Source organism: Abrus precatorius, unplaced genomic scaffold (assembly GCF_003935025.1).
Source record: "Abrus precatorius isolate BTA unplaced genomic scaffold, Abrus_2018 Scaffold6, whole genome shotgun sequence".
NCBI lineage: Eukaryota > Viridiplantae > Streptophyta > Magnoliopsida > Fabales > Fabaceae > Abrus > Abrus precatorius.
This window is the reverse complement of record NW_020874406.1, coordinates 18,807,827-18,952,005: the sequence shown is the minus strand read 5'-3', so window position 1 is coordinate 18,952,005 and position 144,179 is coordinate 18,807,827. Positions and strand designations below refer to the sequence as shown.

At 29.9% G+C, this 144,179-nt stretch overlaps 13 protein-coding genes across 22 annotated transcripts; 8 read left to right on the top strand and 5 right to left on the bottom strand.

The window, feature by feature from the left end:
* Positions 1 to 14,484: 14,484 nt before the first annotated feature.
* Positions 14,485 to 19,778, top strand: LOC113869560 (CST complex subunit STN1). Of its 2 annotated transcripts, none has more exons than XM_027505943.1 (6): positions 14,485 to 15,498; positions 17,728 to 17,886; positions 18,009 to 18,071; positions 18,356 to 18,463; positions 18,584 to 18,723; positions 19,198 to 19,778. In XM_027505943.1, the coding sequence occupies exon 1, from the start codon at positions 14,487 to 14,489 to the stop codon at positions 14,973 to 14,975; it is 489 nt and encodes a 162-aa protein (XP_027361744.1). In that variant the 5' UTR covers positions 14,485 to 14,486; the 3' UTR covers positions 14,976 to 15,498; positions 17,728 to 17,886; positions 18,009 to 18,071; positions 18,356 to 18,463; positions 18,584 to 18,723; positions 19,198 to 19,778. The 2 variants fall into 2 exon arrangements, with proteins under 2 accessions (XP_027361744.1, XP_027361743.1); XM_027505942.1 differs by having other exon boundaries at positions 14,485 to 15,583; positions 18,009 to 18,075; positions 19,198 to 19,738.
* On the top strand, positions 16,313 to 19,346 carry LOC113870326 (GTP-binding protein ERG-like). The gene is given in 8 exon segments (XM_027506921.1): positions 16,313 to 16,348; positions 16,695 to 16,785; positions 16,788 to 16,839; positions 17,728 to 17,886; positions 18,009 to 18,075; positions 18,356 to 18,463; positions 18,584 to 18,723; positions 19,198 to 19,346. Coding segments are annotated over 8 exon segments (741 nt in total). The 3' UTR covers positions 19,286 to 19,346.
* Positions 19,779 to 23,413: 3,635 nt separating the features above from the next.
* LOC113869679 (abrin-a-like) lies at positions 23,414 to 25,072 on the top strand. The gene has a single exon (XM_027506127.1). It carries the CDS (start codon positions 23,414 to 23,416, stop codon positions 25,070 to 25,072), a length of 1,659 nt encoding a protein of 552 aa, XP_027361928.1.
* A 17,376-nt stretch (positions 25,073 to 42,448) lies between these two features.
* On the bottom strand, positions 42,449 to 45,335 carry LOC113869756 (pentatricopeptide repeat-containing protein At1g31430). Its single transcript, XM_027506219.1, has one exon. The coding sequence runs from the start codon at positions 45,327 to 45,329 to the stop codon at positions 43,563 to 43,565; it is 1,767 nt and encodes a 588-aa protein (XP_027362020.1). The 5' UTR covers positions 45,330 to 45,335; the 3' UTR covers positions 42,449 to 43,562.
* A 15,809-nt stretch (positions 45,336 to 61,144) lies between these two features.
* Positions 61,145 to 65,254, bottom strand: LOC113869682 (abrin-a-like). Its single transcript, XM_027506131.1, has 2 exons — positions 65,208 to 65,254; positions 61,145 to 63,010 (listed from the first exon to the last, which is right to left on the bottom strand). Exon 2 carries the CDS (start codon positions 63,002 to 63,004, stop codon positions 61,346 to 61,348), a length of 1,659 nt encoding a protein of 552 aa, XP_027361932.1. The 5' UTR covers positions 63,005 to 63,010; positions 65,208 to 65,254; the 3' UTR covers positions 61,145 to 61,345.
* Positions 65,255 to 66,719: 1,465 nt separating this feature from the next.
* Positions 66,720 to 72,075, bottom strand: LOC113869476 (GTP-binding protein ERG). The gene is made up of 8 exons (XM_027505801.1): positions 71,515 to 72,075; positions 71,152 to 71,241; positions 69,635 to 69,780; positions 68,612 to 68,770; positions 68,423 to 68,489; positions 68,034 to 68,141; positions 67,774 to 67,913; positions 66,720 to 67,299 (listed from the first exon to the last, which is right to left on the bottom strand). Exons 1-8 carry the CDS (start codon positions 71,956 to 71,958, stop codon positions 67,212 to 67,214), a joined length of 1,242 nt encoding a protein of 413 aa, XP_027361602.1. The 5' UTR covers positions 71,959 to 72,075; the 3' UTR covers positions 66,720 to 67,211.
* Positions 72,076 to 75,465: 3,390 nt separating this feature from the next.
* On the top strand, positions 75,466 to 81,156 carry LOC113868673 (zinc finger protein 4-like). 5 transcript variants are annotated; one of them, XM_027504483.1, is made up of 3 exons: positions 75,466 to 75,879; positions 79,349 to 79,441; positions 80,111 to 81,151. In XM_027504483.1, the coding sequence occupies exon 3, from the start codon at positions 80,206 to 80,208 to the stop codon at positions 80,944 to 80,946; it is 741 nt and encodes a 246-aa protein (XP_027360284.1). In that variant the 5' UTR covers positions 75,466 to 75,879; positions 79,349 to 79,441; positions 80,111 to 80,205; the 3' UTR covers positions 80,947 to 81,151. The 5 variants fall into 5 exon arrangements, with proteins under 5 accessions (XP_027360284.1, XP_027360281.1, XP_027360285.1 ...); XM_027504480.1 differs by lacking the exon at positions 79,349 to 79,441 and adding an exon at positions 77,185 to 77,259 and having other exon boundaries at positions 75,470 to 75,879; positions 80,111 to 81,090; XM_027504484.1 differs by lacking the exon at positions 79,349 to 79,441 and having other exon boundaries at positions 75,588 to 75,616; positions 75,773 to 75,879; positions 80,111 to 81,156.
* Positions 81,157 to 87,181: 6,025 nt separating this feature from the next.
* On the top strand, positions 87,182 to 89,994 carry LOC113869122 (protein OBERON 3-like). Its single transcript, XM_027505280.1, has 2 exons — positions 87,182 to 89,127; positions 89,260 to 89,994. Exons 1-2 carry the CDS (start codon positions 87,357 to 87,359, stop codon positions 89,823 to 89,825), a joined length of 2,337 nt encoding a protein of 778 aa, XP_027361081.1. The 5' UTR covers positions 87,182 to 87,356; the 3' UTR covers positions 89,826 to 89,994.
* Positions 89,995 to 91,923: 1,929 nt separating this feature from the next.
* LOC113870325 (probable transmembrane ascorbate ferrireductase 3) lies at positions 91,924 to 94,082 on the top strand. The gene is made up of 4 exons (XM_027506920.1): positions 91,924 to 92,066; positions 92,443 to 92,491; positions 92,732 to 92,931; positions 93,828 to 94,082. The coding sequence occupies exons 1-4, from the start codon at positions 91,935 to 91,937 to the stop codon at positions 94,080 to 94,082; spliced, it is 636 nt and encodes a 211-aa protein (XP_027362721.1). The 5' UTR covers positions 91,924 to 91,934.
* A 14,737-nt stretch (positions 94,083 to 108,819) lies between these two features.
* Positions 108,820 to 111,640, top strand: LOC113869065 (probable xyloglucan endotransglucosylase/hydrolase protein 28). The gene is made up of 4 exons (XM_027505192.1): positions 108,820 to 109,204; positions 109,290 to 109,390; positions 109,904 to 110,112; positions 110,771 to 111,640. Exons 1-4 carry the CDS (start codon positions 109,006 to 109,008, stop codon positions 111,270 to 111,272), a joined length of 1,011 nt encoding a protein of 336 aa, XP_027360993.1. The 5' UTR covers positions 108,820 to 109,005; the 3' UTR covers positions 111,273 to 111,640.
* Positions 111,641 to 115,328: 3,688 nt separating this feature from the next.
* On the bottom strand, positions 115,329 to 119,013 carry LOC113868808 (anthranilate synthase beta subunit 2, chloroplastic-like). Its single transcript, XM_027504715.1, has 8 exons — positions 118,827 to 119,013; positions 118,580 to 118,737; positions 117,923 to 117,993; positions 117,744 to 117,781; positions 117,415 to 117,525; positions 117,084 to 117,183; positions 116,761 to 116,896; positions 115,329 to 115,810 (listed from the first exon to the last, which is right to left on the bottom strand). The coding sequence occupies exons 1-8, from the start codon at positions 118,939 to 118,941 to the stop codon at positions 115,709 to 115,711; spliced, it is 831 nt and encodes a 276-aa protein (XP_027360516.1). The 5' UTR covers positions 118,942 to 119,013; the 3' UTR covers positions 115,329 to 115,708.
* Positions 119,014 to 124,907: 5,894 nt separating this feature from the next.
* LOC113869021 (RNA demethylase ALKBH10B-like) lies at positions 124,908 to 131,655 on the top strand. Of its 4 annotated transcripts, XM_027505109.1 has the most exons (9): positions 124,908 to 125,740; positions 126,931 to 127,053; positions 127,350 to 127,447; positions 127,587 to 127,704; positions 128,266 to 128,430; positions 129,400 to 129,522; positions 129,610 to 129,722; positions 129,823 to 129,977; positions 130,711 to 131,647. In XM_027505109.1, the coding sequence occupies exons 1-9, from the start codon at positions 125,194 to 125,196 to the stop codon at positions 131,387 to 131,389; spliced, it is 2,121 nt and encodes a 706-aa protein (XP_027360910.1). In that variant the 5' UTR covers positions 124,908 to 125,193; the 3' UTR covers positions 131,390 to 131,647. The 4 variants fall into 4 exon arrangements, with proteins under 4 accessions (XP_027360910.1, XP_027360912.1, XP_027360913.1 ...); XM_027505111.1 differs by lacking the exon at positions 128,266 to 128,430 and having other exon boundaries at positions 124,918 to 125,740; positions 130,711 to 131,652; XM_027505112.1 differs by lacking the exon at positions 128,266 to 128,430 and having other exon boundaries at positions 125,022 to 125,740; positions 129,400 to 129,536; positions 129,615 to 129,722; positions 130,711 to 131,618.
* A 2,578-nt stretch (positions 131,656 to 134,233) lies between these two features.
* On the bottom strand, positions 134,234 to 138,107 carry LOC113869480 (tRNase Z TRZ1). 2 transcript variants are annotated; one of them, XM_027505807.1, is made up of 9 exons: positions 137,985 to 138,107; positions 137,381 to 137,629; positions 136,989 to 137,151; positions 136,821 to 136,891; positions 136,231 to 136,326; positions 135,440 to 135,553; positions 134,992 to 135,060; positions 134,810 to 134,884; positions 134,234 to 134,518 (listed from the first exon to the last, which is right to left on the bottom strand). In XM_027505807.1, exons 2-9 carry the CDS (start codon positions 137,618 to 137,620, stop codon positions 134,444 to 134,446), a joined length of 903 nt encoding a protein of 300 aa, XP_027361608.1. In that variant the 5' UTR covers positions 137,621 to 137,629; positions 137,985 to 138,107; the 3' UTR covers positions 134,234 to 134,443. The 2 variants fall into 2 exon arrangements, with proteins under 2 accessions (XP_027361608.1, XP_027361609.1); XM_027505808.1 differs by lacking the exon at positions 136,821 to 136,891 and having other exon boundaries at positions 136,993 to 137,151.
* Between the last annotated feature and the right edge of the window lie 6,072 nt (positions 138,108 to 144,179).

Below are 144,179 nucleotides of genomic sequence, written 5' to 3'. Positions count from 1 at the left end.
TGGCTAAAATGGTTACTATCAGAACTTTGCTTTCATTTGCTGCTTGTAAAGGATGGAAGCTGTGACAATTGGATGTGAAAAATGCCTTTTTGTATGGGGAGTTAGATAGGGAAATCTTCATGGAGCAACTGAAATATTTTGTGTCACAAAAGTATCCAAGTTATGTTGTAGGTTGAAGAAAGCTTTATATGGCCTTAAACAGCCCCTAGAGCTTGGTATGATAAGATAGCTCAATATTTTTTGTTTTATGGGTTTAAGGTTTCTAATTCTAATTCCAATTTATTTGTGAAATTTGGAACCAAGCTATATGTGTGATCAATTGGATTTTTATAACCTTATTTTCTCTTATTCCTAGTTCATTAGTTCTCTTTTGTGCCTAATTGGTTTGAATTGGATCATTTTATGATGTTTGAATTTTATTTGGGCTTTATTTAATTTTTCTAGTATTTGGCAAATTCTGATACTTTTTTAGTTTTTGGACCATATCTAGAGTTGTAGAGCTCATTTCATTATGATTCTTGATTTGTAGGAAAGCTAAGAGAAAGACGCACAATTCTTATGAAGAGATCAGAATCCAATTCTGATGATAAGAAGCTGAAACTGGGCCTAGAAGAAGCCGGAGCGCTGCATTCACGGTTTCTGACCTAGGTGTAGTATTTGGGTCATATCTCAGTCCAAAGATGTCTGTTTAAGCCCATTCTAGTTGCATTTTGAAGCTAACATCAAGGGCTACAATTTCTCTTCATATCAGAAATCAAATCGGATAGATCTTAATGGCCAAAAAGACCACACAATATCTTTTCAGATTCAGCATGGATGCTGGACAGCAATTACAAGCATAACTTTCCCTCTATAATTCAAACTTAAACAAATAAAGATTCCAGAGACAACTATTGAGTAGAGGATTAATGTTATTAAATAATTATTAATTAGTTTTTATGTTTTGACCCTTAAGAGCCTGTATTTAAATTAGGGCAGCAGGCTGTAAAAGGGGGGGTGGAGACGTGAGGTTAGATAAGGTTTATGTTTTAGGGTTTTTGTTTTCTTCTTCTTTTTCTCTTCCATTTTTACCTTTTTTTTCCTCCATTAATGAAGGCTTAGACTTTCATCTAGTTCAAGGATTGAAAAAGGACTGAGACACTCTTGAGGATTGGTTTCGCACTTTATTCAACAACAAATTTGGTTTCATCTATTCCTTCTTTCTCCTCTTGCTATTTATGATTTCGAATTGAAGTTCTTCATTTGGATTGATAATTGTGCAGTTGTTTGATTACATATTATACGGTTAATGTATGTAATTAATTCTTGAAGGAGTGTGAATTAGATTTTCAGGTTTGAGATCTAAGATTAATGGCATTGGTGAATGAAATTAACACAAATCGATTAAGTTTTAGAAGTTTTTGAACTTTCAGCGAATTGTGTGTTAATCGAATGCATGAGGGTTCTCGTGTGAATGCTTAATTTGAATTGAGGTTTCATTCGAATTTAATGTTAATCACTAATTTGTTGGTTGATGCATCTTCTTAGAATCCGGTGATAGAGTGGTCATAGTTCTTCTAAATTCTTGGATTAGAGTTTTTAATTTTTGTTAAATTTTGATTTTAATTAGTGTTATTCTATAAATCAAACTCCCTCTAATTTTATAATCGTATAACATTATCATCGTTGGGAGATGACTCAGATTGCACCTCTTACTTCATAATTTTTATGCAATTCGGTTTTATTAATTTGTCCAAGGGCGACACTTACGATCAAATTTTGGCGCCATTGCCAAGGATGATGATGTTATTTTATTATATCATTCTGTGTTAATTTGATTGCATTGCACATTTTGTGTTGCGTTTTACATCTAATTAGGATTGTGCATAATTAGCGTTTTTCATCAAATTAGGATTCTGCATAATTAGCATTTTTCATTTAGCATAATTGTGTCTATGCATTCTGTTTTAGTAGCCTTTGAATAGCATTCTGCATTCGTCGAAAAAGTACACGGCAGTGTATATGGCCGTGTAAATCATTACCCAAAAAATTCAAAAAAAAAAAAAACTCTCACACAGAGATATACACAGTCAAGTATACGGCCATGTATATGACCATGTAGATCTTTGCCTAACAATTTTCAAAAACTACACAGGCGTGTATCTAAACGTGTAGATCTCTGTCCAAACTTAAAAGTGACATAACTTTTTGCATATAGCTCCAATTTCTTATTATAATATATGCATTTTATATAATTCGACGAGATCTACGTAATGAAAACTAGTCGGAGGCCGGCTGGTGGTTTTTGAAAAAAAATTATTATTTCTTTTTTCTGGTTTAGATATTATGGTTGTTAGAACTTTAAGGGAACTTGCTTCACCTGATGTGTCTATTCAAACATTATGCATCTAATATCTTAATATAGATACACCTTGTGTACTAAATTTTGGATTGATTCATTTGTTGCCCAAGTTTCATGGTCTTGCGGGTGAGGATCCATTTAAACACCTCAAAGAATTTCACATTGTGTACCATCATGGGACCAGCTGGAGTTCCTGAGGACCACATAAAGTTGAAAGCATTCTCGTTCTCATTACAAGACACAGCCAAGAATTGGTTTTACTATTTACCACCTGGATCAGTCACTAGCTGGGATGGTCTAAAGAGGATATTCCTAGAAATTTTTTTCCCTCCGTCCAGAGTGACTTCAATCAGAAAATAAATTTGTGGTATAAGGCAAATGGACAAAGAGAGTTTGTATGAGTATTGGGAGAGATTCAAAAGGTTTTGTGCAAGTTGTCCACATCATCAAATTACTAAACAACTTCTTATCCAATATTTTTATGAAGGTCTTATATCCATGGATAGACAGCCAGTGGAGGAGCTTTAGTAGATAAAATTCCTATTGCAGCAAGGCAATTAATTGAAAATATGGCTTCTAATAATCAGCAGTTCAGTACCAGAAGTAATCCAGTGGCCTTAACTAGAGGAGTTTATGAGATAGAAAATATTCATGTCGTTGATCATACAAAACTAGAGGACAAACTAGATGATTTAGCTTCTTTGATCAAGCAGTTGGCATTGTCACAGAGGGCTGCAAGGTTATGTGAGATATGTGCTTCGTATGAACACCCCACTGATTCCTATCCTACATTGTATGAACCTGCAGGTTAGATGAGTCACCCGAACTTAAAATGGGGAAATTTTACCCCAGCAACAACATCAACCTCCACCACAAACTGCTGCACCTTGCAAGAGTGAGCCTTCTTTGGAAGAATTGATGAGGGAAATGGCAGTTCATGATCTAAATTTCCAGCAGAGAACAGAAGCAACTATACAAAACTTGGGAAATCAGATTGGATAGTTGGCTTCTGCTTTGAATCACTTGCAATCTCAAGGTTGTGGAAATCTATCTGCACAACCAGTTGTCAATCTAGAGAATGTTAGTGCCACCACCTTGAGATTAGGAAAGACCATTCAAAACTCTCAAGAGCAACAACCAATGGATAAAGATCCTAATGCTACTGCTCCAGGAAGTGATTGCAGTCCAGCAAGTGCAGAATTTGCTTCTACTCCTCATGCTACCACTACTAATGCAGTAAAAAAATTTGAGCAAATTGTTCCTCACTCATTTCATTCAGTTTGCCATATTGATTTGTTAGATAATTTAGTAGATGATAATTTGGCTGAGTTTTCAGATTATATTGATTATCCTAATTTAGCCAATTATTCTGAATCCTTTACTTGGAATGCATGTAATGATTTTGCAAAATGCAGCATCTGTGTTGAGATTGATACATATGTTTCTGAAAAAATAAATCATGATGCATCCACGACATATTCAGCTCCAATTTTTACACTGCCTCCTTCTCTAAAGCTGCCCCCTGCATCTGAGTTAAAGCCATTTCCTGAGCAGTTGAAATATAAATATTACATCATTGTATATTCAAGGGAGCAGCCTAGGTACAACAGTAAGACACGATGTTCTGCATATCAAGGAAATGAAGAGCATGAAGAGAAGCTTATTAAGTTCATGAAGCAGTTGGAAATCCCTCCGCGGCTATTTCTTCCATGTTCCCAATTAAATAAAGTGCTGCAAATTTATGAGAAAAAGAAGGAATATCTAGGGATACAATTGAAACCGGTACCAATAAAAGTATCTCCTAGAATTAAAGATCATAAGGCGTCAAGCTAGTGACGTTAAAAGAGCGTTGTGTGAGAGGCAACTCACAATTATTTTTTTTTTCTTTTAGAAGTTTTCAATTTATTTTCTGCATTTAATAATGGTCTTGCATTTGAGTTTCTCGCCTCAAGTTCTTTTCTGGTAAGCTTCGTTCTAGGTAGCTTGGTCCTTATATCGTGACTAAGATTTTTCCCTATGGTGCTGTGCAAATTTTTGAGCCTGGAATGGATAAAGTACTCATAGTGAATGGCCACCACTTGAAGCCATTTTATGAGGACGTACCCTTGGAGACCATTGAGGAGGTCCGCTTGCTAGCGGCCACTTATGCTTGATTAAGGAGTTCCACTTTCCCTTTCCATGCTACATTTTACTTACATTTCCATTATACATTACATTGAGGACAATGTAAAGTTGAAGTGTGAGGGGAGAGTAATAGGTTTTTATTATTTAGCATTGTTTTTGTTTTGTTTTGTTTTGTTTTGTTTTCCTTTGTTGAATTGGAAGTTGTTGAGTTAAGACATTAGTCATTAAGGAGGATAGAGTTCCTACATGATTTCATTTTTGCTTTTTCCTCTTGATATATGTGAATTGGGTGATTGATTTTGATTTATATGATTGAGTATGTTAGACTTTACCTTTGTGAGCTTTTGAGCCTTATTTTTGAATGGTTGAAATTCATGCCATTCTTTTCTTTCTTGTGTGCTTTCCCTCATAGATTTTGTCATTCTAGAACTTGTTTTGATTCGTCTTTGAGGCTACAATTTTCATATGCAATTATGAACATGATAGAAGCATTTCTTTCAAATTTGTACCCACTTGGCCATATAGCTTACTTGCATTTTGCCCTTTGTTTAGCCCCTTTGAGCCTTATTGACCATTCTTTGGCTTCTAGCACATTATAAGCTTTAAGTGGAAAACCATGTTATACCTAACCTTAAGGAATAGGGAGTGCATTGGTTTCATTAATGTTATTGCATTTCAAGTGTGGGGGTTTGGAAAGAATGTCAGAAGAAAAAAAAAAGAAAAAATAATAGTAATAATAAAAATTACAAAGAAAATGGAAATTTTTTATAAAGAGAAAAGAAATCCCAAGGAGAGTAAATGTGTGTTATGGCTTAATTTGTCTAATGACCAATGTTATTCCTATTCTTTTCGGTTGTATCTTGTCATATCCTCATATTTTCCTACCCTTACCTTAGCACCATTACAACCATTGAATAAAACCCTCTTGATTTGTGTTTGCATATGATTGTAAGTAGTGGAGAAGTAGAAGATTAACAAGCTTATGGTGATGCATTGCCTTTTGAGGTGACTTGAGTGAAACACTTTGAATCATACATTTGAGAGTTGAGTTATATACACCATCTTTTGAGATCTTTTATGCTTGATCTATACAGTTTGAATGATATTGCTTGACTTGCATTTTTGAGAGGTTAGAAGTTGGATGTTTCATTGTTGTAGAACTCTTGATGCTTTATTTGATCTTGTGTCCCTAAGTTCAACACTTCTAAGGATTCATTGGAGAATTTACTTATTTTGATTGTTGTATGATTTTTAGGTTACATGTTTAAATTCTGACGATAAGAAGCTGAAACTGGGCCTGGAAGAAGCCGAAGCGCTGCATTCACAGTTTCTGAGCTTAGTGTAGTATTTGGGTCATATCTTAGTCTATAGATATCCGTTTAAGCCCATTCTAGTTGAATTTTGAAGTTAACATCAAGGGCTACAATTTCTCTTCATATCAGAAATCAAATCGAATATATCTTAATGGCAAAAAATACCACACAATATCTTCTCGGATTCAGCATGGATGCTGGGCAGCAATTATAAGCATAACTTTCCCTCCAAAATTCAAACTTAAACAAATAAGGATTCCAGAGACAGCTATTGAGTAGAGGATTAATGTAATTAAATAATTATTAATTAGTTTTTACATTTTGACCCTTAAAAGCCTGTATTTAAATTAGGGCAGCAGGCTGTAAAAAGGTGGGTGGAGAAGTGAGGTTAGATTAGGTTTATGTTTTAGGGTTTTTGTTTTCTTCTTCTTTTTCTCTTCTGTTTTTACCTTTCATTTTCCTTCATTAATGGAGGCTTAAACTTTCATCTAGTTCAAGGATTGAAAAAGGGCTAAGACACTCTTGTCGCAATTTATTCAACAACAAATTCAGTTTCATCTATTGCTTCTTTCTCCTCTCGCTATTTATGATTTCGAATTGAAGTTCTTCGTTTGGATTGATAATTGTGCAATTGTTTGATTACATATTATACGGTTAATGTATGTAATTAATTCTTGAAGGAGTATGAATTAGATTTTCAAGTTTGAGATCTAAGATTAATGGCATTAGTGAATTAAATTAACATAAATCGATTAGGTTTTAGAGGTTTTTGAACTTTCAGCGAATTGTGTGTTAATCGAATGCATGAGGGTTCTCGTGTGAATGCTTAATTTGAATATAGATTTCATTCGAATTTAATGTTAATCACTAATTTGTTGGTTGATGCATCTTCTTGGAATCCCGTGATAGAGTGGTCGTAGTTCTTTTAAATTCTTGGATTAGAGTTTTTAATTATTGTTAAATTTTGATTCTAATTAGTGTTATTCTATAAATCAAACCCCCTTTAATTTTATAATCATATAACATTATCATTGTTGGGAGACAACTCAGATTACACCTCTTACTACATAATTTTTTATGCAATTCAGTTTTTATTAATTTGTCCGAGCGCGACACTCGCGATCAATGTGGCAATTTTGTTGTATATTGATGACATGCTTATCACTGGAAATAATGAAATGGAGATTGGAAAGATTAGAGATGAACTATCCTTGAGGTTTGAAATGAAAGATTTGGGAGAGGTCAGCTGCTTCCTTAGCCTAGAAATAGAGAAGATTGTTGCAGGATATTTTGTCTCTCTAAAGAGATATACTATGAATTTTCTGTCGTCATTTCGTATGGATAAGGCAAATGGAATGACCACTCCCATGGAGTTGCATTCCAAGTTGGCGAAGGATGAAAGCAATTTGGTGCCAGATTCTACTCAATTTAGAAGATTGGTTGGTAGCTTAATATATTTGACCGTCACTAGGCTTGATTTAGCATTCTCCGTGAGTATAATCTCTCAATTTATGCAAAATCCTAGGTACCCTCATTTAGTTGTTGCCAAGAGGGTTTTTAGATATGTGAAGGAAACCTTGAGTTTTGGTCTGCTATATTTAAAGGAAGAAGGACCCAAGTTGTTAGGGTTTACTAACTCAGATTGGACAGAGAATGTATCCGATAGACATTCAACCTTTGGGTATTATTTTCGTTTTAGGTCTACAACAGTCTCTTGGTGTAGTAGGAAGCAGAGTATATGGTAGCCACACTAGCAACTCAAGAGTGTATTTGGTTGAAGGAATTAACGGATGATATATGTAATAAGATTGTCAAAGAAGTTGAACTGTTTTGTAACAATGAAAGTGCCATTAAACTCGCTTCAAATCCTATGTTTCATCATAGAAGGACCAAGCACATCGATGTGCAATATCACTTTGTTAGGGAGAAGGTCTTGGATAAAGAAATTGTTCTAAAGAAGGTTAATAAAAAAGACCACTTGACTGATATTTTTACCAAGAGTCTTCCCAGACCTCAATTTGAACGACTTAGGAGTTTGCTGGACTTGGTGGAGCATGAGCGTGCACTAAGAGGAGGTAACACAAGATCAATTCTGTGCTGAGAGTTTTTTTTTTATTGTTTTTTTATTCTACTTTAATGTTTGTTTTAGTCAATTAGTCAAGTCCTGTTATTGTGTCAATGAAGTCCTATTTTACGTTAGTGTAACAGTCTTTTGCCAAAGTACTGTTAGTGGCATAATTTTAGGAAGCAATTAATTTTAAATTAAAGTGTATAAATGAGGAAACTATTGTACACATTATTCATTCAGTTTTCAATAAAGTACAAGCAGTTTGCTCAACAAAACTATACAGTAGTTTGCTGTCGTCTTTTGTTTTACGGTTTTCAAAACCTCGTTGATTAAGGGTTCATACTGAAAGTAGATTTAATCAAAGGTTTGGCACATGTCGAACATCCTTTAGAGTAACTCTACACCCGACGTCTGTTATTATTTGAACATCGCCAATACCCACAATCTTAGCAACATTGGTGTTTCCCATCTTTATAGTGCCAAAATCATCGGCTTCGTATGTTGTGAAGATGTCCCTTCGAGGAATGGCATGATAAGAAGCTGTAGTATCAATTGTCCACTCAACTTCTCCACTCGACTCTATAAGGAATAGCTCATCTTGAACAACGTACGCAACTACCTCTTCAATCTTTGCTTGGGAGCTCTCTGGGTCTTGCTCTTTTCGTAACCTTCTTCAATTCCTCTTGAGATGACCTTTCATCCCACAATGGTAGCATCTGGGCTTTCACCCTTCTACCGACTTTCCCCTTCTATCTGTTGACTTGCCCCTACTTTTACTCCTACCTCTCCATCTACTTTGATTTTCCCGTAGTTGTCTCTCCCTACCTTCTGTGACAAAGGCTTCCTCATTGTTTACGCCATTGTCTTTCCTCCTAGCTTCCTCATTGAACAAGACATCCTTCACCATAGACATAGTGAGCTTTTCACCAGAAGTCGAATTGCTGAGAGTGACTACTAAAGTCTCTCAGTTATCAAGAAGAGAACAAAGAAGTAAGATAACTTATAATTCATCATCAAGATTTAGCTCCACTACAGACATTTGGTTTACTAGATTCTGAAATTCACTGGTGTGCTTCGCCACTGACATTCCACTTCGCAATTTCATATTCACCAATTTTCTCATAAGGAGGGCTTTATTTCGTGCTGTCTTTGATTGATACATATCCTCTAGCTTCTTCCAAAGGGCATAAGCATTAGTTTCTTGGGACACATGATGAAAGACACTGTGATCAATCCATTGTTTAATCAAACCAATTGTTTTTCTATTCATCTTCTTCCACTCAGCATCCTTAGTAGGATTTGAGTTTGTACCTTTGTGCTCTATAGGATCGTAGTAGTCTTTACAATAAAGGAGATTCTCCATCCTTAGTTTCCAAAGTGTATAGTTGTTGGCAGTGAGTTTAATCATAACACCTGATGAATCGTTCATTCTCCATTTAGAAAAATAATAACAATAATAATAATGGAGCAAAAAAAAAAGGGGCAAAATTAAAAAAAAATTGTTAAGAAGTTGAAGAGATGACACGTGATGATGACGCGTTGTTGACTTTGCGCATATGTGGTAGCTGACATGGTTGTCTCTCACTTGGTTAGTGTGATTTCTCTCAATACTCTATCTTCCTCAAAACCTCAATCAAAGCTCTGATACCACTTGTTGGGTAGTGTGATTTCACTCAATACTCTATCTTCCTCATAACCTCAACCGAAACTTTGATACCACTTATTGGGTAAAATAGAATAACAATCACACAAGAGAAATTGGGAAAAACAATCATCTTCATTATTGATGAAAGATTGTTTAAAAAACTCCTAAATAATCACACACTACAACACAACTCACAACTCTTTGTATTTATTTGTTGTGTTTTCTCTTACATTTTTTAAATGAAAAATGAATCTAATTTATAGGCTGAAATTTACCATAATTATTGTTTTGTTTAACGGATGAAAAAATCTCTTCTTTTTGTGCCTCTTGTTTCCTTGCAAAAATAAACAATTTGACTTTTCTAATTTAACAAAAAAAAAAACAAACCACACAAGTAGCTGAACTTATTTAATATTTACTTGTGTTGAATTTCACAAATTTAGATATTCTGAAAATGAATAACAACCTCTGAGAATTGTATTTGTAAAATTATAGGCTCAAATAGAAAAATGAGTTTTACGTGATGGTATAAATTCAAAACTCATAAAATCTTGTAAATAAGAGTTAACATTTGATTGAAATTAGTTTCATAGTTAAATATTTATCTCTCAAAATATATTGAATTTTAATTTTAGTTCTCATAAAGTATATTTTTAGTTCTATTTTGTTAAAAATTATTTGCTTTACTTCCTCCTCTCTATTAAATGATAACATGTTTAAATCATATGCTATTATATGTTAATTTTCGTGTCATTAGTTAATTTTTTTTAAAGTTATATAAGTGAGAAGGATAAACACTAACAATTTTAAAATATAATGACTAAAAAAATATTTTTATAAGGACCAAAATTATATTTAATATATTTAAAAAAATTAAAATTTATATTTAAACCTTAAATTAAAAACTGCATTTTATGATTTTTACAAGAGTTTTGTTATATTCTCCTATTTATCTTTTTAATAATCTTTCTCTTACTTTATGAAGTAAACATTAAACAAAAAAGATTATATTTATTATCTTAAAAATATAAAATATATTTAATATTTAATTTATGTGTAATGAATTATAGAAATAACAGGTATGAGAATTTAGAATTATTTTTTAATATTAGTTTTATTAATATCAGTCATTAAAATTAATATAAATATTTAAAATAGTAAATTTTTATTGAAAATAATAATATTTATTATTTTTTATATTTTTTATATAGTGATTTTTTTATTTTTCAATAAAAGTTCTTCATTTTTATTTTTTAAAAATCATCCTACTAAATTTAACATATTTCTTTTAACAAATATATACTAAAAAACACTACTTATCGTCTATGGAACACTCACTAATAATTTAAAAATAAAATATTTAAAGTAAAACTTTTTAAACATTTAAATGTATTAAAAAATTATATTTTCATATAGCTTTTTTGGTCTTGTTTGTATATTCTTTAACAAATATCATTATTCATCAAGTCATTCGTTAAAAAGAAAGTTATCTATTCATTTTTATTTCTGGTACTGATTTGAAATCTCAAATTTTGAACTCCATTGTTTAGTACATTTGTATGGGTGATGTTGTGTGATTTTGAAATATAAAAATTGTGTCCTAATGATTATAGTAATGAGAAAATGCGACCTTTCCAAGTTCCAATAGAGACTAAGTGTTTGGGAAGGATCAATATTCAAATAATTGAGTTCATCTATATATATAGGTAGCTTCCTTTTCTGAGTGATTGAGTCAAGTCTTAGCAACATATCTCTTAACCCAACAAAAAGCATTCTATACCTACATTTTTTAATATAATAGCAAGTGAAGACCTAGGATTCCCCACTTCTCTAATTATTTAAAACCCAGAAAACAATCAAGTTGGATAAAATTGACACATAATTGTAGCTCTTTAATGTATTAAATAGGCTTCAATTCAAGATTTGGGTATGAATTTTTTTTTTGTTAAAAGTGAGAAGATTTGCTTTTATAATTCTTGTCTCAAAAAGTTCGTTTTTAACTATCAATTAAAAGATTTCTTAGTACACACCCACACAAAATAAAGAATAGTGGTATTCTCACAACTTATATTTACAACATTAACAACTTTTTTTTCTATTATATTAATCATTATTTTTCTTTTTCTCTTTTCTATTTTATTTATTTGTAAAAACAAGTTTTAGAAATGCAATTTCTGAAAAATAGAGGTGTTTATTAGGTCTATTGTGGACAATATTTCTTAAATGAAAACTGGAGGAGGATTACTCTTGTGTGTTTCATTTTCTTTTCCTTTTACATAATCCTCAAATAGAATTCAGATTGTCTAAAACTCTCCTTTCCAAACAATCCTCAGTTGAAAAAAAAAGTTACATTACTATAATATTTCTGTTTTTAAAAGAATTTAATTTTAATATACTATAAATCAATGTCAATTTATTTATATTATTTATTATTATTATTATTAAAATATATCGCAATAGAAAGAGAGAGATGGTTTCACTGTAGTAGACAAACTATGTTATGGGAGAGTTAAAGGAGGGTTTTTTTTTTTTTTTTTCCATTTTCTTTTTACCCTTTTCTTGAACTTTATCATTACCATGGACATCATTGAAGGTAGCACTTCAAATATTTTATGGTTTTGGTTGTATTTTTTGAGGGTCAGATCCTTCCTTTAAAAAGGGGTTTTAAAGAATAATAAAGAAAAGGGGAATGCACTTGCAAATTGGAAATTGCAATGGGTAGTCAAAGAGAGTATGAATGAGTTTGAGCGAAAAGGCAATGAAATTGACTAGTTTTGAGACAAATGTGTGAACCATTGACTGAACAAGAAGGCGTTAAGGAAAGCAACATCAAAACAATGTTGCTATCGACAAAAGCCTTGTAAATGTCTTTTCCCTTTCATTTCAAAACAAACAATGTTACAATTATTTCCCAAACATGATGCAATTCTAGTTATTTATCTTTTAACTATTTCCTTTTTTCAACTCCCAATATTTTATAATCAGTGGAATTTATATATTTATTTTTTAGTTTAGGTTAAATTACAAATTTAGTATCTATATTTGACACACTTTTTAAATTTATTTCTTGTATAAAAAAATTACAATTTAATTCTTATATGAGTTATATTTTTAAATTAGTTATTGTGATTAAAAATGTGTTAAAGCTTTATATGAGAAAGATTGAAATGTAAAAAAAATACTTATCTTTACTGCAGTTTTATATCCTAAAAATAATAAATATTTTTTTTAAGGAAAAAGCCCTTTTCAAATATTTAATAAAAGTTATAATAAAAATATTAATACTGATTCTTTATTTGTTTATTTGAATATAAGAAAAAATAAATATATAAAATAAAAAATATATTAATTTAAGTTTTTGGAAGTTGGGTTATGTTAATCTTATATTTAAAATGTGTTTAACTATTAATTCATAAAAGTTATAAGATTTTGTTAATCACTGTTTTTGGGTTGAGTTTAAACATCTAAAAATAAGAATTTTTTATTAAAAAAAATAATGCATGCATTGCATTTCAATAAATGATTTTATTATATTTATTTGCTTAAACTTAGAGTTGAAATTAATTATTTTTTATTTTTATATTTTATTTTATCTTCAAATGAATAAATAAAGTATTAACATTAAATTTTTTATAATTTTTATTGTATATTAATTTTTATAAAATATTTAAAAAATATTTTTTCTTTATAATTTTTTTATTATTTTTAAGATATAAAATTACAGTAGATATAAGTTTGCCTCAAGATATCAGTTTTTAATCTCTTAAAATTTTGTTAATTTTTGACACCTCATTTACTATTATAAACAGGTTTATAGTTTATCTTCTTATTATTGATTAAAATACATATTTAATTTTTATAATTAACACTTATTTGTAAATTAGTCCCTATAATTAACATTTAAGTTTTAGTTTTTATATAAATATTTTTTTATATTTCGATCCATCTCATCTAACATTGTTAACATGTTTTTAAAGACAAAAACTAATCTAAAAATATTTACTTATATGAGGACTAAATCATAATTTTTTATGTAGAGATCAAATTAAAAAAAGTGTCAAATATAAAAATTAAATTTATAATTTACCCTTTACTATAAACACAAACTTTTAGATGTTCAAACAACATTTTCCATCTTTTACTGTTCTCTCTCAATAAATCGTTGTAATTTTAATTTACACTGCGTATAAAGTGGGGGTAAGAATAATAGTATTCAACTACTCTATTTGTTTGTACTGAGCAAGTATTGAACATTTATTTTCATTGTATATAAAGGTTAATTACTGTCATGTGATCATATTTTTTAAATTGCACATCCATCATCTGCCACCTATTTACACTTTAGTTTTTTTTTTTTAATCAATAATTATATGCAGTTGGGCTCCTTGGGCTTTAGCAGTAAGTGCTTTTCATCCCTTTGTGCAGACATAGATTTGTTATCATTTTGCAATAGAATATACCTTTAGATTTGTATAGTAGACCCAAAAGAAAAAAGTCCTTTAAATTTGTCTTCAATATTGTATGGAGCAAACATTTTATTATTTTGATATCCTTAAACACTTTTAATTGATTCTTGACTTTATAAAACAATAGTCCTTCATATATATTGCAAAATGACATTGAAAAATAAAGTGAGAATGGATTGAAACAAATGACATTTTATAAAGTTAAAAATTCTTGCAAAAATTTAAAATTTTCAAAAACTAAAACGTCCAATTCATACAAGCTTGAACTAATTGTTTACTTTTCAAAAAATTTTGAAAACTGTTAAAATAAACTTCTGAAAATTCAATTCTGGAAGTGTGTTCTTAAGAGCTTCAAAAATTATATTTTAAAAATGTTATTTTGTAAATGAAGACCTTACAATTTTTACTTTTTTAAATGAGTTTATGTATACTTCTGTAGATAAATGTTTGAAAAAGTATTTGACAACACTCCATTTTCTGAACTTTGTACCTTATAAGTAAGCCACCATGATAGAGAGAAACCCGAAAGATGCAGAAGCACGTGGCCCTGCGCAACACACACGTGAAGCTCCTAGGCTTCGATCTCGTGTCCCTCACGCAAAACGGCACGTCGTTCCAGCGCAGAGGAATCGCTCTCTCTCTGGTGGAAACCCTAGGAACCGTAACTCTTCGAGACATGAAGCCCAACAAGTTCTTGCGTTTCGGCATCGACGACGGCACCGCTTTCATCCCCTGCATCCTCTGGCTTAACCACCACTCCTCCTCCTTCCTCGCGCGCCGCCACCCTAACCCTCACGACCTCCACCTCGCCGCCGACGCCGCAGCACGCTTCGCCGCCCTCGTGAACATCGGCGCGGTGGTGAGAGTGAGGGGCAGACTCAGTTCCTACCAGGGCGCAATTCAGGTTACGGTCTCCGACGTCGTGGTCGAGAAGGATCCCAACGCAGAGATCTTACACTGGCTCGATTGTGTTCGCCTGGCTCGTCACTGTTACAATCTTCTGAATCAACCACAATGATTATCCTTCTAACATGAGTTTTACCGTTTATATACTTATATATAAAGTAGTTTAGGGACTTGAGTAAACAATTTAGTGTAGGAACCTGACCTTTGGTAGAGATTCTGTTAATAAGATAAACAAATGTTAAAAAGGAAGGATCCCAATACTTTGGAGGAATGGAAGCATGTGAGAGAAGGGAGAGACCCATTTCAACTAGTTCTCCATGTTTTCTTTCAGTTGTAAAACCACACAACAGGTTTAAAGATTTTGTAGGAGTTTTGGAAAAAACAATAATTTGTTCTCAAGCTTCTCCAATTTTCTCCTGCAAATTCGAATCCCATTAGAGTTTGATCAAGTGTTTATCCTGTTTTACATGGTTGATAGGACACACTGACACTACGAATATACAAGTGACTTGTCTTTATTCCCAAAAGAAAAAGGGGCATACAAGGGGTAGAAGGGAGATAATTATGCATAGAAGACTAGATAAGGGTGGCTGTCTCCTGTGAACGGTATTCGTTTTGGCTGCATCCTGCTAATGGTATTGTTTTGATCTTTGAAGAACACCTGTATTTGCTTTGGACCTTTGAAAAGGAGGACGTTTCATTGCATAGATTTCGGTCTAAGTATGACAAACTTGATCTATAGCAATTATATTTCAGTTTCGTAAAGTATTCAAATTCAAATAGTAATAGTAATGGACTTGTTGGTCATCAACTGTTAAATTATGTTTGACCAATTTTCAACAAAACTTGATTTTCTGTATGCATTTCATTCTGAATAATAAAGAAAATGTCTCATTGTGAGATGAGAACATTTTGCTAATATATTTGTGACTTGTAACTGGTGGAATAACTTTTCAAATTTACTGCTAACTATACATCATATTTCAATTGCCTAATATAAGTACAATGATTTCTGGAGGCAAGTAAATGATTCAATTAGAAAAGACTCATTTTTTTTATTATGCTTAATATTAGAGCAACAGCATTACTTGTGTGTTTTTCGATGATATCTGTTATGACTGTGGGGAAGGAGTTAAGATAGTTAAAATATTAGTTAGTTTATTAGTGGCAGTCAGTGACATAAATAAATAGGACTGAAAGGGGAGGAAATTCATTCAGTTCTGTGGTCGTTTATAAATTGAGCTTTTTCTCTTAGTGAAAGGAGAAATTCTTTGTGAAGGGTAGAAACCCTTGGAGGAGTGATCTGTCTCCTATTTTCTGTTCTTTCCATTCAATTCAATAAGATTATTCTGTTTTGTTCCTGGGTTACTAACAATATCATTTGTCTTGAATGAATTTGTAATTTGAAGTGTATGTTGAACACTAAAAAAAAGTCAAATATTGACTTTGATGGTGGAAAATAACACGAAAAGGGCATTTCAGGAGGTTGTGGCTTACAATAAATGAACCCACCACTGCAGTTTCCTTGAATTGTTATTTAGCTTATGAATAAAAAACCTATTAAACTTTATGCTAGCATTTTGATAAATCCCTGTAATTGCTGCACTACATTACTTCTTTCACTTGATATTATTCTCAACCTACCACTTCTTGGTCTTGCATTTAGTCATTTGTTTATGATTTGTTGATTATATTCATCTAGCACTTGGGAGATTTGCTTTTCTATCCTTATTCTTACTATTTCATTGTTCTTTCTTTTTTGATAGGTTTTAATTTGATAATTCATTTTAATTAGCTAAGGACTCATAGTCATATCATATTATATTTGCAGTGTTTTTTTGATACACCGGGGCTTATGTTGAATTGTGGTGGATTTCCCTATAGGGATGTCAAGGCTCGTGTTGAAAGTGCCTGGGGTTCAATATAGTCTATGATGTGCTCATAGTCATTTTTGATGTCCATAGACATATTACCAAGTCAATCATTTATTATGTATATTAAGTAGGAGTCTTATCAATCTTTTTCTTTCTATATTGAACCTTTTTGCGAGAATTCTGTATAAGGAATTCCTGTTAAAATTGTTTAAATTGAATCTGGGTGGGGGAAACCCAAAAATTTGGACTTGCAGCTTAAAATGGTTTAGTAGTTACTCGAAGTGTTCCTTTATCACAAATATTATTTCTGTGAGAGTTTTTATTTTAGAATTTCCCCAACTTTTCTATTTTATTTATCCTATAAGCCTTGTAGAGAAGACCTGTATAAGCCTTAGTGAGGAGAGTAAATCAGATGGAGGGTAGTCTGATTGCTAGAAGCAGAGGGAGATTGAGAAAAACTAAATGCAAAACAGTTCTGAAGGATTTAAAGGTCAAAAGTGTGTCTTTAAACATGATTTATAACATAGCATTATGGCATCATTTGATCCTTTTAGCTCACCCCACCCAGTGCGAGAAGATTTGATTTTTGCTGTTTAACTTATGATTGGACAATTGGGTTGGGTTGTTTGGTAACTCTTATTTGTATACTTGTTCTACCAGTAAGTCTTATTCCTCACTATTGTAATAATTATTGTGATGTATTGATGTGCTGATGGATCATTGGTAGCAAGCAGTTTACCAACACCAATCAAACTTATAATACCTTCTGTCCACAAGGCATATACTGCTCTTCTGGCTCTCTAGACTGTAGTAGGCTTTTGTAGATTGTTATGTTAAACTAGCACAACAGATGCAATCTCTTGTCATCATATTTTTGTCTCCTCTTCAACCTTTGGCCTTGTTATGATTTATGTTTTGATGGCATATTTTCTTTATTCTTTTTGTTATTAGTGAGCACATCCGTATCTTATTGACATTCAATCAATACAGGCCTGATTCAAGAGTGATAAAATTAATCAAACGTATGGGTGCTCGAGTGGTTCCAAATCAAAGGCGAGTTTTGTGTATGAACAAGATTGATTTAGTAGAGAAAAAGAAAGACTTGTTAAAGGTTGCTGAAGAATTCAAAGATCTTGCTGGATATGAAAGGTAAGGTTCTCTTGTAGAAATGCTCGAGTCACTTATAGCCACTGTTATTGTAACTTTTCTGTTGATCGATTGTCATGCTTTAGCTAGCTTCTAATAACATTATTTTTCTTAATATTATTCAGGCATTTCATGATATCAGGACTGAAGGGGGCTGGAGTGAAAGATCTGACTCAGTACTTGATGGAGCAGGCACGGATTTTTGTTTTTCTGATGTCTACTTGCTGATACAAATGATTTAACAGTTCTCTAAGGAATCACTAATGTGTTTGTTAGGGTGTAGGATGAGACTGCCCCCTCCCGGTGGAATAAGACCTAGTTCCATTTACAATCATAATTGCTTTGATTTTTTACCATGCATATGCATTTATTTACATTTTACAATTACATTTTTTATAATTTATTCCTGATATCTTTTAATTAGAATAATCCCTGATTTAATTCTGGATTTTTAATTGTTTGTTATGCATAGGCAGTTCAACGACCCTGGGAAGAAGATCCATTCACCATGAGTGAGGAAGTTATGAAGATTATAGCATTAGAAGTTGTGTGCGAAAGGTTATTGGACTACGTGCATCAGGTAGTTGTTGAACATTCACTCATTCTTCTAATATATAGCTAGAATTTGTAATAACTATATTTCAAGATTAGTCGATAGTGTTAAAATATTAGATATTGACTAGCAAATTTTTCAATTCAGGAAATTCCATATGATATTGAACATAGGTTGATTGACTGGAAAGAGTTACGGGATGGTTCTCTTAGGATTGAGCAACACTTAGTCACTAACAAACTTAGCCAACGCAAGATTCTTGTAGGGAAGAATGGCTCAAAAATTGGGTAACTTCTATCTTCAGCCTTTCCTTTATGTAGCTTAACATATTTTTTTGTTATTTTAGCAGCTTCTATTGTTTTGAATATGATATCACTAGATTGGATTGCTGTGATTCATGTTTGATCAATGCGTATGGGAAAAATGGGGATATCTCCATTTTGTTATATATTTTAGATTTTTAAGTGTAGTTGTGCCCATTTTCCATCTGCTGAAAATTTGAATATTTGGGTACTTTCATCATGCAGTAAGCTTTCTGTTTTTGAAAATTCCATTTTCTGTAGATTCTTTTGTCATCTTAGATGATTCTTTTCTCCTGTTTTTGAAAATTCCTTCCACTTGCATGCCCTTCTTACATGCACGAGAGTGGAAGCTTCGGATTCATTTCTATTCTCTGCTTCCTTCAATTGAACGGTTATTTGGGCCTTTCATTATGTTGGAAATTGCGAACTTTTGTTTATATTTATGTTATTTAAATACAGGAGAATAGGAATTGAAGCCAACGAAGAGCTAAGGTCTATTTTCAAAAAGCAAGTGCATCTAATTCTCCAGGTGAGGCTTAAACAATGAATCAGGCAAATAGATTTGATGTTGAGAGTGTACTTTCCTTGCCACGCCGCGCTATGAAATGCAGTACGTAAAATGCCAAAGCAATGGTGTATCTTTACCCCTGACAATTGAAGTCCATGGAAGCTTAAAACACCATGCCTAATGTCACGTTGATCACAGAAAATCATTGCTATGGTGACACAGGTTGCGTTCATTGGTGATCAAACAAGCAAACGTCCGTGCCTTTTACCAATTTGTTTGCCTGTGGTTAAGGAATTTGATTTGTCAAGTTTATTACGTCTATGAATTTTTAAAGGGAATCCATATTTTGGTTTTTGTATTCTATTAGAATTTGGTTTATATATATATATATATAAAATAGACAACTAGGGCATTTGCTAGTATGATTCGTACAATGGGTGCTCATAATATGCCCATGGACCCCTCATTATTTGGCAAGATACGACTGATATTGTATAATGTTATCTTATGTATAGCATTTTTTTATGACTTGCAATGAAAATGATTTATTGATGTTTCGAACTGTTGGCTTTTGACCAAAAAAGAACTTTGAAAAAATTATTAAGAGATTTTATAATAAATAATCTTGAAATTTTCTTTTTGATTGAATTTACTTAGATCGTATAATTCATATAGCTGATCTCGTTATTATTTTGATTTGTTGACTAAGAGAAATTTTCATTCCAATTTCAGATGTTTTCAGTTTCATAATATTGTTCTACTAGTTTCAAATTTTAAATCCATCTAAATTTGATCAATTTCTAGGTGCAAAACTTATGTTTGATTAATACAATAACAATACAGGTTTAATTTTTTTGTTAAATGTAAACTTAAGCCAACTTTTAATGTCATAAGCCTTTTTTTTTTGTGAGGATATTTTAACAATACGGGTTTAATTATTTTGTTAAATGTTAACAAGTTTTAATGTCATAATTTTTTTTTAATATTTTGATGTAAATGTTAGAATGTAAAAGATTTTATCTTTTTTTTTTAATATTATTTCTTTCGTCGTCTTTTTTTTTAAGATATAATTTGTTAATAGATTGAATTTCAACAAAATATTATACTGAATTAATTTGTTATTGAATAGTTCTTCAGAGTAACAATATAAGAAATTTGAATGATTTTTGACATTAAAATTTTTGCGCTTGCACCAATTTTGAATTTTTATATTTCTATAATTTTTTTTCTAAAATCTCATATTTTGATATATATCATTTTTAAAATGTAAAAAGTCAATATGAAAAAAGACAATAATTATCTTTTTGTGAATATATTATTTATTTGTAAATATTTATAATTATTTATATATTTATTTTTACTTAATTTGATAAGTTTCTTAATATAGCTGTTTATAACAATTTATATATATAAATTTAAGGTAAAATTTCTCATATAAAATAGATTAATAATAATCACTTAATTAAGATATTTTTCTAAACATACTTTAAACTTGCAATAAAAGCTTTAACATAAAAAGAATTTACTGAGTAAGCAACCAATTAAACTATATACTCTAAATGCTACTTTTTATTATACAAAATGAATTATATTAAATTTACCATATTATTAAAATAAAGATTGAGAAGTAGTTTTTTTATATGGTTTTTAAAATAATTGTATACCAATATTTATATATTTATCTATATTTATAAATACTCAATTCTTATCATTTTAATATATAAAAAGTTAATAATTATTATTACAAATACAATAAATAATATAAGATGGAAGACCATCAAATTTGTTGCACATTTTTAAACAAACACAACTCTTTCTTATATTGATTCTAACAATTTGAAGTAGAACATAAAATATTCCTTGTAACGGGTAATTTGTTTAAGTAAAATAGAGATAGTAATACATGACGTTGAATGCTTAATTTAGCTTAAGGTAGATATGTATCACTCAAGTAAAATTTTAGGATTTAATTTCTCCTTTTAGATATTAATATTTTTTTAAAATAATTATATATCGTTTAGACAGATTTGACATTTCAAACAAAACTCTATATCTAATTTGCACTAGCAAGACACTAGGCACTTTAACGAAAATTTAATGGTAAATTGTGAAACAACATACACATTTTGTGTTGATTAAGGAACAATGCTTGCATTATGGGGTTGGAAAATTGTACACATAATTCATTAAAAAAAAAACACAAAAACCATCGTTGAGTTGAGAGATAGTAGATACTAAGAAAATTGCCACTTGAAAAATAAGTAAGGTTATATATGTGTTTCTTCTTAATAATAGTTTCAAATACAATTCATTTAAGTTATCATAAAAAATAATATTTTTTAGTAATATAATTTAATTAGTGTTTTTTTATGGCCCTTTGAAGGCATGCTATTTGACAAAGGTTTCTTATATATTTTTAATTCAAGCAAAAGATAATAGTTTAAGAAAAATTTAAAAAATTTGTATAATAATTACTATATAAATTTAACTTAAGCAAATACTTTTAATCTTAAGCAAATTGTGTCATTTTGACTTAAGCTCTCGCTTATAAAAAAATTAAAATTTCAAATAAGCACTCATATTTGTTTAAATAAATTTTGTACAAAATTATTTTTTTTATATTTTTTAATACTCAATCACATCTTTTGGTCATTATTTTAATTCTGATTTAGCCAATTTATTTATTACTAAGAGAATTGAGATAATTATATAATATTTTTAAATTTAATTATTTTACTTATAAAGATTACAATTCAAAATATGATAATGTAAATAGAATATGATTGTTTGATTACAAAGAGTACAATTATTTAAATTGTTAGATTTGATAAACATATTTATCTGTTAATTTAGAAAAAAAAAAAATCTAATGTTATAAGTGATATTCAAGTAAGATAAAGAAAAATCAAACAAAATATTGTTATTTTAAACAAATATTATCCAATTTCATTTGACTTTTTATTCCGAATATTCTTGAATTTGAAAAAATAAAATTGAGTTTTATATGACATTCAAAATCTTTATAATTAAATTTTTAAAAACAATTTGCCTTCAAAAACTATTTCAAATTTTTTTAAATATATAATATTTTGATATCTTTATCTCAAAATTTTCAAAAATTTAAGATATAAATATCATAACATTTAAAACCTATCGTTTGATAACTTATCCCTTAGACATATACCACGCTGTCTCGCCTTAATCTTACCAAAAATCTTTCATTAAATGAAGATGTATATAAAAGATTCCCGTCGTACATCATAAGAGATCTTTTGAGCTGGCCTATGGTGATGTCTTTTTACTGCACACTGACACACCCGTACATTGGCATGCCCATGTCTAAGAAAAGAAAGAGAGAAATATGCATAAATTTACATGTATTTTACATTATTAAAAAAATTACTTAGAACAATTTTAACATTTCAAGCTACAATAAATTTTATCTTAAAAAAAAAATACAGCACAGTAACAATGACCTCACAACTAGCCAGAAGCTATATGATCAACCAGGTCCCAACCATTATTGCCAAAATTGTCAGACCCTTGCACATGTAAATTATGCACTCTATCCAATGAACTGGCATGCATGACTTTTATTCTGAGGTGGTAACCATGGTCTTATATGCTTCTGCTTACAAAAGGCACAATGACTCCACAGCTTTCAAGCCACTCCAAAGATTGCTATTGCACAGCATCCTGCAAACACACTGAGAAGTAAAATCTGAATACAGGTATCTCTTTCTCTTTTGATTCTTGATATACATAAACAAGTGAAAAAATTGTGACTTTGCCTGTGATACAAGGCTTATCCTTTGATTTTCTTTCTCATCTGATAGAGATATCGGTAAAACCTGCTGAAATTCATTAGCGTGCTTAAATCATAAAAGGTCTTGTTGGGTTAAATATGTTGGCTACGTATCTATGGCGGAAGCCTCATTTGCCATCATCCTAAAACGACCATTAAATTGTTTCAACCACCTTTAGAGTAAACGTTCCAAAAAATTGGGCCCCAAAGGCAACTATTTACTATGCCAGGCACTCCAAAAATAGGTTCAGGTCTATAAGTTTACAGATTTTAGGAGTATGACGGTTTTAAATTTGAATTACTGTTTTAGTTTTGATTACATCCTATAAATAAAATTTGGTGCAACTGCATGCAGTTTCAAAATGGACGAAACTTTGAAGCTACTGATTTTATGTGCTGCATTTGCTTGTTCATTCTCTGCACTGAGATGTGCGGCAGCAAATGATGACCCCATTAAATTTACTACCGAAGGTGCGACTTCAAAAAGCTTCAAGCAGTTCATTGAAGCACTTCGAGAAACACTAACAGGTGACCGGATACATGACATACCTGTACTTCGAAATCCAACAACAGTGGCAGCAGAAAATCGATATCTTACAGTGGAACTCTCAAACTCGGAGACGGAATCTATCCAAGTAGGTATCGATGTGACTAATGTATATGTTGTAGCATACCGAGCAGGAACTCGGTCCTATTTCCTCAGTGATGCCCCAGAATCTGCACCTACCTACCTTTTCACTGACACGGAGCCGCATACCCTTCCTTTTACTGGTGCTTACGGTGATCTAGAGAGTTGGGCTCATCAGAATAGAGAGGAAATAGCCCTAGGGTTACAAGCCTTGACACATGCGATATCGTTTCTACGAAGTGGGGCCGATGACAATGAAGAAAGAGCTCATACCTTAATCGTAATAATCCAAATGATTGCAGAAGCAGTTCGATTTAGGTTCATATCAAACCGGGTTGGTGTCAGCATCCGAACTGGCACGGCGTTTGGACCTGATCCTGGCATGTTAAGTTTGGAGAACAATTGGGATAGTCTGTCAGGAGGTGTTCAACAATCAGTTCAAGGAACTTTTCCAAACGCTGTCAGGTTAACAAATATTCGTCACGAACCTGTTATTGTAGATTCCTTGTCACACCAAACTGTTGCAGTTATAGCACTGATGCTTTTTATCTGCAATCCAAATCCAAACCAATCACCTCTGTTAATAAGATCAATTGTGGAAAAATCAGATACGTGCGATGTTTTTGAACCAACCGTGCGCATTGCTGGTCGAGATGGGATGTGCGTAGATGTATCTGACAATGCCTATAACAATGGCAATCCTATCATAATGTGGAAATGCCAAGACCAGCTTAAAGAGAACCAGCTGTGGACCTTGAAACGTGACAAGACAATAAGGTCCAAAGGAAAGTGTTTAACCACCTACGGTTCTGATCCAGGGAATTATGTCATGATATTTGATTGTGCCACTGCAGTACCAGTGGCCACTTACTGGCTAATATTAGACGATGGAAGTATTATCAATCCACGGTCTGGGTTGTACTTGAGTGCTGAATCTAGTACCATGGGAGGGACACTCACCGTGCAAAAGGAGCAATATCGATTGCGACAGGCCTGGCGTACAGGCAATGACACAACCCCTGTTGTAACTTCAATCGCTGGGTATTTGGATCTCTGCATGGAAGCTCATGGAAGTAACATGTGGCTGGCTGACTGTGATAGCAACAAGGAGGAGCAGCAATGGGCACTTTACCCAGATGGTTCTATACGTCCAGTGCAAAATACAAACAATTGTTTAACTTCTGAAGAACACAAACAAGGTGCTACCATTGTCATGATGGATTGTAGCAATGCATGGGCTAGCCAACGATGGGTTTTTCACAGTAATGGTACCATTTTTAATTTATATGACAACATGGTGATGGATGTGAAAGGCTCTGATCCAAGTCTTAAACAGATAATACTTTGGCCATGGACTGGCAAGGATAACCAAATATGGGTTACTTTGTTTTAATGGCTTCGTGCCTGAGGAGGCAAATGCTATTTGCCAGTGTAATGTTTAAATAAGTGATATTTATCTATCCATTTGCAAAAATTGTTAAGAGCTTCGTGCTGCCTTGCATTTTTATTAATATGCTTAACTAGTAAATTTATTATTTAGCACGACCCTAGGCCATCATGTGATCAGTAAAGAGAACCGAGATTGCTTCAAATCAAAATATATTTTAGAACCTAACTGCTTAAATCGGCACTCACCCAATACAATTGGAAAGCTTAAAATTTTTTGATTTTTCTCCCTCTCGAACATAGAATTTCATGGGTGCTTTTATGGACCTTCGATGGCTAAGAGTACTCGTTTCAAAGAATTGCAATTAACGATAAACAGTCAAGCTGTTGAGTTTTATCGAATGATGGAAATCTTAGAATTGTGCGATCAAGAACAACAGGCTCAGAAGCTCGAGAGCATATGGATCAGTTGCAACACACTATGGCTTATTTTATACAACATCAGACTCAGCCTCACGATGATACGGTTTTGGATGCATCCTCCCCAATCTCCAATCCAACTTGTACTGTTTTTTAAGCAAAAGACATTGTGCTTAGATTTCCTCATTTTGATGGTTACACGCTAGTGTTGGAATGAATCTTCAAGGCAGAAAAAAATTTCGATTACCATCACACTCCTGATGCAGATTGGGTAGACATTGCTGCTATTCATTTTGAAAACGATGTGGTGCCTTGGTTCCAGATGCTTCAACGCTTGTCTGCAGTTCATTTTTGGCATGATTTGACGGGAGCTCTGGAATCTCAATTTATTCCCTCTCCGTTTGATTGTCCCATGGCAGATCTCTTCAAGTTGCAACAAAAAGGGTTAGTATCTAACTATTACCTTAAGTTCATGTCATTAGCTATCGTTCCTTTGGCTTGTCATCTGAAGTTATTCTTAATTGCATTTTGAGTGGATTATACAGTGAGATTCGTAGGGATGTTTTTGCTCAATCCTTTAATATGTTACTTCGAGTTGTGATTCTTGTTAAGCTATTAGAAAATCGTCATTATCCTCAATAGAAGCCTTAGAATTATAATTCACAATTTAATTACTCTGCTGCTAGTTCTACTTCTCAGATTGCTTCTCACACTTCTTAGGTTCACAATAAAACATCCTTACCTCTATTACTGCTAACTCCTAAAGAGCCACCATTACTGAAACATACCATTTCATTAAAGGTAAAGAAAAGGACAATAGCGTAAGTTAAAAAGGAAGGGGCATGGTTTTTTAATTCACCCCTTCTAATTCACACCCCTGCATCGCTGCCATTATGGCCCCTCAACCATTTCTTCTCATTGCACGACTAAGTACTCGAAACCAAACCACTTTCACATAGCACGAATAATCCACACATATACGTCAAACACAATTCAGTCACGCAAGTATATCTAGTTGCATTATAGACAAAAGAGATGGGAGGATTATCCTCTAATTAACTTCCACCTGATAAACACAATTATAAGACTCCACGCACACTCATATAACAAAATTTTTCCATCCTCTATCCGGATCTCAAATCATGTCATTTTAATATATAGACAATGAGATATAAAGCAGTTGAAATCGACTTTCCATCCACCTGTTAAAGGTAAGGGTCATAATCACCCGTCATTACCATCCTGTCTCAAAGGCATCTGATTAACATACCAGCGAGATAGGGGCTGAGGTGATGGCAGTGATTGATAGCGAACAGGGGTCCCACCTCATCAGAGGGTGGAGTAGTATGAGCAAATGCAGAGAGGTGAGCAAAGGGCGAATGGAGGACTCAATGACCTCAACGTCCTTCCATTCAGGTTCAGGGAAGGATCAAGGTTAATGTCTATGAGGGTGATAATTGAAGGTTTCTGAGAGTCGGAAGGAGGATTTTGGTCTACAGGCCATGAAGAAGAAGGAACATGAGTAGAAAAGGAAGATGTCGTTCTAATTCAGGTAAAGGAATGAAGATCTCGCCCAAAATGTTGTTGCTTTCTGCCTTTGTCCGTCATAGGTCCCACACCCGTCTGTGTGACTCTGACTCAGAGATCCATATGACCTCCTTGTCGGGCAGAACTCAAATCCTCGCTTGATTTGCACTCATCTGTGGAATGCATTAAAATAGATAACAAGAAAAGAGATTTTAAGAAGACACGAGAGGGTGAGTCCAAATATAAGGTACAATCTATCTAACAATCGCCATAGGCTAAGTAAATTTAAAAGGGACTCAACATATAATTCAATGGCCATACACTGGGTGCCTATACACAGACATGATGCATGATGTAGTAATTTCAAACAATTCAGATGAATGAAAAGATGTAATGCATGTCTCTCATATCATATATCCCCTCTTAATCAACCATCCTCCAGTTTGATGAGGCCCAAAGAGTAAATGAGCTTCGTGAACTACTAGCCCATGAAGGAGCAAGTCATAAAGGAGTAAATGGCTGAGGTGGCCAAAACTTGGAACCCTTCCTTCTCCATGCATAAAGCCAAGGTTTTAACTTACTTGGTGCCAAAGAGAGTTGTTTCCATCCGTACATGTTGAAGAGGAGCTTTGATTATTCTTCTTGATACTAAATATAGGTACTAAATAATTTCTAATTTCTTTTTCTCCATGTTTTCACCTATCAATGCAAGAAGGCAAGGTTTTTGCACTTCTTCAGTGGAAAAGTTTGAAATCTTCTTCATAATAGTCACCGTGTGAGACATTTTTTATCCTCTAAACATGTTTGTCTACATCCAATAACTACATATTTGAATTGTGCAATAAAAAATCTTTCAAAAACAAGTGGTTTCACTCAAAATAGACATTGAATTCATAAGTTATGGTGAAAATGGTAAAATTTCTCCCTTGGTTTGCATTTTTTGCATTTCATCAGCAAAGGAAGCTACCTTTGTTTTGTTTCTTTAGTATCCAAACTTCACATGCTAATACATCTGTTTATTCCTTGCAGAAATATTTTTCAAACAGTGTATATTGGGCCTTAATCTGACATTGTTTACCCTCTTAATTGCCTAGAGTACGTAAGTAGTCTTGTTTTTACATTTTTATGCAATAACAACATAAAAAGTATTTTTTTGCCCTCTATACTGATATGTATTAATATGAAAATTTGATTTTCACAAACTATACGAAGATAGCTTTCCATTGCATTATCTCAAGCTTGATTCAGAGTTCGTTTCACCACTCAATGACTTCATCCTATAAGCATGATTTAAGTTAAATTCTGCTAGTCCAATAACCACTGTTCTTGAATTTTTAGAAAAACTTTATATAGAGAAATTGAAGGTAAACCTTCCATCTCATTCCTTATTGTCTTAGCTTTTTGATGCACTTTGTGACTCGTCAATCGGACTCCAATTGATTAAAATATGCACAAAATGGTAAGACACATGCAAAGTTAAATACTTCATAGATTCATTAGTTGTTTATGGCCACTTTCAAAATAAAATTTGGATCAAGGATGAATGACAAAAATAATTTTTACAATGTTATATCAGATTTCAAAAAATTTTGAAAATAGTGGAAAGAATGTGTTTTTAAATCCCTTTTCATCCAACTTTATGAACATGCATTAGCACTTCTGAAATTCTTGTAATGATATCATATGCACAATTTGGAGCTTGTTTGATCATTCAGTTGCATTTACTAAGTGAGTCACTTGAAGTTGTCATGCATCTTATGATAAAAGAGTTACAACTATGCAAGACTATGATTCTACACTACATACATGCATGAAAATTTATTTTAAACATATTTCTATAACACTTAAGATGTTATCCTTCAAAACTTTTTTACAAAATTGGATTTGGACATCATTTTCCCCACTTTTAACCCAAAACTCAAAATTTGCACAAGTTAAAATTCTGTAGCATTGATTTTTGAAAAGAATTTGTCATGACAACAACTTTCATTCAAATTATGGACAAATCTATATGTTGAATGATTTTTATAGTTTTACCAATGTATTCTAGATAATCTTAACTTTTCAACAAGCTATCTTAGCCCATTTTAAATCTCATTTGATAAGTCAAAAAGTTGAGACAAGTAGAAGTCTTATTTAAAAAAAAAAATTAGCAGATAGAGTTCGCATAAATGTGAGTATTAAGACTAATCTGCACTTCCAAAAATTTGAATCAACACATTTTTAAAAATCTCAAATGTAATCTTCATATGAGTCAGATGGACATCCCATGAGGCACTATAAATGAGTATATCATCGAAAAATATAAATTTTAGTCCTCCCTACCCTCTAAAATCTTCCTTTCCAAACAATTCTTTAAAGTAATTTAATCCCTTCTCATTTTAAAATATTTTTAAAACTAAATCTATATTCGTATAATACATAAGATATTTATCATTACTTTATAAAGAAGGAATAGCGAATAATTTGAATCATATTTATTAATTAAGTGTAAAGTATAATTAATTTAAATTAAATATACTAAATATATTCCTTTTATTTAAATTTGATAATGTTTAATATTGTTTTACAAAAAAAATTAGAAACATAATAAATATTTTAATCATTGAAATAAATTTACTAAATTATTCTTATTAATTATTTCCCTTAAAATATTTTTTTATAATTAACCAATTTAATAATATATATATATATATATATATATATATATATATATATTCAAAACATAAAAACATTTAATGCCATACTTATTAAAAGTATAATATATAACAAATTAAACCAATATTCTTGAAAAATATATGTATTAAATATAACAAATTTATTAAATGTCATAATTATTCATTAAACACATGACTTTTCATATCAATAAAATATTAAAAGAATCGTTAATATAAAAATTATTCAAAAACACTTATGTTTTTAAAATTTGACTGAAAAATTAATTATTCACAATTTAATATTTAATATTTATACGAATTAATGTAAAAATACTTACATTTAGGACGAGTTAAATTAAAATAATTTCACACTAGTCTATTCATCTTAATAATAATTTATTTATATTTAATCAAGAGTTGATATTTAATTAAAATTCAGTTTTAATATAGTTAAACTTAGTTTATATTTTATTAGAATTATATTTATAACTTTTTTCATATTTTATTAGTAGAATTAAATTAAAATTTTATAAAAATAGTACTCAATATTAGCATATATATATATATATATATTGATTAAAAAAATAAAAATAAAATTTATATCTAATTTAGCCCTTCTAATTTTTACTTTTGCTTGTACCATTAGATCTTCAAGTTTTACCTGGAGAATCTCTTTAAAATATGTTTGAGAGACACTGGCAGAAGAAAAAGGTAAGAAATAACATATTTTTTAATTTTAAATTAAAAGAAATATATATAATTTATAATGATAAATATATTATTAATATGTTAAATTTATGTTAATATATCAATTTATATCTTTTATTTAAAAAGTATTAATTTTAAATATGTATTTTTTAAAATATAAATTTTATCTTCTCTTCTCTTTTCCCAAACAATTTCACAATGTCAAATCTTAGACTCTAAATTAAATATGTATTCCTGCTTTTTTAATAGTCTTCATCCTGTCTCGTATATTCGTTTTTAAAAGGTGCAAGTGACAGAGTGCATTAATTTCGATAATAAAAAATTATTAACTAATTTTAGGACAGTGCTTCTGAGACATGTTTATTAAAATGAATGAGCATGGAGGTAAATATAATCATGGACTTTTTAGGATTAAGAGATAATATTGAATCAAACTATTGCATGAGCAAAGATTCAGCGATAATAATTTGAAACAAGCACACTAGTATATATGAATTTGGAGAGAACACAGAGAAGCAAAATAAACAAAATGTATATTATTGATGATCAAAGATGTCATTATCTCAGCATTTGAACCTCTTAATACAGATCATAAATTCCAGAGGCATGGTTATTCATATTGTAAAGCCTCTTTATTCTATGATCGCTGTCCAACAGTTTCTTCACGAGGACACTTGCAAACGCACTGATTACACTATATTTAATAAGTGTAATATACAACTAATTGAAATAATATTATTAGAAAAGCTTACTTTTATAATCTAAATTCATTTATAATCCATTTATAATGTTTATGGATTGAATTTTCAAAAAATTAATCTAAATTCATTTATAATCTAATTATATAGATTGAATTATAAACCAATCCATTTTAATTTTTTGATTATGCATAAAAGACTTAGATAAGGGTGGCTGTCTCCTGTGAACGGTATTTCGTTTTGGCTGCATCCTGCTAATGGTATTGTTTTGATCTTTGAAGAACACCTGTATTTGCTTTGGACCTTTGAAAAGGAGGACGTTATTTTAGAGGAAAACACCACAATTATTTTCCAACCAGAGGAATATTCTAAATTATTATCCTTGTTGATATATTGGGAAATAGTTCTTAAATAAGGGCCATGTTGGTAAATAAGCCTTTTTCCCTCTGTCTACATCGTCTCTTCCTTGTGATTATTTGTCCTCATACTTGTAATATCTTGGTAGCTGACGTATATATGACCAATGAATGATAGGTTGTACAGGTTTTGAGCTGTCATGAAAACAGAGCAATTGACCAAAACATTGAGGTCTGAGACCCGACTGCAACACTTGAGGAAAAGTTGAATGATTTTGTGTTGTGTGAATCCATATCCGTGACTGGAACTGAGAGTTCCACAAATAAAAACTGTGTTTTCATTTACGCATCTTTACTTTCACTTTTTGGTGGAAAGGGCAGATGAGCATTATCGTGGGTAGTTTTTGCAAAGATTCCCCCTCCCAAAGATAAAGGATAGTGCCACTAGGCACAAATTCTATAATGGAGAGAGAGAGATAAAAATTTATCTAGCTTTCCAATTGTATTGGGTGAGTGCCGGTTCAAGCAGTTAGGTTCTAAAAATATATTTTGATTTGAAGCAATCTGGATTCTCTTCACTGATCACTTGATGGCCTAGGGGTCTGCGAAACAATAAATTTACTAGTTAAGCATTATTAGAAAAAAAAAAAAAATGCAAGGCAGCATGAAGCTCTTAACCATTTGCAAAAATGGTTTGATAAATATCACTTATTTAAACATTACACTGGTAAAAAGCATTTACCTCCTCAAGCATGAAGCCATTAAAACAAAGTAACCCATATTTGGTTATCCTCACCAGTCCATGGCCAAGTATTATCTGTTTAAGACTTGGATTAGAGCCTTTCACATCCATCACCATGTGGTCATATAAACTATAAATGGTACCGTCATTTTTAAATACCCATCGTTGGCTAGCCCATGCATTGCTACAAAACATCATGACAATGGCAGCTCCTTGTTTTTGTTCTTCAGAAGTTACAGATATTTGTATTTTGCATCACCCAAAGAAGACATCACCATTAATTAGGCTAGCTCATTATTTTCAATCAGCCTATTTGAGACAACCAGAATTCACACTTAAAAAATTTTACATATAATTATTTCTCCTTTAATATTGCAAAACAATTCTTAAGTACTCTGTATACTTTTCATGAGTCTTAGAATAAATTAGAATGTCATCAATGAATACTACAACAAATTTATCTAAGAACTCATGAAAAATCCTATTCAAATAGTCCATGAATATTGTAGGGGCATTAGTCACACCAAATGACATAAATAGATACTCATAATGACCGTAATGAGTCTAAAAAGCTGTCTTAGGAATATCTTCCTTCTTAATTCTAATCTGATGGTAACTAGATCACAAGTCAATCTTAGAAAACACAGAAGCGTCTCCTAATTAATCCATCAATCATTAATTCTAAAAATAGGATATTTATTCTTAATTGTCACTTTATTCAGCTGCCTGTAATTAACACACATCTTCATACTGCCATCATTCTTCTTCACTAAGAGGACAAGTGCTCCCCATGGTGACACACTAGGCCTTACAAACCTTTTCTGCAATAATTTCTCCACTTGTTTCTTAACCTCTGCCAACTCTATTAGTGACATCCTATATGGTGTCACAAAAATAGGATTTGCTCCCGGTATGACATTAATAGCAAACTCTATCTCTCTCTGGTGGCAATTCAGAAACATTATCAGAAAAAACTTTAAGAAATTCTTTCACCACTAGAATATACTCAGGTTTCATTTCTTTCTCAACATCAAGAGAAAACAGAATCATATAGGCCTTAGCCTTAATTACATCTTGTACACCATGACTTAGGAGCCTAGGAGTCTTTGGCATTGGTGTGCCAAAGATCAGAGCCTTCTCCTTGCAATCCAGGAAAACATGATTGGTGGACAATCAATCCATTCCCAGAATCACATTAAGTTGAGAAAGAGGTAAACAAATCAAATCTATTACAAAACTCCTATCATATATTATCACAAAAACCTCAAACATATAGAAAAAGTTATAACAGGTTTACTTGTAGGTGTAGACACAATAACATCGCATGACATCTCAGATACAGGTAAATCTAGACATCTCACACAATCTATAGAAATAAAAGAATGAGTAGTACTGGAATCAAATAACACAACTAGCAGTCTGTCTTTGATAATACATTTACCTTTAATGAGCTTTGCAGACTGTGAAGCCTCGGCTCCATTCATTGCAAAGATCTTTCCCTGTACGTTTGGCTTTGACCTAGTACTCCCTCTGGACTCAAGTCTCTGGCTAATATTCACACTGCCACTCTTCTTTGGAGTAGACCAACAAACATCAGCACTATGTCTCACCTTACCACAAACCCCATAGTTGGTTCGTGGTTGTGGGCAGTCCCTCAGAATATGTGGCCCTCCACATCTAAAGCATCTAATTGGTCTCCTAAAAGAATCAGAGCCACCACCACAGCTCCCCTCCTGAGAAACAGCACCCTTAGATCGAGATTGACTAGGGCTAGAATAAGGTCCATCATAAGATCTGGAAGGTCTTTGGTCTGACTTTACTGGGCCACCAATTTTGGTGTCCACGGTCTTTCCTTTACTGTTGGCTTCAAAGATCCGACACTTGCCCACCAAAATGGGCAAGTCTGTCAGCTGAAAAACGCTGATTGCAGCTCGTATCTCTGACCTCAGACCGTGCTCGAACTGAGAGCACAAATCCTCCTCACCATTCTCATGTTAATAGTGAGGCCAATACTTTATCAATTCTTGAAATTTAACAGCATATTCTTCCACACTCGTGCTCCCTTGCTTCAAATCAAGAAATTCTCTGGCCTTCTGCTTCTTTAAATCTCTAGGGAAATGATTTTCTAGGAAACTTGCCTTAAAGGCTTCCAAAGAAATATAGCCATGTTCTCTCAGCAAAGTTTGATTGACGAACCTCCACCAGTCTTCAGCTTCGCCACATAGCAGATAGGTAGCATAAGTTACCTTATGTTCTTCCCTGACCCCATAGCACGAAAAATCTTCTCTATATTTACTATCCATCGTTGAGCTCCTTCAGGATCAAATCTACCCTCAAACTTAGGCGAATTATGCCTAGTAAAGGCAGATAGTCCCTATATTCAGCTGGTTCAGCCCTTTGATTGTGTGTTAGGTTCTCTAAGACTTAGGCCATTCTCTTTAAGATTTCATTTGTAGCACCTATACCTCTACCTCTATCAGCCATCTTTTAATCTCACAACAAACTCAATATTTAGCAATCTATCATTCATATACACTTTTAGTCCAAGTAGTTCAAACAAATCTTATTCTAACAAAATCATATTAGCATTAATCATTTCATATTTCAGGAAACAAGAACATATCAGCACACAACTTGGACGCATCAGTCTCATACCTCAGTCTGTTTTGGATGAACTGTTCTGATACCAAAATTGTAACATCTTATTTTTATATTCTATTTATACAACAATTTCAAAAATAACAAGAGAAAAGAATGAAAGAATCTTGAAAATATTTTCAAATGCGCAATAATTTGAAAAATAACTCAATTTAAAAATACAATGTATTATTATAAAAGGCTTTTATAAACAATATTTCTAATGCTTTTACTAAAGATTTAAGTAGTAAATGCTATTACAAATTATTACCCAAAATGAATACTATAGATCTTTCAATCAATACATATTTCAAACACAGTTAAGTCTTATAGCAGTTCTCCATCCATTACAGCTCACAGAATTAGGTGCTAATCGTCCTCGTTCCTTAAAAATATTATGTAAGGGTAAGTCTTTATCCTACTAGACATACATCACATAAAATTATCTTGGCACATAACACATATTTTCTTACGATAGAACACTTATCATAAATCTTTACATCCTATCATAGTTTTTCACATGTTGCAACATGTATATATAATATAACAACTTTCATCATAAACATTTATATCACAAATTCCATCACATGTAGGCTCACTACACATTTAATTCATAAGCATGCGCTCACTGCACGTGTAACTACACTTACTGTGGCACTATGATCACAATTTCACTGATACCCCCAACAATCATGTAAATAGTTGTCATTTGGGCCTCATATCACGAATACAACGTGTGCAGTCACGACTCTTTTATCAAAGGTAATGGTCAAAGGCCGAGTCAGGAAAATTATGTGTGGCCATACGGTGCACTCATGCTTACTGTTGAGAAATATAAGTTTAGGAGGGTTTAGTATGTAAGAAAATGGTGAGATACAGCCTTGAAACCTTTGAGAACTTTGGATAGGAGTGAAGAAATGAAAATTTTGTGTGAAGCTCCTTTTTTATAGAAAATTTTCAAAATTTACTGTTCATCGCCAGAAACATTGTTCATATCGAAAACACTGTTCGCGATCACTATTCATGTCAGAAATACTATGCACGCGTATGTGACGTTACTGATGAAATATCCTTACCCCTTAATTTCTTAACACGACGAACAAATTCTCTCTTACTTGAATAGGATCAAGTTCTATCACACGAGTAGGATCAGGAATATGCTTTCTAAGCTGAGATACATAAAATACAATATGCAAGTTTGAGAGATTTAGAGGCAAAGCAATCTCATAAGCAACAAGACCAACTTTTCTTAGGACTTCAAATGTAACTTCCTGAATTTTAGAGCTCTTCTAACTTCAGTCACAAGTGAAACTTTCAAAAACACATGATCACTCTCCTGAACAATAAGGAACTTGGGAGGAATGTCTACCTTTGGTAGAATTCACGTATAATAACAGTTATCATGCAAGCATTAAAATGGCTCCATTTGAGGCTCTATATGGAAGGAAGTGTAGAACACCTTATGTTGGTATGAAACTGGAGAGACGATCCTATATGCGCCAGATATGGTTCAAAAGCAACATGAGCAAATCAAATTGATCAGAGAAAAGATGAAAATAGCACAAGATAGGCAAAGGAGTTACTATGATAAGAGAAGAAAACCTTTGAAATTTCAGGTAAGTGATCATGTGCTTTTGAAAGTTTCACCTGCGACTGGAGTTAAAAAAGCTCTAAAATCCAGGAAGTTATCTCTTAAATTTATTGGGCCATTTGAAGTGCTAAGTAAAGTTAGTTTTGTTGCTTATGAGATTGTTTTGCCTCCAAATCTCTCAAACTTGCATCCTGTATTTCGTGTATCTCAGTTTAAAAAGTATATTCCTGACATTATTCATGTGATAGGACTTAATCCTGTTCAAGTGAGAGAGAATTTGTTATGTGATGTATAATCAGTAGAAATTGTTGATTGTCGTGTTAAAAAATTAAGAGGTAAGGATATTTCACTAGTTAAAGTAATATAGAATACTGGTGATGAGGGAGATGTCATGTGAGAAACTGAGAATAAGATGAGAGAATTATATCCTAATCTTTTTGTAACTTAACGAATTTCAGGGACGAAATTCCTTAAAGGATGGGAGAATTGTAACATCCTGCACTTTGATTTAAATAAAATAAAATTATAAAATAAAATTTATTAAAGTATAATTGGAATAAATTTGGACAGAATTTACATTTTAAAAAAATGACATTATCAGTAATGTCATCCTGACGTCATGCTAGCGTACAGTACGCGTGTACAGTGTTTCCAACGTGAATAGTGACCGCAAACAGTGTTTTCAACGTGAACAGTAAGGCGGTGAATAGTGTTTCTGGTAATGAACAATCAATTTTAAAAATTTTCTATAAAAAGGGAACTTCACACGAAATTTTCATTTTTCCCTCCTATCCAAAGTTCTTAAAGGTTTCAAGGCTATATCTCACTATTTTCTCTCATACTAAACTCTCATAAACTTAGATTTCTCAATAGTAAGCGTAGGTGCATCGTATGACCACACACACTTTTCCTGACTCGGTCTTTGACGATTACCTTTGCTAAAGGAATCGTGACTACACACGTTGTATCCGTGATATGAGGCCCAAATAACAAATCTTTACAGGATTGAAATTGTGTGAGACTTGAGGTTGGGGTATCAGTGAAACTGTGATCATAGTGCCACAGTGAGTGTGGATAGACGTGCAGTGAGCGCACGTGTGTGAATTAAATGTGTAATGAACCTACATGTGATGAAATTTGTGATATAAATGTTTATGATGAAAGTTGTTATATTATATATACATGTTGCAACATGTGAAAAATTGTGATAGGATGTAGAGATTTATGATAAGTGTTCTATCGTAAGAAAATATGTGTTATGTGTCAAGGTAATTTTATGTGATGTATGTCTAGTAGGATAAAGACTCACTCCTACATAATATTTTCAAGGAACGAAGACGATTAGCACCCAATTCTGTGAGCTGTAATGGATGGAGAACTGCTATAAAACTTAGCTGTGTTTAAAATATGTATTGATTAAAAGACCTATAGTATTCATTTTAAGTAATAATTTGTAATAGCATTTATTACTTGAATCTTTAGCAAAAGCATTAGAAATATTGTTTATAAAAGCCTTTTATAATAATACTTTGTATTTTTAAATTGAGTTATTTTTCAAATTATTGTGCATTTGAATCAGAGATACGAGCTGCAGTCAGCGTTTTTCAGCTGACAGACTTGCCCATTTTGGTGAATAAGTGTAGGATTTTTGAAGCTAACAATAAGGGAAAGACTGTGGACACCAGAATTAGTGGCCCAGTAAAGTCAGACTGGAGACTTTACAAATCTTATAGTGGACCTTATTCTAACCCTAGTCAAATAATAAAGAAAAATTCTTGAATGATATATATCCAAAGATTTTCAATCCAATAGGGACAAAATGAGAATTTCCTTTCCATAGATCAGTAGGTGACTCAGCTTGGTTTGGATTATTTGATTTTAGGAGTCCCACGTCTTTCTTGTTGCTTTCTAGTATCTGCAATATTAAGATGATAAATTTGTAATATTAGGCCTTGTTTGGCATATTCTATAAGTTCAGCATAAATCGGGAATATATAAATTCATATTCATTGCCTTGAAAATTGGATCAAAAGACCTTAAGGTGTTATTGATATGGATAATTAAGTTATTCAACTACTTAATTTAGAAGTAACATTTTATATGTCACCTAATTTTGTTTCCCCACGTTCAACGACAAGCAAATACAAGACACTAGGATGCTTTAGCCTAAGAATCTTCAATGACTAAATATACTCTAATATAAGTCTAAAAATAGATGTGATGATTTTGACAGCTACTAACCATATGCATGTACTACGTACTAACCATAGGCTGTTAACAACTTAACAAAGTGGAATTGTTAACTGATAAGTGAAAGGCCTCTACTTTGTTGATTTGAACTTTCTTCCAACATTCTCCGAGTTAAAATATTTGTCATCCGCTGGTTACCAAGAAAAAGTTTAAATCTTGCCCCCAAAAGAATATTCCCCTCCTCCCCTTCTCTGTTTAATGAGATAAAACTCATGCTAAAAAAATTTATATGAGCAATCACTGCACAAACATAGAAATTTAGACAGATGCATAGGTTATGAGTTCACGAGCAAAATACAATCACAATTGATCTCATACATTACTCAAGTGACCGATTGTACAAAAACTTTGATTGAAAAGTTTCTCCAAAAACTAGATAGTCTAACCAAAATGAAATGAAAATATCTAATTTTAAATTGACGTGGAGAAATAGGCAAGCTAGAACGTTGGCAGTCACAATCCCTATTCTAACTAGTGTTTACTTTGTTTGAACCTATTCACCATTTTTACCGCCATAAACCTTGAGGTAGCATTTGGTACGCAGGTTAAAACATGACAGAACATAACATATGGCTTTTGTTCAACATTTGGTGTAATTGCAGAACATGACATTAAGGTTAAAAAGGGGCATATTTTGGTTCCAGCAAAAGGATGGAATCAAAGAGAACAGAATAGAAAAGACTGTTCCATTCCATTCCATTCTATTCGCATGCCAAACACTACCTAAACTCCAAAGACATAAAGGTAAGGGAACAACAGATCATGCTACTTACATGTCAAAGATAAGTTATTTTCTGTACTAACAATATCATATCTAATTTGCTTTGAACTTTAACTAATCATGAAATGAAGGATTTAACAGTGTAAAACTTCACTTATGAATATCTATTGTTATTCAAATTCAAAGTTCTTATAAAGAAAACCAAAGCTTGTGCAGTGAATAAAGAAAGGAAAGAGAGACTGAAGCAAGACATTAAGTATTATTACTTATTAAAGTTTTTCCTTTTTGGCATCTAAACAAGACAATGAATAAAGAAAATTTCAACAAAAAATTAGATGCATTACCAATTGAATGTGTTGCAGAGTATAGGTCAAATTATTTAAGTTCAATTATTTCTTCAAAATTTTGAAAGCAAATTGTATGTGTCAACATTTGATAAAAGGGAATATTTTACCATTAGTGTGTAACCTTGGTTTGTGCGTGTTAGTAGCTCTCCATTCTCTTCTATGAGGTTGAAGCGTTGCTTGTTATCCTTTTGAATAACATGAGGATATCGATGAGTTAATTTATAATACACTTTTTTTATTCATATAATTCATATGAAAATGGAATAGACATAACAATAAACAGTTTACATTAATGACGCAAATAAAAGCGCACATAAACAACATTTAACTATAGTTTATAGATAAAAGAGGTTTATAAGCATAAATAGTAATTAAAAAGCGACATAAGGTATAGACAATTGATAGAACTAAGTTATAATTTAAGAGTATGTTAAAACCAGTAATACAACCAACATGAAATATTCTGATAGAACACTACTTCAAAATTGAAAGGAGGATTTTATTAAATTCAAACAACACATTGTTTAAGAACAGATCAAGAGGCAAGGATCCTACCGAGAATATTTCTCTGCTCTATAACTGCATAAAACTTCCCATTACCTCTCTCCAACCTCCATTACAACATATAATTAGATAGTCACATCATTGACTTAGCCATACACAATAACTGCTCCACTCAGCAAGTTGAGGCAATGATTAAAGTTTATTGCTTTCATCGATTTGTTGTTAATTTTGAGATTCCGCTATGATTTCTCATTGAAGAGTGAAACATTGGAAAACTTAACAAGAGCTCACAACAATGGGAGCAATAGGATCAATTTCTCTTCTCATGGCTCCTTTCGTCTCTATCTGAAACCATTCTCACTTAAGTCATTTGTCTTCTTCCCATTACACTTGTTTGTCTTCCTTATCTTTTGTTTCTATTCCTCAATCTACAGACAATGCTCTCTCTCATCCCAGTTGAAAACAAACAATAATTGATGAAAGGTGTGTTTTTAAGAATAGTGGTACTTAGGAACTTGTTCTTCTTTCTCTTGGAAAGTCTCTTGTTAGTTGTGGGTGAGTTTGTACAGTCAAGGTTGGTTCTAATGGTTAGATTAATTGCCTTAAGGCTCATTTGGTGGCCAAAAGTTATATATAGATATTTGGTTTGAACTATAATGACACTTTCTCCCATGAAGCTAAAATGACATCTATCCGGCTACTTATATCTATGGTTGCTCTCCGTAATTGGCTTCTTTTTCGGCTTGATATTAAGAATGCTTTCCTTCATAATGATTTTGAAAAAAGTCTATATGGAGCAACTTCTTAGATTTGTTGCTCAAGGGAAGTCTTCATGACTTGTTTGTCATATCCGAAAATTTCTTTATGGTCTCAAAGAATCTCCAAGTACATGGTTTGGTAAATTTAGTATGGTGATTCAACAATTTGACATGAATCGAAGTGAAGTAGATCACTTTGTTTTTTATTGTCATTCAACTTCTGGTTGTATTTACTTAATTATGTATGTAGATGACATTGTCATTACAAGGAGTAATAACCATGACATTGAACAAGTAAAGCAACACCTTTGTCAATACTTTGAAACAAAAGATATTGGCAAACTTCAATACTTTTTGGAGATTGAGGTGGCACAATCCAAGAGTGGTGGTGTGATTTTCTAGATGAAATATGCAATGGATATCCTAGAGAAAACAATATTAATGGAGGCCAAACCTGTTAAAACTCCTATGGATCCTAATATCAAACTTTTGTCAAGTCAGGGAGGGCCACTTTCAGATCTAGAAAGGTATAAAAGATTTGTTGAAAATTAAACTATTTGACTTTTCAGTCTATGTGGTGAGTCGGTTCCTTAACTTCCTTTATGATGGACATTGAGATGCAATAATCTGCATTCTGAAATATATTAAAGAAACTCAAGGAACAGGTCTCTTATATGAAAACAAAGGTCATACTTAGATTGTGTGGTATTCAGATGCAAATTTGGTAGAATCACCTAGTGATAGGAGATTTATATCTAGCTATTGCATCTTTATTAGTGGAAATCTGGTTTCTTTGAAAAGCAAGGAGTAAAGTTTAGTTGCAAGGTTTAGTGTAGACAGAGTATTGAACCATGGCTATAGCCACTTGTGAACTTATCTGGTTTAAATAACTATTCAAAGAATTGAGATTTGAAAAAATTAGATAGATGACACTTATGTGTGATAATTAAATAACTTTATTATTGGGTCAAATCCAATTTTCTATGAATAGGCTAAACATATTAAGACAGACTGTCGCTTCATTAAAGAGAAGATTTTATCTGAAGACATCACTACTAATTTTTTAAATTCTCATGATCAATTGGCAAATGTCTATACCAAGTCTTTAATAAGTCCTTGAATTAGATATATATGTGACAAGTTTGATGCATATGATTTATATGCTCCTAAGGAATGTTGGAATTAAATAATTATAGTAATATTATAAATATAGAAATTAGTATCTTTGTAATTACAGTAACTACATGATTATATATTTTGTATTAATGATCCTTATTATAAATATATGTTTTGTTGTGCAGTCATGACACATGGATTCATCTGATGTTTTTCTTTCTTTTCTCTCAACAACACTTATAATGGCTTGTGAGTTGTATTAAGACTTTATGTATCTTTAATTGAATTTTTATTAAATGTTTGTTATGTAACGGTTATTTTTCTTCTTTATGCTGTTTTTTATGCATGTAATGTGTGTTTAAATATAATTTAGTATTTTAGTTGACTCTTATGAGTTGTGTTATGATCCATCGCTCCTACAATCCAACAACCCTCCTCCAATCCAACCTTGAAACTCAATTTTGAGAAACTTGGGCATGATATCTCAGATGAAATACAGATTTGTAATTTTTAGAGAGAGGGAGTATGCTGAAACTTGGGGAGTAAATTATCTAGACAAATGCCTCATCCTACAGAGTCCAATTGACTTTTCAAGAGAGATGCTTAAAATTTCCATTTTTGAAGCAGAATTGAACTAATCATTCTATGAATACAATCGACTTTAAAACATTGGTTAAAAAGGGAAGTTACTTTCTGCTTTGACATACTTTGCTAACTTTCTAAGTATAAAAATCCTGTAAACATACATATTCATGTTGATTCAATAATTTATACATTTGGTCATTGCAAGCATCATTACAATAGAAGTTCATATAGATACAGAAAAGAGGGAATGAAATTCTTATAATTCAACTAAATTTGATCCCTTATTTTTTATTTATATCTGTTAAGTTTGGCTGAATAGAGCACACCCCTTAAGCAGCAGAAAGGATGAAGAAAACATACCTGACACACCCTGAAAATAACCTGAAATTCTGAATGAAGAGGGAAGACACGAGGGACTGTCTGTGATAATCCCAAAGAGGAAATGAGGATAATATTTGCAAAGCCTGTGTGCTAATAATTGGCGATAAGCTTTGTCCATGCAAAAAAGTGAAGTATAAAATAATAGGAGTTGATGATCAAATCTGTTACTTTCTCCTAGATTCTCCAAGGAGTAAGACATGAGGCATTGTTTGAGTTCTCCATTCACCCCCAATAGATAGTAGCCAATTGTTTTGCTCCATAGTCCATAAACACACAACATCCCTCATTCGGGGATTGCAGGCAAAGTTTATACAATTGCAGAGTTGTGTCCTGGTCCAAATAACATATTCAATATGAAACTGCTTTATTGTGTTTACCAGTCAAAAGATCAATGATACAGATTAAAAGATTGCAAAATCAGTAGCTGATTACCTATCCCGTGTAGGCAGACCAATCTCGGTTTGAAAATGGGAAATGGTCCCCACTCAACCTCTGCCATTCACCCAATGGCACTACATCCTGGCACCTTTCTTATTCCCAAGTCTTTCATCTTACTTCTAACCTTGCTCACATCTTCCCATCTGTCAGCAGAAGCATAAATACTTGCAAGAAGTGTATGAAGACTTGAATCAGTAGATTTAACTTTTTCTAGTGTTGTAGCAAGTCTTTCACCCATATTGATATTGCCATAAATTCTGCAGGCACTTAGCAAAGCTCCATACAGTGGAACTATTATCTCATCATTTTGATTTGGCAACTTCCTTATCAACTCCTCTGCCTCATGTAACAGTCCTGCTCGACCAAGAAGGTCAATGAAACATCCATAGTGCTCCAAATTTGGCTCAATATGATATATACTCGACATGGAATGAAATAACTTGCGGCCTTCTTCAACCAACCCTGCATGACTACATGCACTCAGAACAGCAATAAAGGTAACATCATCAGGTTTTAATCCAAATGTTTCCATTGCTCCAAATAACTCAAGTGCTTTGCTTGTCTTACCATTCATGGCCAGTCCACAAATAATTGAAGTCCACGAGGCAGTATCCTTTTCCTTTAATCCATTAAAAATCTCCAGAGATTTCTCTATGCAACCACATTTAGCATACATTTCAATAAGGGCAGTACCAACCACAGCATCCACCGTGATTCTGTTTTCATCAATGTAATTATGAATCCACTTGCCTTGCTCCAGAGTTCCAGATTGAGCACACCCCGTAAGGAGAGTAACCACAATGAACTTATCCGGTTTCACCCCTCTGATTTGCATCCTCCCAAATAACACAACTGCCTCTTCAAAACGATTAAACTGCACATACCCATTAATCATAGCTGTCCAAAGAACAATATCCCGAGTTGGACTTCTCTCAAACAAATCCCGAGCTTGATCCAACTGACCACAATTCACATACCCAGTAACCATACTGGTCCAGCAATTGACATTCTTCGTAGTCATCCCACCGAAAATCTCCCGGGCCACACTCACACATCCACACTTACAATACATGTCTAACAATGCATTCCCCATTATAGTAGTAAAGCCCAGTTCATTCACAATGTAGCCATGGATTTCCTTACCAAGATCCACATTTCTCAACGCCGCACACGCAGACAGAGTGCTCACCACTGTGGCTTCACTTGGCCTCTCATTGCCTTCCATTTGCATTCGCAGGAAAACATCAATGGCCTCCTGGAATCTCCTACACCTGACATAACCCGAAATCATGATGTTCCAAGAAACCTTATCCCTCTGAGGCATTTCCTCAAACACCTGTTTGAACCCCTGAACTAGACCCAACTCAGCATACATATCCATCAAAGAGTTACACACATAAGGGTCAAAATCAAGGCCAGTCTTAATCACAAAAGCATGAACCTTTTCCCCCTCACTGACCTCTCCAATGCAACCAATACCCTTTAATACAAAAGGGTAGGTGTAGTTATCAGGCCACTCCCCATGTTCCCTCAATTGCTTAAAAAGAGAAACAGCCCTTCTAAAACTACCCCTTTTCACAAAAGCCTTGATCATAAGGTTGTAGACAAACAAAGCGGGGTCATGAATACAGTCGAAGATTCTGTTTGCATAGTTAAAATCCCCTACTGATGAGTCCATAGAAACAGCCATGAGCTTGTTGAGGGTGTGTCTATCTTGTTGCAGACCCACGCCGAATATGTGGGCATGAATTTGCTTCAACTGAGACAGGGATTTGCAGCTTTTAAGAAGAGAAATGCACGTTACCTTCATTGGTTTTGAACGCAACATTTGTTTTGTTTGGAGTTTCAAGTCTTTTGCCATCGATTTCATTCACCCGCAACCAACGACTTGGGCAGAACCAACGTCGTATGAAAAAAAAAACATCTTTTTTGAAGAAATTAATAAATAAGAAATTAAATTTGGTAAAATTATATTATCTTTAATAAAAATTTGTTATATACTCTCTTAGGCTTGTTTGATGGACATATAAGGTGAAAACATTTCAATTATTTTATGAAATATATTTTTCAATTTTTTATAATTTTTTTCTAATTATAATTTCTTATCTAAAATTAAATTAATTGTAAAAAATTAAATAAAATTATAATAATTTTAATAAAAGAATAATATTATTATTTAAATATAATTTATATTATTTTTTATTTTTTATTTCAAACAGTTCTTTTTTTTCTTAAGTATCAACATTTTATTAAAGATAAATTTAGAGTATAAAGAATACTCTAACCTCTTACAACTCTAGAAGAAATTAAAAATTAACAATATATGTCAAGGAATCATTAATCTGATTCACAATCAATCTTTCCAAATGCCTTGCTACAAGGCAGCTTCTAAGATACATATTCTAAGTATTTGGTCCAAACTTTGATCCCTTTTTCTTTCTGGCTTTGTAAGGTGCACTCTTAACATTAATTATTTCTTGCACTACCACCTCAACAATAACATTGGATTAAGGAGAATTTCATAATCTGGTCTTTGACTCAATATGTGATTAGTCTTATCTGACTCATGAGAATGTCTAATAATCAAGTTATTATATTTGTCAATACAATCTTTCTATACCACATCCTTGCCTCCAGTTGCTTCCTTGTCAATAACAACCAATTGCCACAATCCTTCATGAGCTCTCATGTCTCACTAATTTCCTTTCTCATAAGTTTTGACCAACAAAGACCCATCTTAGTCAGCCCCTTTTTCAAACACATCCTCACTCAATGGCACAACATATACATTATAATTGAAAATTAAGTCATTATTGATATTAATTTCATAATTTGAATTCTCTCTCATTCGCGCATCTATTACCTTCTCCATAGATTTTGATATTTCATGGATTCTATACTTTTAAACTCCTCTTGATATTATGTAATGTCTGTCATAAACTCACGTAAAATTTGTCTTCAATAATTCAGCTGTTCCTCTTACTCCGTGCTCTTCACACCATCTTTGGTCACTATTTTTTTTTCTTGCGCTTCTTGTTGTTAGATCATGACCCTTCTCACCATCATCTGAACTTTCATCCTCCAAAGTTTCCAAATCCGAATCCGATGAAGCATCGTCATAATTCTTCGACAATTAAGTATTTAAATTATGATACCACCATCTTCCTTGAAAGAATTCTCTATGTTCCTTGACCATACGGATTGAGAACACATGATTATTAACATGAATCTTTAGATCTTATTAATTAATGCATGTGTTTGAGTTCATAGGTGAACTCTTGCAAAATTCATGGGTCTTCAGGACATCGTATCATCATCCATGCATATAAAATCTCTAAGTAGTGATACTATCGTCCGAAAGAATGCCTCTAACCAATCATGACATAGCATGCCTTACAAACGAACCCACGTTCTCCTATTAATGACCACTATACAAAGATGACACCAGTCAATGATATATATAACCTCCCACAGATCTTCTAGACCATCTGATTCCAATAGAACCATATCATTACCTACGATAATTTGCCTTAACATTCAGTATGGATTCTCGTAAAAGAAAGTCAGTCACACTATTGAGCTTTTCTGGCCAGTTTAACTTTCTCACCAGCAGCATAACACCTCTCAACTGTATCCTAATCAACATGGAACTCGCTGTAACAACACTATTTTTTTCTTAAATACCCACATTGCATTTTTTATTTCAAGCATTAATACAATGCTATCTATTTTATTATCTTAATAGATACCAAACATAAAATAGAATAAGAACTTTTGTTGTATTATACTTTTATTCATCCTTTTATCTAATATTTTTAAATTCTATTATAAAATAACATAATAACATTGTTTATTCTATAATGTTTATTAATTAATTATATATTTTTATCATAATTTAAATTCTTATTATAAAAAATGTGATGGATTAGGAAGCATGAAAATAAGATAACTTTTTTTATTATATTTTTTACTCATATTTTATACTTTTTTAAATATTTTATCAAAAATAATTATTTAAAAATATTTAAATTTGATATTTTTTATAAAAAATTGTATGAATATTTTTAATTAAAAGAGTTTTAAAATTTTTTAAGAAATGTATCTTTTTTTAAAAAAAATATGTAAACAATATATTAATCATTTTATAAAATATATATTTTTTTTTTATAATTTTGTGTTCTAATTATAATTTCATAGCTAGAAATAAGTTAATTATAAAAAATGAATATAATTATAATAATTTAATATTATATGTACATAATTTTTTAATTTTTAATATATATTAAAAATTAAAAAATTAAAAAAAAAATATTTTCAAAAAATATATTAATTATAATAAAAGAGTAATATTATTATTTTAATATAATTAATATTTTTTATCATCTCAAACATTAACCTCGTGTCACTTGCGTAATACAAAAAAATATTTTGAGTTTTTTTTTTTTCATGAACGAGGACATCTAAAATTTGATATTCACTTTATTTTTTAAAAAATTATATAAAAAATGACATGTACATTAATCATAAGATAGGACAAGAGCATATCATGCTTAAGTTAGAAAAATTAAAAGAATAATTTTTAAAATGAGTAAGAAAATTTAAGAAAATTTAGTTTTATTTTAATTATAAATTATTATAATTTTTTAATCAGTTTTTTATTTTTTTTTTTAAAATAGTAAAATAAAAATATTTTTATTTCTTATTGTATAAATTCTAAGAATAAAAATAATATATAGTTTCATAATTTAAAATAGAAAAAATAAAAATAGCAAATATTTTATAGCGATTTTGAGGGTGGAGAGAGGGATCGGAAACAGCACTAATTTTACCAAATATTTTAAAAATATTTGGTAAAATTAGTTTTAAATGAGTCGATTTTGAACTATTAAACATAATTAAAATGTGTAAATATTTTAGACCTTGCATTAAACAAATAATCAATTTTTTAGTTTAAAGTTTGATTGAATGAAGTTTAAACCATTAAATATAATTTATGATACATTAATGCGAATTATATATTTTGAAATAGAAAAACACTTCATTCTAAATTGGAGGCTTTGGAGCGCTCCTCACAAGAAGAAAATTTTGTTGTTTGGAGAAATTTTTTTGCTGTTTTATCAATCTACTCTCTTGGAAATTGATATATTAATATAAATTTAATATATTAATAATATATTTATTATTATAATGATATATAATTTTTTCATTTTAAAAATTAAAAATATGCTCTTCCCTCTCACCAATAAATGATTATATGAATGGTTGTTCTATGAGTGTATGAACAAGAGAAGTAGTTGTGTAGTCATTGGTTATGTATAGGCTTATGAATATATTGGTTGAGTATGAACATTTCTTCTTCTTTTCTTTTATGGCTTACCGAAAAACAATTAGAAGCTTATAAGGAAATGAGCAATTTGTAGCTAGTGGTGAATTCTGAGACATAGAAATGGTTTTTTATAAATTGGAAGCTGATGGAGTGTTAAATTTTCAAAAGTGTATTTTGATGAAATATTTTAAATGGGCAATTCATTTTTTTTCTTTGGAAAGAATTCATTATTTTATGGGTTAAAATTTTTTGTTTGGATATTTAATTTTAAAGAATTTAAAATTTTAAGAATTTTAGTGGAAATTTTTAATAGACTAGATTCCAAAAATTTTAAATCTTAATAAATGAATGATAATATGGAATTAATTTTTCTATTTATTTCAAATTTTTATTTAATTATGATTAATTTAAAAATTTAAATTTCATATTTTTAATTAATTTTGTTAAATATAGTAATAATTTTATTTTTTAAAATGTAAATAATTTAATTAATTACTCTAACTAGAAAATTTTAAAATAACGAAAATTCAATTATTTTATTTAAACAAAATATTTTAAAATAATAAAAATTTAAAAGATATAATTTAAATTTCTTGAAATTTTAAATTCTTTAAAAATTTTAATTACCTCTTCCAAACACAACTTGAAGCTGAAAAGGCTTATAACGATATGCTCCATTCAACATATTTTGCAAAGGAAGGTTAAAGTGAAAATAATATTTGAATATTGGAAATAAATATTAAATGGCTCTTGAATTTGAAATAAATTCGTATATGTTGTTTACTGTGGTCATGTGTATAAATTATGTATGAATTTTAGTGAAAAATAATTTATTAAAATGTCATAAATATTTATTGATCATTGTTGATTGTCTTGTATTCAAAATTGAATCAAAATCATCTTTCAAATTTTTATTAGAAAAATTTTCATTTCACTTTTATTATCATCTTCAAATTTTTTTATTATAATTATTTTTCAAATTTGTTATGATGCAAATACATGTTTTACATAAATATAAATATAAATAGTAATAATGTGAACTAATAATATATTTGCTCTCATTATATTCTCATTTTCGTTACTAACATTACCAAGTGATTGTGATAAATTTAAGTTTAATACTTGTGGCAAAACAGAAAGACTTTTATTAAAAATAACACTGACATATATTTTTTTAATTTTGTTATTGACACGTAATTATCATATAACCAATATCTTTATCCTTCAAAAGTAACATTCTCATTTTCTTCGTAAATGTTATATTTTAATATATATAATAATCACAAATTCATTAATCATATATTTCATAAAAGAAATTATAACTAAATTCAAATTATTTAGACATATGTTCATTATATATAGATTATTTAAATATATCATATTACGAGCAATATTTAAAATTAAAGTTATTATTACAAATAATATTACTTTTCAATCAATAAGAACAAATAAATTATTCTAAATACAACAAAATTATTCTAAATTATCCTCACACTAGTATAAATCTGAAAACTCTTACACTCAATTTGAATCTTTCATTTAACTTATATCTAATGGTTAGTGAAGTAATAAATTATAACTTGTTAAATGTAAATTAAATGAAATGCTTAAATTAAGTGTAAGAAAATCTTGCCCCTATATATATAAAGTTAGGGGAAAAAAGAAAGTTAGGGGACCAAAGTGCAAGGAAGAAAAAACTCATCATTCTTGATAAAATTATATGGTAACTTAATAGAAAAATAAAATTTGTTAAATTAAGAAAATAAGGAGACTAAAATTGCACAATTAAAAATTGAGAGACTAAAATTTTAAAAAAAATAGCTGAGGGACCAAAAGTAAAAGGAGAAAAAAGACAATAAAATTCTTGTAAAAAATTTTGATGGTAACTCAATAGAAAAACAAAATTTGTTAAATTAAAAAAATAGTAGGACTAAAATTACACAATTAAAAATTGGAAGACTAAAATTAAACAAACATAATAGTTGGAGGACAAAAGTGCAAGAAGGAAAAAAATCATACAATTATTATTAAAAATTAGATGATAACTTAATAAAAAAATGAAATTAGTTAAATTAAAAAAATAAAGGAACTAAAATCAAGCAATTAAAAATTGAGAGACTAAAATTAAATTAACATAATTGGGAGACCAAAATTTCAAGAAAGAAAAAGACTATACAATTCCTATTAAAAATTAGATAACAATTTAATGGAAAGACAAAATTTGCTAAATTAGAAAAAAAAAAATTAGCACAATTAAAAATTAGAAGACTAAAATCAAATAAGTATAATAGTTAAAGGATCAGAAGTTTAAGAAGGAAAAAAATAGAAAAATTCTAGTTAAAAATTAAATGGTAACAAAAGAACAAAATTTACTAATTTAAAAAATTAGAGGATGAAAATTGTGCAATTAAAAATTAGGAGAATAAAATCAAACAAACACAATAGTTAGGAAACTAAAAATACAATTTAATTAATTATTAAAGAACAAATTTATATAATAATAATAAAGTTATTATAAATAATATTGTTTTAAAAAAAATTATTTTGGCTTAGTTTTATAACTATCAATAATATATATCAAAATGATAATGATTTAATAAAATTGAAAAAAATTAAAATATAATTTATTTTAAAATAATACTTTTATTATATAATGTCAAATTTTTTTTTATTAAATTTCAATAATCAATATACATTTTAATAACCATAAATTTAAGAGGCAAAAGTCTTAAAAGTAAGCTTTCTGAAAAGCCCCTAATCATGGGGTTCCATCGTCTATGTTGTGTTGCTATGTCTCAAGTGGCTCCTCAATAATTCCAAAAACATGAGAGATTTTGAGATGATTAAAGAAATGATGAAATGAATTGAAGCAAAGAAAGCATCCATATATTCTATGAATTAAGTGCATTTAACTTTTATACATCTAAAATTATGTTGTACATAGGTCAAGTTCTTGCATTTCAAGATTCATATATTGTTATAACGTAATAAATACAGTCAAATCTAAAATAAGAGCTTTATATTGAATACTTTTCTAATAATATTATTTCAATTAGTTGTATATTACACTTATTAAATATAGTGTAAAATATTATTATATCACAATAAATACAGTCAAATCTAAAATAAGAGGTTTATATTAAATAATATTTTAATAATATAGTATTAAATATAAATATGTTTTAGGTTATAAAACAAAGATTTAAAATATAAATAATATCTTCATCTTTAATAATATTTAAAATTTATTAACATGTTTTTATCTCATCTATTATTTTTTTATGAATTAAGTTTTTGCTTGTTCAACATTCATTACTTTAATAACTTTTCAATGTCCCGCTATTTCTCTCTCACTTTTTTTTTAATAAGAAAGTATGTAAACTAAATTTAAATAGGTAAAAGTTTAAATTTTTAAAATAAATTATCTTTAATTTTTAGATATATATATATATATATATATATATATATGTAAAAAGCTATTAAACAAATGAAGAAAGTAATATTTTAAGGGAAATGTTAACCGATGTTCTGAGAGTATTGAATAAAAATTTAAAAATATTTTTAATAGAAAATAAAAATATTTTTTATTAATAATTTCTTCTAATATTTTTTAGTGCATCTCAATATAATTTTTAAAATTATTTATTATTTTTTAATCAATGCCTTTAAATATAATGTAGTAAACTCATATTTTAATTTTAAAATTGCCTCATATGTTTTAAAGAATCCGAACTATTCACTTACAATGCACTTACCCCTCTCTATAAATAAGCCTCAGAAACACCATTCTGTGCTACCGACGAGAGAGAAAATAATCATTCAGAGAATCACTTTGAAAACAGGGAGACATAAAATGGCGAAAGCTTTGTTGTTTTCTTTAATGGCAGTTTTATTTCTCATTGCATCTGCATCTGCATCTGCATCTGCATCAGGATCAGGTATAGCTTTCTCTCTCCCTGTCTAACATAAGTTATTTACAATGAGATTCTTATGTGTGTAACTTACTACGCATGAAATTGAGATGTTAATTATGCATATTAGTTACATGATGATTACCTGATTAAAGTTGTATTAATGGTGAACAAATAGGTACCATACAAGAAGCTTCCCCAGGTGGTTCGTGCCAGAGCATAAATGATTGTTCGAAAATACATTGCCCAGTTTACCCTGTTTATTGTTATCCCAAATGCGAGAGTAATCAGTGCGTTTGCAAGTGTCCTCGTGAATAACCATGCCTCTGGAATTTATGATCTGTATTAAGAGGTTCAAATGTTGAGATAATGCATCTTTGATCATCAATAATATACATTTTGTTTATTTTGCTTCTCTGTGTTCTCTCCAAATTCATATATACTAGTGTGCTTGTTTCAAATTATTATCGCTGAATCTTTGCTCATGCAATAGTTTGATTCAATATTATCTCTTAATCCTAAAAAGTCCATGATTATATTTACCTCCATGCTCATTCATTTTAATAAACATGTCTCAGAAGCACTGTCCTAAAATTAGTTAATAATTTTTTATTATCGAAATTAATGCACTCTGTCACTTGCACCTTTTAAAAACGAATATACGAGACAGGATGAAGACTATTAAAAAAGCAGGAATACATATTTAATTTAGAGTCTAAGATTTGACATTGTGAAATTGTTTGGGAAAAGAGAAGAGAAGATAAAATTTATATTTTAAAAAATACATATTTAAAATTAATACTTTTTAAATAAAAGATATAAATTGATATATTAACATAAATTTAACATATTAATAATATATTTATCATTATAAATTATATATATTTCTTTTAATTTAAAATTAAAAAATATGTTATTTCTTACCTTTTTCTTCTGCCAGTGTCTCTCAAACATATTTTAAAGAGATTCTCCAGGTAAAACTTGAAGATCTAATGGTACAAGCAAAAGCAAAAGAGATTCTCCAGGATTTGTGCTCTCAGTTCGAGCACGGTCTGAGGTCAGAGATACGAGCTGCAATCAGCGTTTTTCAGCTGACAGACTTGCCCATTTTGGTGGGCAAGTGTCGGATCTTTGAAGCCAACAGTAAAGGAAAGACCGTGGACACCAAAATTGGTGGCCCAGTAAAGTCAGACCAAAGACCTTCCAGATCTTATGATGGACCTTATTCTAGCCCTAGTCAATCTCGATCTAAGGGTGCTGTTTCTCAGGAGGGGAGCTGTGGTGGTGGCTCTGATTCTTTTAGGAGACCAATTAGATGCTTTAGATGTGGAGGGCCACATATTCTGAGGGACTGCCCACAACCACGAACCAACTATGGGGTTTGTGGTAAGGTGAGACATAGTGCTGATGTTTGTTGGTCTACTCCAAAGAAGAGTGGCAGTGTGAATATTAGCCAGAGACTTGAGTCCAGAGGGAGTACTAGGTCAAAGCCAAACGTACAGGGAAAGATCTTTGCAATGAATGGAGCCGAGGCTTCACAGTCTGCAAAGCTCATTAAAGGTAAATGTATTATCAAAGACAGACTGCTAGTTGTGTTATTTGATTCCAGTACTACTCATTCTTTTATTTCTATAGATTGTGTGAGATGTCTAGATTTACCTGTATCTGAGATGTCATGCGATGTTATTGTGTCTACACCTACAAGTAAACCTGTTATAACTTTTTCTATATGTTTGAGGTTTTTGTGATAATATATGATAGGAGTTTTGTAATAGATTTGATTTGTTTACCTCTTTCTCAACTTAATGTGATTCTGGGAATGGATTGATTGTCCACCAATCATGTTTTCCTGGATTGCAAGGAGAAGGCTCTGATCTTTGGCACACCAATGCCAAAGACTCCTAGGCTCCTAAGTCATGGTGTACAAGATGTAATTAAGGCTAAGGCCTATATGATTCTGTTTTCTCTTGATGTTGAGAAAGAAATGAAACCTGAGTATATTCTAGTGGTGAAAGAATTTCTTAAAGTTTTTTCTGATAATGTTTCTGAATTGCCACCAGAGAGAGATAGAGTTTGCTATTAATGTCATACCGGGAGCAAATCCTATTTTTGTGACACCATATAGGATGTCACTAATAGAGTTGGCAGAGGTTAAGAAACAAGTGGAGAAATTATTGCAGAAAAGGTTTGTAAGGCCTAGTGTGTCACCATGGGGAGCACTTGTCCTCTTAGTGAAGAAGAATGATGGCAGTATGAAGATGTGTGTTAATTACAGGCAGCTGAATAAAGTGACAATTAAGAATAAATATCCTATTTTTAGAATTAATGATTGATGGATTAATTAGGAGACGCTTCTGTGTTTTCTAAGATTGACTTGTGATCTAGTTACCATCAGATTAGAATTAAGAAGGAAGATATTCCTAAGACAGCTTTTTAGACTCATTACGGTCATTATGAGTATCTATTTATGTCATTTGGTGTGACTAATGCCCCTACAATATTCATGGACTATTTGAATAGGATTTTTCATGAGTTCTTAGATAAATTTGTTGTAGTATTCATTGATGACATTCTAATTTATTCTAAGACTCATGAAAAGTATACAGAGTACTTAAGAATTGTTTTGCAATATTAAAGGAGAAATAATTATATGTAAAATTTTTTAAGTGTGAATTCTGGTTGTCTCAAATAGGCTGATTGAAAATAATGAGCTAGCCTAATTAATGGTGATGTCTTCTTTGGGTGATGCAAAATACAAATATCTGTAACTTCTGAAGAACAAAAACAAGGAGCTGCCATTGTCATGATGTTTTGTAGCAATGCATGGGCTAGCCAACGATGGGTATTTAAAAATGACGGTACCATTTATAGTTTATATGACCACATGGTGATGGATGTGAAAGGCTCTAATCCAAGTCTTAAACAGATAATACTTGGCCATGGACTGGTGAGGATAACCAAATATGGGTTACTTTGTTTTAATGGCTTCATGCTTGAGGAGGTAAATGCTTTTTACCAGTGTAATGTTTAAATAAGTGATATTTATCAAACCATTTTTGCAAATGGTTAAGAGCTTCATGCTGCCTTGCATTTTTTTTTTTTTTCTAATAATGCTTAACTAGTAAATTTATTGTTTCGCAGACCCCTAGGCCATCAAGTGATCAGTGAAGAGAATCCAGATTGCTTCAAATCAAAATATATTTTTAGAACCTAACTGCTTGAACCGGCACTCACCCAATACAATTGGAAAGCTAGATAAATTTTTATCTCTCTCTCTCCATTATAGAATTTGTGCCTAGTGGCACTATCCTTTATCTTTGGGAGGGGGAATCTTTGCAAAAACTACCCACGATAATGCTCATCTGCCCTTTCCACCAAAAAGTGAAAGTAAAGATGCGTAAATGAAAACACAGTTTTTATTTGTGGAACTCTCAGTTCCAGTCACGGATATGGATTCACACAACACAAAATCATTCAACTTTTCCTCAAGTGTTGCAGTCGGGTCTCAGACCTCAATGTTTTGGTCAATTGCTCTGTTTTCATGACAGCTCAAAACCTGTACAACCTATCATTCATTGGTCATATATACGTCAGCTACCAAGATATTACAAGTATGAGGACAAATAATCACAAGGAAGAGACGATGTAGACAGAGGGAAAAAGGCTTATTTACCAACATGGCCCTTATTTAAGAACTATTTCCCAATATATCAACAAGGATAATAATTTAGAATATTCCTCTGGTTGGAAAATAATTGTGGTGTTTTCCTCTAAAATAACGTCCTCCTTTTCAAAGGTCCAAAGCAAATACAGGTGTTCTTCAAAGATCAAAACAATACCATTAGCAGGATGCAGCCAAAACGAAATACCGTTCACAGGAGACAGCCACCCTTATCTAAGTCTTTTATGCATAATCAAAAAATTAAAATGGATTGGTTTATAATTCAATCTATATAATTAGATTATAAATGAATTTAGATTAATTTTTTGAAAATTCAATCCATAAACATTATAAATGGATTATAAATGAATTTAGATTATAAAAGTAAGCTTTTCTAATAATATTATTTCAATTAGTTGTATATTACACTTATTAAATATAGTGTAATCAGTGCGTTTGCAAGTGTCCTCGTGAAGAAACTGTTGGACAGCGATCATAGAATAAAGAGGCTTTACAATATGAATAACCATGCCTCTGGAATTTATGATCTGTATTAAGAGGTTCAAATGCTGAGATAATGACATCTTTGATCATCAATAATATACATTTTGTTTATTTTGCTTCTCTGTGTTCTCTCCAAATTCATATATACTAGTGTGCTTGTTTCAAATTATTATCGCTGAATCTTTGCTCATGCAATAGTTTGATTCAATATTATCTCTTAATCCTAAAAAGTCCATGATTATATTTACCTCCATGCTCATTCATTTTAATAAACATGTCTCAGAAGCACTGTCCTAAAATTAGTTAATAATTTTTTATTATCGAAATTAATGCACTCTGTCACTTGCACCTTTTAAAAACGAATATACGAGACAGGATGAAGACTATTAAAAAAGCAGGAATACATATTTAATTTAGAGTCTAAGATTTGACATTGTGAAATTGTTTGGGAAAAGAGAAGAGAAGATAAAATTTATATTTTAAAAAATACATATTTAAAATTAATACTTTTTAAATAAAAGATATAAATTGATATATTAACATAAATTTAACATATTAATAATATATTTATCATTATAAATTATATATATTTCTTTTAATTTAAAATTAAAAAATATGTTATTTCTTACCTTTTTCTTCTGCCAGTGTCTCTCAAACATATTTTAAAGAGATTCTCCAGGTAAAACTTGAAGATCTAATGGTACAAGCAAAAGTAAAAATTAGAAGGGCTAAATTAGATATAAATTTTATTTTTATTTTTTTAATCAATATATATATATATATATGCTAATATTGAGTACTATTTTTATAAAATTTTAATTTAATTCTACTAATAAAATATGAAAAAAGTTATAAATATAATTCTAATAAAATATAAACTAAGTTTAACTATATTAAAACTGAATTTTAATTAAATATCAACTCTTGATTAAATATAAATAAATTATTATTAAGATGAATAGACTAGTGTGAAATTATTTTAATTTAACTCGTCCTAAATGTAAGTATTTTTACATTAATTCGTATAAATATTAAATATTAAATTGTGAATAATTAATTTTTCAGTCAAATTTTAAAAACATAAGTGTTTTTGAATAATTTTTATATTAACGATTCTTTTAATATTTTATTGATATGAAAAGTCATGTGTTTAATGAATAATTATGACATTTAATAAATTTGTTATATTTAATACATATATTTTTCAAGAATATTGGTTTAATTTGTTATATATTATACTTTTAATAAATATGGCATTAAATGTTTTTATGTTTTGAATATATATATATATATATATATATATATATATTATTAAATTGGTTAATTATAAAAAAATATTTTAAGGGAAATAATTAATAAGAATAATTTAGTAAATTTATTTCAATGATTAAAATATTTATTATGTTTCTAATTTTTTTTGTAAAACAATATTAAACATTATCAAATTTAAATAAAAGGAATATATTTAGTATATTTAATTTAAATTAATTATACTTTACACTTAATTAATAAAATATGATTCAAATTATTCGCTATTCCTTCTTTATAAAGTAATGATAAATATCTTATGTATTATACGAATATAGATTTAGTTTTAAAAATATTTTAAAATGAGAAGGGATTAAATTACTTTAAAGAATTGTTTGGAAAGGAAGATTTTAGAGAGTAGGGAGGACTAAAATTTATATTTTTCGATGATATACTCATTTATAGTGCCTCGTGGGATGTCCATCTAACTCATATGAAGATTACATTTGAGATTTTTAAAAATGTGTTGATTCAAATTTTTGGAAGTGCAGATTAATCTTAACACTCACATTTATGCGAACTCTATCTATTGATTTTTTTTAAATAAGACTTCTATTTGTCTCGACTTTTTGACTTATCAAATGAGATTTAAAATGGGCTAAGATAGCTTGTTGAAAAGTTAAGATTATCTAGAATACATTGGTAAAACTATAAAAATCATTCAACATATAGATTTGTCCATAATTTGAATGAAAGTTGTTGTCATGACAAATTCTTTTCAGAAATCAATGCTACAGAATTTTAACTTGTGCAAATTTTGAGTTTTGCGTTAAAAGTGGGGAAAATGATGTCCAAATCCAATTTTGTAAAAAAGTTTTGAAGGATAACATCTTAAGTGTTATGAAAATATGTTTAAAATAAATTTTCATGCATGTATGTAGTGTAGAATCATAGTCTTGCATAGTTGTAACTCTTTTATCATAAGATGTATGACAACTTCAAGTGACTCACTTAGTAAATACAACTGAATGATCAAACAAGCTCCAAATTGTGCATATGATATCATTACAAGAATTTCAGAAGTGCTAATACATGTTCATAAAGTTGGATGAAAGGGATTTAAAAACACATTATTTCCACTATTTTCAAAATTTTTTGAAATCTGATATAACATTGTAAAAATTATTTTTCTCATTCATCCTTGATCCAAATTTTATTCCGAAAGTGGCCATAAACAACTAATGAATCTATGAAGTATTTAACTTTGCATGTGTTTTACCATTTTGTGCATATCTTAATCAATTGGAGTCCGATTAACAAGTCACAAAGTGCATCAGAAAGTGAAGACAATAAGGAATTAGATGGAAAGTTTACATTCAATTTCTCTATATAAAGTTTTTCTAAAAATTCAAGAACAGTGGTTGTTGTACTAGCAGAATTCAACTTGAATCATGCTTATAGAATGAAGTCATTGAGTGGTGAAATGAACTCTGAATCAAGCTTGAGATAATGCAATGAAAAGCTATATTCGTATAGTTTTTGAAAATCAAAATTTCATATTAATACATATCAGTATAGATGGCAAAAACAATACTTTTTATGCTGTTATTGCATAAAAATGTAAAAACAAGACTACTTACGTACTCTAGGCAATTAAGAGGGTAAACAATGTCAGATTAAGGCTCAATATACACTGTTTGAAAAGTATTTCTACAAGGAATAAGCAGATGTATTAGCATGTGAAGTTTGGATACTAAAGAAACAAAAAAAAAGGTAGCTTCCTTTGCTGATGAAATGCAGAAAATGCAAACCAAGGAAGAAATTTTATCATTTTCACCATAACTTATGAATTCAATGTCTATTTTGAGTGAAACCACTTGATTTTGAAAGATTTTTTATTGCACAATTCAAATATGTAGTCACTGGATGCAGAAAAACATGTTTAGAGGATCAAAAATGTCTCACTCAGTGACTATTATGAAGAAGATTTCAAACTTTTCCACTGAGGAAGTGCAAAAACCTTGCCTTCTTGCATTGATAGGTGAAAACATGGAGAAAAAGAAATTGGAAATTGTTTAGTACCTATATTTAGTATCAATAAGAATAATCAAAGCTCCTCTTCAACATGTACGGATGGAAACAACTCTCTTTGGCACCAAGTAAGTTAAAACCTTGGCTTTATGCATGGAGAAGGAAGGGTTCCAAGTTTTGGCCACCTCAGCCATTTACTCCTTCATGGGCTAGTAGTTCACGAAGCTCATTTACTCTTTGGGCCTCATCAGACTGGAGGATGGTTGATTAAAAGGGGATATCTGATGAGAGACATGCATTACATCGTTTCATTCATATGAATTGTTTGAAATTACTACATCATGCATCATGTCTGTGTGTAGGCACCCTGTGTATGGCCATTGAATTATATGTTTAGTCCCTTTTAAATTTACTTAGCCTATGGCGATTGTTAGATAGATTGTACCTTATATTTGGACTCACCCTCTCTCTCGTGTCTTCTTAAAATCTCTTTTCTTGTTATCTATTTTAATGCATTCCACAGATGAGTGCAAATCAAGCGAGGATTTGAGTTCTGCCCGACAAGGAGGTCATATGGATCTCTGAGTCAGAGTCACACAGACGGGTGTGGGACCTATGACTGACAAAGGCAGAAAGCAACAACATTTTGGCCGAGATCTTCATTCCTTTACCTGAAAAAAATAAGCCATAGTGTGTTGCAACTGATCCATATGCTCTCGAGCTTCTGAGCCTGTTGTTCTTGATCGTACAATTCTAAGATTTCCATCATTCGATGAAACTCAACAGCTTGACTGTTTATCGTTAATTGCAATTCTTTGAAACGAGTACTCTTAGCCATCGAAGGTCCATAAAAGCAATCATGAAATTCTATGTTGGAGAGGGAGAAAAATCAAAATTTCTTAAGCTTTCCAATTGTATTGGGTGAGTGTCGATTTAAGCAGTTAGGTTCTAAAATATATTTTGATTTGAAGCAATCTCGGTTCTCTTTACTGATCACATGATGGCCTAGGGTCGTGCTAAATAATAAATTTACTAGTTAAGCATATTAATAAAAATGCAAGGCAGCACGAAGCTCTTAACAATTTTTGCAAATGGATAGATAAATATCACTTATTTAAACATTACACTGGCAAATAGCATTTGCCTCCTCAGGCACGAAGCCATTAAAACAAAGTAACCCATATTTGGTTATCCTTGCCAGTCCATGGCCAAAGTATTATCTGTTTAAGACTTGGATCAGAGCCTTTCACATCCATCACCATGTTGTCATATAAATTAAAAATGGTACCATTACTGTGAAAAACCCATCGTTGGCTAGCCCATGCATTGCTACAATCCATCATGACAATGGTAGCACCTTGTTTGTGTTCTTCAGAAGTTAAACAATTGTTTGTATTTTGCACTGGACGTATAGAACCATCTGGGTAAAGTGCCCATTGCTGCTCCTCCTTTTTGCTATCACAGTCAGCCAGCCACATGTTACTTCCATGAGCTTCCATGCAGAGATCCAAATACCCAGCGATTGAAGTTACAAAAGGGCTTGTGTCATTGCCTGTACGCCAGGCCTGTCGCAATCGATATTGCCCCGATTGCACGGTGAGTGTCCCTCCCATGGTACTAGATTCAGCACTCAAGTACAACCCAGACCGTGGATTCATAATACTTCCATCGTCTAATATTTCCCAATAAGTGGCCACTGGTACTGCAGTGGCGCAATTATATATCATGACATAATTCCCTGGATCAGAACCATAGGTGGTTAAACACATTCCTTTGGACCTTATAGTCTTGTCACGTTTCAAGGTCCACAGCTGGTTCTCTTTAAGCTGGTCTTGGCATTTCCACATTATGATAGGATTGCCATCGTTATAGGCACTTTTAGAGACATCCACGCACATCCCATCTCGACCAGCAATGCGCACGGTTGGTTCAAAAACATCGCACGTATCTAATTTTTCCACAATTGATCTTATTAACAGAGGTGATTGGTTTGGATTTGGATAGCAGATAAAAAGCATCAGTGCTAGAACTGCAACAGTTTGGTGCGACAAGGAATCTACAATAACAGGTTGGTGACGAATATTTGTTAACCTGACAGCGTTTGGAAAAGTTCCTTGAACTGATTGTTGAACCCCTCCTGACAGACTATCCCAATTGTTCTCCAAACTTAACATGCCAGGATCAGGTCCAAACGCCGTGCCAGTTCGGATGCTGACACCAACCCGGTTTGATATGTACCTAAATCGAGCTGCTTCTGCAATCATTTGGATTATTACGATTAAGGTATGAGCTCTTTCTTCATTGTCATTGGCCCCACTTCGTAGAAACGATATCGCATGTGTCAAGGCTTGTAACCCTAGGTTTATTTCCTCTCTTTCCTGATGAGCCCAACTCTCTAGATCACCATAAGCACCAGTAAAAGGAAGGGTATGCTGCTCCGTGTCAGTGAAAAGGTAGGTAGGTGCAGATTCTGGGGCATCACGGAGGAAATAGGACCGAGCTTCTGCTCGGTATGCTACAACATATAAATTAGTCACATCGATACCTACTTCGATAGAGTCCGTCTCCGAGTTTGAGAGTTCCACTGTAAGATATCGATTTTCTGCTGCCACTCTTGCTGGATTTCGAAGTGCAGGTATGTCATGTATCAGCTCACCTGTTAGTGTTTCTCGAAGTGCTTCAATGAACTGCTTGAAGCTTTTTGGAGTCGCACCTTCGGTAGTAAATTTAATGGGGTCATAATTTGTTGGCGCACATCTCAGTGCAGAGAATGAACAAGCAAATGCAGCACATAAAATCAGTAGCTTCAAAGTTTCGTCCATTTGAAACTGCATGCAGTTGCACCAAATTTTATTCATAGGATGTAATCAAAACTAAAACAGTAATTCAAATTTAAAATCGTCATACTCCTAAAATCTGTAAACTTATAGACCTGAACCTATTTTTGTAGTGCCTGGCATAGTAAGTAGGTTCCTTTGGGGCCCTATTTTTTGGAACGTTTACTCTAAAGGTGGTTGAAACAATTTAATGGTCGTTTTAGGATGATGGCAAATGAGGCTTCCGCCATAGATACGTAGCCAACATATTTAACCCAACAAGACCTTTTATGATTTAAGCACGCCAATGAATTTCAGCAAGTTTTACCGATATCTCTATCAGATGTGAAAGAAAATCAAAGCGTATATCCGGAAAGAAACTATACGGTATGCAGGGGTATTCAAAAAATCTGGGTTTTACAAGGGGAATCCATGACTAATATTAAATTTATTTTAAAAATTTAGATTCATATTAAACCAGCTTTATATTAAATCAATTTTTTTACTAACTGTATTTATACAATCAATTCAGTGTTTAAATTCATTTTCTAAAACTAGATTTTTTTTAATTACGCAAATTCATATGGAAGAACTTATTACCTTATATATTTACTTATTAAATTTTTATATTATATTAATTTACAAAATTTTATTATAACGATATTTTACCACTAATATTTTTTATTAATTCTTATAATTAAAATTAAAATATTTAAAATATTTAAAATAATTAAAAATATTAAAACATAAAAAATATTTTTAAATTAATTATTATTGTTATTTTTATATTTATGTTTACTTTTAATTTTTTAAAATATTTTAATAATTTTATTATTATTTATATTATTAATTTTTATTTTTATAAATTTTAATTTAAACTTTCACTATAAACTCTATTCATTAAAAATATGTTAAAAATAATAATAAATATTTTATACACTTCTATAAAATATAATATATTTATAAAAATTTAGTTTACAAAATTCATAAATATATTAAAAATTAGTTTTACTTTAAAAATTAAATTTAAACTAGTTTCAAAAAACCTAAATTTAAAACTAATTTTAAATTAAATTTAAATTTTAAAACTATTTTTGAACTGATTAAAAAAATTAAAATAAAATAATTTAAAATCTAACTCATAATTAATTTGTATGATAAATAGATGATAAAAATTAGAATATATTTAAATATTTATTACTTCAATAAAATATAAAAAATATTATTAATAAATTAAAATATATGCAAATATTTTTTTGACGTGTATTGTTAATTTTTTTTAGAGATGTAATGAGTTAAAGTATTCTTTGTATTCATATTTTATTTTTAATTAATATTGATTCTTAACAAATATATATATATATATATATATATATATGCAAACATAATGTTATATTATTTATTACAAAATTTAAATATTTTTTAATATAATAATTTAATAATAATATAAAAAAATTATAGTATATTTTTATTATATGTAAAAATAGTTTTAAACTAGTTTTAAACCAAATTTAAATTTTAAAACTAAAGTTAAACTGGTTTTTAAAAAATTAAAATGGATTGATTTATAATTCAATTTATATAATTAGGAGTGTTCATAGATTGAATTATAAATGGATTTAAATTAATTTTTAAAAAATTTAATCCATGAACACTCCTGAAAGTATGCAATTTACATTTGTTTAAGTAAAATAAAATTTGCACAAAAAGTAATTTTTGACTTAAATCTTAAAATTTTGTTTAAATTTAAAAATAATTTTTGTTTAATCTAGTAAAATTAGTTTAAGTAAAAATAAAAAAAATCTTGAGCTAAAGATAGTAATAAAAAAATAAAAAAAAAGACTGAGAAAAAGATGGAGACAAAAACATGAGAAAAAAGGAAAGTGAGAAAAAGTGAAAGAAAAAAAAAGACTAAAGGAAGAGAGAAAAAAAGAGGAAGAGAGATGAGTAAGGGAAAAAAATAAAATAAGAGAAGAGCTCTAAAGAGAAAAAGAGACTAAATTAGACTGAGAAAAAAAGAAATAAAAAAAGAAAAGAGGAAAAAAATTGAGTGAAGGGAAGAGAAAGAGATAAGATAAAATAAAGAGAAGAAAATAAAAAAAAATTAAGATAAAGAAAGAGAAGATTAAAATAAAAAGCTGGTATCACAGGCAAAGTCACAAATTTTTCACTTGTTTATGTATATCAGAATCAAAAGAGAAAGAGATACCTGTACTCAGATTGTACTTGTCACAGTGTGTTTGCAGGATGGTGTGCAATAGAAGCTATGGAGTGATTGGCCTTTTATAAGCAGAAGATATAGGACCACTGTTACCACCTCAGAAGAAAAATCATGCACGCCAGTTAGTTGGATAGAGTGCATAATTTACATGTGCAAAACGGGTCTGTCAATTTTGGCAATAATGGTTGGGACCTTCTCGCTGGCTCGAAGGTTGTGGGTCATTGTCACTGTGCTGATCTTTTTTAAGATAAAATTTATTGTAACTTGAAATGTTAAAATTGATCTAAGAAAGAGTTTTGTTTGTTTGAAAATATACAACAAATTTGATGATCTTCTATTTTATTTTATTTGTTGTATTTGTAATAATAACTATTGACATTTTACATATTAAAATAATAAGAATTGAGTATTTATAATTATGGATAAATATATAAATATTGGTATATAATTATTTTTAAAACCATATAAAAAAAACTATTTCCTTCTCAAATTTTATTTTAATAATATGGTAAATTTAATATAATTTATTTTGTATAATAAAAAGTAGCATTTGAAGTATATAGTTTAATTGATTGCTTACTTAATAAATTCTTTTTACGTTAAAGCTTTTATTGCAAGTTTAAAGTATGTTTGGAAAAACATCTTAATTAAGTGATTATTATTAAGCTATTTTGTATAAAAAAAGTTTACCTTAAATTTATTTATATAACTTGTTATAAACAGTTACATTAAGAAACTTATCAAATTAAGTAAAAATATATATATAAATAGTTATAAATATTCACAAATAAATGATATATTTACAAAAAGATAATTATTGTCTTTTTTCATATCAACTTTTTACATTTTAAAAATGATATATCTCAAAATATGAGATTTTAGGGAAAAAATTATGGAAATATAAAAATTCAAAATTGGTGCAGGTGCAAAAATTTTAAAGTGTCAAAATATCATTCAGATTTCTTATATTGTTACTCTAAAGAACCATTCAATAACAAATTATTTCAGAGTAGTATTTTGCTGAAATTCAATCTATTAACAAATTATATCTTAAAAGAAAAAGACAGAAAGAAATAATGTTAAAAAAAATAAAATCTCTTACATTCTAACATTTACATCAAAATATTTTTAAAAAAAACTTATGACATTAAAAGTTGATTTATGTTTACATTTAACAAAATAATTAAACATGTATTGTTATTGTATTAATCAAACATAAGTTTTGCGCCTAGAAATGGATCAAATTTAGATGGATTTAAAATTTGAAACTTAAAAAGAAAAATATTATGGAACTGAAAACAACATTTGAAAGTTAGTCAGCTATATGAATTATACGATTTAAGTAAATTCAATCAAAAAGTAAATTTCAAGATTATTTATTATAAAATCTCTTAATCATTTTTTCAAAGTTCTTTTACCGCCAAAAGCCAACAGTTCGAAACATCAATAAATCATTTCATTGCCTGGGGAGAGGGGGTTATGGGGCGCATGAAATTTCGTCATGAAAAAATGCTATACATAAAATAACATTATACAATATCAGTCGTATCTTGCCAAACAATGACAGGTCCATGGGCATTTTTTGAGCACCCATTGTAAGAATCATACTAGCAAATGCCCTAGTTGTCTATTTTATATATATAACGCAGGTATAAACCAAATTCTAATCGAATACAAAAACCAAAATATGGAAATTCCCTTTAAAAATTCATAGACGTAATAAACTTGACAAATCAAATTCCTTAACCACAGGCAAACATATTGGTAAAAGGTACAGACGCTTGCTTGTTTGATCACCAATGAACGCAACCTGTGTCACCATAGCAATGATTTTCTGTGATCAACGTGACATTAGGCATGTTGTTTTAAGCTTCCATGGACTTCAATTGTCAGTGGTAAGATTCACCACTGCTTTGGCATTTTACGTACTGCATTTCACAGCGCGACGTGGCAAGGAAAGTACACTCTCAACATCAAATCTATTTGCCTGATTCATTGTTTAAGCCTCACCTGGAGAATTAGATGCACTTGCTTTTTGAAAATAGACCTTAGCTCTTCGTTGGCTTCAATTCCTATTCTCCTGTATTTAAATAATATAAATATACACAAAAGTTTGCAATTTCCAACATAATGAAAGGCCCAAATAACCGTTCAATTGAAGGAAGCAGAGAATAGAAATGAATCCGAAGCTTCCACTCTCGTGCATGTAAGAAGGGCATGCAAGTGGAAGGAATTTTCAAAAACAGGAGAAAAGAATCATCTAAGCTGACAAAAGAATCTACAGATAATGGAATTTTCAAAAACTGAAAGCTTATTGCATGATGAAAGTACTCAAATACTCAAATTTTCAGCAGATGGAAAATGAGCGCAACTGCACTTAAAAATCTAAAATATATAACAAAATGGAGATATCCCCATTTTTCCGATACGCAGTGATCAAACATGAATCACAGCATTCCAATCTAGTGATATCATATTCAAAACAATAGAAGCTGCTAAAATAACAATAAAATATGTTAAGCTACATAAAGGAAAGGCTGAAGATAGAAGTTACCCAATTTTTGAGCCATTCTTCCCTACAAGAATCTTGCGTTGGCTAAGTTTGTTAGTGACAAAGTGTTGCTCAATCCTAAGAGAACCATCCCGTAACTCTTTCCAGTCAATCAACCTATGCTCAATATCATATGGAATTTCCTGAATTGAAAAATTTGCTAGTTAATATCTAATATTTTAACACTATCGACTAATCTTGAAATATACTTCTTACAAATTCTAGCTATATATTAGAAGAATAAATGAGTGTTCAACACCTACCTGATGTACATAGTCCAATAACCTTTCACGCACAACTTCTAATGCAATAATCTTCATAACTTCCTCACTCATGGTGAATGGATCTTCTTCCCAGGGTCGTTGAACTGCCTATGCATAACAAACAAATTAAAAATCCAGAATTAAATCAGGGATTATTCTAATTAAAAGATATCAGGAATAAATTATAAAAAATGTAATTGTAAAAGGTAAAGAAATGCATATGCATGGTAAAAAATCAAAGCAATTATGACTGTAAATGGAACTAGGTCTTATTCCACCAGGAGTGGGTAGTATCATCCTACACCCCAACAAACACATTAGTGATTCCTTAGAGAACTGTTAAATCATTAGTATCAGCAAGTAGACATCAGAAAAACAAAAATCCGTGCCTGCTCCATCAAGTACTGAGTCAGATCTTTTACTCCAGCCCCCTTCAGTCCTGATATCATGAAATGCCTGCATAATAATAAGAAAAATAATGGTATTAGAAGCTAGCTAAAGCATGACAGTCGATCAACAGAAAAGTTACAATCACAGTGGATATCAGTGACTCAAGCATTTCTACAAGAAAACCTTACCTTTCATATCCAGCAAGATCTTTGAATTCTTCAGCAACCTTTAATAAGTCTTTCTTTTTCTCTACTAAATCAATCTTGTTCATACACAAAACTCGCCTTTGATTTGGAACCCCTCGAGCTCCCATACGTTTGATTAGTTTTATCACTCTTGAATCGGGCCTGTATTGATTGAATGTCAATAAGATAGGGATGTGCTCACTAATTACAAAAAGAATAAAAAAAATATGCCATCAAAACATAAATCATAACAAGGCCAAAGGTCGAAGACGAGACAAAAATATGATGACAAGAGATTGCATCTGTGGTGCCACTTTAACATAACAATCTACAAAAGCCTACTACAGTCTAAACAGCCAGAAGAGCAGTATATGCCTTGTGGACAGAAGGTACTGTAAGTTTGATTGATGTTTGTACACTGCTTGCTACCAATGATCCATCAGCACATCAATACATCACAATAATTATTACATTAGTGAGGAATAAGACTTACTGGTATAACAAGTATACAAATAAAAGAGTTACCAAACAACCCAACTCAATTGTCCAATCATAACAGCAACAACCAAGTCTTATCCCATTGGGTGGGGTGAGCTAAAAGGATCAAATGATGCCACAATGTTATGTTATAAATCATGTCTATAGACACACTTTTGACCTTTAAATCCTTCTGAATTGTTTTGCATTTAGTTTTTCTCAATCTTCCTCTGTTTCTAGCAATCAGATTCAAGGCTTATGTGGGTCTTCTCTACAAGGCTTATAGGATAAATAAAATAGAAAAGTTGGGGAAATTCTAAAATACAAATTCTCACAGAAATAATATTTGTAATAAAGGAACACTTTGAGTAATTACTAAGCCATTTTAAGCTGCAAGTCCAGATTTTTGGGTTTTCCCCACCCAGATTCAAGTTAAACAATTTTAAAAGGAATTCCTTATAGAGAATTCTCCCAAAAAGGTTTAATATAGAAAGAAAAAGTTAAAAGATTGATAAGACTTCTACTTAATTTACATAATAAATGATTGACCTGGTAATATGTCTATGAACATCAAATATGACTATGAGCACGTCATAGAGATTGACTGAACCCCAAGCACTTTCAACACGAGCCTTGACATCCCTATAGGGGAATCCACCACAATTCAACATGAGCCCTGGTGTATCAAAAAAACACTGCAAATATAATATGATATGACTGTGAGTCCGTAGCTAATTAAAATGCATTATCAAATTAAAAACCTATAAAAAAAGAAAGAACAATGAAATAGTAAGAATAAGGATAGAAAAGCAAATCTGCCAAGTTATAGATGAATATAATCAACAAATCATCAACAAATGACAAAATGCAAAACCAAGAAGTGGTAGGTTGACTGGTTGAGAATAATATCAAGTGAAAGTAGTAATGTAGTGTAGCAATTACAAGGATTTATCAAAATGCTAGCATAAAGTTTAATAGGTTTTTTATTCATAAGCTAAATAACAATCAAGGAAAACTGCAGCGGTGGGATCATTTATTGTAAGCCACAACCTCCTGAAGCGCCTTTTTCCTGTTGTTTGCCGCTATCAAAGTCAATATTTGACTTTTTTTTAGTGTTCAACATACACTTCAAATTACAAATTCATTCAAGTCAAATGATATTGTTAGTAACCCAGGAACAGAACAGAACAGAAAAAATTTTATGAATTGAATGGAAATAATAGAAAATTGGAGACAGATCACTCCTCCAAGGGTTTCTACCCTTCACAAAGAATTTCTCCTTTCACTAAGAGCAAAAGTTAAATTTATCAATGATCACAGAACTGAATGAATTTCCTCCCCTTTCAATCCTATTTATTTATGTCACTAACTCCCACTAATAAACTAACTAATATTTTAACTATCTTAACTCCTTCCCACAGTCATAACAGATATCATCCAAAAACACACAAGTAATGCTGTTGCTCTAATATTAAGCATAATAAAAAAAAGAGAGTCTTTTCTAATTGAATCAGTTACTTGCCTCCAGAAATCACTGTAATTATATTAGGCAATTGCAATATGATGTATAGAAGAAGGGTGGGTCTATACTAGTAGTAAATTTGGAAAGTTATTCCACCAGTTACAAGTCACAAATATATTAGCAAAATGTTCTCATCTCACAATGAGACATTTTCTTTATTATTCAGAATGAAATACATAAATAAAATCAAGTTTTGTTGAATATTGGTCAAACATATATTAACAGCTGATGACCAACAAGTCCATTACTATTACTATTTGAATTTGAATACTTCACAAAACTGAAACATAATTGCTATAGATCAAGTTTGTCATACTTAGACTGAAATCTATGCAACGAATGAAGTATTTTGGATTATATAAAACCAAATCCGTACTTTGGCTCAAATGAGAAATCATATATTCCCAATTAAATAAAACTAATTTATTGAATGTATTATATTCTAATAGCACAAACATCTACTCTTATTCAACAAGTCTAATTGTAAAAGCATGATGTTCCCTTTCACACACGAAGAAAGAAAATAATCAGCCCAGTTACTCACAATTTGGGTATCTCCTTTTGTCAACACTCCCACTACTTCATGAGTTGTGGTGTTTGTCTTCCGTGAAACAGCTGCCACCTTTGTTCCAACCTACGACAAATCAGGAAAAAGTGTACATCATACTCAGAATCTATTCGATAAAATTACTGACAACAAAAGATGCTAGAAGCAAAGTTTTTAATGAATCCAAGTATGTATCAGCTACTTATTCAAACAAACCCTTAATGGTTCAAAATTTATTATAATCAACAATAAACAACTAGCCGTGCGTGGCTAGCAATTCATGAAACAGCATATAATTAGTGAAAATACAGATTGAAGAAAATAAAAAGTAAATATGGAAAAGAGATTATTGAAGAAAACCATATAATTAGTGAGCGCAGACTTTCCAGCATTGGGGGCGCCAATGATTCCGACGGTCAAAGATTTCTGGTCCTCCTCAGCGACCACGCCCTTCTCTTCCGCTTCCTCTTCCTCACGGTTATCGAGTGCTGCTTCGAGCAAAGCCTTGGCCAGAACCCTTCTCCTTCTCTCATCTTCCTCTTCCTTCAGCTTCAGTTTCCCCTTGGGGCCTTCTTCGCCGAATATAACTTGGTCCGCCCGGGCCCGGTATTTCTCCTCCCACATGGGCTTGGGATCCTCGTGGTGGGCTTCGATGGCATAGTTGGAACTGTCGAAGACGGAATCGGTGTCGCTGTGATGTTGCGGTTGGGCTGAGAAGAAAGCCCGGAAAATGGTTGCGGAATTGTTGTAACTGAGAGAGGATGTGGAACAGAGGCTCCTCTTTAGGGTTCTCACAGCTTTCATTGTTAGGAGAAGTAACTAACTTTAGCATCCACCTTACCGCTCGCTGCGTCGTGCGTTGTTCAACGCCGATTTCGCGTTTGGGGTTTAAGGGGTTCAGACTTCAGGGCTTGCAACTTGCAGCCACGGCACTGCGTTTTGATAAACACGTATTTCCTAGGAAATGCCAATTTTTACTCCTTTTAATTTTTAATTTATAGATATTTGTTTTATATTTTCAGTATAAAAAATAAAAAAATAATTTAATTATGTTAAAAAGATTAAAAATTATATGTTTACAAAATTAATAATTAATGTGATCCGCTAAAAAGATTAAAATCGACATTTAATCACATATTTACATATGTTTGATTTTTTTTTCTTTTCTAACGAATAATTGCAAAAATTATCTCAGTAATCAATTAAAATAAATACTTGTCTATTAAAAACACGTTAAACAAAACATAGACCGTTTATTTAATACTTATTTTATGAAAATATTTTATAAGAAATTTTAAATATAATTTTCATTTTTAGAAGTATAATATTTTATTAATAGCTGATGTCAACTTTTTTAATTTTACAAAAATATGAAAATTATGTATTTTTAGCCATCAATAAAAGATAATTAAAAATTATTTATTATTATTTACTACTACAACAATAAGAAGAAACAAAGAAGAATTGTTAAAAAAAATTTAGAGTTTTTTACTTACAAATATAATATCATTAAAAGTTTACATTAAACTAGGCATCTAAATCCAATATTAATGTAAATTTCATTTTTTTCAAAACAAACCCATCTCGTAAATCTTTGACATAACATTTTATTCTATATTTAAATGAGGGAGTATCTTTGTTTCAAAATATTTTTAAGTTAGAAAAAACATTTAATAAAATGCTAGAAGCTACTAAAATAAACTTATTTTTTAAACAATTTTTAATTAAATCAAATAATTTTTTAAAATTTTTATATGAATTCACTTTTACAATTTCTTTTTATATTTTCAGAGTACAAATAAATATTTTCACTTTATTACTGTGAATACTCATTTTTATTTGATCCTTTTTTTAATTTATTTTTATTATATACACTTAAAGTTGCTTTATCTCATTTTTCTCCTAGTTTGGTCACCTCAATTCTTATTTTTTTTAATTATACTTTGTAATATTAGCATAACTTTGAAATAAATAGCATATTGTTTTGAAAAAACAAATTATGAAATGATTCATCCCTATTCAGAGAGGCCCCATTTACCGTTTCAAATTGTTCTTCTGCTTAATGGCTCTGTACTTTTGTACTAATTTAATATTAATAAAAGTTATTATTTTTGTCATCATTGTTATTAACTTAATATGATATTTTATGCAAATTTTTAATTTATCATTATTTTATATATTTATCTTATTTTTACTTCTTAGTTATAAAAAGTATTTTCTTTTAAAAAATAATATATGTTTAGAGAAAAAACCAATTCAACGATTTGCAATATTCATAAGGATTTATGCATTAAGCAATCCTTTAATTGAACCAAACATGGTCGAGTCTTGTATCTTTGAATCCAAACCAATCCAAGTTCAATACAATGCATTATTTTCTTATGGTATTTAGAAATTTTATATACTGAAATATAGTGTTTCTTATAAAAATAAATTACTACTATATTTTTTCTAAATATAAAAATAACGATCTATTTTTATATTTTTATCTTTGGTAATATTTGTGATAAAGAAACACTCGTACATTATTCATTCATAAGTGAATATATTTCTTCATTTAATTTAATGTATGAGCTACTGGTTTAATAATTTATAATTATAATAATTTTAAAATACATATAATATCTATTTTCTTATTGAACTTAATCAATAAATTATTTATTTATTTTTTATAAAAAATCCAGAAAGTAATTACTTTGAATTCTTTCTTCTTCTTTTTTTTAAATTAACGTCTTTAAGTCTTGTCCTTTTTATTAAAAAATAATTATTTCAAATTCTTTCATTTTTAATTTGAAATAATGTCTTCAATTTTTTTATTCTAAAAAAATTTCGTCAAAAGTTTAATATTAATGTACTGCAAGTATAAACAATTTTATATTATTAACCAATTAGAATACATTATAGATATAATTTTATATTAATTATTATAAAACATTTAAATATATTTTAATTATATTTAAATAAGGTTTATTTTAAATTATTATCTATTAAATTTTTTATTTTAATGTTTAACTATTTTTTCTAATTTTATACTTAACATTAACCTATGTAAGTTAAATGGTAATATAGTTCATAATTTGTTATATTACTCTTAATCTTTTTTCTTTATTTTATCTTTAAATTTTTATATCACGAATTTATATTAATATTTAATTTAAAAAAAATAAAAAATTAAAATTCATAAATTCTGTGTGCTTGAAAAATATACTCTTTTTATAAAATATAAGTAAACATAGGTATTTATAATTATTACAAAATTAAAATATGATAAATTAAAGGGAAGTTCAAGTATATGCAAATGCTTATAGCAATGTTCTTGTTGACCCACTCTTTCACCTTGCTCTTCTTTAGCGTTCTCATGGTATTATTAAATGTAGAATGATTTTGGTTGAGCTCCAAAGTCTTTATATATAGAATATAAGTTAGTTTTTAATTATTAAAACCTGTCTAAAGAACTTGAACAAATATTTAAAGTAAAATATTATTTATAATTATTTTTTGATGCATGGCAAGGGATATGGAGCCATGAAGGTTAAAAAAACAACTTATAAATATTCCTTTTTTATATAAAAAATAAAATAACTGACTTGTAAAAAGTAAAAAACTAAATTAAAATATTTGAAAACTTGAGAATTAAAATAACTAATAATTATAATTTAATGGAGTAAAATGGATATTTATTATTAAACTTTTAAAGAACCAACAGATGTCCAAAATATTTATGAAAAGTCAATTTAAATATTCAATGATGAAAATTGAAAAAGAAATGCTAAAGGAGTGAGGACAAATGTGTTTATATTATTTAACTGTACTTAAAAAATTGCATATGTACGTGTGAGAGGTATCATAACAAAGGGAAGAAAAATTGTTGGGTTAGAAAGGGGTACCTTGCTTCTATGCATAAATGTTGATATTATTTATAGCTTGTTGGTGCAAAATTAAATTTAAAAGAAAAAATAAAGTTAGCATGACAAATCAGAAAGGGTGGGGAGTTATGGGGGTCCATATAATATATCTGAGTAGGACAAAGGGGCTGGGTTAATCATAGCATAGAGAAAGATCTTCAAATCTTCATAATATATAAATAAGAAAAATATTAACCCTTTTTAAAAAAATTAAAAATAAGTAATTAAAAGGAGGTAAATTTTCTTAAAAATTATATTTATTATATTTAAAATACAGAAAATGAATTTTTTTTAATAAAAGTATTATTATGTGACATAAAGAATAGAAATGTATTATATTGAATATATAATGGACCGTTCCTTTTTGTTAGTGGAGGCCCAAGAAGCACTGTAGCCATGTCTTGTGTTGGTTGTGTGGGGCTTCACACAATGAAACCCCCATTAATTTTTTTTGTCTTTCCGTTTGTCCATTTTCCCAAATCACAGACAGACACTGATTATTAATTAAGAACTGGAAAGTGGAACAACACAGCACATAGATAGAAACTTCAAATTTGGTAAAAAGAAGTGGTTCTAGTGTTTGTACATGTTATCTTACCTCTGACTTTGCCTCATCATTCTCTTTTTCTCTTTCTTTTGCTTTCCCATAATCTCTCTCTCTGTCTCTCTGTAATCTTATCTCTTTTATTTTGTCTCTCACCACCCCTTCATAGTGGTGAATTTTGAAGAAGTACTACAGCAGGTCTTGTTGTTCCTCATGCTCTTCAAAGTAGCTTGTCACTGAACTAGCCTGCAGAATTTTTTAATAGTACAGTACTACGTAAGTGCATCTTTTCACTCATCTTTTTCACATATGTACTTGCATTTCGATTCTTACTTTCTTCTAATTTGTACATGCATTTTGAAGCCTTGTGCTGCTTTTTACTCTTTATTTCCTCACTTTTTCTTTCTTTTTTCTTTTGCTTTTCTTGTCTTTGGGAGTTTAGTGGAGGTTCACTCTAGCTTGCAAGTAAACTTTTTTATTGCTGATTTGAGGAGTTTGTTTTATTTTTATTTTTTTCAAATTTTGGAAGTGGTTCTTGAGTATAAAAATTAGATCTGAGTAATTATTAGTGGGAGTTCTCTATGTTTTCTTTTTATTTGCTTTGGCAATTTTAGTTGCTCTTGATTCTCATTGCTCTTCAAGTTTGTTTTCCTAGTCTGAACCGTCGTAGACTTAGTGGAGGATATTTGTAGTTTTTCCTTTGGGGTTGTGCAATTTTTTTACTACCCATTTTGTTTTCATGTAATGGAAAAGCATTGGGGGGGGGGGGGTGGTTGGTGCATTACAATCAATGGGTTTGATGAGAAAGTTTGTTAAATGAACTGATGAGTAATGTAGGAATCTTTTGGTTAATGTCTTAAAGTAACTTGTATGCAAGCATGGAAGAGTCAAGTTTCTCAAACTCATGGTTATGGCTCTCTCTGAGTGTTATGTTAAATAAAACCTATTTGATTTTAAAATAAATAAATTGTAAACCTTTGTTATTTTTTCTTTAAAGGTTATCTTGTGCCTTTTCATCTCAACTGCCATAGTAATGTTCCTTAAGATTAATGGTTTGTGAAGAACAACTCCCAAATTTGTGATTCATAAGAGAAAGTACTAGTAGGTCTGAACCACAAAAGTATGTAGTTCTAGTTTTTATCTTTGAATAATTTAGGCACCGTTCGGCCTCCTTATGTGTTTTCTGTGATACTATGAAAATATGAAGTGCAATTTTTACATAGTTTGATGTACTCTATGGTGTTTGCAATTGAGTAATTGTAACTAATATTAATAGCCTCTGGGGTTGATGCATCACATTCTCACGAACATGTATAAACAGAACCATTACATGGACTATGTTCTAGTTACCTCGAGAGAGATAAAATGATGTTGAATTGTTGATCAGTGATTGTATCGGCGTGATGCTAATTTAGGCATTATCTTGTGCTTTCGTAAACTTACGTGCATCAGCATATATGTTAGAAGCTTAAAGAAATGTGTCCGTTCTATTCTAATTAGAAGGCAGGTTATGTTCTTTCTAAAGACATGAAAAGTCAAAAGCAACAGTTAGTTATGATAATCATCTTTACCTTAGTTTAGACAAACCTCAAGGGTGAAGGATGACGACTCCTTTCTTGTTGGATGAGAAGTGAGAACTAAACAAAATGGTTGAAGGTCATGCTCTCTACTACTTATTCTTGCATTTGAAAAGTTACATCTTAAAACTGCTATATTGTGGTTAATAGTTGGCTCCAGTTATACAAAAGAAGCAAATCATACTGAAATTCTTTTTTCTTTAACGGAATGGAAGTTCAGCAAGAGCTACTCAGCACAGGCTTGGAGGTGAAGATTAGGAATTAGACTGTCAAGCACTTAGAAATAAATATGATATAAAAGATAGCTGAAAGCCACATTTATAGTTTGTGTGGGTTTGAAGCAGCTCTAATACCATCCCTGACTTGGTCACAGCCAGACCTGATTCCAGAGCTATGTATCTGATTAAAAAGAACACCACAAAGTTGTGGAAAAATAACAGTATTTTTCAGAAAGTCAGCAAAAGAAAAAGAGTTGCCTATTCTGGTCTTTAAAATCCAAGCTTTTTTTATTTGACAATTGGCCTATGTTATTTCTTCTATCAACAATCACTTGATGAGGACATATTGGAATATACATACTTGTTTGGATTTTTTTTTTTTTTTTTTTCAAAATGCTCATGAAATAGCTCTTGGCTGAAAGAAAGGCCTTTTTTTGAATGCAAAATAAGTTGATTCATACATATTTGCATGGCTTATATAACTTAGTTTTTGTTTCTGTCATTTTAGTTTCTTGCCCCCTGAGTGATCAGTAAAGCATGGTAATATAGGAAACCAGTTTCCAAAATTTAATTTTGATTTGCACTGTGGGTTAGGGTTGAGGTTACAAACAATATTGTTGACTCTGATTTAGTTAAATACAAGGATCATTTTGGAGCTGACAATTTCAGCTGTGTGCCCTTGCTGTGTATTTTTCTCTCTATAAAAATGCACAAAGATGAACTTTATGAGGATAATTGCAAATTTGCAATGAATTTATTACATTGATATTCACAATCCTAATATTTGTTAGATTAAATATGGAATACTTTTTTTTTCTTTCCCTTTTATCCCAAAAAACGTTTTCCTTTGGGTTGTATTGATTCTGAGGTTGGTGGATGTATTTTGGAGATAGGTCTGCTAATGTGCTTGAATATTATTAATGGGGTGAAATTTATGGCAGGCAGTGTATTTCTAAATGATGAAAATCTTAAAAGTCGCTGTAGACAAATAGCATTTACTATTTATCATTCAGTGAAGTCATTTGCTTAAAGTTTTATTTGAAATATACCTATGTTTCAGTCATGTCTTCTTTGTTGTGAGCACGCATTGTCTTTTCCATGTTGAATTCTTAAAGACAGAGGCCTTCATAGTAAATGTATAGGAATGATATTAGAAGCATGGAAAATTATAAATCCATCATGACACTGCATCTGAGATAACAGCCCACATTAACTTGCTGAGAACTGGTCAAATAAACAAGAAACAAACCTTTGTCCCAGAAGATTTGGGCCTGCAACAAGTAAAGAAAAAAATTGTTTATACTTGTGATCCTTGTAAGGAATTCTTTTTACTTTATTCTTTCCTATCTTCTCTACAACTTTGGCACCGATATCCTGTTTGATTACTTGCTTATGTTATTCCAAGTATTCTATTCTGTTCTACGTTGCTTTGTTGCTCTCATTTTAATACATCTTTATACCTCACATTTTTAAACTAGAAGAAATGTTTTCTATAGCTTCAGGGTTTACATTAACTACCATTCAAATAGGAAGTTATATTAAACAATTGGTTCAATCATGTCATCTTACTGATGAATAGACTTAGTCTTGTCTAGTAGGAATCATTATATACAAAATAATAGTATCTTCACATTAATTAAATAGCTCTAATATTTGGGCAGTATTTGCATATAGATATACAAAATTCGTAAAACAAACTAGCACCTGGAAGAGATCATGAGATTTATTTTGCAATTGTTTAGGTTTGATCAATGACTATGTTTCCTGTGAGATACTGGGTGACACTTTTCACATTTAGTTGAGTACTTAACTGCAGTATCAGAAAACGTTTGGTCTGTTTTTATTTCCTATTTTCATCCATGATTATCAAATGTTACAATATTTTTGCTTTGTTTCCTGTTTTTTAAGATTTGTGTCAGTTGTTTATGCCATTTCCTGTATGGATGATAGGAATGGGGGTTTGGGTAATTCTCTCATTCGAGGTCAGAGAGTCTCCTAAGAAGAGAAGAAAGGAATTTTGTGCATTTTTTCATTCAAAGCTCTGTAAGTGTTCTTGCATGATACATAGTAGCATTCTTCTAACAATTTATTAACAGTTTTCCTGATTCCATGCTACTGACATACAACACCCAATTGCTTACAACCTTTGGGCCTTGACACCACTCTTATGTAAATAGAATCCATTATCAGTAGCTGAATCCATCTCCTATGTATTCATAACAATGGATCTTTGAATATACGAGTCTTCTAACAATTTATTAACAGTTTTCCTGATTCCATGCTACTGACATACAACACCCAATTGCTTACAACCTTTGGGCCTTGACACCACTCTTATGTAAATAGAATCCATTATCAGTAGCTGAATCCATCTCCTATGTATTCATAACAATGGATCTTTGAATATACGAGATAAAATGAAAAGGTGATTTTTTACATTATTAACTTAAATTTTCTGCTTGAATGTTATATTTTGCAGAAGGGGCGCTTCTCAATCCCTTTATATACTTTATTGTGAAGTTAATTTTTATCTAGAAGGTTTTTTATTTGCTTATAAATGATTAGTTTGGACAGTTGGATCTGTTTGCTTTATTTGATTGTGTTTACTGCCCATTTGATATTAAACCCTGAATTTTGAATTTTCCAAATGACATGCATGCACAAATTTCTGTACTTTGTCATAAAAAATAATGTATATCTTCATCAATGTAGGTGATGCTTTTATGTTAAGCTAGCCAGAGTGAGGAATTTGATCCATTCCAATTGCTTACTACGAAAGAAGTTAGCTCATAGCAGATCCATTAAACATGATGACTCCAAACTTGAACCTGGAACCTGAAGATGATTCAGAAGTCCACAGCCAAGAAGGTTCCAATATATCCGTACAAGAAACATCATATGAGCATACCAAGGAAAGCACCACCACATCTTCTTGTCTTACAAAGGCTGATGTTGATCCAGGTTCGGTTTCCCTTGACTTGACCCTCAACTTCAATCTCAGTGATGAAGAGTTGAAGGGTCCAAGTGATACTAACAGAGAAGTGGGAGCTGAAGCTCATGCTTCAGCATCAGCAATTCCTAGAGTTTTCTCTTGTAATTATTGTAGGCGGAAATTCTTCAGCTCGCAGGCATTGGGTGGCCACCAGAATGCCCATAAAAGGGAGAGGACAATGGCAAAGCGCGCAATGCGAATGGGGATGTTTACCGAAAAATGCACAAGCCTAGCATCTTTACCTCTTCATGGCTCCACTTTTCGGTCTCTTGGACTTGAAGCTCATGCTGCAATGCACCAAGGACATATGTTGTCCTCTGTGAGGGCTCCTGATATGAGAGCTGCAGCAAGATTTGAGAAACACTATTTTGGAGCACCGATCTTCGTGGAAGATGATGAAGTTGGTCTATTTTGGCCAGGCAGTTTCCGGCAGATAGATGAAAGGAGTGGTGTTAATTTGGGGCATGAACATGCTCATAATCCAAATACTAGTTTTATAGCTACTGCACCTCCATCACAAACATCTACATCTCCTGATCTCACTCTGAGACTTTAATATTTTCCATCTTGATTGAATTCAAATACTAGTTTTGTGGCAATGGCTCCTAATGCAAGAACATCTACATTTCATTGTCACTGAATCTTTGAGCTTTTTCATCTGTAGTTTCATTCTCTTCAGACTTGAAATTATTAATTTATGGTGCTTTCACTGTACAGTGAAACATGTATTTGCAATGGCATACTGAGCTTATTTGAATTTTTCATTATTAAAATTTTCTTATCATTTATTTTTGGGGAACAGACAGCTGAATTGATGTTCATGTCTGAGATCTGTTTGTGGTATGGAGTTCTTGTAGTAAGAGTTGCACAGACCCCAGAAATATGAGATTCAAACATTAGTGTGTTTGGATTTCCATTAAGAAATTAATTTGGATGGAGTGTTTGAATAGCAGCTTAATTAAGCGCTTGCATAATACGCTTTTATGATCTTTAAACTTGTTGGTATAAGTTGAAAATAAGAACAAATTATTGATATAAGCTAAAAAATAACTTACGAGAATTAAATATCATTCTAAAAGGCACCTTGTGATCACTTCCAAACACTCCAAAAGAACTAGTCTCATATTGCTTTTCCTTGAATCAAGATGTTAGAGTTACTTGATTGTTGGCATAAAATATCAATTTTACATTGTTTTTAATTGGTAGAAAGAGAAGAGGTTCGGAATTGAAAAATTCACTTTGTATACTTCACCAACCCTAATATGCATTTGAATTTTTATTATTTCTTTGGCAAAGATTTGCTACTTAACTGGCCAACTAAAACATGTTTTTTTCAGTCCCTTGGTTAACAACTTAATGATAAAGATAGAGAGCAATCAAATGGTAAAGATTATGGTTCAATGATTCGTCGACAAAAAGAAATCTCGGTAAAACTTTAAAATGATTTTGAAATTAAAAATGGGTTCATTTATGATCAAGGAAGGTATTAATATCCTATAATATCGATTTGAAAAAAATGGTTACATCAATTACATCCTCTTTGTAGCTTAGCTTTATTCTTCTCACTTTTGGACACCCTAGCCACAAAAATAGGGAGCTAAAGTGACATGTCTGTATTTTTTAAGGAGTGTTTCTAAATGTCTTGTCTACATATTTCTGACATTGGTAGTCCAAATGAGCTTGATGTCTCAGTCTTTGTTCAATAATTTAAGGGTTTGATCTCCTGTAGTGGCTCCTTTGGTTCCTTAGGCATTCCATTCATCCAGCAATGATTTCCTAATGCTCGTGGTTTGCTTCACAGTCACCTCCTTCCTCCAATATGAGCGCTTTTAAGATGCTACCCTTACTACATGATCTTTCCCTTTTCAGTCATGTTTCCTTTTAAATTCCTTCACTCATATTATTAATAAGCTACATTACTCCTTGTTCCCATTTTTATCTTTAACATTTTATTTTATTGCCACACATATTAAATATATATATCAATTTTACAGGTACATTTTTATCTTAACTTAGTGTGGAGATTTAGACTTATTTTTATCAAGTTGAACTTGAATTGATATACTAATTATTCATCAATAGCTGTATATTTTAAATAAAATTATAATAATCAATAAGAATCAAAATATAATTTTTTAAGTGTACATACTAATTGTTATATTTATTACTTTCTTAATAATTTTTTCTTCGAATATATTTAGTTTTCAACGTATATTTTTATTAGTCAAGATATTAAATTATTTAAATAAATAAAAATAAGATAATTAATGTAAATTTTCGGTTACAACAATCTATTATCAATTTTTTTCACTTTTATATACAATCAATTTTTATTAAATATAATTTATGACTAATAAGTAAAATATTTCATCCACTAATGTTATTATTCAATGCTCTTTCATCCATTTTACTCAACGGATTTTGTGTTCATCTTTTGTTGTACAAGAAGCCATCCAAACTAGATGACAACATCCTTAATATCACCATGGATTGTTAAACCTGTGTTCCTTCCATTTCCTAGTGTACTTCTCAAGTGGATTACCAAATGTTTCATACGGATAAAATTAGGTAAGTTTATGAAGTACACAATAATGAAAGTTCATGGATGCTTGACATGTAGAGGTGAATTATGTGAGCATAACAAATACTTTTTTTTTAGGAGAACAAGTTTACTCCTAAATCTTAACATGCTTCCTTCTTACAAGAGATTGATCAATGTCTCGAGATGCAAGTTACGCTCAGGGGTAACCACTTTGTCTATTCTATAGGTTATGTTGATAGCAACCAAAATCTTCAATTGTTCTTTGTGACACTTCAAGAGAGTCTCTTTGGTGAGGTTAAATCTTCGCTCAAGCCAATTCTGTAGGTTATTTTATCTTTCATTTCTATTTTGCACACTATATAAGCTTAAGAAGTGCACTTGTGAAAAGACCTCTTTGAAAGAAGTCCCCTATAAAGTTCCTCTACATTTTCCCTCTACTTTTTAAGGAGGGTCACACAACTTTTGAAATACAAGAACTTAAAAAGAAAAAGATCCTTCATTTTCTATCATTTGTTTCTTATATAGATTCTCTTCCCTTAGTCTTTAAGTAGCACAATGACCAATAATGATAAACTCTATCTCCATTATTTTGTATTTAATACCTTTAATCATTGCTTTTTTTTGTAGCTTAACTTTATTCTTCCCACTTCTAGACATCCTAGCCACAAAACTAGAGAGCTAAAGTGACATACCTGTACTTTTGAAGGAGTGTTTCTACATGTATAAGAACTACTTTTTGATATTGGTAGTCCAGGTGAGCTTGATACTTGGTGTGAGAATTTAGGCTTATTTTTACCACATTAAACTTAAATTGATTTACTAATTATTCATCAATAGTTGAATGTTTTAAATAAAATAATAATAATAATAAAAAAGATAAAAAATATAATTTTTTTAAGTGTACATACTAATTGATATATTTATTACTTTTTTAATAATTTTTTTTCAAATATATTTAGTTTTTAACATACATTTTTATTAGTCAAAATATTAAATTATTTAAATCAACAAAAATAAGATAATTAATACAAATTTTCTGTTATAACAATCTATTATCAATTTTTCCACTTTTATATATAATTAATTTTTATAATTTTTTATTAAATATAATTTATGACTAATAACTTTTTTTTTTAACATTTTATGACCACCAACAGAAAACTTTTATATATAAACAATTCTAATCAATTTATTTTAAATACAATACACAGTTAACATATATTTTTTTCATTTTAAAGATTGCACAACCATTTCTAAAAAAATGTATTTTTATTAAGAATTTTAATAATAAAAAATTAATTATAATTTAGGTTTATACATAATAATATTATTTTAATATAAATATGTAGGATAATAAATGATAACTTTTCAGTGAATTTTACATAAATATGTAGATATAAATAGATTGTTTGCTTAAATTAATTTTGTAAAAAGAATAAGAAATTTTTGTTGTAAATACACATTTAAAATATAATAATTTATAAATATTTAAATAAATTAATAAATAAAATTAAAATTAAAATAATATTTAATTTACTAATTTATATGCAATACATAATTATACATTTTAATTTATCATTTAATTAATACATATGTTTTTAACTTATACTAATGCTTTAGTCTAGTTAATTTTAAATATATTTGTTGGTTTAAAATAATTTAAAAAAAAATTTGAAATACCGAATAAAAATAAATATATTATTTTAATTATTAGTTTATATTATAAACTTTATATTTTCTTGTGTATATTATTTTAATCATAATAGATCTCATTATTTTTTTAATTATTTTAAATAAATTTTGATAATTTTGATACATTAACTTTAATCAATGATTATTATTATTATGTGATAATTTTTATTATTAGTAGTGGTTACAAATTTAAAATAAAATTTATTTTATCTTACCATATTAATTCTATTATTTTTATAAGTTTAAATAATTTCTATGAATTACGTATGATCAATTGTCATTATATTTTAAAATATATTTTTCAGAAATATTAATAATTATAAAATAAATATATTCAACTAGAAGTTATTTTCTATAAATCTTAACAATTATGACAAATATTGTTGATTTTCTTCATATTTTCATTCTCTTTTCTCTTCACCTCTTCTTTCTTGAACTCGTTGTCTTCTTCTTATCCCTTTCTTCTTCATCGTCCTCTCTTTTTCCCTTCTGCCAGTTCATAGCATGTTGACACTGAATCAAGACATGACCAAGAAACGTGCGAATTGGGATACATATTTGCTGCGACCCGGTCTTACCTGTTTTACATAATAATTAATTTTTTTATTTATGAACGTTTAAATTCAGTAAAATTTAAATATAGTTTTAAAAAAATAAATTTCATGTAATTTTGTTCAACCAATTGTCATAAACTAAATTTACAAAATTGAAAATTTTATTTTTCTATATTCTTTTAAAATAAACTGGCCAGTGAGCAATAGAGACCAAGTCTCTGAAAAATAGTTAGCAATGAAACTGACAGAAAAGGGCAAAAAAGGTACTAAAACTCAACCGTTTTCATGGGTACGATAAAAACGTTGTCCCTAACTTTGACCACGAGTTTTGACCAAACAACCCTCTCCAAATCAAATGCCTTTCGGAAAGGAATTTGAACGTTAAATTTGGCTTCAAGCGTTGATCAAAAGGAATGAAAAGGAGAGGTTAAAGAAAAAAAATGTGATCATAAAGTAAAATTCATATATAGAATAATTTTTATCATTAATTTATATTAATAGATAATAAAATTAATAATTCAATTAAAAATATATATACTTTTTAATGTCTAAAATACAAAAAAAATTATAATTATTAATATATAATAAATTTTAAAATTTATCAATACTATACGAACGAAATTATAAAGTATAATAATAATAAAATAAATAAAAAATAGGTGGTAAAACAAAAAGTTTGATATTTGACATGATTATAATTATTTTACGTTAATAAATAATAAATTAGTGATTTAATTAAATAAAATATTATATTTTTTAATTTTTAAAACATAAAATAAATTATAAGTAATTTAAAAAAATATAAAATACTCGTTCAAATTTACGTTATCAAAAAAAATAATTAAGTAGTAATAGTGTCACATAACTTTCGTAGTATCTAGGATATTTTGAAAAGAAAGAAAAACCGGTCATGGCTTGAGTCTGACCTGAAATAGACGGTGCCGAAGAATGAAGTTTTGGTCAAAACGGGTCCCCACTCTTGCCAGTAATTCTATCCATTTCCGAGGGCTAAGATGGTAGATCAAATTTGTTAACGCGTACGCGTTTGGACTTTTCTTTTTCAAAATTGAATTTCTTTTATCATTTTTAATTATATATTTGATGTATTTTATATTCTTAGGATAATAAATCTATAATTTTTATTTCATAATAATAAAAATATTGAAAAAATAAATAAGAAAATACAACAATGCTCCTGAAAAACTCCATTTTCAAAGCTTTAGACGTTGCAGCATGCATAACTCTTAATCAAAGAGGCCCTAACTGGACATTTTAATTGTAAATTATTGTTTAAATGGTATATATATATATATATATATATATAAGTTTGTTAAGAGAGCTAATACTGTCATATTGTTTATATTATAATTCAAACATAATTTCTTTTTTTAGAAAATACATGCAATACAAATAAAAAAACTATAATATGTTCAGTTCATTTTTTTTAAAATATAATATCTTATTTATCAATTCTTTAAAATTTTAAAATAAATAGTTATTTCTTACAATTTAAATTATTCAAAACATGCATTTAATCTTACTTTTTAAAAATTTTATAGGTGTTCAATGATACACATTAAAAATTTATATACAATAGTTTTTTTTTATTGAAAATTATATAATACCACAAGGTTTAATACAAAGGATAACAGTTAAGAAATTAAAAGCATAAATTTTTGTCAAAATTTATTATTAATGCACCTCTTTCTATAATTTTCAATTATCTTAACATAATTTTTCATAAAAACTGTTACTTTTAATTTCTTAATGTTGTAAGACAGTAATTAGTAATAATTCCTAATATTATAAATATTATTTAATTCAAATTATCAAGCTTTGAAGATTTTAATTCTTACTTATATCAACTAAAATAACTATAATTTAATATTACTAAAAACTAAAATAACAATTAACCAAATGATTTCAGAAGCTGAAATGAAAATTTATAATTTAGAAAGTTATTTTAATTTCGTATTTTTACGTTTGTAATGTAAACGGTTTAAAAGTGGAACTTCACGCGTTGCAGAGTTATCTATCTCGTATTGATCGAAGAATCAAAACCGAAACTGAGAAAAAAATAAGCACCCGAGATTCTTCCTTGTTTCGTGTCTCAAACACAGTTTTGGTTTTCGTTAGCGCTTTTCTTTGTCTCTCTCTTGTTGTCAGCCTCAATCTACCATGATTGGAGGTAAAGATCTTCTTCCCAATGGTGTTGACTACTCTGAGGGTGAGAACTCAAAGCAGAGTTTTGTTCATGGCAAGGATCACCCACAAGAGAAAAAACTGAATAATAGCACAATTCTCAAAGATTCAGAGGTGTGTGTTGATGGATTTAAGTCAATACCCGCAAAAGTTGGAGCTTGTGGGTTGCAAGAGTTGACCCTGAGCTACCTCTGTGATTACCCCAAATTGGGTCTTGTTCAGAAAGAGGTTGCTGCTAGAAAAGGCAAAGAGGTTGTGGTTTGTGAGAATTCAAATGAAGATGAGAAATGGGTAGAGAGGGATTTCTTGAGTTTAAGTGAAACTAAGGAGAATTCTTCAAAGAGATCCATTGGGGAAGATTGTGAAAGGGAAAAAGATAGAGGCAACAACAAGAAGCAGAAGCTCGAAACTCTTAATCTCTCTCTTGCTTTGCCTGATGTGTCACTCTCTCTCACAGCCTCAAACGCTCTACAAAATGGTGACCGACCAATTAGGCCAAAGGCTAGTAAGCGACCAACCACCACACTGAATTCATGTTCAAATGATTACACAGCAGCTTCTTTATCTTACTCTTATTCTCACCCCTTCTCACACAACCCAAGTTGCTCCCTCACCCGCAATTCAACTGAGAACTTTGAGTATTCTGTGAGCAAGGATGACCAAATCTGGTATTGTGGGGAGGGGACTAATGGGTCAGTTCATAGTAGGTTCAAGCCAATAGGAGATGGTGTTGCTTTGGCAAATCATTCATTTATGCAAGGGAATATTCAGCATAAAACTGCTAGTTCAGATAACCAATCCCTTTTCCCTTCAGAATTGCCTGCAAGACCAGGATTTGAGACTCATTCAGAGGGTTCAAGGGGAAAGAATTCTGAGAGAGGCTTGGAAGGTGTGGTGGGTGGTGTGAAAACGATGAAGCCTTCTACATCAGAGAGAATTCTAAGAGAAATAGTTTCTGAGTCTATCCCAGCCATGGCAATGACATTTAAAGAGTTCTCCTATGAAGTCATAGCATCAATTAAGGAACACTTGAAGAGTCTCTTTGAAATTCCTGAGAAGAAAGAGGAGTTAGTGAACCTACAGAACCGGCTTGAGCGAAGATCTGACCTCACCAAAGGGACTCTCTCAAAGTGTCACAAAGAGCAGTTGGAGATTTTGGTTGCTATCAAGATGGGCCTTGCAAGTTTCTTGTCTGCTAAGTTGCAATTCTCTGAGATGGTACAAGTTTTCTTGTACATGAGATGTAGAAATGTGAACTGCAAGAGCTTGCTTCCTGTTGATGATTGTGACTGCAAGATTTGCTCAGGGAATAAGGGGTTTTGCAGTTCTTGCATGTGTCCAATTTGTTTGAACTTTGATTGTGCGAGTAACACTTGTAGTTGGGTGGGTTGTGATGTTTGTTTCCACTGGTGTCATGCCGCTTGTGGCATTCAGAGGAATCTAATCAAACCTGGTCCTAGCTTGAAGGGTCCTTTGGGGACCTCTGAGATGCAGTTTCATTGTATTGGCTGTGGACATGCTTCCGAAATGTTTGGGTTTGTTAAGGATGTTTTCATGTGTTGTGCCAAGGACTGGGGCTTAGAAACCTTAATCAAAGAGCTCGACTATGTAAGAAGGATTTTCAAGGGAAGTGAAGATTGCAAAGGGAAGGAATTGCATATTAAAACCGATGATATGCTGTTAAAGCTTCAAGCTAAACTGGTGTCCCCTTCGGATGCCTGCAATTACATCATGCAGTTTTTCAGCTGTAAGTCTCTGAACTGTGATCTTTACTTTTAATATTCAATTTATCTGTTTTGAGAGTTCATTAAATGGGAATCATGTAATATGAATACATCATGATATTCTTCATTAAACACATCAATTTTCTGATAAATAGATGCGGATGGCATGTCAGAAATTCCTGCATGTGGTAAATCCTCAAAGGATTTGTCAACAGCTAAGGCTAACCATACAATGGACAGAACATGTCTCTCACAATCTGCTTCTCTGATAGCAAAATACACTAATGATGACATGAGCTACTCTAAGTCAAATGATCACCAACAGAAGGACCTCAAAACCTCATTAAGTGAACTTAAAAATGAGAATGATTTGCAATTGTTAAGGAAAGGTGGTGTTGAAAGCTTGGAGTGCATGGTGCGAATAAAAGAGGCCGAAGCCAGAATGTTCCAAACGAAAGCAGATGAGGCAAGGAAAGAGGCAGAAGGGTTCCAAAGGATGATAAAGACAAAGGCTGCACAGATGGAAGAAGAGTATGCTGAAAGGCTTGGAAAGCTTTGCTTCCATGAGGCCCAGGAAATGAGAAAGAAGAAGCTTCAGGAATTCAATGTCTTAAAAGATTCTCACTTTGATTACTTCAACATGAAAAGTAGAATGCAAGATGAGGTTGGTGGTTTGCTCAAGAGAATGGAATTGGAAGCAACCAAGCAGCAGTGGGTTTAGTACATTTTGTTGTTTTTTTATGTTTTTCTTTCTACGACTTTAGTATAATGTGTGCAATTTATTGATCCATTGCCATTTGTGTTCTGTCCTTTTCTTATTCAGAATTTATATATTAATTTAAGTAATTAATAATAGTAAAATTTTATTAATTACTATATTTTAAAGTTTTAATATAATAAACATATTTTTTAATAAATAATGTTTCTGTTACAATATTTATAAATCATAATAGTTGTGACCTGATATCTTAACATAAATCTAGTTATTATTTTGTATTTTTAGTTGACCCATATTATAATACTTAATTCAAGAATGAGTTACAAGGTTAAGTGAATTGCAATTTTAGAGTGAAATCATTTTTTATATATAACTTTTAATTTATTGCTAACCTACTAAGGTGGACTTGATATTTCAACAGATCATTCTCTTTGGTTTGCTGCGTTGTGAAGTTGAACCATTTTAAGAATATCAGTTCATACCAAATTATATTACATAAACAAACTATTATAATTGGAGAGAATATTTAATATTATTAGTTGGAGAAGTATCATCTCATACTAGTGTAAGTTTAAAAACTTTTATATCTAATTTAAATATTTCATTTAACTTAAATTTAACAACTAGTAAAATAATAAATTATAACTCGTTAGATTTAAGTTAAATAAAATGTTTGAATTGAAAGTAAGAGTTTTTAAACTTATACTAATATAAGAAAATCATGCCTTTAGTTATAGGATACTTGACATATTCGTGCAAGAACGAAAATAATTTTCAATGATGCTCTCCCTAGACATTATTATTCTGGAACTTGTTTATTTGAGCACTAGTCATTGCTGCTTCATGCACCATAGTTGGACTAGGTGCAACTGTGCTTAATCATTTTTCTAGCCAACATGAATTGAAAATTGGTTACTAATGTGACCAACCAGCTTATTTTATTTCCCAATTAGATTGACTTTAAGCAAATACATTTTACTATTTGCTATTGTGGCCAGGTCACTCACAATTTGCTATTCCCAATTGCACAAGTGGTCAACAATGTAATATTACGACGGTATCGGATTTACGTCATGCTTGAGCAATTTAATCATCCTATTTGGTTGCAAATTAAAGGATTAACTTTTGCTGTGGTTTTAATATGAAGGTAAAAAAAAATTGATCTTTGAGCGTATTTTATCATGTGATAAAATATTAATGGTTAATATAATTAAAAAATATGTGAATAGCATGGATGAAAATTTACACATCTTTGCGATTACTTTAAAATTAGATAGGAACCTACGCGTTGCCGGGCCATTTTTTAAATATTTTTAAATTTGTTTTTGGTTTGAAAGCATATATTTTAATTTGCATACCATAAATATTATTTCTTTTGATAAGAATGGTTCTTAAAAATTTAGGAAAGAGGTAAGTAAATTTTTACTTCAAAATTATATAGATAATATATTTTTGTACTTGAAACTCTGAAAGAATAAAGCGATGAGTATTATTGCTTAAGGTGAAAGTTTATATTGTACATTAAGGAAATAAGATTAATGGCATTTCAAATAACTTCGATGAAGAAGAATATGAAGAATGTAATGATGATGTTACATATAAGGAAGATGTGGTAAAGGAAAGGGAAAATGTGGTAAATGACTTCAATCGTGGGGACATTTCACACCCATATACAATAATCTTTCAAGAATTATGTTTAACAAATTAAAATTAATTTTATTAAATTTTAAAACAAGCTACAAAGCATCAACTCAATCCATGAGCCACATGCAACATTATTGACCCCTCATCCTTAACACTAACATACTCAGAAATTCAAATATCCTAATCCCCATTGTTGAGTTCCAATGTGGGTCACACTGAAAATCATAATAAAAACAAGTGGATTCGATGCAGATCACATTTTTGTGCTCACTATACACAAACAAGTAAGAATATATGCCTATATACAATATTTTTGGAACGTAGATGCTTGCTAAATTTCTAAGTTTCTTCGTTCAAAATTCGAAAACAAAGAATGCAAGCAATGCTCTCTCTCTTTCTATAAGATGGAACCACATTATTATTATGCCACTAGCTAGTCTCTCTTTCTTTGCATGATAGAGTGACGCAATGAGTGCACTTGCTGTCTCGGGTTTAGCACACTTTTTTGGCATCTTGTCCATCATCCTTTTGCTTGTTTGGTTGTTGCATTACCAACAAGGGATTGACTATGATTCACACATTGGACTTCGTGTCTTCAATGTATAATTCTCTCCCCTCCTCTTTCTTGTTACATCGTTTAACAATTCTCCCAATCAATTTCAAAATTCTTCAATATTACTTTTATCTTATATGTTTTTTCTCATATGAAATAAGAGAAAGATATATTGTTTTAACTTGTCCTCACTGCCCAAAATTTGATTCCCTCGGTGTTTACATGTTAATTAGAGAAGTTATATTTGTGCATACGAATTAGAGGGAAAAAATTTGACATAAAATGCATAATTTAATGGAGAGATAGAAACATAAAATATAAAAATGTTGCAAGAATTTATTATAAAAAAAAAATCATAACTCTATTAATTAACAATCATATGAATGTAAAACTCACGTGCATGTCTCTATATATGTTCTACAGGCTCACCCTTTACTAATGTTCTTGGGGTTCATTTTCCTTGCTGGTGAAGGTACGAATCTGGTTATGAACTTCAATATTCCCCTTTGGTCTTAGAGCTATGTCTTAGTATAGAGTTTGAGCCAGTTATCTTCATCAGCAAATTATCTTTGTAAATGCAAAATTGTTACTTCAATTTAGCACGTGATTGTCTCGAATAGCAACAAAACTTTGTGTGGAAATAATGGAACCCAAAATATCATATACACAAGTTTCTTCACTGATTGGGCTGACGTCAATTAAATTGAAACAGCTATGATGGCATTCCGAACAACACCAAGCGAAAGGCAAACCAGGAAAATTGTTCACATGACCCTGCATTTGATTGCTATAATTCTTGGGATTGTTGGTTTGAATGCTGTTTTCAAGTTCCATGATATGCAACAAATTGCCAACCTTTACAGCCTCCATTCATGGATTGGCATTGGCACCTTCTGCTTGTTTGGATTGCAGGTAAAATTAAATATATATCACAAACCCAATTGATGGTTATCACTAGTTTTAAATTGAGATTGAAATTTCACAATTACATTGTGATTAGCAAAAAACACACACAATATTATGATTAACCAAACTACAGAAAATTGTAGATAAATGCAGTTGAGACAGTCCCATTGGTGGTTGTAATAGAGGGTCTTCAAAGACACTAATATTACTACTACAATTGAAGTTGGGGACTGCAATTTACTATGTATAATATTTTAAATTACAGTTCTCAACTACAATTATGACTGCAACATTAAGGTTTTTGTGGGCTTTGTAATCGTATATGTTGTGATTACAATAAAGATCATTATAATTACATATCAGATGTATTTGTCGGTAATTTTTTTACAATATTGAAAAGTTCGGCATTACCATAACATTGACTGTAGCCACAGTTTAAAACACTTATTATTGTTATTTTTCACAAAGAGAAACATATACAATGGTCCTAGACTACCAGTGATTCTGCATTGATGGTGGTTAGATATGAAGATGTAAACATTTTCAGAACATTAAAATATATTATAATCAGAAGATCATGAATGATCCAAAATTAAAATCGACCATCGTATTACAGCCCTTATATCATAGATAACTAAGAAGCAATGAAAAGCAAATATTATGTTTATTTAGGGTGGATTTGAATACATAATTTATTTAAGTGTTTGTTCAATAAAAAAATTTAATCGATGTTTTTTACTTATAAATTAAACAATAAATTTTATTTTGATAAATTAAAATTAAATTACAATAAGATGAAAACAAGATTTATAAACTACTTTTTAAAAAACTTTGAAGTAGACATTTTTGTGGGAACTTTGATTATGGGAATAATGCTTCTTATTGTTGTCTACAATTTGCAGTGGGTATTTGGTTTCGTTTTTTTCATGCTTCAAGGAGGTTCACCTGCAACAAGAGCAAGAGTGCTTCCATGGCACAAAGTGTTTGGTAAAGCACTGTTGTTCATGGCAGTGTGTGCTGCAGAAACTGGATTGATGGAGAAGGCTTTATTCTTAAAACTAAAGCCACATGAGAATGAGACTCGTTTGGTCAACTTCACGGGTCTTTCAATTCTCTTGTTTGGAGTTTTTGTAAACTTTTCTATTGGTTTCCCATAATTGGATTTATCCACTATTTTCTTTTTTATTCTTACTTATTTTGTAATAAGCATATTATTTGATTCATGGAAATGGTGTATATTATTAATTTTTCTCTTTTGGACACTTGGATAGTGTAAGTATATGTTGTTTAATGAGTGGTTTGCTTTCATTACTAATGTGTATGGTGATTTTTACGTATATTCTGCTATTTCTGGGGATATAATTATTGATCTTTTCAATATTTTAAAATAATTAAAACAAATAATTTTTTTTTAAAAATAAATCAAACACTAGAAAATGTTTTGAATTTCTTTCATTGGGGCACAGTAATCTTTTTTTTTTTTTTTATGTTTAAATATTGGGTACAATAATGAGGATAGTGAAAGGGCTCAGCTTCGGCCACAAAATTTTGGGCTGGATAATGGATTATTGGATTGGGCTTCTTCAGTTAACTCACAAATCATGATACACTATATTACATTAAAGATATAATTTAGACAAACTAATTTTTTATATTAGTGCAATATTAGTCAATCTCAATTAAATTTCAATTTTAAATTTTGAGGCACCATATCAGTAGAGATTATGTGACCTGATTCAAAACTTGTTTTTATAACTTTTTCCTCAATTTATAAGAGTTTTATTTCTTTAACTTATTCTTATTTAGTACCATAAATTTCATCATTAATAACGAAAATATTAATCATTCTACCTATTTTTTATTTATAAATTTTAATTTTAATTTTAATACTACAGATGTAATGCATATGAAACATGGTTAGTTTAATAAATAGTTCAAAAGATAAAAGATTATTTGAGAACTTTTAGGAGGAAAGAACAATTAGAAAATCACTTAATTTTCCCTTAAAATAAAGATCAACAGTAATTAACCTTTGGAAAATCAAGTTTCATTAGATCAAAAGTACTTTAAACATGAATTGCTCTTGGGTTACAAAAATTGAGAGGTGGGGGAGGTTAAAAATAAGGATATATATTTTCTTAATTCAGCTGAAAATATTTCTGAAAATCTATATACAGAAAATGCTTCCAAACCCACAGTGAAAAACATAACAGGATAAAAGAAAAAAGATGAATCATTATTTGAAATTGGCATAACATGGAGTACTAAAAAAGATGGCTCATTCTTGGCCACCCCAAAAGAGGAAAGAACTTTTCACAACCTTTGGGATCATTTCCAAATGCTCAAAAGCAAGACTCTAGCCCACTAAAATTGTGGTAATTCCACCACTGGACCACTACATAAAGTGCATAATTACGCCAGATAATAAAACCTGAACATCTTCAAACTCAAATCTCTCACCACTTTTCAAATGCTATGATATGATAGTCCATTTCAAAACAAGGCAGAAAAAAATGTCAATAAAATAAAGTGGATGAAGGAGAAGAGTGAGAATACAGCTTGCTATGATGTTCCTTTTTTTCTCTTTTCTCTGGTCAATGATTAAGTAACCCCATAGGCATGATTATTAGTAGACTAACCCTACCATCTTAAGTACATGAAAAAATAAATAAAATCAAGAAACCATCCCATTATAAGTGTAGATAAATCTTTCTTCAAAGTGATAATACAGAAATCAAACTCCTAATATTAGGAATAAAACTTGTTTTGAGTTATAATTCTCTCCCACCAGTATCATTGATGTAATTAAACATTAGTTTCTAAGCACACTTTTAAGTGATTAAGTATTATTGTAACCTTTGATTGTGATGACTAGAGATCATGGAAAGTATATACTACAGTGTTTTCCTAATAAATATAACTACTCTTATGAATTGGCAATTTATTTTAGAGTTTAATTTTATTACACTATTAGTATAAATAGTTATATTTTTAAAATGAAATATTATAAAAATTAATATCATCATTGATATGATAATTAAAACTAAAAGTGAACTTTTAATTTTAATTTCATAAAATTAAAATTACATCATTATTTAAAAAGAAGAAGAAGAATGTTCCTGAATAATGAAAAGTGATTTTGAGAACTTTTGCCCTCTTTTTGAATTTCTAATTCAGGTAAGTTCTGATCCATTTCGTCCTGCGTTTCTCACATTCTCTGCTCCATTTGATGTTGTCATTTAAGTGCTTAAACTTGTGTTGAAATATGCATATCTTATTGTATATTCACATAGTTTAATTTTCCTTCTAAGAAAATACAATTATTACTTTTTAATGCCATCTTAAGTGTTTGTTTAGTTTAAATTTCTAATTCAGCCTGTGGATGCTGTACATTGATAGCATTGTTTCCTTTCGCGTATTCAATTTTAATGAAAGATTTTAGTATATATAATATTTTAATATTTTAAATTGTTTTATGATAAAACGTTAAATCTTAATAATATTATAATAACATTCGTATATAGTTTAATGATATCTTGGACATGTGCGGAAATATTATAAATTTCACTTTACATTATTATTTATACACTAAGCATTATAATTTTGGATGATCTAAGATACACAATAAACTAAAATGTTCACACATCTCAAAGCACAGCTGCAATTTCTTAACTTTTATGTGTAGAGAACACTGATTCAATTTTTTATTTTATTTTTTTATGAACGGTCTTCTTGACAGTGCCTTACAAAAGAGAGGGATTTATTTCAATTTTATCCCTCCGATTAAAATGTATAATATTTAAAAATACTATCTATTTTTTATTGTTTATTTTTTCCACTAAAATGCTATTTTTTTTATTTTGACAATAAATAAAAGCATAATAAAAACATAAAACACTATAAATAAAAGCATAATTAAAACATAAAACACTTGCTTAGAGCTGTCTCGGCGCGAGCTTTATGTTATTAGCTGTAAACTTTTTATGAACTTATTATTACAGATGAGTACTCAGCATTCTAATCTTTAAAAATAATCATATATATATATATATATATATATAGAAAGAAAGAATAAAAATTTAACAATATCTTTATCTATTTTTAGAGCTTTCAATATAATATTATTTTATAATTTTTATTAAATAAAAGTATAAATCTTTTTATTTATAATATTTAAATAAATAAAATTAATAAATTCTTACCTAACACTCGACTATTCAAATTGTCAATACATTTCAAATATTATAAGTTTTTATGATGAGTAAACACAAACTAAATTATTATATATAATATTTTTATATTTTTCTTTTTTAAGTTCTTAAAAATGAAATTTGGAAGAATATTTCACTTTAACTTAATACTTAAGCACGCATTGTACTCAAATTTTGTAATATTCTTTTTGTTTATAAAACAAAGGGTTGTTTTTTTTTAATTTGAATGAATATAAAAGAAAACAAAAGTTGAAACAAATAATATAATTCCTTGTAAGATAATAGGTAAGAAAATGTGACCTATTATTTTAAAAATGAGGGAGGGAGCTTGACACCGTATGTCAAACTTGCTTATTTATATTACCTAATAATTTTTTACAGAATGTTAGATTAACTAGAGTTCTTATTAAGTAGATTAAATTTGTAAAATTTTATAAAAATATAAAAAAAAATTTATTAAGTACTTTATTGTATTATTTTATTTTAATGGATAATATATTTTTAAAATATGAATAATATCAAAATTTGAATGACATGCTTAAAAATGTCTAAATTACATAAAATTTAATATATAAATTAAAAAATGTAAAATAATTTAACAGTTAAATTGATTAATTTTATATTTTATAAAAAGTTATTAAATGTTTAAATTTGACATTTGTTGTCAAAGAATACGACCCGTTGGCCACCATAAAACGTGTTAAGATCACTAATACAGTGCTTGTTTATCTACAATTTAGATGGACCCAATCACATATTTATGTGGCGAATGCATAAATTCCCAAGAAAAGCAAAGCAAATGCCATTTTCTAACCCACTAGGGAACCTTCTCTTTCAAAAAGTGTGTATTGTACTAACCACCCTATTTGTCTATATCTTAGTAAGGAAAAGCATCTATGGATTTCTTGTACCATTTCACATATTAAGTTCCATGAAATTAATCATTTAACTTGGGATATAAGCAAGCCATAGTTTAATAATACAACCTAAAGTGCATGATGGCTCAGAAAGAGGGGAATGGGGCACTGCCCTTGTTAATTAGTTGGAGCTATCTTATGCGCTTGACATGTCGGGAATAAATGATGTGATGAGGCCCTACAAATACCATATGCGTCAAAAAACTAAAGGGCGAAGAGGGTGAGAAAGTTTCTTGAATATGGATATATAGCACCCCACCATGCTTGCACTCACATTCTATATCGTTGTTCCTTTTGGCCTCATGCAGTAGGTTAATTGGCACCATGGAATCTAATTGCAGATATGTCATATCATATACAGATATGTAACTACTCTAATTTTTACAAAAGTGATGTTCTTTTCTTTGTTTTTATTGGTTTGATACTATCTACTCTATAATGTTACAACCTTCATTCTTTTATTGTATATATAATCTTTGTCATTTGTTCTCTGTTGGAGGCTGTGTTGAATACTGTTTGGCTCAGTTACTTGAATGAATCCATGTGTATATGAATTTATCAATATTGAATAAGAATTAAGGCTAAGATTGAACATTAATGAGACAAACAATAATCTAGACAATTATATATCCGGCAGTGTAATAGAGAATATGATATTTAGGTTAAATCTAGAATTTAATAATCGTTGGTCATAGTGAAAGTGAATTGTGATATATGAAATAAACACTATCTCTACAATATTAAGAATTCAATTTTGAATAATTTGGTAACCTTTTAGATGACAGATTAATGATATTTTTGTTAAAGGAAGAAAGTAATTAGTGATTCCAAAAGGAAGGGGGAAAAAGTGAAGAGTGAAAATAACATAATGTAAACCAGCAACATACATTATGGAGATGAAAAATTCTAAAATAAAGAACAAATATGAGCTTCATAAACATGATTTCAAAACTGACAGTAAAAAAGGTCATCAAAGGATGTGAACAAGGATGGACTTCCTAAATTATAAGTGTGATGATGATAATAATTCTCCACCAAAAGTAAAAACTAAATGGGAGCGCTAAAATATCCCAATGATACTCTTAGTAAAATAATGATGATTGAAATTGTCGTACAATGGTTTTGTGAGAAAAACAGTTAAGGGAAACACAAATTTCATTCGTTTATTGATTATAATTAATTAAAATAAAAATACTAGGAAAATTACATACAAAATAATACACATTTAAGCTATCTAGTAAGAAGTGCTAACCTAATCTTTGGCTACAGTGAAGCATCTCCTTTATAATTTTTTAAGCCATATTCTCGTATACATGTGATAAGTTGACTATAAAAGTGCATGAACTTCACAATGTTTAACATGGATATCGTGTTATTTCTTTCTTTCTTTTGAAATGGACATTATTGTATCCTAAACCCTAAAGATATTATCTCCTTTTTATGAATACTATGATAAATAATTTTCTTCAAATGGAGCAAGTTTCCTCTGCAAATTTACACTTACCCCAAAAAGGAAAGTATTTAGTTACTGTTCATGAGACTTTGGTTTTTGAACGAAAATCTTGTATTAAACATAAACATATCTTTTAATAATATATTTAAGAGTTTGTAATACTTGTATCTATCTATAGAAATAAATAATACTTCTATCATCTTAATCAAATAGAGAGAACAATTTCTAGTACTTGGAACTCAAACGAGCTTCGATTGCGTTTAAGTCCACAGCGTGCATGTTTCCGTGAGTTTGTAAACTTTGATCATGTAAAATTGATTTTCATTGAAATTAGAAATTTGCACTGAAATATTTTACAACTTAAAATTATTATTTTAAATATTTTATAATTAAACTTAAAATGAGTCTATTACAACTTTAAAATGTTTATTGTTATTTTTAAAAATAATTTTTACACAAAATACTTTTTTATTAATTAATTGAATAAATAATATTAGTCATACAAATATTAAACAAAAAGTAATAATAGATACATGGGTAGGTTTTATTAGTCATACAAATTTAGGGGCGTGGATGCTTTCAAGGTCCAATTTAAATAGGGCCAATCGAAGGTTCAAATTACAAGTTGAATCTTATCAAGTCAAATGTTTGATTTCGAATGGATTTGTTTGATTGATTAGGGTTGTAATTTTTTTTTCATTAAATTATATTTGACTTAATTGACTTTTTTTTTAAAACTTCTTTTAATTATTAAACTATTTCAAAGTAAATGTTTTGTGGAGACCCTACCAAAAACAAATTCAAAATGATCTTTACTTCTAAAGTTTTAAAAATGAAATAGGAAAGAAAGAGTAAAACTTAATTCCATTTTACTTTGTTTTGTCTTTGTTTGTATCGCTTTGCAACCTTCCTTATCTATGATCTTCTTTTATTTTTCTTTTCCTTTCCTTGATCTTTTCTTATATGTCTCTATGTGTATTTTATGTGTTTATCCATCTAAGTGTTTATGTGTCTTTCTCTTTGTGACGGTGTAACAATGGTTTCATTCTCTTCTCTCTAAAATTCTTTATTCCTTAGCTAGGGTTTAGCATTTTATAAGTGACTAAGTATGTCTTTCTCTTTCTATATGTAAATGTGCAGTTATGATTTATTTCTCTTATCTCTAAAATTGTGCATTTCTTTAGTAGTTGGTCTTTGCTAGGGTTTGTCATTTTGTGAGTCACTGAATGTTACTCATTTTGTGTTTCTTTTGTAACTCTATGTGAATGTGCACTAACACAAAATTCCTTATTCTTATTCTTTGTTGCCTACGCCACTAAAGTTCATGTTTCCTTCTCTTTATAAGCCTCATCTTTGATAAAATATCAATTTGTCACTTTATTTTGAGACCTTCGTCCATTTTATCACTAAAATTGGTATTTTATCCTTTGTACTAGCTAAGTTTCCCTCGTTTATATGGTAAGAAGAGGAGACAATGCAACTTGGTAAAAATGAACCAAATCAAGAAAAAAAAAATATAAACAAAAGAGCAAAGAATACATTGAATTGGTAAAAACATAAAACGAGCACACTCATGCCCTAGCAATTATTTTTATTATTTTAACAAGCATGACTATGTTTCACACTAGCATAGGATATACTAAATATCATGGTGCTCCAACCAAGGCATGCTAAGGAGGAGCATGTCTTGCGCTCAAAAGTAAAGTCTTTTATGTTCAAGTCGTGTTAAAAAAAAGTACACCCCGTGCTCAAGTTCTTAACACCAAATAAAAACAATTTTAGAATATTTGGAGGCTACATTTTTATCTTTTTGAATTTATAACTTGAGTGAACTACCTCTTTCTTTCTATTTTTGTATCCTCAATATTTAAGGAGGTGATGTTCTTCAAGAGGTGACATTTTCCATCAAGGAAATTCTCAATCTTCTCAAAGGTATCTATTGATTTCATTCTATAACCAAAAAAAAAAAAAAAAAGAGTTGAGGAGTACTCCCTTTTGTGGTGAGCCAATATTCACATGTTCATTCATCCTTCTTAAATTTATTATTGTGATGATTTATCCCTTTGTCACATTTCTCCCTTCTCCACGTTTTCAAATTTAGTCTTAACATTGTCCTTAACGTTAAAATGCAATAAATTTAAAAAGAAAAGATATGACAAAGATCTATCACTAAAAAAAATACACAAAAGTCTAGACTCACAAAATTTCAAAATAAACTACAATTAATACTAACTAATAGTATATTCAAAGTTAGAGGGTACAACTAGAAAAAAACAAATGCAAAAATTAAATAAATGTAAATGTCTTAAGAAAGTTGAAACATGAAAATATTCTCATACTCGCTAATTTGAGGAATTTAGTCTTTTATTCTTGTTATCTAAAAATGAACTTGTACCCTAAGAATGCAATTAAAATAATAAAAAAAGGAGAATAAAAATACAGCTTATCTCTTACACGTGCTTGTTTGATGTGAAGAGTTTAATGTATTATTCTTTGAACTAAATGGGATAATAAAGTGACAAATGTCTCAAATAATTAATATGTTAGGAGTAATTTATTCTCTACCAAGTTAATCTTAGATCAATTTAAAAGAGAAAGTACAATCATTAATTCTCAAACATTATGACGCGTTATTATAACACAATTATTTAAAAAAAATTATTGAAATTTCATAACCATTACCACTTATATTGGTGAATTTATAATAAATTTTATTGATATTTTTATATTATAATTATTTTTATTTTAAATTTTAACTTGTTTTTAAAAAGTTTTAAAATAAGTATAAATTAATTAACAGTATAAATATAATTTATCAAATATCATAAATAGTTTAAAAATATTTTTAAAATTAATATCAACATTCTTAAAAAAATATATGTAAATTAAATATAATATTAAAATATTTCCAAAAAATATTATATAATATTTTAAAAACATGTAAATATACTAAACATAGTTTTAATATTTAAAAAAAGCTCGATTCTGACAAATTAAAAAAAAAAATTCTATAAACCAAACACCCCTTAAAAACATTAATTAGCATATTCCATAAACAATAACTGGGACGGTGCCTGCCCTGTGACAGGTATTGGTTGCGGTTGCCTGACCAAGAATGCAACCACCAACTCCATTCCCAATTTCACCCTTTTCTTTTAATTTTAAATTAAGATTTGTTCTAATTTTTTTTATTATAAGTTCCTAACTTCTATGATATGATAAATAATTTATTAAAGGGATTCTCCTTTTCTGCCCAAAAGTTTTTAGAATATCATTATTTTTTCCCCAATCATTCTACTTTCCTTATACTCTGTGTTTCCTCCACTTATCACATTGCTTTTCTTTGTTCATTCTTGCTTTTTGTTATTAAAGCTTTTCACACATTGTCCCTCTTTTAGGCCTTCAATTTTAATTTTCAAGCTTTTCAATTGTTATTTCAAAGTGTTATGGCAGCGATAAAATGCCAAGAAATATATTTACTATAACAAGTGTACATTTTCATTTTAGTCCTTCATATTATAAAGAATAATTAATTTAACCTTTACTTATAATAAAAAAAAATAAGATATTACATATATGCAGTAGTCAAAATTTATTTACAAAAATATCTTAATTTTATATATAATAAAAGTTTATTTAAATTAACTTCAATTTATTTATTTTTAATTCTTACATAAAAGTTGATCTTTCTTTATCTGCATTTTGACATAATAGTAATACACAAGCCAATTAAAAAATAATTTTGTAAAAACTTTATTGTAATACAGAAGTTAATTTTAATAAAGTCAATTATAGTAGATTTTAGCACATTTTAAAAATATCTTGTATTATTTTCATTTAAATATTTAAAAAATATTTTTATTATAAAATAATATTTATTTATTTTTCATTTTTATGTTTTAAATATATATTTGAATATTTAAAAATATTTTTTATTTTAAATTTTGTAATTAATGTTTTTTTATAAATTAAAAATATACCAAAATGATAGATAATATGAAAAGGAGAAGAGTAAGAGTTCTATAATCAACTCTATGTAGGAATTAAAAAAAATAAATTAAAATTGATTTAAATCTACTTCTATTATATACATAGTTAAAATATTTATGTAAATAAACTTTGATTAGTGCATGTATGTAATATCCTATTTTTTTCTATTTAATTTATGTTAAAAAACCTAATGATGAAAATATATGTTCATTTAATCTACATATTAAAGAAAAGTTGACATTTTTTAAATAATGGTTAAAATTTTAAAAACAATTATTCATAATCAATTAATATATTTTTGCATTTTTACAACATTTAATAATAGTGGTAGCTACAATACTGCATTTTATGAATAGAATGTCGTATTGGAAAAAAAAATTTAAAATAAGAGAAGATTTGCATAATTAGAAATAAAATTCTTAGCAATATGACAAATATTAATTTTAATAAGAGTTTTGGGCAAGGACACCATAAAGGAACATGTGAATGACACAACTAAGAAAATGAAATGACTGTGCAAGTGGGATTTTGAAACATGGAGACAAAACAAAGAGAACATTTCTCAATGATAATTTTAATAATAGAACAAAGAAAATTGTAGGGTATCAAGTCTTGAATCTTGGAGCTTAAGTTGGTGTTATATGCTTGCAAACTTCCAATTCTATGACATCTTGATTACTATATTAGTAGTTTTACCATTTCAAATGTCTTTGGAATATGTTCTTTATTTTTCTCCCTGTTGGAAGTTGTAACATAAGAAGAGTATTTTAACATTTTTGTATGATATGAAATATAAAATAAATTGCAGAAAAGGATGTTCTATTTCCTGTTCATATGTTCTGGTATAGATATTATCAAAATGTTTTTTTATATTTCTGCTATTAATTATTAAAATAAATGTAAAAGCCTTAAATATATTGTTATATGAATACAAAGCTGTTCGGTTTCAGTTCTTTTATAAAACTTAAAAACACGAATTTAGTAAAATGCCATTTGAAACACTCTCTTAAATACACAATTAATTATCAATTAAAATTTATTAAAAATTATAAAAATAATAAAAAACAATTTTAAAGTAAAAAAAAAAAAAAGATTCATATAATTTTTAATAAATTTTTAACAATAATTAAAAATATATTAAAACAATGCGTTAAAAAAATGTAATGCTATCTTACTTCGAATTTGATAATATCTCTTTCAAGTATATTTATCTTTAATTATATACTTATAACTAGTTTTGTATAAAATTGTTTTAGGTCTAATAGGAAGGTCCAATTTATATCAAAGTTTAGTTCGGATAAATTTTTATAAGAGAAATTAATAAAATTACAATTATAAATTTATAGTTTAGATTCTATTTTTAATCTTTATAATTAATTTTTATATTTAAAAACTTACATTTTAATTATTGTATAAGTGTTTTTTAACATTTTAATCTTTACCATTATAATAATGTTAACAACAAGGATCATTACATAATAAAAATATTTATATGAAGACTTAAATATAACATTTAATAAAAAAATTAAATATTTAGTTAAACTTACACTTTTTATATGAACGATACGGATTATTTATTATATATATATATATATATATATATATTATATCGTTGATATACTAAAATATATTTTAAATAGTAATTTTTTATTGCTAATTACAACCTTAATGTTAACAATATCATAATTATAAAAAAAATTCTTTACAAATTTAGTACTATGTTTAGTTTGAAGGTTAATTTGATAAAATTTCAGGGTTTATGCTTTGTTAGCTTTGACTAGTATTAATGGTGGAAAACAAGTCAACTTTACATCTACCTCAAGTAATTATTTTACTTCCTTAGATAAGTATTTAGGTTTTTCAATGATATCAAGTAGAGTGAAAAAATATACTTTGACTTTATTATGAAGAAAATTCAATATAAGCTTACTATTTAAAAGCCTAGTTTCTTTAATAAAGTAGAGCGTTTAATTCTAGTTAAGTTAGTTATTATGACGATCCTTACATACTACCTATAAATATACTGACTGTTGCAATCTTAATCTATTTGTCACTCAATTGATAAGTGTGTGGTAATTGACTTTGGAAGAATAATGATAGAAAAGAAATTAACCTCATGAACTAAAATGCACTCACTCATAAAACCCAAGATGATGGGCTTAGTCTGTGAAAAACTAGGAAAACTAATGTGATTTTATTGAGTAAAAGAGTTTGGAATATGATGAACAAAAAAAAAAAAAACTTTGGGTCCAATTGCTTATAGAAAAATATGTAAAAGAAGATAAATTATTATATTATACTAAAGATGGAGTGTGTCACTCTTGACAAACAATAAAAAATGCTAAAAATATTATGCGGGATGAGTTTAATTTTTGACTTGTTAATGGACAAGTTTCTTTGTGATATCATAACTGGTCAAGACTAGGCAAATTATGTGACCATGATCCCTATGTCAACATTGAAGATATAAAGTTGTAGGTTAAGAACATTTGAACACAATTGAGGTGAAATTTTTCTCAAATTGTCACTTTGATACCTACATCAATTACCTTAGTTATTCATCAATCTAACTTCACAATTATTAGTTATGTTGAGGACAAGTTTATTTAGTCAAGTATTTTAGATGGCAGTTATATATAGCTAAACATGATTTTACCTAACTTGTTGATAAGAGAACTCTGTACTAATACATTAGTTAAAAACGAATTTAGCGTCTTTCTTGTGGTGAAAAGATTAATTTTCTAATTTGACTTATTTTTTGTGATGTTTTTCTCACAAATTACTTAAGGCATCATAAGAACTTGACACCTTCACCCCTTTATTCAAGATGTCACACTTACATTGAGAACACTCTCCATTGTATCAGATACTGTAAGGCAGCTAAGGAAATGTGGATTTGTACTGGTCTATGGACTAAAGGATTTGTAACTATATAATGCTAACAACTAGATTATGACTCAACATAAAAGCAATCCTCCCTTATTTTCAGCTACACTATCGTGGATATGAAGGGCTAGAAAAGGCTAATTGCATTACTGGAAAAAAGATCTCAATTTACAAATTTATGCTTTATATTATGAATCTTGTCAATTAACTTCATTATATGAACAAGTGTAGTAATCTCAAACTTATTTGAAACATTGGGTTCATTAGGAGGCTAATAAAAAATTTGAATTCATCTTTAATATTGATAGGAATACTTAAGGAGCTGGAGAAGAGCTAGTTTCGGTTCTCTTATTAGAAATAAGGATGGAAATTAACTTAAATGAGCTTTTGAGTTCATTGACATTTTTTATAATACCCATGTTGAACTCATAATCATGCTTTAGGGTATAAAAATAGCTTGGAATCTAAATATCAATAATCTATTTTATTACTTTTATGCAATGGAGGTCAAAAATCTCATGATAATTTTTTTTTACTTTTTCACAAGTATGCTAATCTCATTTAGGATATAAAGGAGTAACCAAGAAAAGATTAACAAATCACTATCAGACATTTCACACACCTTACATAAGGGCAATACATGTGCAAATTTTTTAGCAAAATTAGGAGCTTCCTTATATTGTGATTTCAAAGATTGAGTCTCACCTCCTAAAGATTTGAAATTACTTCTTAAGGTTGATGTCAGGGATACAACTTTTAGCTAGTGTAGTGTGTTAACGATCAACAAATTCTAAATTAAATATTTTTCATTGTAATGGAGTTTTGTTTTAATCCTTTTTATGTATATTAATTTTTAATTTGATTTTCAGATAATTTCTAATCAAAATGTAACTGAAACTTCATATATACATATATATTAAAAAGTTTAGTAATTATGTATTTTAAAATAAAGTTGACAAAAGGTAAAAGAACAAAAATTATACGTTGTTTTATTTATTAATTAAAATTTTAATTTAATAAAAATATTTATATTTAATTTAGTTGCATATTGCTATAATGTCAGAATTTTAATTGATAAACAACACAAAAGAGATGATTAGCGTTACTTTAGGGATGGAGAGGAGTTGGAGACATCAAACCCAGCAAAAGAGAAAGGAAAAAGACAAACAAAGAAAAGAGCATCAAATGATAAGCCTAAGCATTTCTCATTTTCACCATCATTACTTAATTGCTAATCAACCAAACCACCGTTTCCAAATACTAACTCAACTTCACAAAGAAATTTTAAAAAGCATCCAAAAAATTGCAAACCTAAACTTGAATTTGATAATTATACATTTTAAATGATTAAAAATTTTATATTTTAACTTATTAAAATTATTTATCTTCTTTATATTTTAATTTATAAGTATTTTATTAAATAAAATAACACACATAAATTTATATTTTTATTTTAACAATTGCGCATTATACAAAAATGGAATTTGATCATTTTTAATTTATTTACAATATATGAGCTATCTATCTCTTTCACAAATAGTAAATATTGTTGTATTTTTTTTTTCTATTTTAGACTTTTTTTTTCAAACAACTATATTAAAACTTACTACATAATTTTTTGAAATTAAAAATATGTTTTTTTAATTATATATAGTTTTTAGTTAATATTTATACGAAAATTTAATAATTTTTATATAATTTAATTTTTTATCATTAAAATTGAATATTTTAAATTTAAGATAAAGGAGAGATTATATAAAAAAATAATACCAAGGATAAAAATGTAAGAAATACTTTGGGGCAAGAGTTGAAAAGCTAAAACTTACCTAAGTAGCGTTTTTTTTATAAAAAAATTACTAGCTACAAATTTCAATTACTTTAATAAATAGAATAATTATACTTCAATAGTATTTACGATATTAAAATAAATTTTTAACTAACTAAAAAGTTTTATAAATATACTTTGCTAATAAATATTATAAAGGTACATGTCACACGATAAATTTAGATATATGCCATGTTATAAATTATTTTATAATTTAAAATTTTTAAAAACTTATCACTAAACTAAAATCTACCATAATTTTTAAAAAAATTAAATTTCACTATATTAATAAATGTTAAAATATATTTTTTAAGTGCATATATTACATTAATTTAAGTTATATAAATAAAAAAATTAAATATCTTTGAATTAATATAAACTTTTATAAATAAATTATAATTTGTATGTTAATTATTATAAAAATTAATAATTTTTATTGATATGATAAATCATGATTGAAATGACAGTGCAAAATTGGCAGTATTTAGATTAAATTTAAAATAAATATAATTTAAGCATAATTGTCTCTTAAAAATTATATAAAAACTAAAAAGAAACGAAAATAAAAATTGTCTTAATATGAACAGCTCTACACAGCACATTCCCAAGTCTGGCCAATAAAACGTTATATTCTCTCTCTCTCTCTCTCTCTCACGATCATCCTTTGTTCTTCTTCCTCTTCACTCCTCCCTCTTTCTTCTATATAATAATATTACAGTGTCACAAAATACACATAGAGAGGAAAGAAAAATAGAACAGGAAATCCTTGGACACACAAATCACTTTAAGGAAACAAATATGGGACTGGGAGGGTGTCACATGGGTTTGCTCTTCTTTTCTTCTCTGCTTTTTCTTCTCTTGCCTTCTACTGGGTCACTCAGAAAAAACTTACCCATCATACCCTTTGAAGAAGGATACACACCCTTGTTTGGGGACAGTAATTTGCTCATTCATAAGGATGGAAAATCCGTTCATCTTTCACTCGATGAAAGAACAGGTTCTCTCATCTTTCATCCACTTTTCGATTTTTCTTTTTCAAATACGGTGATGTTTTCGTTTTAATTTTTTTTTAAATCTTTCAGGTTCTGGATTTGTGTCTCATGATCTTTACCTTCACGGCTATTTCAGCGCTTCCATTAAGTTGCCTGCTGATTACACTGCTGGTGTTGTGGTTGCGTTTTATGTGAGTGACTGCTTCTAACACATGATCCAATCCAAAAATTATTTTTCTTATTATTATTTCATACCCTTTTATAGAAATTTAATCATCTATCATAATTATATAAAGGGTACAATTTTTTTTCTTTTTTTTTCCCACTCCTTCGTCAAGATTTCTCTCTTTCACTTTGGTAACTCAGTCAAGTGTTATGACCCTTCATATCGATTTTTTTCTTCTTCTTCTTCATTTGTCATTAACTAAGGTATAAAGTTGAGAACATGATGCAACCAGCTGTCGTGGTTTTCCAGAAAGCGTTTTCAGTTTCATTTTCTTCAGTCTCATTATCACTAATGGAGACAAAAGATAATAATTTCTTTTCGGTTTTGACCCTTTTTCTGAGGCAAATTTCAATTTTTTTTGTTTTTATTGTTGAAATGAAAATGCCAGTTGGTATGTTTGTCTTCTTTTTCCTTTTGAACGTATTTTCCCAGAAATTAGGTGGCAAAAGTCATTTATTGCTCATTTTTTCTGCTGCAGATGTCCAATGGTGACATGTTCCAGAAAAATCATGATGAAATAGACTTTGAATTTTTGGGAAACATTAGAGGCAAAGATTGGAGGATTCAGACTAATGTTTATGGTAATGGAAGTACCAGCATTGGTAGAGAGGAAAGATATGGTCTCTGGTTTGATCCTACTGATGATTTCCATCAATACAGTATTCTATGGACAGATTCTAAGATCATGTAAGAAATCTTATTTGAATCCCACGTGCCATATTTGGTTATTTGGTGTTCTATTTTAGATTTTATATATCATGCCTACATTTTCCTTCTTATGGTAAAACTAGTTTCTTTACCTGTCCCTATTGTTGCCTTTTATATTCTAGCAATCCCTTGCTTGTGTGTTGATATTTGATGGCTTTTGTTGCTGGATTGGTGGTGGGGTTTTGTTCAAAGATTCTCTGGTTTTCTTTTACCGTTTACTACATCCACAGTTTTATCAAAAACCAGTTTTTTCCCCTAATGGGACTTGTATGTACAATTTATGCATTGATTACTTGCTGATAATGAATAAAAACCAGATATGAAAGGACCTAATTTTTAAATTATATATATCCTTGTAGAGAGGAACCCACAAGATAAAAATTTGGTGGGATGTGTGACCCACTAGATAAATTCTTAGTTGTTGGAGAACTATTTTTGTCTACCTAAATTCATGAAATAGTAATCAATATTCATTCCTTAGTTACTATGGCTGCTACTACCAAGTGGGTCTCATCTGTCCCTTATATAGGATGAAATTATTCTGGATTTCCTTTTATGTCCCACCATGTTACTTAATTGACTACTTTGTATTGCTTGATTTGATAATTATTTGTGATTTATTTTTATCCTGATGCAGATTTTATGTGGATGATGTTCCTATTAGAGAAGTGAAGAGAACAGAATCTATGGGAGGAGATTTCCCCTCAAAGCCAATGACTTTGTATGCCACCATATGGGATGCATCTGATTGGGCGACCAATGGAGGCAAATACAGAGTAAATTACAAGTATGCACCCTATGTTGCTGAGTTCTCTGACCTTGTCCTGCATGGTTGTGCAGTTGATCCTATTGAGCATGTGGCCAAATGTGACACTGCTCAAGGTTCTGAAGCAGTTCCTTCTGGTGTCACACCAGTACAAAGAACTAAAATGGACAACTTCAGGTTGAAGCACATGACATACTCTTACTGCTATGATACAGTGAGATACAAAGTCCCTCCACCAGAGTGTGTGATCAATGGCCAAGAAGCTGAAAGGCTGAGAAAGTTTGATCCCGTGACGTTCGGTAATGGCCGGCGCCACCATGTAAAGCGGCACCGCCGCAGTAAAGTAAGCCAGGAAGAGGCTGCTTCATTTTAATATATGTAGTTCCATATGAAGATTTTGTCATAAAAGAAATGTTTTAATCTTTGATCCTGTTTGATTTACCTGGGTTAACAATATATATCTTTTTTCCTTTCATTTTGGTGTATAGAGAGAGAGAGAGAGAGAGGTTTGGACATACAAGTCCTTAATATGATAGTTTATGATATATGGTTCTTGCTGGTGGTCTTTTGTATAGTCCCTCATCCCTTCAGGTTCCCAGGTATTTCCTCATTGATGTCTTATGCAAATTGAATCTCTTGATGATGATGATTTATGTATTTAGAAACACCTCAGGGTTTCAATAAACTAAGTTTTGGATGAGGATGGGTTATTTAATGAATGTTAGGTGAATTATTTTTATGTTGGTATGCCACATCCAAAATGAAACCAACCAAAATGGGTTTTATATTTAGTCCATGAGTGGTACTGAGGTGTGTTGGACTGTGGAAAATTACAAGGTCATATTTGTCAGCTTAAGGACATAAAATGTGGCCATTTTGTCAATCTAATTGGAATCCAAAGTCAAGCTTGAATGTGACAAATGCTGCTGCAGCTAGCTGGTTTGTTTACTGCTGCTTTCATTAAATAGTGTGACCAAAGTTTCTCTCTCTACTTTTTCTTTCCAATGCTTTTGTCTTCTGCCGTATACTTGATAATTTCAAATGGGCAGTTGGGATCTCTATAGATACTGCTTACTGCTTATTCTCCTGCCTGTTATCCTATTGCAGTCACCCGCTTTGTTCCAAAACCAAAAGCTCAAAATTCTGTCTTTCATTTTTCACATAAGAATAACAACTTGTCCTTGATTTTATAATTAATTCTTATAAACAAAAATTATTAGTATTTAGGCTCTAATATTTTAAAGAAGTAAAATATTAGTCCTTGTTAGATATTCACGTTTAATATTTTTAATGATATGGGCTAATTTTTTATTCTTTTAAAATATTAAGAATTAAATACTAACAAATTTTCATAGGGACTAACAGTGTTTGATAATATAAGCAGATAATTAGTAAGCATATAACTTTTATAAGTTAGCATATGAAAAATTACTTCTAGTAAAATTCTATTTTTTAAAAACTAGCTTTCGATATATTTTTTTATTTTTATCATTTTCTTTGCAAATAATTTATATTTATACAAATAATTTTAACATTTTTTATTCATGTAACACATTTTAATTTATTCTACAATTAGTTCTAGGCTACATACTTTAGCTAATTTTACTAAATAGAACCTAATAATAATATTTACAGAAATTATAAACTTATCTAACTCTAATAATAATAATTGTGCATTTTGCCGCTGACCCAATCACTAATTGAGATTACTCAAGCTAATAATATTGTTAAGGAAACGAATTCCATATGACTGAAACTGTGACTTGTTTAAGGGGAGAAGATTATATATTTTAAGTTTTCAGAAAAACAATGTGTAAATACTTTGACAGTGAACAGTTTTTCTAAGCCAAGTTTTTGACAAAATCTTAGTTGATCTGATATTTTTCTTGTGATATTTAATTAACCGACCTACTTACCATCTTGGAAACTATCATTTCATGTCATTAATTTGTGTTATTAATGATAATATTAGTACAAGTAACTAATCAATGACAACCGCTCTACTTTTAAAAGCATTTTGGAAAAGTAATAGCACTAGTTTGACAAATGTCTGAAACTTTTCTTGAATGCAAAAAATAAAAATAAAAAATCCTTGATAAAGCAATGTTTGCTCCATTGTGTTGATTGAAGATTGATTGCAACAAAGGGAAATACCCTTTCGTATAATGGAGTAAATATGAACTGTAGCCATGTTTAAAATAATATATTGTTCCCCATTTTAGGGGGAAGCAGAGTCCAAATTGATGATGCAAGGTGCAAAAAATAATGCATAACTGCAACCTGCAACGATTATATTTGACTTGGCCTTGCATAGGAGGCAAGGGATCATAACCACAAAAATCAATGTCAATATGACTTTTTGTTTTAAGTACCAAGATCAGAAATAATCGAAGCTGATTATCATATCTACAAAATTAAATTTTCAATACTCAACTTGTCCACTAGACAGCTAAAAAGATGAAATGATGGAAACAGAAGTTGCTTTTTTAAATTTCTCTCAGAAATTTAGGCCATAGAATGAACATGCTTCTCCTTTGTCACAGGCCATCTTACTTCTCTTCCCCCATTGGTTGCCTTTATTTTTTAGGATTCTATTTTTTGAAAAATTTCAAATTTCAGCCTTCATATCTAATCTGATTGTGTTAAGAATAAGTGCCAATTTAGTTGAGTTTATAGTAAAATTGATTTTTATGATACTGATTTAAACTATTAAATGTGATTTAGATATGTCCAAATTAATATAAAAAATATTTTCTAACCCAAAAACAAACAAGACTACAGATAAAGCTCCTTTAAAATTAGTTTGTTTGTAAAACAAGAAAGTTAGACATTATTTACTTCTAATTTAATTCAAAATACATGATGATACTACCTATGTAACTCATAAAAATTTAAGCATGATTAACAAACAAGGAGTATCTGTTTGTAATTAGCTCTAGTCCCCATTTGCATGTAAGCCTTCTGGTTTTTATTTTTTATTTTTTCACATTGCATGAAAAATGATTAATAAAATCATTTTTTCATATATATTTTTATTCAAGCAGGATTGTTTCTCATAAATGATACGTGCAAAATAAACATTTATTTCTAATTTTTTAGAGAGAATACTTTCAAGGAAAAAAAAATCTCTAATATGAAAGATAAGAATAGTGCTTCAAATATGTTTGGGCAGAGGAGAAAAAGATAAATATGGTTGGCTTTTGAAAATTTTAATATTGTATGTCTTTATATTTGTTTAAAGATTTTTGGGCATCTTATAATTTTATTATCCAACTCACACCTGGTATTCAGTACACTTAGATTGCTTCCATGTGAAGACCAAAAACCTTTGCCTGAAATACAAGCAAACTCTATCGACCCCAGTACGTTAATTGTGAAAATAAATATCACGTGGTTAAAATTCAGTAACCAAACTTATTATACTTATCCAATAACACATACTGACTATTTACATGCATGAAAAATTGACTTTACACTTTAGTTTAAAATCAAGTTTCTAAATTTAAATGTAAGGTTTTTCAAAAATTACCTGTAGTTAAAAAGTCTATAACTTTATTTGAGAATTAATTTTTGAGAGAAAAAAAAATTATGTGATAATAATTTGTTTAAAATTTTTTATACAAGAAATGGAAGTTTCGTAAACTTTTCAAAACTCTTGTAATATTATATTTCTAAAGTCTTTAATTTAGAGTTTTGTATTGACTTTCCTTCCTCCTCGTCTCTTTTCATCTACTCTCTTATTTTTAAATCTCTTCTGATCTCTTTTACTCTTCTGATTTGCTTCTTCTAAACTCCCAAACAAAGCATATTTTAGCCATAAACTTCTGATCTCTTTTCAATTGCACACTGTCATCTTCATACCTCACGAGCCACGTCTCAGCTATCACAGAAACCACTACTATCATATTACTGCGTACTGACTTTGCAAATTGGAAACCTTTTCCTGTGTCTCGCAAACAGAAAACTCACGTGAAGTATATATTTTTCCAACTTCTATTGAACTATTAAACGTCTTATGACACCATATTTTTGGTGTAGAACATCACATCACATATTTCCATTCTATTATACAACTGCATTGACTTTTTAAAAAAAAACCTTTTGCAAATCTAGTATTATCATCAAGTATAAGATTTTGTTTTAAATTCATCGTGACATTATTCACAATGAAATCTATCTTGCGTTGATTTTCAAAATTATCCCCATGTTCATTGAGAAACCAAATTATTAAATAACTTCATAGTGAAATTCTTTCCTCTCAATTTTGTTTGGCCATAGTGCAACCTTAGCTAACCCATTTGTTGGGTCTCTCTCTACATGTAAAAGTTGCCACTAACACCTCTTCATTCACATCGTATGTTTGCTCGCAAATAAAACATATATTAGATATTTTAATGTTCCTACCTTTTATGTCCACAAATCTTAATTACTCAAGGAAGAAGCTATTAAATACTCTACGAGTTTTCGAGATAATAAATCCATACAGTTCTTTTACTGTATAAAGTAACAGAAGAATTATTAGGAGGATAGAAAAGCTCAATATATATACAAAGGTACAGGGAACCAACAATAAACTAAAATGAAATTTATTAAGTTCAGGAAAAGGAAATAATAAAGATCAATATCAGGCCAATGTTTTTTCCCTACCAAACTTTGCTATGATATCATTCTATACTGTGGTCTGACAAAGAAGTTAATTTTTTTATTTCCTTTCAGGTTTGCTGCAGAATTTCAAACTGTGTTCATGTATGAGCCGTCAAGCCACAATTTTATTATACGCTAAGCATTTGGCATTAATGAAATATTGTTTCAAGAACCACCAGCCTCCTTCTTCTCTATAAGCTTGACAAAATTACGGACAATTGTCTTGCCTTCAGGGGTTATAATGCTCTCTGGATGAAACTGAACCCCCTGTAGTTACATGAAAGTAAAGTTTTGAATGTGGAGAAGGGAGACAAATAGCAAGTTCAAAGCCAAAAAGAAAGCATAAAGTTCATATCAACAGAATTCTTTATTGCTAACTAGGGATGTGTGTGTAAGGTGAAGGTTTTGAATTGATCGCAAAACACTACCAAAAGTAGCTAAGCTTTCTACAAAGTTATAATTAGATAGAATATTGATCTATTGAGATATTCCCCTACAAAGTATAAGCAATGAAAAAATAGGTGACAAGATATAAGGGTTGTAATCGCACTAATCCAGAACAAACATTTATACGTGGTAGAATAAAGTACTTTTACTATGTGATTTGAGGCTGGATGACAGAATACTGCAGGTTCTATAGAGAGTGTACGTAGTTTCAAGACTCATGCAATCACCTTCATAAATTACCCAAATTTGCATGAGACTAACATTTACATTGATTTACTTGAACTTTATATTAAATACCTCTTGAACATGGAAAAAGTAATAAAGTACATGCCAAAATATTGGAGAGGATACCGATGTAGCTATGGAGGACATCAACTAAACTCCATATCAAGAATGAACCAAATTTCACTGTTTTCCTCTATTTGTGTTTAGGATACAGATTCCTCCTAGATTGTAAAACAAAAATATCCTAAGGGAAATATTTAGCCTCCACTAAAGGAAGACCAAGAATCAGCAGTTATACTTTAACTAGTTAAAGCTACAATATGAATATTTCAATCTCATATATTAATCATCCAGTTCCAATATTCCCTGTTTATTTATTGTTCATGACAGGGATATCCATTTAATGTTCCTTCATTAATTAAACCATACAATAATTTAGACGAAGGTATTTTACATTGATACTAATAGTAGAAAATTATAATTAGATAGAATATTGATTTAATGCTGAATAAGATAACACAACTGCAGGAAGATTACGATGTTACCTGTACGTGCTTATATTTCCTATGACGAGCAGCCATTACAAGACCATCTTCTGTCCAGGCTGTTACCTCGAGTTCATTGTGAGGAAAGCTCTCTTTTTCAATTACAAGGCTGTGATATCTACCAGCCAAAAAAGGACTGGAAAAGATATGATTTTAACAGAGCAAAAATATGTCAGACCTCATAATAAACAGTTGAAAACAAACATAATGCAGCAGCTGATAAGTGATGACCAATGGTACATTATATGAGATTGTATTAGAAAAATTGGAAACAATGGAGAACAAAGCTCCAGTATTTCATTTAAAAGTAATAAAAACTTTACTTTGATAGTCCAGCAAGTAATCCGTCTTCTCCTTTCTCATCATAGTAAACCAAAGAACTTTTTCCATGCATGACGCCAGAAGGAGCACGAACAATCTTCCCTGCACAGGATAAAAGGAGAAAGTCTTGATCCTTTGTGACAGCCCAACCAAAGGGAAGAAATGGATTTGAGAGAGGGAGATTAAAGGGTAAAAGTAAAAATGCTTGATTCTTGCTGAAAGCCACATTAATGATGAATAACAGACACCGATGTCAAGAAAATTTTACACTCATTTCCATGAACCTAATAGATCAGTGGCTACGGGGATTACATGGAATCCATTAAGACTCACCTCCAAAAGCCTCTCCCATGCACTGCAAACCCATGCACACACCAAACACAGGTACAATTGGTCCAAGTTCCAAAACTGTTTGCAAAGAGATGCCTGAGTCTTGAGGCGTCCCTGTGAGGATGAAGCTGTAAATTAGCTGTATTGTGTATCCAAACATAGATCATATATAGGGTTTATTTATTAATTAACGAATTAACTAGTAATCTAGAAACATAAAAGCAATTGAAAATTCTAAAGAAGCCAAGCCTAACCTGGTTTATTAATTAACGAATTAATTAATAATGTAGAAACCTAAAGCAATTGAAAATTCTAAAGAAGCAAAGCCTTACCTGGCCCAGGTGATATCAGCACTCCCCTAGGATTTTTCCTATTCAAAAGGCACAAAATAAAATAAATAAAAAAACACAGCTTCCCTATTACTTCAGGAACCATTATAAAGCATCATCCCACAAACCGCTTCATCGATAAGAAAATGTTAGACATGCAAAACCATAAAAAATAATTTTACCTTTTCAACTCCTCCACTGTCAACTCATCATTCCGGTAGACTTCAAAGTGAAATCCTAACTCCCCCATATACTTCAAATGTAAATATGATAAAATATCAGAATAACCTCTTTTGTAGAAAGAACAGATGAACATGTACAACAACCGATTCTGTAAACAAAGATCTCAAACTCTATTCCTAATTGTACTTCTCTTTCAACAAGAAGGGAACAATTCCAAACTCTTTATGAATCAGTTGGAAAAAAGTTCAGTTTAATTTAAAGAAAAAATAAAAATTTAAGAGAAAAGGGGAAAATTAGCAAAATTTTTGCCCATTACAAAAAAATCATCTAAAGAATTAGAATTAGCGGTTTGATCTCAACAAATTTTGTATCAATTTTTTAATAACTTCAACAATTTCTTCTAATTGGGTGTAGATCTTCTACAGACTTCAAAATAGTCAACCCACAGGACTTCTGGACAGAAATTAAAATAAAAACAATAAAAAAACACACGCACAGAAATTAATAGTAAAACATAATCAACACCCCTACATTTTCTCAAACAGACAGAGTGCAGTATATGTATTATACAGTGATCAAGCACAAAAAGAACAAAAAAAAACTTAAAAAAAAAAACCAACATCAAGCAGAAACCACAAAAGTGCTAAAAAGAGAACCTGGCAAAGGTTATAGGTAAAGCTGTCATAGTTGTCAATCACAACAATTGGATTATTTGATTTTTTAGCAGAAACGGGGAAATTAGAATTGGCCTCCAAGACACCTAGAGCACCTTTCGGCACCACCCCATTTGCCCTTTTGGCCACAGAAACCACACCTGCAAATAAAAAATCAAACTTTATATCAAAACTGATTCATGAACCAAGACTGCAAGAAAAAGGAGAAATTTGGCAAAAAGAAGGGTACTGAGGGAAAATTGGTGGCGGTATCTGAGAGAGTGGAGAGATTGGTATGGTGAGTGAGAGCGAGACGGGGATTTTGGATGAAGAAGTGACAAGGGAGAGAAGAATGTGGTAGCCATTGTTGTGTTGTTCTCTTTGCTCAAGCACAACACGTCACACAAGTACTAGGTACTCTTACCAATCTACTTTGCAAGTTTGCAGAGCAAAAGCATATTATATAATTTTTTTAATTTGCATAATACAACGTTTTTTCCGAGGTTGGTCGCAGCTTTCATTATGACATACTTGCCCTTTTTTATTGCTATCATTAATTTATTAGTTTTTTTAACGTGCATTTAATAATATATAATAAATTCTTAACTTTTTAGTATATATTTAAACATATATAACAATAAATTAATAAATAATATTTTTTATTAAAATTTATAACATTAAATACTATTTATTGATTAAATCTTATAATATCTCATGACTTTTAATAATAATTTACACTCTTCGAGTTTAAGATAACAATCACTTTATAATTTTAATAAAAATTAAATATTTAAATAACTGTTATAGAAAGAGAAATTAAAGTAAACAATTAAAATGAGAGAAAAATTATTCAAAAGATATAATAAAAAATTTATAATAGCTTTTTTTATAAAAATAAGATTACTAAATGTGTTTATTAGTTTTTGTGTCATATTTTTAAAATTTTATTATTTTAAAAAATAATAAGTTTTTATTGAAAATTATAGTATTTAAATTAAAATATTAACATTATTAATTTATTATTGTAATATTTTATTTTTTATAAAAAATTACTATATAATATTTAATTGTATGGCTTAGACATACTGTAAAAAAAATTTCAACACGAGACTTGTGAAATTGGGATTGAATTTACCTCGTGTAGAAACGGATTTACGTGTAATTAATATAAAATTGTTAGGTTAAATATGAGGTTTTCGAAAAAAAATATTAAAATATGAAATTTCAAAAATTGTTGTTACATAAGTGCATAGATTTAGAGATGAAACAATTAAAAATTATAAAAAAATTTGAAGTATCAAAATTTGTCATTAGAAATTTTATTAAAAAATTATCAAAATATAAAATCAAATATAGCAATTTTTCAAAATAAATTAGAATTTTTTTAAAATACCAAGTTTAGAAATTTTTCTATATTCTCGTAGTTTTTCTTAAAATCTCATATTTTAATATTTGATTTTTCCATATAAAAATTTAAATTAATGATTCATTAGTATATTAAAAATATATTATTAACATCGGAAAGATAGGAGTAAGTTTGGGTTAATTTTATTTAATATTTTTTATAGACATTAAATTTCATTAATTCAATCATTGGTTTAAGAATTAAATAAATTAATTACATAAAATTTATAAATTTAAAAATTAATTGACACTTTTCATCAAATAATTTAATTTTAATATATAATTTATTTTTTAAAATATACATAAATATTAGCTATATATATATATATATATATATATATATATTTGAACTATCGAAAATTTAATATACGTAGTAATTATGAATATAATACTATATATTTAATGGTCAAATCAATTATATTTAATATTTATAAAAAAATATTAAATAAAGGAAGTAATCAAAACTTACTCTTCGAGCAAGTGAATTCCTTTTATATTGATTTTTTTTACTATAATTTTATTATTTAATAAGTTCTATTCTAATGTTAATAGATATTTTTAATTTAAAAGGATTTAACAAATGAGTATTTTTAAAAGATTAATTAATGTATTTCATATTAATTAATATATTGATTAATATTGACTATAATATGAAATTACTTAATAAAATAATATAACAAAAAGTCCATGAAACAATATATTGCTAATATTCTTCAACTGTATAACGATTTGAAAAGGAAAAATCAATATTAATATATTATTATGTAAATATTTTTATACTATGAATTAAAAAGGATATATTATAAACATGAATTTTAAATGAATTATTACCAAACTTGATAATTATCATTCATATGATAATTTAAGATTAGATAAGAGATCAAAAATATTTTATGATAATTAAATAAAAATATTTTATTTTCCTTGTAGTAGAAAACATAATATTTCTTTTCTAACTAGTTAATACCCTTAGAATGCACGAAATTTCATTATAAATAAAAAGCATATATTTAAACTATTGTTTAAAGATTAAATATGCTTTAAAGATTAACTGCTACATTTTCTGAATCTATATTTGAAAAATTTATTTTCCCTTCACCAATGTTCTATACAAAGTTCATTGACATCTTAAAGATTTATAAATAATATTTCTGTAAAATGTTGGAGAAAAAATTAGCATCATTGCAAAATCCAAATGGGTAATTTTTGTTTTATCATTCAACATATTGGTTCAGCATATACAAAATTGGCAAAGTTTGTCATAAGCCTATTCAATTTTGTACCCTGCATATCAATTTGAATACCATGCAAAAATAGTTAGATTATTTTTAATTATCTTGTATTATTAATATTATAATTTTAAAATTTTATAAATTTCAAATTAATCAATCATATTTCTTACAATGTTGAAGGCATACACTATAAAACTACACAAAACTAGTGCTCTATAGCAAAACTGGCTCGAGATTTTGCATTTTAATGCAGAAATGAAAAATTACAATATAGTCCCCAAACTTTTGTAAAGTAGTCCCTCCGTTTAAAAAATTACAATATAGTCCCCAAACTGTAGAAAAGATGCTAGAAAACCCTCATTGATAATATATAAGAACATTTTCTTTATAAAAATCACAATTTTTCTTGATAATATATAAGATATGGTTACTCATTCATGTCTCCCTTTTTATTAAAAATGTAATGGATGTTTCTAATATTTCACATCTCATTTTAATTTTGGACTTCCAAGTGTTGTAAAACTTGATAAGTCAAAATTCTTATTTTATCCTTCTAAGGCATATTCAAAGACTTCATTTCTTTTAAAAAGATTCTCTAGTATGCCTTTAATACACCTACCATCTCATGTTTCTCTTCAAATAGGACTCCAAAGGTTATCAAAATTTATCAAGTCAAATAAAGAGTCAAAAATCATAATTAATTTTGACTAAAATCGTATTCTTATTAATGAAAATAAAAGATTCCTTTCTTCTATTAAAAAAATTATCATTAAATTGATTGTCTTCCACCCTATTGCACATGTTCTCCTTTCCCTTTCAATTATTGATTTGAACCTCCTCTTAAACTATTAACCTATGACCACAAGCCTCTCCATTACTTGGCTTATCCCATTAAAATAGCTTGATTACTTGGAAAAATAAAATAAAATCTTAAATCTACGAAAAAAAAAGAAAAATTCTTCTTTTGTTTTAAAAAATTATTTATTATTCCCACCAACCTTAATTTTATTTTCATGATATTACCTTCCACTTTATTAATGAACAAACACATATAACCAAAAAAAAAAAAAAGAGGATAAGGTTAATTGTAAAAATTAGAAACAATATATAAAGGTTAAGTTGCGCAGAAAATAAGTTAGTAAAAAGCTATAAAGAGTTAGTCTTGTAGACAAAAAAAGTTAATGCACAGCACAGGATAATAGTTTGTAGCAACAATATAAAGTTAGTGGGTCAGTTGGACAAAATATAAAATTGTTAACAAAATTATAAATTGAAATGGTTAAAATTTGCAAAAAGTAAAAGTTAGTAGGAAAAAATATTTTTTAGTAGTCAGTTGCAATTAAAAGAAAGTTAATAACTTAGAAAAAAACTTTAGGTTTCAAATTAATAGAATATAAAAATTCAAGTATCATATAGTAAAATAAATTATAAAAACTAATTTTGTCAACATAATTTTAGAGTTATTAATAAGAATAAAATATGAAAAGTTATATATATATATATGTGTGTTATTTATTTATTTATTTTACCGTGGTTAAGTGATCAAAGAGACATTTATTTAAGAGTTAAATAAATAAAGGTAAAGATGCTCTTGACACCAACTATATTTTTTATTAATTATTATTTTTAATTTATGAAAATACTCTTTTTTTATTGATATTTTAATCGAGCTTTTAACTTGTCTTCCTTTGAAAATGTGATATAAAGGTTGTTTTTAAACATTTTGGGACTACAAAATTTAATATTTGCCTTGTGGTGGTTGAGTAAGTATAGGATTTATGAAATTTGTTAAAGATTTAGCCACAATATATGAGTATTCTTATTATTGACTTTATAATTTGTTAGGAATTCTTGATAATTGAAATATTTATTTCTTTGTTAATATTGGAGAATAAAGTGATTTTTGAGAAAAGTAGAATTTAGATGTAAAATGAATGACCAAGTTTTGGTAAATTTAAAATTGATTAGGATATAATTCAAGCTTTTTCTTCTAAATTTAATACCTTTAAAAATTATTTTTTTGGTTGGCCAAACATATCACCTTAACTTAAAGGTTACCTTAGGATAGGATTCTTTGAAATCTTCTTTCATAAGCTTGGTTAATTTTTACCTTGACTTGGTTAGATTTGTAAGATTCCTTCCTTTTCACATGGTTCTTCAACTTTCATCAACTTCAATTTTCACCTAAACCCTAAACCTTGTTTACACTTTCTTATCAATTTGAAATCTTTATAAGTTTCTATAATTATTTGCTTAGTACATTTGGAAGGAATTTTTTTTTCAAGAAAGAAGGAGAAGACATATTTTTTAACTTTAAAATAAAAATTATATATTATTTATCATAACAAATACATTATTAATACATTAAATTTTCATTAATATATTAATTTATATATTTTATTTTTTAAAAAATATTAATTTTAAATATATTTATTTAAAATCTAAATTTTACCTTTCCCTACAAAACTTCATTTTCCAAACAACCCCTTAATCTATAAATCTTTCTTGGCCTTTAATGATTGAGCTTGTCTTATCATCTTAATTGCTAAGTTGATTCCATTAAATCTTAACCCAAAAGTGGTTTCTAACTAAACTTGAAATGACATAATTTTTTAAGCAATTATGTAATTCTTTTTGAATGTAGCCATTCTTTCCTTGCATACGTTTAAATTGATTTCTTTTGATTTATAAAAATTAGTTTGATTTTCATGTGATTTTCCATCCACTTGACACCAATTTCAAATTGAATCCGAAAGCCCTATGTCTACGTGTACTTTGGCCTAATCTAATTGGTACATTATCTCATAAAATTTATTTATTTTCACTAATTTTTGCCTAATCTACTAAATTTCTTAAATACTTTATATGTAAATTAATTCTAATTAGAACTTTATCTAATAAAATTCATAAATACTCTATCACATTAATTAATTTCAATAAATAATATATTTTTAAAATATAAATAAATAACAAAAGTTTGATAATATACATACCAATGTTTAAATTATATAAAATTTGATATACATAATTATAAAATAAATAAGATGATTCAATTTAAATTAATCAATTTCAAATTTTATAAAAAGTTATGAATAATTTAAGTGTCTATTTAACATTTAATTATAAGATCTAATTCTTAAAAGAAAGTTGCATTAAATGAATGAAAAAATTTAATTTTCTAATAACAATATACAATAAGTAAAACACTAAAAAGTATAGCATTTTAGATACGCACAATTATTACGGCAAAAATACACTTAATTTTTCCACCATTTAAGCTAATATTTTAAGAAATTAAATTATTACATAATTTATGTTTTAAAAAATTAATTATGTATATAAATAATAAAAAAGGTAAAATATCTCATAATCTTAAAAGATCATTTGAAATAATTTATTTTCTTCGTATATCAAATTGAATAGAACAATTCATTTAAGGACAAAAATTGAGGTCTCACTAAAAGATAATTCTTTTAAAAGAAGAAATTATTGCATTAAAATCAATAAAACCCTCTTATGCTAAAGAGACAAGCACGCTTAAAATTTAGAGATGCCGTTTAGTGATAAACAAATAGTAAATATTAAACAAAAAAAGGAAGAAATTTAGGCACATTTAATTTTAAGATATGGAAGCGTGGTGAATAAGCCATGAAATTTCATAATCTTCCTTTAACACTGACATAACCTTAACCCTAGATCTTCTTCACTCTTCAACACCTTTTTTTCCTTCTCTTCAACTCAACAAGGTAACACTTCATTCTCAGATCTCATCCAAAACACCCTCAAATTCTTGCTGGGCACAGTGTGGGATCCACTTGAAAAGCATTGGATTTGAAACCCCACAGGAAAAAAGATCACGTTTTTTATTTGGATTTGAGAACCCCACCAAAAAAAATAAAATCACATTTTTATTTTCAATTGGGTATGCTTTGTATGTTTGTAGTGAGTAGTGGATTGTAGGTAGTGAGTGAGTGAGTTCTCATGGCAATGCCATCGGGAAACGCAGTGATGCCGGAAAAATTGCAGTTTCCGGGTGGCGGCAGTGAGATCCACTACCGCCAGCAGTGGTTTGTGGATGAAAGGGATGGGTTTATCAGTTGGATTCGCAGCGAATTCGCAGCTGCGAATGCCATCATAGATTCCCTGTGTCACCATTTGCGTGCTGTTGGTGATCCTGGTGAGTATGATATGGTTGTTGGGGCAATTCAGCAGAGAAGGTGTAATTGGACTCAGGTGCTGCTTATGCAGCAGTACTTTTCGGTGTCTGAGGTGGCCTATGCATTGCAGCAAGTCGCTTGGAGGAGGCAGCAGAGGTTTGTGGATCCGGCGAAAGGCGGCTCCAAGGAGTTTAGGAAGTTCAGTTCTGGGTTTAGGCATGGGCAGAGGGTTGAGCCTGCCAAGGAAGGTTATAATTCTAGTGTAGAGTCTTTTGGTCACCAGGCCGTTGAGAAGAGTGATGAACTTAAATCCAGTGGCAAGGTTGGGGCTGTGGATGCCAATAATTTAGCATCTGCTGAGGAGAAGAAAGGTAGATCATGGTTCTTTTGGACTGCTATATTTATCGTGATTTTTAATTATGGTCTTGGCTGCCGAGTGAAGCTTAAGCTATATGTGCAATATTGCAGTCATAATTGTGGTTGTGGATCGCTATTTAAAACCATGATAAGCATTATGCCACAGCATGGTGAATATTTTAATTGCATCTTTGTGCAATGTTTATACTTTGCATGATTGCTATTATTGTATCTCTGAGTCAGAACCAGTATTGCATGAAAGAACTTGTAATAAAGAATCAAGAGACTGAATTTTTGTTGCATTCAGGGTAATTTATATGACATTGTAGGCAAAGTAATTAATTTGATCTTGTATTTTACTGAATAGAGTAATTGCAGATTGAGTGGAAATGCCAGGTGTTTTGTTGAACTTGATAGCAGTAATTTATGGAAAGATTGGTGTTATAATCAGATCATTTTATGCACATCTAAGTATCTAACATATAAGTATTATGAGGGAAATGAAATTTTTCTTGTTTTAATAGACATCAAGAAAAGGTTAGGCACTAGTGGGACATAGCTTGGGCATTGGAATTAATGGCATGCTAAAGCCAGAGAATGATTTCACGGATCACTGATAAATTTCTACAGATTTTAATGCTACGGGATGCTTATTATTGCTTTTGTGTCTTACAATTAATTGGTTCCATCAAACCCAATTAATGATAAGATAGAGGATAATTTGAAAGATCATAATGAAACTTAATGATTGGAATTTATCTTTGTTGGTATGAAAAATTTAAGGTTGAAATAATGGTTTCCATGAAGGGCTTTTGAGTGTGGATAGATTTGTCAATAAGTAATTAACAGTCCCATACATTGCAAGATGAAAATGGGTGGGAGTGAGGAGATATATATGTCCTATTGATGTCAATGATGCCTCTGTGATACTGATAATTAATGAAAGATCTTCTCCTTTTGCTCTTCTATTTGTTTTCCCTTTGCTTTGATCTTGAGTTGAAATCTAGTGATAACTGATAAGTGTAACATTATTTTGAAGGCTGTGTGCTTTTCTGTGTCCAATTTGAAGCACATGGATTCAGACCCGCTCGTGTTAAGACCTGTTAAAAATAATAATACATATCAAAGCTTCTGACTGCATGAATGCATTATGCTTGAAGCTATATTGAGTCTTGACTGTTCCATCTTTTGGTTGATTGAGCAGATACTGCAACAAATCATCAATCTGATGGCATTCTTAAGAGCTCTGGGAATTCTCAAGGATCTCTGGCTAGCTCAGAATGTGAAGCTGTGGGTGTAAATGAAGAATGTATATCAAATTCTAAAGGTTTTATTCCTGCCAACTGATGATATATATATATATATATATATATATATATATATATATATATATATATAGCACATTCTAGAGGGCAACAGACTATACTAGTTGTATGCATGAATCTTTGGAATAAGTAAATAATGCTCAGACTCTCTCCTCCATCTTTTTTCATACGGAGATGGTTTTACTCCCTTGCTTGCAGTCACACACATACAGAGTCAGCATATAGACATAATTTTCCTATCAGATTGATTTCATATCTGTTGTCCATCTTATTTATGACTTTGTGCAATGTGTTCCAGGGAATGATTTTCCTTCGATGCAAAATCAACAACAGAGTCAGAATGCTTCTACCCAGGCAAAAACTTTTATTGGCAATGAGATGTTTGATGGGAAGATGGTAGGGTCCTTTTAATGTTAGCTTGCTTCTCTTTCTTTCTTGTTGTCATTTTTTCTTGATGTGTAATATACTTAATAATTTTTCTTCTGTTCTTTCTTTTATATTCTATGTATAAAGTGCACCTGTTTTTTAATCTTAGGTGAATGTGGTTGATGGACTGAAGTTGTATGAAGATTTATTTGATAGTACTGAGGTTTCAAAACTTGTTTCATTGGTCAATGATCTGAGGGTTGCTGGAAAAAGGGGACAATTTCAAGGTAAGTGTAATGTTTGTTTTAAGAATCTATCGCTGCTTCTGATTTTTTACTTTCTTTGATTTTTATATTATGCAATAGTCAAAGTCTTTGCCCATATTCTCAAAGTTGGTGGTTTTGATGAGAAATAATTGTCTTTCATTATAGTAGTTAATAGTTATCAACAAAGAATTGTTTGGTGTTATGACGCTAACTAACAACTGTAAAGTAGTAGCATGACATTTGCTTATACCAAATCAAATACTTATTGTAATATGCCTTTTCTGACTCTTGTGATTGTTATAAATTTATATGTATTTCCATTTATGTAAAGTGATGAATTATCAAAGGGCACCAACTCCTTGACACTCATAGTGCACTAGAAGACGCTTGAGTAAAATCATTGCAAAATTTCTGGATATTTGGTTAAAAAAGTCTTTATCAACAGAGATGAGGTATACAAAACATTAGAATACCAAATCTTCCTAATGCCAAGAAATAATAGGAGAAAAAAATATTTGAAGAAAAGTTTATTAACTTAGCTTCTTTGTTATGAAGAAGCATTAAATATTCTCTTCCATGCAGTGTTATCAAATGGCGGCACAATGGCAGAAAACAGGGGTGGTTTTTTAACAATCCGCCATACATATGGCAGGTTTGCAATGGTGGGTCATGGCAGCTGTTATTTGCATGGCGGTTATGACGGCCATGGCAGAAATTTTGGGAATCTGCCCAACAAAAAAGAATTAGGTTTGTTGATTTGCCTAGTTCCAAGCTGGCCGAACTTAAAAACCCAAGGCCTTATAAACCCCACACTAAAATTCCCTACTACCAATGTGGGACTCAAGTCCCATACCATGCAATTAGGATCCTAACAAAGTCATTAAAAGCTTATTTCAGTCCACATTTGATATTGTAACTATTACCGATTTATTTTTTTAAATTGCTATCGGAACCTTCTAATCAAGCACTAGCTAAAGATGGACTTCTGTTTCATCCACATTGACAATTCAATGCTATTTTGTATTAGTGGGTGTGCGTAATGAACAATCTAGCTGTGTAGGAGATCAAGGTCTTATTAATTATTTCATTTTTGTCAACACAATGACTGTCACTATCATATTAAATTTTTAATGAAAAGAATTTATTGAGGAAAGTTTCTTTATTGAATCTGTGACATTTGTTTGTTGATAATAATTTATTGAAGATCTGTGAGAGTACATTAGACTACACCGGAATAGACAAATGAAAAGGACAGATAGGGAGATAAATTTTATTTGACATTTGTATGTTGGTTGATTCTCAATTTGAACATTTTACAGCTTCCTGCTGGAGTTCATTTCTTTGTTGTCTGCATTTTGTTGAATGTGTATGGATTCTACACTTGTCTATTTTTTTAGGGTTTAGGGTTTCCAAAATTTCCAGTTTGGTTTTCAATATTAAGTAAAATTAGAGGATAAATTCTTCATTTTAGAAATCACAAATACCTTTACATCCGCTTCATTCTTTGTCTTTTGTTTTTAAATCAAAATTTAATATATTACAGTTTTTTTATGTCAGATTGTATAGTTATAAAATGAAAAAAGTCTCGTCATTCATTATACACTATACTTTAATAAAATTCATTTATTCTTACAACCTGCACCACAGGTTCCTTCTCTGATGCACAAAGCTTTTTCTTTTCAATACCGCTAATTGCTAATAATTTTTTATAAACAGGAAGTCAGACATTTGTGGTTTCAAAAAGGCCCATGAGAGGACGTGGAAGGGAGATGATTCAGTTTGGTGTTCCTATTGCTGATGCACCACCAGATGTGAACAATGCGACCGGATCCTCCAAAGGTATGTCATCTCATGTATATTTATTTTATACTGGTCTTTCACTGCCGATGTTGTAATGATTGATGTTCTGCCAATTGAATTTGACAGATAAGAATGTAGAATCTATGCCTTCTTTGTTCCAAGATATTATTGATCGCTTGGCTGCCTTGCAAGTGATGACTGTGAAGCCTGATGCTTGCATTGTGGATTTCTATAATGAGGTTGCTTCTTGCTGTTTTTGTTTACATTTTAGGGAGGGGGGAGAAGATATATATTGGTGTCAAAATTTGCTTACAAACTAGATATTGCAATTGTGTATAGGGTGATCACTCACAGCCTAACAATTGGCCACCCTGGTTTGGAAGACCTGTTTATATGCTTTTCCTGACTGAATGTGACATGACTTTTGGGAGAATATTTGTCTCAGACCATCCTGGCGATTATAGGGGTGCTGTCAAGCTTTCTCTTGTACCTGGGTAATATTTTCTAACCTTATCTGTTTTTTATGCTAATGCTTCTGACATTATTATTATTAGTAGTTCATAGATCATCTTAGCATTATACAAGCCGACGAAATTGTGGCATTTCAATACAGAAATGTCTATTACTAAGTAATGGTTAGATCTAGTTGAGTCCATAGGTAGGTATAGGTAAGAGTAAATTGCATTCATTGCGTGTCACATCTCTAAATTCACTCAATCAAAGCCCTGGTTAATCTTTTTAGGTTTTTAATTTTCTGTGAAAACATGTTAGTTAACAATGAACTCTATTTGATGTGTGTATTAACAATTTTTAGTTCTTTGAATACACCATATTGAAGATTTGTTTTCAGAGGACTTATATTTCTTTCTTTCTTAGAGATGATATCTGTTTTCTACTATATACTATTGTAATTGTAATTTGACTCCGATATACTTTGGAGAATTATATATTTTCATCAATTCTGGAAAGGGTTTTGACTGCCACGATGCATACAGGCACTGACAATTTTTGTCATTCTTGCGATGCTTTTCAAATGTTTCTTATTCCTAGGAGCACTCTTATTTATTAAATTTAATTGCATTTACATTGCTGATGGATAAGGTTAAAAACCATCCATAGCCTTATAGGCAGGCCATGATGTATACTACTGCTTGCTTTGCTCTTTTACTCAGATTCTATACTTATTACTATATGCCTGACATGACTTATTTACTTTGGTAACTGTAGGTCCCTTCTGGTGATGCAGGGGAAATCTACTGATTTTGCTAAACACGCCATTCCTTCTATTCGGAAACTACGCATACTAGTGACCTTCACAAAGTCTCAACAGAGTAAGTCTTTACCAAATGATTTTCAACGTCTGGCTCCATCATCAGCCTCTCATTGGGTCCCACCACCGAGCAGATCTCCCAATCATATGCGTGGTCACAAGCACTATGCTGCCACTCCAGCAACCGGAGTACTGCCAGCACCATCCATACGCCCACCTCCAAATGGTATGCAGCCATTGTTTGTGCCGGCACCGGTTGCACCTCCCATGTCATTTCCTGCACCTGTGCCAATTGTACCTGGTTCTACTGGATGGACCTCAGCGCCTCCGAGGCATCCTCCTCCTCGAATACCTGCTCCGGGTACCGGAGTCTTCCTTCCCCCACCTGGCTCTGGGAGTTCGTCTCAACACTTGCCCGGTACCTTGACTGAATTGAACCTGAGCACAGAAACCTCGAATGTGTCTGGAAAGGAAAATGGGAAATCTAATCATAATAACACAAGTTCTTCACCAAAGGGTAATATTGATGGAAACATCCAAAGGCAAGAACGCAATGGAAATGCAGATGGAACTGAGGTTGAACAAGCTGTAAGGAAAGAGGACGAAAGCAATGACAAATCCCTTGCAAGCCATTAAGTTATGCCAGATTAGAGAAAGAGAAAGAGCTTACCAAAGGAAAGTGGTAACCTATAAACTTAAAAAGAGTTTGAAGCAAATGTAAAGAGCGGCGACATTTGAGAAGACTTGATACTGCAAAGGAGAAAACAAGGGAAGGAGGCAAAACTTTTTGGTTCACTTCATAGTCCTTTGTTTGCTTCATTCCTTTTTTGTTGTCTTGTTATATTAACTTTTACAGCAAGGGAAACCCCATTCTTAATTCAGATTTTGATTTTTCTTATCTTTGAATTCTTTTATGCATATCTTTCAGTTTATTATTTTATGGCTATGTTTTGTTCTACAATTTTCTAGGGCAATTAGTTTAGATGTTTAATGCATGGATTGTCGAGCAAAATCTAAAGACTCTTGAAATCAAGTAGAAGTACGCACGAATGTGCAAGTTCAGTATTCAATTGGATAAGTAGCAACAAAGAACGATTTTAGGTGAAACTTTAGGAAGGGTGCCCAGGAATAGGGAAGTCAATGCCAAGGGTGTGTGATTAGTGGTCAAGTTCGGTAAGGTTTGGACTTGAAAATTTCAAATTGAAGCATGTAGAATGTAATCATAGAAGAATTATCTTTGACTATTGGGTAATTGGGTTGAAAATTGTGTAGCTATGCAAACACGTCTAAGATCATTTGACGACTAAAAACCTTGTTTATTAAGATAACTTTTGTGAATTTTTCATACAATTTCAAGCTAACTATAAGTTTAAAATGTTTTTATTTTAAATAAATTCATGTGTATCAAATTTAATGATTCTTAGTCAAGTGTTTGCTCGTTTATGTCAAATATAGTCAGATTTAATTATGATCGCTAGTTGGTGTTAAATGCATCATATGCCCCATTAACATTACTTGTCTGCATCCTGAAAGTCAAGTCATGCGAACTGGGACTGACAGAACCTGCTTGTACTATAAGAAGGAAAATAATTGCAGAATTGTTAATGATGAATTATTATTGGAAAGAAGTTAGCTTTATTTGAAAGTGTTAAAATTGAAAAAATTCAATACATTTTTTCTATGGGGATATAATTAAATATCTAATTCATCAATACCAATAAAAAATAATTGTTATAAATTTATATTCTATTTTAAAAGTACCTATAATATTAAATGAAAAAATTAGTGTTATATATTATATAAATGAATGTATCTACTTTTATAAATAATGTATAACTTGTTAACATAAATTTTATAATAAATAAGGGTATAAATGAAATTTAATTAATGTATCTAAAAGATTTTTTATTTCTTATATTTACGACTAAAAAAATAACAATAATTGTTTCTTATAAAAGTAGGATAAGAAATACTCTCTCTGTGTAATAATTTGAAATTAGTTTCTATAAAATATTTTTTTAAATAATAATTTTAATTTTTTTTATAGTCTTTTTAGTTCTAACTAAAGTAGTTCAACTAAAAGCTAATACTTAACAGTATCTCAATAAATTACGTCAATTAAGAAAATTAAAAATAAAATATCAAAAAAAGGTATGAATTATGGATTTGAATTCTTTCTAGTTTTTGTGCGAATTGTAGTCTACAATTAAGCAAATTTTTCAAAAAGATTTTCATTTAAGTAAGAAAAAAATTGTTTAAACTAAAATTGCTAAAAATTTCATAATTTCATCTTCTTTTTTTTAAATTACGGAAAATTTGAAGAACCTTTATTTCACTAAAGAATTTCTACTTGATGAATCTTTCTTTTCATGAGATATAATAGAACTAGGAAGGATTGATAAACTTATGATTTGTAGATTGGACATTATAACTTCTTACTCTTCATTTTCTAAAAAGGCTCTTTGAAAATGAAGTCATTTGTATATGTATGGCCAATAATAAATATGACTATAAGTTCTTGCACAAAAATTTTTCATAGTTTAAAGAAGAAAAAGATAAAGTTTAAAATTTTTTGTGATTTTATCTTAAACAAATTTTAATTAAACAAAAATTATTTTTTTACCAAATTTATTTAAGCAATTTTTTGTCTTAAATGAAAATTATTTTTTTGTCAAATTTTTTAAAGCAAATTTAGACTGATTGCACTAAAATTGTAGAAGATTGAAATCCATGAATTATATAGCCTAACAAAAAAATTATAAAAACTAAGTTTCAATTACGTGACTTTTGTTAGAATTAAACAGTTAATTAACCCAAAACTTTAATAATGAATTATTTCAAAAAATAAATTATTTAATCATAAATAGTCTAATTCAGAATGATAAAATTTGGTACAAATTTCAAGAAAGACATGTTACTTAAAATTTTATTGAAAGAAGATAAGGGGATAAGAAAATAAAGAAATGAGGCAAAAATCAGTTATTGTTATTTAATACTAAGCTTCAATTTTCATATTATAATATACTTTCCTTCAACTTTGGCAAATTGAAACCATCAAGAATTTATTTATAGTAATTAAAAATTCGTTAAAAAGTGTCCCAGTTACACGTTTTATCTAACTGGTCTTGTCTACATTTTGGAAATATTTACTTTAAATTCTCAACAAATATTGTTAAAGCTTGTCAATCTAACTTTTTTTTTTTTTCCTAAAAAGAACAAAATACAAAACAGAAATGATTAAAAACCATGTGGGTATCAAGTACCCATCTTACAACATTTTATGATTTTTTTAATCTTTCAATCACGTCACCCATGTTATGATTCTTATCTGCTCTCGTAAGATTTTAAGTAGCATTTCTCAAAAATTTAAAATGAAAGTGTTCTATAATGGCTCTTGTAGAGAAGCGTGCAAGTACATAAATGCTAGTGCGTACAAATATCGTTACTTGGTACAACAACAACCATGCTTTATTCTACTAGATAAAAATTATTATAAACAGCCTGATCAATAAGCGCATTCCATTTGAGTGGATGGCCATTCAATTGGATTTCACCTCGCATTCTATTTCCCCCACCTTTGTCATCAGTGATGATGATACATTCTGTCCGGTGCCAGTAGTCCAAGATGTGTTTGGAGGGGGCAAAAACAACCCATCAATCAAATAAGCATTCAACCAAACTCCCAACTCGTCAGAAACCTTCAGTAAGTGCAAAAGTTCGACCACCTAAACTGGGAGGCAATGCACTTACTGCTTGTTGAATTTCCTGAATATCACAAGCACCACAAGGTGCATTAGTACGAGTATCCCAAAGAAAAAGTCTTAATGGAGAAGACTAATATTCTAAAATCTAACAATTTAACAAGCATCACAAACATGATTTTAATTTTGTATTAATTTGAAACATGGAATGGAAAGGCATCTGTTCCACATAAAACAGGAGGGAACTTCCTATGGTTCCAAACATGGGAGGCTATACCTCCCAGGATCACACTCAAAAAGACTTTGTGAGGAGTGATGTATCATTTTTGTAGAGCTATAAACAATAATGTCATACCTCCACCGTGTAACGTGCTGAAAAGTGAATCAGAAGGATCGCCCGATTCTGTAACCTCTCAGCATAACTTATTATCTGAAGAACATAAGTTAGAAGAAATAAACAAATATATAGAAATAAAATGATTAAACGGCTGGGATTTAAATGAAATTGTGTGCTAACGATTGTAGCAGGTAGCATACCTCAGACAAATGGGTGTGTCCATAGTCTCTGGCATGTTCCACAGTGATTGAATTGTTAACAAAGGTGCACTAAATGGATAAAGGAAAAGGAGAAAACATTAGATTAGCTGATCATAATACCAATCATCAACATAAATCAAATGGGAAAAAACTAGAATCAGTTCCTTTAGGATGCAATACTACAATCCCACAGAAAATTAACTAAACAGACGAGTGAATTTTGTCCCGGAATCAGAATACGTAAGAAAAAACAATGACTAAAAAGGCTATATATATATATAAGACAACAGGGACAAGTGCAAATTCAAATTCTTTTTACTTCACTACTCAAAAAGTCAAGGACATGTTTTCTTGCCTTTGAGAAAGGAGAATGTGCATATAGACTAGGAAAGCTTCAAGTTTGTTTTATATAATTTATAGTCTCAAAGTATCAAATAAAGTAATTAACCTCCAATACAAGAATTCTAGCCCGCATGACATCGGTGTTATTTTCATCAACTATGAAATCTGACATGGTATCTCCTGTGAAAGCAATCTCTGGTTCTGTCAAAGTGTATGTTATCTGCCATGTAAAACCAAAAGATATAGATTTAACCTCTATTCCAAAATTCAATGTAAATGGTACATGGGATGGGTGACAAGCAGATTTTTTAGAACAACTAATTAAACAATTACAATGTTAAAAAATTATCAATTTGAATTATATGATTTGGCATTTTAGAAGCAGAAGTACTCAACAACAGAAAGTTTTATTTGCCTGTGTACAACACAGATGAGACTAAAATTATGTGCTAATTTTCAGAATTATATACTGCAGGGGATCTGAAGTTTAAGAGAGGGAGGCTTACCCAATTACATCATAGAAACATATTCTAGTCAACCAATGAACACAAATCAAGCTTAAGAGAGGGATGCCAACCCAATTACATCATAGAAACATATTCTAGTCATCCAATGAACACAAATCACAGAAACGTTATGATTAGCTGTAGATGACAAGTTTAGTTGCTCTTTCTTGTCATCAAATGTAAACAAAATAAATGAAAATGCTAGGCGTCCATTAATATTGATGTCCTGCAGTATCTATCTTTGGGGGTTTATCCCTATTTCTTCCTAATAAAGAAAACAGGTTTCTATTGGAAATCTACCAATTAACAAGTATTAAAATTGGTTGACAGACAGAAGATAGTTAAATTTGCCAGAGATGTAAATTTGACAAATTATTAGTTTAAGACTGACCTCTGCACCAGACGACTTCAAATTCTTAATTTCATTTCCAGAAAGTCCGTTGTACTCTGATTTAAGTTTTTGTCTTACAGAGTAAAGTATATAACCCTGCCAAAAACTTGAATAATAATTAAACCCCTCACGGGAATGCTTAGGAGTCAAGATAAGGATGCTGTGGAAGGTCATTTGAAATTTCGTTTGGTGAAAAAGTGATAAAGATTCAGTGAATTGCACATCTCTTAAAAGGATAGTGGTTAAATGTCATTCTTTACAAATGTAAAAGAGTAAAATTACCAAACATATAAACTACTAAAAATTACAAGCTTAAACTTATGGAAGGATAAAGCCAGAATTTAACAGAACATAAAGGTTCTATATTGTTGATAGTCTAGAGCTTCAAAAACCATCCACCATGGTGGTTCTCAAAAGTTCATGTGGCTATCAAAAGGCAATAGAAATAGCATGATCAAAACAATTTAGAAAAACTAAAATTTGTGACTTTCACTACCACTCATAAAACAAAACAATCAATAGCCAAAATATATTTAAACAGGGACTAATATTGCTTAAGAATCAAAAGAAACATTTTGCCGTTTGGCTACCTGGCTGGGTATTACATGGTAAGTCCGAAAAGCTTTTACTTTAAGATCCTTTCTCAAATAAAACTCCTCTCCTGTAGTAAGACATGAATTAGCAACAAGAGTACATGAGGGGAAAGACATAAAGATTACATGCGTAATTGTAGCATTTTGATTGAGACCAACAATTACCTACATCCAAACCGATCAGGTTGTGCTTAAGTTCTGATTGGTCCATTTTCCTGTGAATGTCAAAAAGTTTCTCTACATCCTCTTTTACTGAAATTGGTACAATAATTGTTGGGGGCTTCATACGGTACAAACCACGTGTAGCAACATACATTGGGAGCCCTCCCTGTCAAAAGTAAATCTGTAAAGGTATGTCACAAATTGGCAGTTCAACAACAAACTAATTCAACCATATATATGCATCAGATACAGCCCCCATATATAAAATATTAATGGAAAGGGTAAATAAAAAATGAGTCACTGACTAATTTAACAATATTAACATATAGTATAAATGAACAGAAATTCCAAAATTGAATTTTACGCATGGATTTGAATGAAAGAAAGGGACTAACAATGTGATCCATGTGAGCATGGGAGATTAAGAGAAAGTCCTGGGAAACAGCACGAGGGGGGCAGCGACCTATATCAAAGGCTACTTTAAGTGTGGGAAAAATTATGCATGTTTCATGGCCACCAATGGACAAACCCCCAACTTGGTATCCTTCAATATTCAGATCCTTTGCTTTCTTTGAAGAAGGATCCGAGCCTCGTATTTCTCTGACTGACTTTGACTGCTCACTTCCAATCTCCATGAACAATGACTGATTGAAAAAGAAGGGGAAATAACAATAGAAAGCAGAGGTTTAGAACAAAAGAACAATCCATAAAATTAGAAGAGTGTAGATGGGATCAGGATATTCATATATAATTCAATATAATATAGCCAATAGTGATGATAAGAAGAGGGAAGAGAAAAAAATTCAAGTGTAATCTGAGAGTAACTTTGAAAAGTTTGCACAATTTTATAATCTTCTAATTGGTTTGGATTTTGCAAAAAGCCAAACCAATTATTAAAAACCAAACCAATTTTTTTTTTAATAAAACAAGTTTAGACCATATGTGAACTGGTTTAAAACTGGGTTATAAATTGGTTTTAGGTTCAAACCAGTTCCATACCTTAAACTAGTTACCAAATTGGTTTTGTATCCAAAACTGGAGGGGTTGGCTTTACCATCACGCTTCAATCAATTGGAACCTCAATGGAACTTCCCCTTGAGGACAAGGTGAAAGTTTGGGGAAGAGTATTGTTAGACAACCCATCAGTTTGTTAGTTATAATTAGTAGTTAGTTAGTTACACTTAAGAAAGGGTATCACTTATATAAATAGAGCAAAAGAGAGGAAAGGAGGGCAACTTGTCAATTGGAGAAAGGATTGTACTTTTCAAGAGTAGGAGAGTCTAGGTTCTCCCAAATAACCTGGGAAATTCACTCAATCAATACAAACTTTTATTCTTTTTTTCTGTTTTACTAATTCAATGCCAAGAACCATACCAACATTGCAATGTAACAGTGTTCTCAAAGGGGTAGTCCACAACCAGCCCACGTGAATATCGAGACTATAGAGCATGGTGGGATGCTAGGATGCAATTGCAAGGTATGGAACTCAAGTCCTAGTGTTTACATTGGAACTATGAGATTCTGATGTGGGGTTTATAATTTATAAGGATTTGAGCTCCCTACCTACAACGGGTAGCTTTTATGGTGTGGTTTTTTCAAGGTTCTTGTTATGGTACTTTCTCCATTCAACTGGCCAAAACCATACCACAAAAACAAAAGCATATCAGTTATTTACTATAGTCATCACTACTAATATGCATTTCAAAGTGGCTATTTTATTTCTTAACAACTGACATGGTATCACATCAAAATGAAAGACCAAGGGAAGTTGGTTACTTAGAAATGAAAACAACAATAGCAAACCTCACACTGCTCTTGCTTCTCAGGAAACTTGAACCTCTTCTAAATCTGATCTGTGCATAGAGAAACCTCAAAATAAAAACAAAATGTATCACGTTAGATTCAACCAAGAAAGTAGTAGATTTGATTAGCAATCAAGAAATTAACAACCAAAACAATAACAAGAAGTTAGGAAATTAGGAAACCTATATCAGTAACTGAGTAGAAACAAGCGAGAGATGAAAGATCAACAAATAGTGATAAAAATGCTAAAGTTATAAGAAGCAAATACTAAATGACTCAATCAACGGTAGAGAATCAGTGGAGATGCGAAGTGAATTATTTGGGTGGTTTGATTTGGGAATTGGTGCTCTTGTGAAATTTTGGTGAGAACTATGAAGCGTGAAGTGATGGCAATGAGATTGATATTGAGAGAGAAGAAAATCGTGTTGATTGCTGAGGTTTAAGAGTGAACAAGAGAAATAGGTATCAATGTAAACAACGTGGTTCATGGATTGTTGCCAACTGATTATAATAGCAACTGGTTCAAGTCATAGAACCCATTTTAACAAAGCAATTTAGTCCAAGCCCATTTAAAAAAATGGTTAATTTATATATATATATATATATATATATATATATTCTCTATAGTTAATATTCATTTACAAATTAGTCTCTATACTTAAAAAAAAATTATCTTTTAGTCTTTGTATGAGTATTTTGTTACGCTTTGGTCCCTGTTGTTCATGTTGTAAACGATAGAAGGGACTAAAACATAGCAAAATTCTTGTATATGGATTAAAACGTATGTTTTTTTAAATATAAGAATTAATTCGTTAATATGTCCAATATAAAGATCAAATATGTAATTTAATCAACTATAATTTTAAAGGAATACATAACACTCAATTCATTATAATTTTTTAATATGTAACTATCTCAATTTATATATAATATACTTTGTATATAATATATCAATTTTTATAAAATATTTTGAAAAATATTTTTTATATAAAAATGAAATATTTATTATATTTGAAAAGTGAAATTACATTGTGACTCAAACCTTTACAAGATCTTTCGTAACTTTTCTATCATGATAGAAGTAAGAATTATTATTATATTGACTTAAATAATGATATTTGGGGTCGATAATTGAAGGCAGAAGTATAATTACAAGGCACTAACAGAACTGTTGGTAAAGATTGTGTTTCATCTTCCTAAGGTAGCACTCTTCTCTTCCATGTCAGAAAGAAACCAAAAAAATAAAAAATAAAAAATAAAAAATTATTCTATCTACTATATTCATTGAAAAATGAAATATTAAACACTTTAATCCTGTTGTATAAGTAATATACATCAAGTAATTGACTTTCAGTTTCAGACCAGCAAAATACAATGAAACAGAAGTTTTTCAAATAAGGAACAAACAGTAGACGTACTTCACAAACAATTTCCCAAAAACACACAGCTATATATAGAACCGATATTTATTTTTAATTTTATATTTAAGGTGCAAGGATATAACAATAGATAGCGATGATTTTCATCGAAGATTTATTGCCAATTGGATAGCTTACACACACAGTTTGTGATGTCATATAAACAATTCATTAGAAATTTCAAATTTCAGACATGTATGCATCTAAGTTGGAACCGATTTCCATTGCACTGTGGATATGAATATATTTACCATAATGAATATGACTAGTGTTGCTAGGAAATTTGGAAAACAACAGAGTAGGTTCCCCAGCACCAACCTGCAGAAAGCAATGACAAAGCTCTGTGAAGGTCTTTACCCATTGTGCTACGTTACCCTAAGAGTATCAAGGAGAAAATCCTTCAAAATCCAAACATAGAAATCAAACATGCTTGTACATACTTATGGCTAATTGAAAAGCTTCAAATATAAATGACTTTGTAATTACCTATTCTCAATGCAATTTGAATTTGGCTCTGAAAAAACGTAGCTCCGATGGGTTCTGTGGCGCCGGTGATGTATGCAGTCGTTCTGTCTTTGCTCAGCGGCAGGGCAACAATTTTTCTTTTGGGGGCTTATCTATTTTTCCGGAGACAAAACAAAACCAAAAATTTGAATTTTCAAAATCAATTTTTACAAAAGTATTTTTATCAAATAAGTTTTTAAAAGTAGTTGGGCTTTTTATCGACTGGGTTTATATAACCAGTGTTTTTTTTTTTTTTGCCCTAACAGTGTAAAGAGGGATTTATTTTTGGTAAATGACGGTCAAATCGTTGACAAAAAAAAAATGGTCAAATCAAATCAACTTTTTTTAATAATTATTTTTATTAAAATGTTATATATAAATTTTATTAATATTACTTATATATAAATATATAAACAATTCAAACTATTTGATCAAGTAATATTTTTTAAAAATGAGTTAAGTCAAATTTTAATCAGGCCAAGTAATAGGCCACTAGTCTAGCTCATTCATTCTAATTCTTTTCTATTTTTATTTTTTATATTTTATTAACCTCAAACATTAAAATTAAGTTTAAAAATTTTAAAAAGTAATTTTTTATTAAAAAAATACTTATTACACTTTTATATTTCTAATATAATAAATATTTTTTTTATTCAATAAAAATATACTATTTTTAAATATTTAAACTCAAATCTAAGGATTATTGTTGATAAAACTGTATTTTTTTATGATTGTTTAACACTAAAAATAATTTTATAATTTTGTTATAAAATTAATACAAGTGACAAATGTAGATTCAGATAGATTATAATTTTATTGATTAGTTGTTTTTAGAGAGACACGCACAAGAGAAAACAACAAAATTTAGAGATGCCAAACATGAACCTTACATTCTTGAGATTTTGTTAATATTTTTTGCCACGCCATTGACAAACAATAATTTTGTGCAAGATTTTAGGTAAATTAATGATGTAAACAATTATTAAATTGTGCAGAAGTGAAAATGGATTGAAAGTACTAACCTTCAGTCTTTGCAAGATTCGTTCGCGATTTTAGTTTTCTAAATCATCACTTACTCAAAGTACGATAGTGTGTTGTATTTTGAATAGATGAGCAGATTCAGGAACCTAAAATAAAATGAGATTATGAAATACTTATACGGCTCTATCCATCATGGAGTCAAAATAGTGGAGTGCCAATAATGTTCCAAAAAATCACCAAAGTAACTTCCATGTCAAAAATTGAATGTCGAATAATAGGGATAATGGATCACGTTATGTTCCCAAAAAATTAGAAACTAAAAACTGAAAAAAGATTGCTAATATTCTCAAACTTGATCCATTAATCCCATTATCAACCATAATAAAAAATCAAATATATGAATCATGATGACAATTCCTCTAATGGTGAGTATTATCTCCAATGTATCATAATATATCAAGTCTATCAACACTAGTTTTGAACTTAATGAATAAACCACATGTTCATTCAATGTCAAAACTAAATGATATTTCTCAAACAAACAAATGTGTGCAGAAAACTAAAGAGAAAACATCAAAACTAAATAAAAGTCTTATCAAAACAATAAAAGTACCCATAATGATTGTCATATCATGGAACCAAGTCTCATTCGTGCTACATGATCTTTAAAATTCTTTGGTGACATACCTTTAGTCAAATGATCGACAATCATTAATTCAGTGTTAATGTGCTCAATGACTACTTTCTTACCATTAACACGTTGTCTTATGGCTAAATATTTAATCTCGATGTGTTTACTTTGATTTCTACTCTTATTATTATTAGCTATAAATACTATAGTAGAGTTGTCACAATACACCTTTAATAGCATAGAAATAGAGTCCACAACTCTAAGCCCAGATATAAAATTCTTCAATTATACACCATATAAGGTAACCTCAAAACAAGAAACAAACTCAGTCTCTATAGTGGAAGTAGTAGTCAAAGTTTGCTTCACATTGTTCTAAGACACAGCTTCACAAGCTAGTATAAAAATATAATCATATGTAGATTTTCTAGTATCAATGTAGCCAACAAAGTCTGAATCAGAATAACCTATCACCTCCAAATTATCAGTCGATTTGTACATAAGCATGTAATTCTTTATCCTTTAAATATACTTCATTACTTTCTTTGCAGCTTTTCAATGCATACATAACTGTTCAAGGTCAAGTCTAGTACAACCTGAGCATCCATAAGACTTTTAACCATTGAAGCATATGGAATATTTTTCTTGTGTTTTCACTCAAGGTCATTTTTCGAGCATTGACTCAATTTAAGTCTATCACCTTTCATAATGAAAGCTACATTTAGTGAACAATCTTTCATATTAAACCTCTCTAAAACCTTGTTGATATAAGTCTCTTGAGACAAATCCAAAATGCGTTAAAATCTTTCTCTAAAGATCTTAGTGCCTATGACATAAGATGTCTCATCCATATATTTCATATCAAAGCTCTTTGAGAGAAGTTGTTTCATTTCATATAACATACTCTTATCATTAGCTGCAAGTAAAATATGATCCACATATAAAACAAGAAAACAAATTTTACTCTTACTAATCTTAAGATATATACATTGATCCATGATGTTTTCTTCAAAATCGAATGAAGATATGATTTCATGAGATTTTAGATACCATTAGTAAAAAGCTTGTTTTAATTTATATATAGACTTATTAAGCTTACAAACCAAATGCTCACCATTATTTGAGAAGAATTCTTCAGGTTGTTTCATGTAAATCTCTTCTTCTATATCACCCTAAACCCTAAATTCACATAAGTGAATTTTGTATAAATTTGTTTTATTATTTTTTACATTTTCACTTAAGTGAATCTATCTTTTCTTAAGTAAAAATAGAATTAGACATCTAATTCTCACCACAACCGGAGAGGATTGTATCTATAGTACATTGGGTAGTGGTACACTACCAATGGAGGGTGTTAAATTTCATTATTTTAATTTTTTATTTATTGTACTTGTTGTATTCCGGTTACAGGAATTGAAGTTTTTTCATAAAAAACTTCTCTGATATATTCATGATAAATATTTGGAGTCGAATGATTAAAATTATGACTTTTTGGGGTTGGATTGGATCTAATAGTTAAGAAAATAATAATTTATTTTCATCAGAACCAACTATTTTTAATTCAAAAACTAACTATGTTTAATTCAAAAATTAAATTTAAATTAACTCGCACTCATTTTAACTCATCTAATTAGTATTTTTGAGATTTTTGTTAGCCCAATTTTGATGGGCCTTCAAACTTTGGTTAGACATAGATCCTTAAATAAGATTTTAAATGACACCGTTCAAGTATTATTTCTAATGTAGTAAAAAAAGATTCTCTCTATAATTTGTCAAGTTTATTATATTTTATTCTTATCATATTTGTTTAATATAAAAGAAATAAGTTTTCATGCTTTCTCATACTTATATTCTCTTTGA

What these genes read in the sequence shown, in the direction of transcription:
- LOC113869679 (XM_027506127.1), top strand. Translation starts at nt 23,414, where the DNA reads ATGGACGAAACTTTGAAGCTACTGATTTTATGTGCTGCATTTGCTTGT.
- LOC113869756 (XM_027506219.1), bottom strand. Translation starts at nt 45,329, where the DNA reads ATGTTGCGTTCAAAACCAATGAAGGTAACGTGCATTTCTCTTCTTAAA.
- LOC113869480 (XM_027505807.1), bottom strand. Translation starts at nt 137,620, where the DNA reads ATGGAGATTGGAAGTGAGCAGTCAAAGTCAGTCAGAGAAATACGAGGC. An exon ending in CCTGATCGGTTTGGATGTAG is followed by an intron (nt 136,892 to 136,988) that starts GTAATTGTTGGT and finishes GTCTTACTACAG; the next exon opens with GAGAGGAGTTTTATTTGAGA. An exon ending in CAGCACGTTACACGGTGGAG is followed by an intron (nt 134,519 to 134,809) that starts GTATGACATTAT and finishes TGTGATATTCAG; the next exon opens with GAAATTCAACAAGCAGTAAG.
- LOC113869065 (XM_027505192.1), top strand. Translation starts at nt 109,006, where the DNA reads ATGGGACTGGGAGGGTGTCACATGGGTTTGCTCTTCTTTTCTTCTCTG. An exon ending in TTCACTCGATGAAAGAACAG is followed by an intron (nt 109,205 to 109,289) that starts GTTCTCTCATCT and finishes TAAATCTTTCAG; the next exon opens with GTTCTGGATTTGTGTCTCAT. An exon ending in GTGTTGTGGTTGCGTTTTAT is followed by an intron (nt 109,391 to 109,903) that starts GTGAGTGACTGC and finishes TTTCTGCTGCAG; the next exon opens with ATGTCCAATGGTGACATGTT.
- LOC113869476 (XM_027505801.1), bottom strand. Translation starts at nt 71,958, where the DNA reads ATGAAAGCTGTGAGAACCCTAAAGAGGAGCCTCTGTTCCACATCCTCT. An exon ending in CAAAAGGAGATACCCAAATT is followed by an intron (nt 69,781 to 71,151) that starts GTGAGTAACTGG and finishes TTATATTTGCAG; the next exon opens with TGTTTTTTTGATACACCAGG. An exon ending in GATCTTGCTGGATATGAAAG is followed by an intron (nt 68,490 to 68,611) that starts GTAAGGTTTTCT and finishes ATTATTATGCAG; the next exon opens with GCATTTCATGATATCAGGAC.
- LOC113869682 (XM_027506131.1), bottom strand. Translation starts at nt 63,004, where the DNA reads ATGGACGAAACTTTGAAGCTACTGATTTTATGTGCTGCATTTGCTTGT.
- LOC113870325 (XM_027506920.1), top strand. Translation starts at nt 91,935, where the DNA reads ATGAGTGCACTTGCTGTCTCGGGTTTAGCACACTTTTTTGGCATCTTG. An exon ending in TTGGACTTCGTGTCTTCAAT is followed by an intron (nt 92,067 to 92,442) that starts GTATAATTCTCT and finishes TATGTTCTACAG; the next exon opens with GCTCACCCTTTACTAATGTT. An exon ending in CATTTTCCTTGCTGGTGAAG is followed by an intron (nt 92,492 to 92,731) that starts GTACGAATCTGG and finishes AAATTGAAACAG; the next exon opens with CTATGATGGCATTCCGAACA.
- LOC113869021 (XM_027505109.1), top strand. Translation starts at nt 125,194, where the DNA reads ATGGCAATGCCATCGGGAAACGCAGTGATGCCGGAAAAATTGCAGTTT. An exon ending in AAAAAGGGGACAATTTCAAG is followed by an intron (nt 127,705 to 128,265) that starts GTAAGTGTAATG and finishes TCTTCCATGCAG; the next exon opens with TGTTATCAAATGGCGGCACA. An exon ending in AAGCTTTCTCTTGTACCTGG is followed by an intron (nt 129,978 to 130,710) that starts GTAATATTTTCT and finishes TGGTAACTGTAG; the next exon opens with GTCCCTTCTGGTGATGCAGG.
- LOC113869122 (XM_027505280.1), top strand. Translation starts at nt 87,357, where the DNA reads ATGATTGGAGGTAAAGATCTTCTTCCCAATGGTGTTGACTACTCTGAG. An exon ending in CATCATGCAGTTTTTCAGCT is followed by an intron (nt 89,128 to 89,259) that starts GTAAGTCTCTGA and finishes TCTGATAAATAG; the next exon opens with ATGCGGATGGCATGTCAGAA.
- LOC113869560 (XM_027505943.1), top strand. Translation starts at nt 14,487, where the DNA reads ATGCAGAAGCACGTGGCCCTGCGCAACACACACGTGAAGCTCCTAGGC.
- LOC113868808 (XM_027504715.1), bottom strand. Translation starts at nt 118,941, where the DNA reads ATGGCTACCACATTCTTCTCTCCCTTGTCACTTCTTCATCCAAAATCC. An exon ending in ACAGTGGAGGAGTTGAAAAG is followed by an intron (nt 117,782 to 117,922) that starts GTAAAATTATTT and finishes CCTTTTGAATAG; the next exon opens with GAAAAATCCTAGGGGAGTGC. An exon ending in GGAAATATAAGCACGTACAG is followed by an intron (nt 115,811 to 116,760) that starts GTAACATCGTAA and finishes ATGTAACTACAG; the next exon opens with GGGGTTCAGTTTCATCCAGA.
- LOC113868673 (XM_027504484.1), top strand. Translation starts at nt 80,206, where the DNA reads ATGATGACTCCAAACTTGAACCTGGAACCTGAAGATGATTCAGAAGTC.